General features: G+C 33.8%; 2 protein-coding genes across 2 annotated transcripts in view; both read right to left on the bottom strand.

Annotated features, from left to right (window-relative positions):
- Positions 1-32202, bottom strand: part of LOC134280367 (uncharacterized) — a 46670-nt gene extending 14468 nt beyond the window's left edge. The window contains exons 1-14 of the mRNA XM_062762774.1: positions 32175-32202; positions 31089-31234; positions 29867-30068; positions 29595-29699; positions 27681-27753; positions 21943-22124; positions 16395-16442; positions 12888-12935; positions 12234-12464; positions 12097-12153; positions 11798-11830; positions 11254-11304; positions 9963-10016; positions 274-315 (exon numbers count right to left, since the gene is read on the bottom strand). Coding sequence (XP_062618758.1) covers positions 274-315; positions 9963-10016; positions 11254-11304; positions 11798-11830; positions 12097-12153; positions 12234-12464; positions 12888-12935; positions 16395-16442; positions 21943-22124; positions 27681-27753; positions 29595-29699; positions 29867-30068; positions 31089-31234; positions 32175-32202 — 1300 coding nt within the window. The remainder of the gene's footprint in view (positions 1-273; positions 316-9962; positions 10017-11253; positions 11305-11797; positions 11831-12096; positions 12154-12233; positions 12465-12887; positions 12936-16394; positions 16443-21942; positions 22125-27680; positions 27754-29594; positions 29700-29866; positions 30069-31088; positions 31235-32174) is intronic.
- A 10689-nt stretch (positions 32203-42891) lies between these two features.
- Positions 42892-109677, bottom strand: LOC134280365 (A-kinase anchor protein 9-like). The gene is made up of 50 exons (XM_062762771.1): positions 109008-109677; positions 107632-107676; positions 106596-106798; positions 104844-104912; positions 102453-102680; positions 101963-102196; positions 101422-101552; positions 100362-100615; positions 99870-100007; positions 96435-96665; positions 95774-95986; positions 90342-90380; positions 88117-88349; positions 87064-87084; positions 85129-85248; positions 84146-84331; positions 83617-83802; positions 82396-82620; positions 80807-81118; positions 80287-80424; positions 79785-80003; positions 79269-79403; positions 78783-78902; positions 78173-78286; positions 77118-77423; positions 74656-75969; positions 73307-73498; positions 72741-72959; positions 71773-72288; positions 71147-71419; positions 70697-70867; positions 70319-70601; positions 69718-69905; positions 68963-69181; positions 64996-65160; positions 64362-64557; positions 60776-60998; positions 55829-55976; positions 53064-53275; positions 52329-52623; positions 51794-52003; positions 51180-51439; positions 50460-50742; positions 49865-50007; positions 49789-49834; positions 49118-49356; positions 48547-48629; positions 47483-47933; positions 46420-46571; positions 42892-44430 (listed from the first exon to the last, which is right to left on the bottom strand). Exons 1-50 carry the CDS (start codon positions 109636-109638, stop codon positions 44396-44398), a joined length of 11247 nt encoding a protein of 3748 aa, XP_062618755.1. The 5' UTR covers positions 109639-109677; the 3' UTR covers positions 42892-44395.
- Positions 109678-110000: the final 323 nt, after the last annotated feature.

Genomic DNA, 110000 nt, shown 5'->3' with positions numbered 1-110000 from the left:
TCAAAGTGCGTTGCCACAATACATATTTACATAGAAATAAGCCAAAGAATATATTCAAAATAAAATGTACTCCAAAACTTCAAAATTTGACTTTAAAAAAATATATAATATTATCAGGCTTTAATTTAAAATAAAATGAACTCAGATTATTAAATTCAGAGTATTTAATTAAATGCGTCTGCATTACGAAAAAAAGAAGAAGAAAAGATTAATGGTGTTAAAATATGATAACAGATGGTATGATCTATAAAGGGACTTTTATTTATTAGTAACGTTTCATTTCTTCATCTGGTTCAGTCAATTCAATACTTTCATCTGTGGGAGAAAAGAGATTAGGTAGAAGTACAGTGCAGCACATTAGATCCCGTACTTGGTTTCAGCAAATAAATCACCTATTTTCAATGCTGATTTTGTGATAGATACGTATATCCAACTAAAACACTAAAATCTAATATTAACGGCTTACAATTAACGTTTCTTTACAATACAATTCAATAAAGACCACAGCATATGTTTGTTTTAGATCGTCATCGACTTTAATGAAGAAACTGCACATGAACTAGAATATCCTAGGCAAACATGGACTATGATCAATAGAGGATTTCTGTATTGTGTGATTTGATATTGGCTATGTAGGAAGGATATTGAGATAACGAACAAAATTCAATCTCAAAGTCCACAAAACAATACAAAATAGAAGCATAGCAAACACGGACCCCAAAAACATCAGAGGTGGGATCAGGTGCCATTGAGGAGTGAGCATCCCCTGCCGTCACACCCGCTGTGTGCTCCATCAGGAAAAATAACAGACAAATCCAACGGCAATTTAGTGTATCAATAATGGACTTAGAATTGGTATGAAAAACGTCAGTCAGCATTTGACTCAATGATAAATTGTATCTGCTGACAAGGTCATTGTATCGACTATAGTACCTACGAAATGATGACTCTAAACGAGACCGCATATATTCTTCTTTCATCAACGTTAACTTGTTTGTCAATAATTTACCTCATTTTAGAAATTCTTTATACGTAGAGCATGCTCTTGCGTATCGAATCAACAGAGATATACATACCCCGAATACAGGCAATGAATGTATATTGCTGCATAAGTAAGGGAAGTTGACGATAGAAAAGATAAAGTCATCATGTTTATTATAAAACTTAGTTGTTAGATTACCAAGATTACCATTAGCGTCATTTCAAGTAAAATATCCAAGTTTGATTTATTGATTTTATATTGTTTTACGTCCCTCTCGAGAATTTTTCACTCATATGGAGACGCCACCACTTGCCGGTGGAGGGCTACAAATTTTGTCCTATGCTCGGCACTTAGGGCCTTTGAGCAGTGAGGGATTTTTTTCGTGCCAGCACCTACTGCGACACGGGGCCTCGGTTTATACGGTCTCATCCGAAGGACCGGTCTCCACGTCCCGCAGTGGGATTCGAACCCGCGACGTAAGGATTGACTCCTTACTTCGCGACTCTAGAGCAGACGCTCTAACCACTGCGCCACGCGGGCGACTCCAAGTTTGAAACAGAAGTGTCAGACTGTTTATCTCAAGCTCACCAGGGTGTATCGTATCGACAAAGGAATGGATATTACCATTGTTGATTGACAATAGGTCATCGATATATCTTAATGTCGAGTCAAAGGCCACAGCAAGTGATTTCTTTTTTTTTCGCATAAGATTTTGTATAAGTTCTGCTTTCTATGAGAATAAAAATAATGACGAAACACAATTTTTACCAATGGGAATTCCAATAGATTGTTAGAATACTTGGTCTCCAAGAACAACATAGATATTGTCAATCAGAAACTCGAAGCATCTTCTTGATGTCAACTTCAGAGTACTTATGTGCGCTATCACAATCTGTTTTAACAAAATATTTTTGCAAATGACAAATGACGAGGTAAGTAAAGAGGTAAAGCCACGAACCATCATATTTAGCCCTGTGTTTTTCACAAATTCGAGTTTCTATTTATGGCCAGTATTATACGTTAATCATTAGAGGACAACATACTTTTTTCCTTACGTAACTCATTTTGTTAAATAACGCGCTGTTAGGCACGTGCGATGGTTTGAAGATGCGACAGTTTCATAAAAACTTTCAAAAATGCCGACAGATTTTCGCAAAATTAAGTGTGGCAACAGATACTTACCATATGTATAAATATTGCTGATACGAATCTACATGCTTAATATCATCGTTGTTCACACGTGTGACCAATATGAAATATGACTTTACATTTAAATTTTGATGTCGCAAAGATTCACCAGTTTTGTTAAACATTTAAAAACTCTTTCAAATAAGTATTTTTTTTTCAAGATGAATCACTAAGACTTTACTCGATATCATCAAATTATTAACAGAGGTCTATTTCTATTATCTCCAATTTCACCCCCTTTCAATCGCCTGTTTTCGTTTTAAATCTGTACACTATCTTCGTTTTAAATAATTTAACTATAGCTAGGATACTACAATTATTCTAAAGACAAATCTTAATGCTGCTTTACATGATTACAAGATTACTAGCTTGTAAATACTTAAGTGAAACAGACTCGGATCTAGATTTTTTCTCAGAAGGGGGACTGAAGAGGAATAGAGTTGTTATAACGTACGCTTACAGAAAGATAAAAAGATCCAGGGATGTAGTATCGTTTTAAAAGTGGGACAGTCATCAGACTGGGAAAAAATTATGAACTTAGTACCTGAAAGTTTTTGACAAAGGCAAGAGAATAAATCTAAAATCTCCGAACCCGTAAATCCAATTTTGTTTTCACAATCGAATTCCTACATTTGTTACTACATGAGCAGAACAAAAATTTGGGACTCTTTTTAGCAAATTCAAAGAATGGAACCTCCGCCCCCCCCCCCCATTCTGGATCCACATCACTGTATAAACAGGGAGTATCATAATCACGTCTGATTAAGCAAAATAATATTGTGTTACCTTGCTTCTAAAATATTAATAGAAAAAAAAAGAAATAATGTACGAAATAGAAGGATTGACATATTTAAATTGTCTGCAATTCCACGAAACAAAGTCCTGAACTTGGATGAGTATATGTCAATTTCAAGTTCCTTACAATATTACGAGAGGTAGAGTCAGCACTGTTACATATTAATAATAGCCGCAATTTACATACGTATTATCAGCCATCGATCTATTTTACTTTTTAAAAAAATCTTCTGAAATAATTTTATGCAGGTGTAGAAATGTAAATTTTCATCTTGCTTCAAAAGCAAAAATCTTATTAATGATGCCGTGCTTAGTTTCGCACGGAGGCTATCGAAGTATGTACATATGTATACTGTAAATACTGATATTTTCATCAATATATATATTCAAACAATTATAATTCCATGTGGTAAAAATATAAAATACATAAATATGTCAGCGTATTGTTGTGTCTTAGAATTCAGTACGAGGGTTGTCCGTAAAATTCCTGGACAAGCTAAGAATTAAATAAAAGTTGCGTCATTGATATTTATTATAAGCATATTTTTAATCCTTTCCTAAATATGAATTGAAAAAATGTAAAACCTTATTTAATTTCAAATGTTTAATAACAATTAATGCTTCATAATTAAACTTGGAATGGAGACCCAGAGCACCGCAAAATTTTCATTAAAAAATTATTTATCACTTTATAAATTTCATTTGTATTTTATAAAATTCTGCGAAAATCTGGATGACTTTTACATTATGACGTTGACAGACGTTATCTCTTCAAACCTGCAAAATTTGAATGTTCAAAGTTGTAACATGACTGAGCAATCAAAGTTAGAACATATGAAGATGAATCGGTATTTTTCAAAAAAGGGACGTTTTTGTAATAGGTGGAGCAGTGAGCAGTGATAAAATTCTGCGTAGACATCGGATAAACATTTACAGAGATCAATACTTTTCGTAAACAATCGGGGAAACATAGTGAAAGAAGCAGTACATTAGTATTTAAGGATAAATAACACAAACAAACTTTTTTTCAGAAATCAGCATTATTTCTCATAGATTTGCATTTAAATTGACAACCTGAATAATGTTTACCAAGTAGAGTGGGAGAATTTTCTAAGATTTTGTCATAAAGTTAAAAAATTGTGCAAAATTTTGTATGGAATTATATAGAAGGCAAAATAAAATCTCAAATCTAAGCACCGGGGAAAACCTACGATTTCTTTATATTTCAGGGATTTATTATTTATGTCATTACAAATCAAAATCAGTCAAAAAATATCTACCAACCCGTGCATCCATTTTTTGTTTGTGGTAAGTATCCTTAAGTGGCATACAATATTTTTGTATGGAAGAAACAGTTCACAGGATGACATGCGTGAAGGAAAATCATCATTCCTAGATTGCAGTGCTGGTAAAAAATGAGTTTTGTGACGTGACTTTACCGTGTTTCGGTAAATAAAATTGTCTTTACGCGGACAGAGGTTGGATGATTGCAGGCCTAGGATATTCGACAGGCATTGTTAAATATTATACGTATGAAATCGGAGCATTTGTGCACAAATTTATGACTAGTTAAAGCGACATAAGAAATGTATTGAGTTAAACGGTGACTATGTTGAGAAAAATTACTTGTATTCGTATTATGCTTTTGATGTAGCGTAACGTCTTGAGTATTCTCATTTTAGTGCTCCGGGCATGAGTGTTTTTCTTTTTTAATCTGATAAAAATATAACTATTTGTGCATTGTTTTTGTTGAAAACTTGCATATTAATAAAATTAAACATGAATTAAATGAAAATAATATATTTTACCAATGTTTGTCATTAATTATCAATGTTGTCCACGAACTTTACGGACAACCCTCGTATTTTTAAAATATTTTCGCAACGCCCCCTTTGCTATAAATATTTAGGTTTTTCAAATATTTCATAAGCAATCTGTGCTACAGGTCGTTAGTTAGTTGGAGGTAGATGCAAGGGCAAATCTAGATAATTTATACTTACATGCACAATCGAAAAAAAAAATTTTTTACAAGTGAAAAACTGACGAAGTGAAATAAATCTATTCAATAGTGTTTCGGGGGTTGGGTGTTTTCATTCATAAATACTTGTTTTACTTGATTATTATGATCAAAAGGTAGGGTAATTTATTTTCTCACAACATATCACAACAGCTGGGGTGATCTTTTATCTTCTTATTGCTAAATATAACATAAATCTTTAACTGCATAACATATCGCTGGCCTTGATCTACACTTGAACAGAATTACATATATTCCAGTTTCCGCTCAAAATGGGTATCAAACATTATATATAAAATTACAGCTTTTATTTCATACATGGGGTGTCCAAGAATATCAGAATTATCTCGTGCATGTAAATTCGTTGCCTTGAAAGATCATAATTTTAAAATATGCTAGATTGGTATTTAGGATGTGTGATTTTCACAGTTTTCTCTCTATCCCCGAGATGACAGCGATTTGATAGGAATTCGTCGAATTGGTAAATTATAAAGGTTACCTCCTTTTTCTGTATACCCGGTATTCATCCATGCGCGGATCTAAATGAACCGGGATTTGCAGAATTTTAAATACCAATACTAAACTAAGTAAAAGTGACCTTGGATCCCTCCTAAATGACACTGAAACCCTGGAATCTGAGTTTTTATAAAAAGTCATGGCTTTATATGTATGGGAAAACACAATCATCGTCGCAAACCACGACCAAAATGCCCATACTCTCCCATTCCTAGGAAAGAGCTGTTTGCGGACTCCAGACCGTGTCTTGAGACGATTGGGGAAACAATCCGAAACATGGGAAAGGAGTTTATGTGGGTTTATTTTGTTTATTGGGGGAGGGGGGAGGGGTTGTTGTTGTTGATTTGTTTTGTTTGTTTGCTTTTTTTTCCTGAGAGGAGATTTCTGAGTTGTATATTTTTCTGACTGGAAAACAATTCTGGATCCGCGCCTGTTCATCTTTTGGCGTATAAAGAGGTTTAAATAAAGCGGTTATAGATTTGGTAATTAATTTACAGTTTATCAAAACAAGTGCCGTCAATCGTCTTTGACTATGAATCTCGAATGAATTTCCAGTATGCATAGCAATGTACACTACCCTAGAGCATCTACCCAAGAAAGAACACTTGAGGATAAAAAACGTGTAAAGGTTCGTCGGCAAAATTATATCCTTCCATATGTACAGCAAGTTTGAGGGATAATTTTAAACAACATGTCCATACAATTACGTATGATAGGCAAAAAATACATGTATATACATGTACACATGGAAATGTAAATTACGCATGGCCCTTGTGTTTTGAATGATCACAAAAATAGCAACCGCTTAATAAAACAACCTTCTGTTGCATTTACTATAATTTCACCTTCCTCCCCGAAAAAGAAAAGATTGAACACTTAATTCTAATTTTTTTCGTGGCTTTATGGATTAATCAATATCGGGATACAGCTAATATTTATACCGTGAATAATTTCCCCCTATTTTCTCTTGATGTATCATTTTAAAAAGTTGCCTTTGATTTAACAGGACAATATATAACAGTATTTAGACACTTTTTAATCAAAGCAAAAACTAGCTAGCTACATGTATTATCTCATGATTCAAAACTTCTTAACAGTCCTATGATTAAATTATCCAAATTCTAAGGTAGGGTTTATTATAGCAGATCCTTCCAATAATGTAGATATAATTACTTTCATTTAAATAACGTTAACACCATACCTTACAATATATATGTGTATGAATAACGTCAAAAACATGTCGTTATACATGTACAATGTAGATTTTACTTGAAAACGATACCAATTTCAAACGACTATAAAAAACACTGGAAAAGATATCATTCAAAAATAAATTGTGCCATAACCCACAAAGTCTAAACTATCACAGAATAAAATTTTATTTTATTTTCATTTTGGTAACAGGGCATATTTTTGCACTTCGTGGCTTCAGCTCTTTATGAATTCCATTTTATTGAAAGATCAGCTGTCAATAAAATAAAAAAGCCTGGATTTTAATTTGTTGTTTGGAATTGTTGTGTATAAAGTTGAAAAGTCGTCAATTTTTAAGCTGTTGATTTTTGTAAAATTTTGTGATTTCAAATTATCCAAGAGTTTTTCAGAATCGTTCAGTATTAACATCTGATTCACACCACTTCTTGAATATATAGTTGCAGAGTACTCTTGAAGTTTTTCCTTCACCACTGTCAATGTCTTAGTGAGGAGTAAAGAGGGTTGGTTGAACATTTACTAGCCATGGAACCCGCAATGTATCTTTGTTTGTAAGGATTCTTATGAAGTTTCGAAATCCAATATATATAAGGTATTTCATTTTCATTTTGGCTCTGTGGAATATTAAAAGTATTCAAAACGGACACGTAATTTTGAAGAATTTCTTCCTTAGAAAGAGAAGTATGAATATAAGTAGGATTACCGCTTGTAAAATCAAATCCAAGTTCTTCTAGAATGCAATTTATATAATGAGCCTTACAAATGAAGACAATCTTGTTACCTGCTTTGTCGTCAGGAACCAGTACGTCTAGCAAGCTGGAATGGAGTATATTCTCGATCGAGGCTTGCTGAGCGAATACACACCATTTCAACGAGTTGAATAAAGGCAGTATCAAATCACACAATTATATATGTACTTTTTATTTTTTTTTACTTTGAAGTAATAATTTTCATTTGCATTAAAAGTGATGACGCATAATATATGACGTCGTACTGTTGATGTGGAATGGTGAAAAGAAGACTATCACCAGGTGAAAAATATTAGATCTTTGCTATCTGCGTCTTTTAAAACATATGTGACAATCAGTTAAAGGCTTTTTTTCGAACTAACATTAGACTGAAACTTGTATAGACCTAGGGATATTTTTTTTAATTCTAGGCCCCTATTCAACGTCATTCTTTGAAAGGTGAAAGTGAAAACGGTGAAAGGTTTCAGAATACTGTAACTTCGGATGCATGGTAAGTTACAAATACAGCTCAACAAACTTTTTAAGCTCACATGGTTTTCCGCACAAATTAAGTTCACATTGTTGTTATAAAAATTACCATTTTTGAACTGCAGAACAATGGCATAAACCTTCGTATATAACATATCTAATGTCGAGCATCAATGTCTTTTAAAATTTTAAAGAGAATTCATAAATAAATGGTAGGATGTTTCGACCATAGGATTCTACCATATGTTTTTACAAATTGTATAAAACGAGCTTTACTTGATCCCATGTAGTTGACTTTTTTACATTTTCTTCTTAAAGGTGAGAATTTTTAAAAAATATTTGCTCATTTATCATACTTCTCTTGGGTTCGTCGAAACGTAGCGCCGAAAAGGGATAATATTGCAGAAGGAAACCACACTAGAGGGTACGATAATGAAGTATTGTTTATTTTTTTTTTAAATAGTAAATTCCTCCTATGAAAACGAAAATTCTTCTGCATTTACGGTTTGAAACGTTAAAATTTTGCAGTGGGATGGAACTTTCATGATTCTAGATTTTAGAAGTTGACTCTTAAAAATCCTACCTTATTAACAAAGCAGGTCTTCAAACAGGTGAAATTTTCTATTACCAGCCCGAGTTAAAGAGTTAAAATGAACAGAAAATACAAGTTACAGTAGATGTACTGTACACATGTCTACGTTTCTGCCAAGAGCTATTGCTTTCAAAAGAACGGATTAAAAGACAGTTACAACTGGCAAGAAACTACAAAAATTCAAATGATAATTGTTGTTATTTTTCAGCCATGAATATATCAAAGTTCTACCAATTGATTTGTGTGAATTATGTTTTATTAAATGCAATTAAACTCAAATTATGTAAACAAATACTTTTAAAATGTGTTTTGTTGTCTCGATACACAATGTTATATCATAACAATGTGACCTTAATTTGTGCGAAAACCCATGTGAGCTCAAAAACTTTGTTGAGCTGTACGATACCTTAAGGCATAAATAATATTATGTAAGAAAGCATTGAATTTTGAACACGCTTAACTGCCAGCTCCTACATTTCTCTAAATTTAAAGTTTTGATAAAGAACTACGAACTCTAACTCTTGATTCCCGCACTCATTTTGCACCTATTAAATTCTATATCAATGGCAATTTGGCCATTAAATTTTTGTTTAATACAAAGAACAGTTCTATGGTAATTTTTTAATTATTTTAATTTTAGCACCAGAAAGTAAATTATCCTTAATTTCAGCTCTTGAAAAAAGGGGGAAGACGATATTTTCTAGTGAAATCGAACTTTCAAGAATCACCATATTTTTAAATAGTCTAAAATAGGATAAAATGTATCTCATCTCTTTCTTATGTTTTACGCAAATAAATAAAACATATATATTTTTTTTAAATACAGTTATTTAGTTGTAAATCGCTTTAAAATTGTTGAAAAAATCAGCATTTTTTTTCGTTTTTTCGTCTATAAACATATATTCCCCCATGAAACACAAAAAGCTTTCAATTGGCATATTCCTAATTCCATATCATCTGTAAAAAGGATTTTTGGTTTCACGGGGGGGGATGTTTAAAAATATTTTCCGTTTTCCGTTGATTTCTATAGTGAAAAACACAAGTTTTACTAAAATTATAGAGTTATCTCTCTTTGGTATCCCAAATAAGTAACGTTTTATGAAAATTCATGTAAATATCTATAAAAATGTTGAAAATCATTCGAATATGTAAACTTTGAGAAGGTAGGCGGGAGAACAATACTATCGTTCGTAGTTCTTTGAATCTTGAAGCGACGCGGAGGGATCATGTCAAAACCAGAAAGTACCTACACAAGGATAAAACATACGTTTATCTCATAAATACTTTCATGTACACGTATGAAAACTGCATTCTTAAAATTAAGAATCGAGAGGACAGCTTTTAATGCACGTGACGTTGCAGTCTTCTGTGTGATAAGACTTTTACATAAAAATACACTGTTTTCAAATTATTTTTGTCCTGAAGATGTTAAAATTGGAAATTTACCTTTTTTCTCACCACCTGGTACTGTCTCTTTCACACTTTTATCCGTAGGTGATTCTAAATAATAAGTAAAAGTGATAAGTAATAGATTAAGCTATGTATATGGTCAAAGATATTTCGCGGAAATTTGTCCAAGCATACTTAATATAAATGAAAAGCATGTAGTGACAATCTAGCTACCTGCGGATTAAACAGAAATTGAGATTCCGCGGAATTATGACACTGTGAAAAAAATACGTCTACACTATACATGTATGATTATCATTTCAAAGAAATTGAAATAAATTACAATTTGTTTATACATGTACATGAAATGTAATTTATGTATAAAGATCATTTATATACATAGACTGTTTACAAGACTCAAGAGCTAGAATGATCAAAATACATTTTTTGATGTAGAAGAGAATCACATGGTTATAAAGGGTTTTCTTTCACTTATCAAAAAAACTCTTTTCAAATAAGAATATAGAATTAATACTAAATAGGCTTATAAAAAAACCGCCTGGTGATAGGCTTCCAATTAAGTTTTCATGAAAATTTACATATATTAAGAACTTTATCGACAGGCAACGTGGCATCTAAATTGTAGGACAAACGAAATGGCCAGTTTTTCCAACTTTTTATCCTTATTTTGGTAGTTAAAATTTATTATCACTGCTTATGATGTTTGTCTCCCAATTTTTTTAAAATAATTATCCGTAATTTAAAAGCTTGCTTTGAGTTTGATCAACTTTTAAATGTAAATCGAGGCATACTACCCTCTGATAACTTGATGTAACAGGAATTTTACCAAACGCTTTATAAAGTCGGCATTTCGTAAATTTTATGTTCGTTATAATGCCATTGTTAGGAAATATAACTAATTATTAAGTTGTATTTTGGCTTCTTTTATACCAATTGTTAGCCCTTTGTCTTGATACTGAATTGTCAAAAAAAAATCCATCAACCTGATTAATAAATGTGATTCGATTAACAAGGGACACTTAATCCTTCAAGGCACCTGATCCTACCTTTGAAATTTCCAAGGGATCTAGGTTTCCTTTTTATATATTTGTACTGGTTAGAGATTTGATAAATTCATTCATTGTTCATTATTTCTATCTTTTACATTATTGTATTCGCAATTTTCTTTAAATTCTTTGGGGTTCTACTGCCTATTCTCAGGCCTTAATGATTCATTATGTATATTATTATTTATAACTGTTGACGATGATTATATACGAGTACATGTATGTATCCTAAAGAATATAATTATACTGCTTTGCTAAACATTTATCTTACATATACATACCTTGCTTCTTTTCTTCGGATTGTTCATTTTTAGCCTGTTTTGCATGTGATTCTATAAATAGAAATTAATAAATTGGTCACAACAACAAACAGTCAGTTAGCTTAGCTTTATAGATATGTCATCTCTAAAAATGTGACACATCTCTTAGAAATTTTTAGCATTCTTTAAGTGAATCCGTTTTCCTTTGGGATTTTTTTTCTTTTTACGATTATTTTGATTTGGATGGTTTTTATTGAAACTTGAGTACGCAGCACAGTTAAGATTACCAAAAAAAAGGAACGGAGCCTAATTTGTACGGGTAACTTTGACATCATACAAAACACACAATTCTTACAGATACCACAAAATGACGTATTAGCTTTATATTGGAAATACCCAACTGTTTTTTCCGCATTATTACTATTTTTTCTCACAATACTGTGGTTTTAAATTTAATCATTTTAGTCACTTATAAAATAAATAAATTACCAAACAAGGAGCTAAATTCACGAACCATAAAAAATTGCCTCATCCCTAAAAATATTTAATTAACTTTCATGTTTACCTTGTTTGCTTTCTGGCTTCTCTGACAGAAGTTCTGGAAATGAATTTTTTAACAATTATTCTATGCACACATTATATCCTTTGAAGATGCAGCTAAAAGTATGATCATATGTACAAAACAAGATATCATCCAAAGTGCAGATAGAATAGTTTATAATAAATTTATAGCTTGAATATGCTTACTTGCATATTTCAAAAGGTGTAATGTTTATCTCGAGGCAAATTTGCATTTTTAGTTTCTTGCAATCTTTAAACATTCTTTCATTATTTTTATACTTTGTTTTGTGACCTCATATGTACCGTTAATCAGTGTGTCTGGATCTATTGTCAAGCCGCTTATTCCCTCTTGATTTATCTCTGAAATAAAATAAAACTGAGTGACATATAATAATCATAAGATTACATTTCTTTAAAACGCTACTTTGCCGAAAACGTACCAAGATTTCCAGCGTTTACGATGAAGCTATCCTTTCTGACATGGAATTCTACACCACGAGTTGATGTTATTTTTTCTATTTCTTCCTCTGTTCTTCCTTGTAGTCGATACAGTAGAGTCGTCTTCCCGACCCCATTCTCTCCAACTATGATAATTTGAGATATTGGGCAAACTTCTTCATATCCTTCCTGAATATGTCTCTTAAACCTTTTTTGAAACTCGTCGTCCTTAACTTAAATAAGCCAATTAATTAAAACGCAATATTAAGTGATACTCAGTATAGCAAAAACAATTCTTCAAAAGCTTTTAAAATTTCATTTTTGTGAATTCAAAACATACAACTGCTTGTTTACTAAGCAGTTTATAAAAAAGCGTAAACTGTTCCAACCCAGTTTATACCGTATAAAATGGGTAGCGATCAAATCCATTGCTTATAATTTAATTTTCATTCATTTGATGGAAGAAAAAGATGATTGTTCTAACAAAATGATTTCAATTTGTACAAAATTTAAATGTAACGTCAGGCGGATTGATACGTTTTTGACGCAAGTCATTGTGACGTAGGCAACCCATTTTATACGATATAAAGCAAATTTTTTCATCCAATCAAATACAGCGTTAAAACAAGAATTAAATAATTTTAATTTAAACTTACCTTTCTCCTTGAAGTCATCCCCTAAAGTTTTTGTTGTCCCAGGCTTATCTATAAATAAATGATTTTAAAACGTTTATTAATTTAGTAACTGGAGATTGGACATAAATAATGTTTTTTTAAAGAAGAGTCTTCAATAAAATGTATGTTACAAAAAGTTACTTTTTTCAATAAAGACTTTGGCATTGTGTATGATGATTTTTTTTAAATGTAAAGCTAATCGTTAAAAAGATAAAAGTCGGTTTTATATACAGCTGTATCTACATACATTTTGCATTGCATAGGCAGTATAGAACGTTAAGTAAGCAGGGTGTCTCAAAACATTTTATCTATACATGTATAAGTGAACAATTATCGAATGAGATAAAAAACAACATTCAATCAACCAAGCAATAGGTTTTCTGATCCCAATTTCTTATTTTATCCCTATTTTCCTTTTATTGATGTACCCAAACAATATTCATATTTTTTCCTGACTATTTCAAAACATAGGTAATCAGAGATTACAGATCTCACCTCAACGAATGCTGTCTTTCAGTAAGCCAGAGGCACACAATTAACAAACATTCTACAAGTTTACATCCCACGTTTGTGCAATTCTGATCTCATGGGGCTTGCAGTTACTTGGAAATAGACCTATCCAAAAACTTCTAACTAGTCGCCAATCGTTACTTGGAAATGAGAATTGCACCAAATCATTAATCTGTTCACTTATCCGAATTATTTAGGCCAGATACAGCATCCGAAGCAAGACTGGTAATATGCATCCTTAGATGTATCAAGTTTGGTCATCATACGAGAGACGTTCAATAAATAATGTCATTAACTCGATGACATACAACATAGAAATCATATGACATTAAGCTGGACTTTCTCTTATTATTGAATCTTAAATGAATTGATAACAGTTTATGTGACCACTTTTCATCACATAGTTTCATCGTGAGAAGCTGGGAAACAAGGGCTTTTCGAGACACTGCATTATAAATGAATGGTAAAGAATCAGAAAACTAGAGTGAAAATAAAAGCTTCATTAAAGCTGCTGTAAAACGTGTTAAAAATCCCAATTAAATTTTTACTGAAATATCTGACATTTACAGCAACCAATGCCTGTTTTATAGACAAATAAGCAAGTTGATTTCAATGATAAAAAATTATATAATGGGCATCAAAAATGGGTACCGTCCTTGTCAACAAAAATTATAACAACTTATGTACTATTTGCCCAATTTCAACAAATAATATTTGATGATGTATGACTGACTGAAGACACATAGCAAATTTGATATCAATCATATCGGGAGTAGTTTACAATATTTCTAAGAAGCTTTGACGGTAAAAAAGCTTGGTATTCAAATATCACCCTTTATTTTAAAAAAAATGAGTGAAAACGACAGCGTGTAGGAATGTCTTAACAATTATTTTGAATTATCAGTAATAGTTATCCACGTTTGTTACATATTCAAACAGATAATGGAACATGAATCTATTGCTTAAACACTAAATACAAAATTTCCAGTAAGATGTGCTTGATAAAAACAGCAATGGTCTGACAAGAGCAAAGGTATGCAAGAGCAAAAAGACAGATTAATATGCAATTTTCGTAAATATTAGTGGTACTATTGTTCAATTTTTGATTTCTAGAGGAGTCTAGAAAGCAATTTCATGCCCCAAAAAATCGAAAGACTTATAAGAGGAAGGAGCTATGATTCAGGAATTCACTACATTAAATTTCTTTTTTGACGGCGTCAAAACCCGTACCCCTGAAGAGTAAAGGGGTTTTCGGGATAAAAAGAAAGTTAATATTTTTTTTTTCACATAAAAAATATTCGCCAGATCTGTGACCTTTAGACTTGTTTCTATTTCCAAACTTGAAAAAAACACTTTTCAGAAAGAAGAAACAAGTCCAGGAAATCATTGGATTTGCCATTTTCCTGTATACTAAGGGTCATACCCAAAAAGGAGTTCTAAAAACAATTAGAAATGAGATAAAAAATTTCACGGACATCTTTTTTAATCAAAAGAAATTAATAAGTAAAATCATGAAGACTTATTCATTGAAAAGCGTCTTTTGCTTCTTTCCGAGCTCCAATGACATTATTTATTGAACGTCCCCGTATATATATAGTTACTTGGAAAGAAGACCTACATCATAAACTGCACCAAAAATTTTAACGTGCTCCAAAAAACATTTATCAGGTCATTCCTTCGCAGTATCTGAAACCCTCAACTGGTACAACTGAACAAACTAGAAGCGAAGCAATTAACTGTACATGTATGATCAATATAGTGCATAGAATGGCAGGTATCTGGCTTCAACTTTATCTAGGAAAATGTAATTTAATTTTACCTTTCTTCTTGACGTCATCCTCAAGAGTCCTTGTTGTCCCAAGCTTATCTGTATATAAACATGATTTGAAAATAAGCATATTTTGTAGTGTTCAACTTTAATTAGCTGAAAAATGTTATTGATGCATCGTTATTTCTCAATAAAGGGCCTTAAAAAGGCTCAGACACAGATTTGAAGTTAAACCTTTCTCAAATGTTCTGTATAATGTCTTGACTCATGTATTCCTATAGCATTTATACACGAAAATAAAAAACAAATTTCATTTGGAAACTTTTCACGGATTCCTTGACGCCCTTGGTTGACATATTCTTGCACTTTCACAAGTATGTTTCTATGCCCCTTAATATAAAATAATAAAGAATGAAATAAGCTACTTAGAAAAGACTCCCGCGCTGTGTATTCTGTTTTTCTTTGTTTCATAAGTCTACAGTGTATAGTAAAAAAAATAGATAAATCTTGGTTGTTTATACGTATCTATGTACGCTTTGCATGATACATTAACATCTCGATTATTTATTATTTTACTATATATTTTCCTTTCAATTTAATGCTCAACTAAAGTTTTGCCACTCTCATGCCTCTCTTTGAAAAACTTGTTAAATTCTTTTGAAAAATCTCATTGTATTTGCAAATGTTATCATATGTTTTCCTATTTTTTGCTTAAAGGTCATGATCTAGTGAACGGAAGACACCATCTGATTCACCATAGCTGAGAAATGGATTCCTTGTTTGACCTTTTATAACTATAGCCTGATAATCTAGGTTGTATACATTATTACAAGATTTACAAATTAATCGCCTACAAAGTACCAAGTATTTATAACCTAAAACAATGAAAAAAAATTCTAATCGGCTAATTTCATTTTTTTTAAATCCAGAAATCCAGTTTATCTTTTAGAAAACCATTTCCTTTTCATAGAAAGAAAATATTCAGATTGCCTTTGAACCCTGTCATCTATGTGAAAAAATCGAATTAAATATATTTATCAGGAATATCTTTAACACCACTAGAAATCTAATTCTAGGAAAAACAAACATTCATTTCTACATAATTTAACGGTGTACATTTAATATGACATCATGATGAATTGAACGCCAAAAAGAAAGCATAAAGTCATTTACTAGATCTTTACAGTAAGGTAATTAAGAACTCACGTTACCTAAATTTCCAGAATGTTCGTTCGTTGGGAGCAAATGTATTCCTTCCTCTGTTAACAAAGATCAGTAAAAAGTACAATTCATCAGTTTATACATTCGTTCACTATTTTTTTTTTACTTCCTCCGAACAGGAGATTAAAATTCAACATTACAACAAATATGAACACGCAAACGTATTTACAACATTATGAGGGAAACATCAATTAGATGAAAAACGTGTGAAAATATTTATGAATAACAATATAATAATAATTATAAAAATAATACTAAGGAAGTGAAAAAATGGTAAAGACCAGATAACATGGATTGCATTACCGTGTAGAAGTGGGCTGCTGCGTCCCTAATGAATTTAAAGTAAAGTACGTAAAGATCGGGGTTGTCGAAAGCGACGTTTCCAGTTGCAGAGATTCGGGATCTAAGAAAGAACAAGTAAAAATCTTGCTGGGAAAGTCCAGAAAGACATTAAAAACATAAGAACTGGACCCTTATAATTTGGAATAATTTCTTTTTCTTTTCTTTTCGTTCCAATACATGTCGGTCTTTTAAGACGATCTATAAATATATATCACGTTATTTATCGTTAATGCGAGTTTTTACGGTCCACAACATTTATGATTACTATGTATACTGTAAAACGAGAAAATTTGGCGCGAACGTATTTCTTCTTATTAAAATCATGCATGCATCTAAGGAAAGTTACTTGGATAATTGTTAAGTATAATCAGGTATTGTTTGCATGGTCGATCGCCATGCTTGATTGTATTGTTCACTTCAAGGCATTAAATGATTAATACGCCGAGAAGTCCAACGTTGAAGGTGTTAATGATATATCCCGTGTAACAACAAATAATATTTTATAAATATATAACTTGGCAGTACTAATATATAAATATATTATAGCAGTGCGAGTACAACAACCCTATGACATAACATGACTTGTACAGAATACGTTATAATGGTAATCGCCCGTGCCTGTTTACATGCACTGAAGTGCACGTAATTGCTTTGAAAAAAGATAAAAATTTAGTAATATGTTAGTGCAATATTTATTTTAGCGCTCAAGAGCACTTGCGCCAAAGACGCTAAGATTAGTAGTGCGCTATATTTTCTCGTTTTACCGTTTGTGATGTTAATTATTTAGTGTAATAAGGTCGAAAAAAGTTAACAGATTAGATTAAACCAGAAGATTATAAACAATAATTAAGATAATAAAAGATATACAAGAACAAAACAAACGAGGAGCAAACAAACACAGAACCCGATTTTTTTGTATTATGAATACATTATTAATACAGAAATAAAGCTGTTAATAACGGGGTAAAATCAGCACCAATCGAAATTCCAACAAACTGTTGGAAGTATTCATCTCCATATACTTCAGAGATATCGTGAATCAGAAACAGACCTTTTCTCAATATGAAATTTAAAGTTCTTGTGTGTGTGTGATCAGAATTTTTTCAATAACATAGTTTTGCAAATGACAATGTTTACTAAGTAAATTTACGAGTTCCATATCTTTTGAAGAAGCATAATGATAAACAATTCAGATTTAACCTAGATACTGTATCATGGAATAGAATAAACGTACATTTTTATGTTATTATTTTAATAATTTTTTTTCAAATTGGAATTTTCTAAATGTTCCTTGGAGTTCTTAAGTATGTATGTCTAATTTACATAGCATATCAAATATTCTGTTTTGCACTTCACTGCTGTTTCTATTTCAATGAGGAGTAAAAAAAAGTGGTGTTAAAGATAGTTTATCTGAACCTGCTATATACCTTTGAAGGATTTTTATTTAGTTTAGTAAACTATTAATGTACTGGTATGGTATAGTAGTTCAAAGAAAATCTAATTTTTGAGTATATTAAAACATTTAACAATAAAATGAAAATGAGATGTATTTTCCTGATATGCAATAGCAAATAAGTACTTCCATCAAACTTGCATCAGTATTAGTATTAACAACAAGAGGCCCACGGGCCTTATAGGTCACCTGAGTATCATGTAACAACTTTCCAGCGATTGTATTTGGTTCCTGTTTTAATCCAAAAGCCATGATATTCACAAATTTTGAAAGAGGCACCATTGCTTATCAAAGGGCAGATTTCAAAGCATTAATTTATTTTTAGTCAAAGTACCCCCCTGGTACCCCTGACCCAGCGGCCCTGAAATTATCTATTTTGAAAGAGGCCCCTTTCTTCATTATAAGGCCAGCATTTTTTATGCTTAGGTTTAGTTATGAACAAGAGAATAAACAAGAGGCCCAGGGGCCACAGCGCTCACCTGAGCACATTGGGTTTGAATTGAACCCCCCCCCCCCCCCCGGCGTTCATCATTTGAACAAACTAGAATTTACACTACCTGAGGATGATTCCATATAAATATTATTTATCATAGCTTTGAAGTACATAAAAAGATTTTAAAAGGTTTCCCTATATATCCCTATGTAAAAAGTGGTTTGGCCATATTGGCCCCACCCTAGGCCCTGGGGTCATGATTTGAACAAATTTGAATTTACACTACCTGAGGATGATCCACATTAGTTTCATCTTTCCTGGACAAGTGGTTCTGGAGAAGAAGATTTTTTAAGAATTTTCTTATATATTCCAATGTAAAACTTGGGTCGGCCATGTTGGCCCCACCCTTGCCCTGAGGATCATGATTTGAACAAAATTGAATCTACACTACCTGAGGATGCTTCCACATGAGTTTAGTGTCTTCTGGCCCAGCGGTTCTTGACAAGAATTTTTTTTTTTAAACGCCATTAATTTTTTGACAAATTCATGATAATCTCCCCTTGGAAGAGGGCATGGCCCTTCATTTGAACAAACTTGAATCCCCGTCACCAAAGGATACTTTGTGGCAAGTTTGGTTGAAATTGGCCCAGTGGTTCTTGAGAAGAAGATGAAAATGTGAAAAGTTTACGACGACAACAACGACAACGACAACGACGACAGACAACGGACAAATTTTGATCAGAAAAGCTCACTTGAGCCTTCGGCTCAGGTGAGCTAAAAAGTCCCGAAGGAGAAGGAAATAAAAAAAAATTTGATAAATCAATTATTAACATTTGTATCTTCTTTTTTTATGCTATCCGAATAGGCTCCTTAGTCCTTACCACTGGACACATAATGCTTACAAACAGAAAAGTAGAACATTTAATTGCTTATTTCATCATCTGCCAGTTTGGGCCAGTTATATAAATTTTGTGATGTTGATCAAAATATATTTTAAAACAAGATTTGTTTGTGAAACACTATGCGCCCGGCGTCAACAACGTTCGAAAAAGCTATTTTTAGTATATAGGTCACAGTCAAGTTCAAGATCACAAGGTCATTTACCTTGGTTTTGTTTGAAAGAGCTTAATTAGTGGAGTATGCGTACTAAATATGAAGTCCCCATCTCCTATGGTTCAAACGTTATGACAAAAAGTGGAAAAATCTTTTTTTAGCATATAGGTCACAGTCAAGATTACAAGGTCATTGACCTTGGTGTTGTTTGAAAGAACTTAATTAGTGGAGTATGCAAACTAAATATGAAGTCCCTATCTTTTATGGTTCAAAAGTTATGACAAACAGTTGAAAAAGCTATTTTTAGCATATAGGTCACAGTCAAGGTCACAAGGTCATTGACCTTGATGTCATTTGAAAGAACAACTTAATTAGTGGAATATTCATACCAAATATGAAGTCTCTATCTTTTATGATTCAAAAGTTTTGGCGAAGGTTAAAGTTGACAACAGACAGACAGACAAACAGACAAACAGATAAGCAGACAAACAGACGGGACAAAAACAATATACGCCCGGGATCTATCGATACGAGCGCATAAAAATCAATTCTTTAAAAGTCTTTCAATATATCTTCATTTTTCTAATATGTGTTAGGTGAATGTGTAGACATTGTTCTAAAATTTACTTGATGCCTAAAATTATAATTCCTATCATAAAACAGACAGGGAGTATTGGGGAGTAGGGTGAACATTTTTTCAATTAAGTGTGAAATAATTTTTCTGGATGATAAAAATGATACTACATGCCTGTATGGCAATAAAATGAGTGACTCAGGTGACCTAAAAATTGTTTGGATCAGCATCAACTAGAAGAGGGTATAATAACTTAACTAAAACTAACAAGGTCATTGTGGAGTATGCATACCAAATATGAGGTCTCCATCTTTCATGGTTCAAAAGTTAAAGCGAAGGTTAAAGTTTGCAGAAAAAGCTATTTTTAACATAAAGGTCAAGTTAAGGTCACAAGGTCATTGACATTCATGTCATTTGACAGCCCTTAATTAGTGCGCAGCTAGGTTAAGGCTGCCCATGGGAAATAAGCCTTAAAATATTCCGAAAAAATCAATATAATGTTAATTTTTTTTTTAAACATGAGTTTTCATTTAATGGGAACTTTTCTAATGCATATGTATGTATGGGATCTCAACCGAAATTGGCCAAAGCGACTTAACGTACTTCAGCTGTTTGTCACGTGACAAATTTAAAATTAGAAAAAAATATGTACGGATACAAAGATCGTAAAAGTTTAACGATACATGGATACTTTTTCACTATGAAATTGATTTTGATTGATTTTGTTTTCTTTAAGACAAATTTATTAACTCGAAAAGAGCTGGGAGCAACTTCTCCCTGCTCAGGAATTATATAAAAGCCGACTTTTGATAAACTACATGTATGTGCATTTACACTATACGCATTGAAGGAATGTAAAACTACGGAAAAATATAACAGCACTTTTCAAATAGTAGGGACAGTAGCTACATGTGTATAAAATATTATATTTTATAATGAAGCGGATATCGTTGAACTTTTGAGATTTTGGAGGGGTTGTACATGTGATTGTAGTACGTTTCTGTATAAAAGTGCATGACTGCGGCTTTATAAGAGACCTAATGGTTATCAATTAAGTAACGCTGTAAACTATTGATTAATGCATTCAAAAATATGAATCAATTATAGTCAGATCATGCTTATTTAGATTTAATTGTCATATTTTCAATTCCACTAATAGCTTTATCTGCGTCTCAAGTACAGAGAAACTGCGTGTCAAATTAGCCTTTGACGTCATATCTGTTAGTACAGGAAGATCAAGTTGGCTTTGACTTTACTTTCGAATAGTGTTATAATGACAAGATAAGTTACACATTGATTAATATTTACAATAATCATGAGAAATCAAAGTATATAAGAGTATATGAAAAAGAAAATAATTATTTATTCGCCGAGATTCATTTGTACAAGTTCACCGAGACGTCATAATCGAATTCCCGAGGCTCTGCATACACTGATCTACCTTTGGGTAGCCCTTAACCTAGTTGCGTGAAGTATGCATACCAAATACGAAGTCTTTATCTTTCATGATTCAAAAGTTATGGTGAAGGTTTAAGTTCGAGACAAACAAACAAACAAACACACATACAGACATGAAAAAAACAATATACGCCCTAGATCTATTTATCCTGGCGCATTATAACATTCTGTCTCAATGATTATTTTAAATCGTGTTGAGAAATAAAATAAAACGAAAAATATCACCTTCCGATCCGACCTGTGTTGGGTTGCCTTTTCTGTTGCATATTAAATATATCGAAAACACTATTGCTGCTAACAATGCTAAAACTAGAAGAGGCAAAAACACTTGTAAAAAGATATCCTGCGAAGTTGTTGAATCCATATCAAATGTGGAATTTCCGTCTTGTATATTCGTAACAGGTTGCCTGAAAAAAAGATTTAATATCATCCACCTACAAGTATTATTGTAGGTATTTTAAACCTTTCTCATCATTAAGATTTTCCTATCTAATCTGACTAGAAGAGAAATAGACAATTTAAATTGGTTCTAGAAAAAAAATCATTTAAAATTGTGAGCTTTTTTTTTGATTTTGTGTTTTATTAGGCGTTTTCCCATTATCACTTCAGCTTTTTCTAAAGATTAAGAAACTTTCCTCATATGGTGGGGCTAAGTATTTTGTATCTGTTAAAATTATGTAAGTTTATGTTATGCATATGATTAAAGTTGAGAAATATTTGTATTTGGCACTGAAAATTATCGTCGACAAATTTCAAATTTTATCATCATGCCATTTCAAACTGCAACTCTTTAACATTGGAAGTAAAAACTATAGCTAAAAGATCTAGTTTTAAATTTCCTGTCAAATTCGAATAAAGGAAGGAAGAAAGTATTTATATACATGTAGGACTCCAAAGTGCGATGGGACTCCAAAGTCCGATGGTTTGCGCCAATCCCCGATGGTCTCACCGTCTGACACGCCAAAGTCAGATGGAGTGGAGAAACAATTAACGTTTATGATGTCATAGTGCTAATGCGCCAAACTTCAAAGCCACACCATGCCAAGGTTTTCAATAAGTATTTACATTCATCATTATGCAAAAATTAATCTTTATCTCTCGGTTAGTTGCAAAACTAACCACAATCGGTAGAAAAGAGAGTAGACCTAACAGCTACATGGATATCTAGATCAGTGGTTGGTGCGAAACTAACTCGAATAACTTGACTAGTGTGTGAGCACTAACTCCATATCAAAGCAATTTAAAAGGACTGACCCAAAGCAGTCGAGTTGTGTGCGAGGATTAATATATCTGAAACATGTAAGGAATACGCAAAATAAATTAAAACGTATGCAAGGATAAATTCGTAAATGATGGTATTTGAATGCATGAAAAGGGCGTCACGGATTGACGTCAAATTGTTGTGAGGTCATAAACGTCGATTGTTCCTCTGAACCATTGGAATTTGGCGTGTCAGACCATCGCACTTTAGCTCAACGTGTCTCGTAGGAAACGAGCCATCGGACATTGGCGTGGCGATTGGACTTTGGCGTCCTTGATAACAACAAACCATCGGGGTTCGGCGCAGACCATCGGGGTTTGGCGTCACCATCACACTTTGAAGTCTTACATATATTTTATGAGTAAATTATACAATATAAAAGAAATATTTTGTATAAAAAAGGAAAATTTGAATTTTGTTCATATACATGTAATTCTAATTTATTCAGGCTAGGAAAATGTCGTTATTTTCAATTTTTAGCTCCGGGGGCTCAAGCGAGCTTTTCTAATCACATTTTGTCCGGCGTCCGTCCTTCTAGCTGTCTCTCCGTCCGTCTGTCTGTAAACTTTTCACATTTTCGACTTCTTCTCAAGAACCGCTGGGCCAATGTCAACCTTACTTGCCACAAAGCATCCTTGGGTAAAGGGGGTTCAAGTTTGTTCAAATGAAGGACCATGCCCAAATTCAAGGGGAGATAATTGGGAATTAAAGAAAATTTGGTGGTATGTTAAAAAAAATCTTCTCAAGAACCAATGTGCCAGGAAAGATGAAACTTATGAGGAAACATCCTCAGGTAATGTAAATTCTAGTATGTTCAAAACATAACCCCCGGGGGATTGATTGATTGATTGATTGATTGTTTACTGTTTAACGTCCCTCTCCAGAATATTTCACTGATATGGAGACGTCACCATTGCCGGTGAAGGGTTGCAAATTTGGGCCTATGCTCGGCACTTATTGCCTTTGAGCAGTGAGGGATCTTTGTCGTGCCACACCTGCTGTGACACGGGGCCTCGGTTTATACAGTCTCATCCGAAGGACCGCCCCATTTAGTCGCCTCTTACGACAAGCAAGGGAGTACTGAGGACCTATTCTTACCCGGATCCTCACGGGCCGGGGGAAGAGTGGGGCCACAATGGCCGACCAAAGTTTTACATAGAAATATTTAGGAATATTCTTTGAAAATCTTCTTCTCAAGAAAAACAAAGCCATGCTTGATCATATTTATATGGAAGTATCCTCAGGTAGTGTAGATTCAATTTTGTGCAAATCCTGACCTCCGGGGTTTGGCGGGGCCACAATGGCCGACCAAAATTTTACATAGAAATATATTGGAAAATTCTTTTAAAATCTTTTCTCAAAAATAACAAAGCCATGATTGATTATATTAATATGGAAGCATCCTCAAGTAATGTAGATTCAAGTTTGTTCAAATCATGATCCCAGGGGGTTGGGCGGGGCAACAATGGCCAACCAAAGTTTTACATAGAAATATATAGGAAAATTCTTTTAAAATCTACTTCTCAAGAATAACAAAGCCATGATTGATTATATTTACATGGAAGCATCCAGGGGAAGGACAGGGCCAAAATGGCCGACCAAAGTTTTACACAGAAATATATAGGATAATTCTTTAAAAATCTTCTTCTCAAGAATAACAAAGCCATAATTTATCATACATGTATTTATATGGAATCATCCTCAAGTAGTGTTGATTCAAGTTTATTAAAATCACAACCCCCATTGGGGTAGGGCTGGGCCACAATATTTTAGCTTAGTAATATATTATGACCTTGTAACATCTTAGAACCCTATTGGAAGTAAGCAAGTTTTATATATGCTTTCATGAACATTAATTAAAAATATGTTTATTTGGTGTGAAAAGACCTGGTTCTGAGATCATTATATATCTGTGATAATGATAACTGTGATAATCATATAACTGTAATAGCTATGTGAACTTTTTTAAAACTATCCCAAATTGATATCATGATTTAATTTAATTGAATTATGAATGTAATGTTTTGATTCCTTGCCTGAATTACCATAATAATATTTTAAAAAACAAGAGGCCTAGGGGCCACATCGCTCACCTGAGCAAATCGGATAGAAAGCAAAAATCAGATCAGATCCGAAAAGTTTACTGAAAGGGGGGGTTGAATTTTATTTCTACTTGAGAATGCCTTCGTATTAATAGAGCATAATTAAAAAAAACAACATTTTTCCTATATACAACTTCCTAATTATTTGAATTTGATTCCTCATTGTTTCATTCCCTACCCCTTGAGAGCCAGGATTTGAATAAATTTATATCTTCAATACATGAGGATGCTTACAACATGTCAATATGACTAAACATAGCTTTTCTGTTCTTGGGATTTTTCTATGTAAAATTTTCATCCACCATTGGGGCCCCATCCTACACTTGGGGGTTATGATTTAAACAAAGAAGATGTTGCAGAAACTCGTGATTATTCCCTATATATCGAGATTGACATTTAAATACCCTCGTCGTATCTAAATATAGATACAGCTAGATAGAGGAATATGTAATTTCAGTGCACTACCATTACTTTAGGAAACAAATAAGAAAAAAAAATTACAAAAATGATCCACTCCAGGATTCGAACCCATTTTCTGGTTAAAGTACCATTTGGAAACCAAATAGCATATCCACTAGACCATTTCGGTCGATAATTTTTCTGCGTTATTTAATGTACACATTTTGCAATTCGTTTGGAGAATAATTTTATTCAATTTTTGCGTTTTTCAAAAATGTGCCTCTTTGAAACAAAAATTGGAAATGGCAGTTTTGAAGAAAATTCCGGCCTCTGTGCATATATCAAAATTATTTTGTTTCAAGGAGGTACTTTTCGAAACAATGGGGATTCCCTATTCAAAAAACGGAAAGTCTTAAATATTTTGCCGTGAAACTAATTTTTACATCATTTAATGGCAAAAGTCAATACGCAGCTTTCAAATTTTTTTTTCATTGTGCTGTATTTATTGATGCATTCGAAAAAAATTAATATGAGTTTCTGCAACATAAAGATTTCTCTTTTAATCTGCTACACATTTAGGATAAATAACAAAAGAACTGCAACACCCTCTTTAATTCTAAACTACCCGAAAATGCTTCCATAAAAATACTAGTTGACTAATCACGGCTTTGCTATTCTTGAGAAGAAGATTTTTAAATTTATCTTAATGTAGAACTTGGATTCCCCATTGCGGCCCCACCCTATCCCTATCCCTGTTCAGGGGGTTATGATTTGAACACGCTAGAATCTACACCACATGAGGACGACTTCACATATGAGCTTCATCTTTCCTAGCCAAGTGGTTCTTGTGAAGAAGATTTTAAAGATTTTCCCTATTTACTCCTATGTAAAACTTTGATCGGCCATTGTGGCCCCACCCTATTCCTTGGGGTCATGATTTGAACAAACTTGACTCTACTCTACATGAGGATGATTAGACACAGTTTCTTCTTTCCTGGCCAAGTTGTTCTTTAGAAGAAGGTTTTTGAGAATTTCCCTATTTACTCCAATGTAAGACTTTGATCGGTCATCGTGGCCCCAACCTACCCCTTGGGATCATGATTTGAACAAACTTTAATCTATACTACCTGAGGATGATTTCACATGAGTTTTATCTTTGCTATCCCTGAGGATCTTCAGAAGAAGATTTTTAAAGATTGTTCCTATATATTTCTATGTAAATCTTTGATCGGCCATTGTGGCCCAACCCTACACCCAGGGGTCATGATTTGAACAAATGTGAATCTAAACTACATGAGGATAATACCACATGAGTTTCATTTTTTCTGGCCCAGGGGTTCTTGAGAAAAAGATTTTTACAGATTTTCCCTATATACTTCTATGTAAAACTTTGATCGGCCATTGTGGCCCCACCCTATCCCCGGGGGTCATGTTTGAACAAACTTGAATCAACACTACATGAGGATGATCTCTCATGAGTTTCATCTTTTCTAACCTAGTGGTTCTTGAGAAGATTTTTTAAAAGATTTTCCCTCTATACTCCTATGTAAAATTTTGATCGGCCACTGTTCTCTCACAATACCATCAGGGGTCATGATTTGGGAAAAAAATGAATATACACTGCCTAAGAATGATTCCACATGAGTTTCATCTTTGTTGGCGCAGTGGTTCTTAAGAACACGATTTTTTTAAATGCCATTAATTTTCTACTAATTCATAATTATCTCGCCTTGGAAGAGGATGTGACCCTTCATTTGAGCAAACTTTAATTCCATTCAACAAAGGAAACTTTGTGGCAAGTTTGGTAAAAATTGGCCCAGTGGTTCTTGAGAAGAAGATGACAATGTGTTTAAAAAAAAGAAAAAGTTTACGACGATGACGACGACAGACAACGAACAAATTTTGATCAGAAAGCTCACTTGAGCTTTCGGCTCAGGTGAGCTAAAAAGGTCAGATGCATACTGTAGATTGGCAAATATTCACGATGGTTTTAATTTCGCTATGTTCGCGATTTATTAATTTTCCGCGAAATTAAACCCATCGTGAATGTTATTATTAGTTTTCAATAATGTTAAATTGCTTATAGAAAATTTTGAATAAATTTCTTGTGGCGTGAAATTAAAACCCTCGTATATTGTACTTTTTGAGATATCGTGAAATTTTAACACCGTGGAATTAAAACAATTTACAGCATATATTACCTAGTGGACATTTGACAATTTGCATCCTCAAGATAACATTTGTGATATCTGTTAATCCGTGTACAGGCTGGAACTTTTAAAGATAAGATAAATATTTTAAAAATCGCACCATAACAATCATATAAGAAACATCATAATATTTTTTGCATATAATTTAATAGGATTCACAATTAACTCTTCAAAAAATATTTTCATTGATTGCGAAAACTTTACGTAATGAAAGATTCTGATTAAAATTCCAAAGTATATCAATATAAGTAAAAAAAATTTTAAAAAAACTTATTGGGTCGTCTGCAGAGCAGTGATCATGTAGGGAAAACTTTTTCCCTATGATTTTCTGTCTGCCCACCTTTCCGCATGTCACACTCATTATCTCGGGAACCGTAAGAGGTATGACTTTGATAGATTGCTTGGCAATATGACTTATGTAAATTACTATGATTACCGTCATTGCAACCCCAGACTTTGATCAACTTTTCGAAATGTTTCACAGTACGTTTACATTCGCCAATTTCCATTTCTTTTTAAGAAAAAATATTGTGTTCTTTGAATTTGCTCCGTTTATAATTCACCAACTTGTGAAAAGGGCGAAAGGGGTCAAAATAAAATGAGGGTAATGTATAAAGTAGGGATGCATCTTTCAAAATTGTGAATCTCATTGCCCTAGGGTAAGGGGTTCTAGTGCAAGGGCGAGGATATATAGATTATACCAGGTATCGTGAAAATACATATATTTTTTTAAAATTCTTCTTTTCGGTGCCTTGGTATTAAACCAATGAAATATGTAGTACATAGTTATGAGGAGGAAGAATGCGTCCTTGAGATTTGTGAATTTCAAGGCCCCTGGGTCAGGGACTCTTTTGATAGGGCAGGGCTCTCATGTTTAAACGAGGGGTGATCAAAAAGTTCGCGAACTAATTAAATAACTTCCATAAAAGAAACAATATTTGGTTTCAATGTTAATTATATTTTAAATTAATCCTTTCCAATTTTATAGCATATCAACCACCGTTCTGAGCATGCGCAAATCACGTGATATTGGCGGTCATGTGACCCCTTCCGTAGCGTCTTGTCACAAAAGTTGAAAGATTTTTCTCAGTTTTATATTTCTTTCCATGTAAGTTAATTTTTATGACAAGAACAGTTCCTTTGTCAGAAATGGTCAAATCTCAGCAACAGAATGGGCATATAAGAATTTGATATCTTTTCCAAAACTAAGCATGAAGGCAATTAAAACACAAATCTTCTGTCTCGGGAGAGACTTCTATTCAAGGTGGATAGAGAGTGGTGCCTCCTTTTTATCATATCTAAATGTTTAAAATCTAAAGTAAACAATATCTTAGTCATTTAATAATTATATCAGTGTTCAAATATTAAAATATTTTTGAATCTAATCTGGATGGTGATTTTGTAGATATAGAGATAGTTCGCGAACTTGTTGATCACCCCTCGTATAATGCAAGTGTATGTTATTGAATTTTTTGAAAATCAAAATTCAGCTCAATATCTACAAGCGTTTAAAAAATTTTAAGAAATGAAGAATACCAAGTAGGACAGACTGACAGACGGACGGACGGACGCAGAGGAAACCTAAAAGACCCTCCGGGTTCTTAATTTTATCTACAGAAAAGGGATCAAAACGGGAAACTACCAAACGTTAGTAAATGAATAGTATAAAAAATTAAAAATGTTAATATGATAAAACATTAGGTGTCTGTCATTTGCCGTTTTCGTCCGAGTTGCAGCGACAGTACCAGTTGACGGTAAGAAGGTGAGTAGATCATTACCTAAATTATTCATACACTATTGATGTTTTGTTATGATTTTTTATCATTCAGGGTTGCTATGGAGACTTCATGTAAGGTATAGGGAACAAAGTTTGCTTGAAAAATTTATACAAAAAGTCATACATACACTTATACATTTCTTCTGAAGGATATGAAACATTTGGACATCCTTTTATAAACTCAGAACATGGACGAGATTTGAGACCATTTCCATCCAACACCATGCAAACTCCTAAAAAATTGAATACAAAGGAGTACAATTGTAAAAAATTAAAAATTCTTAGATATAGTTTGTTTCCATTTACATGCAATGAAGAAAACAGGTTAAGGCATTCCGAATTTGGATATGATCAGTTAGCAGTCGTAGGTTGAAAATATAATTTTCTATCGAAGGCTTACCAGATTGTATTAACCCACTTTGATCGAGGCAAAACTCTACAAGATGACTAAAATCCCAGATTGGCACACAGTGGTACTCGTTTTTGCTGACAAAAACACCATAAGAACAGTTGAGTCTCTGTGAGGCATCCTGTACGGCTGTTTTGTTTCCAGGACAGTTTTCCACAGAATTAAAGGCCAGACTAGAATTGGGCAAGACCATCTGTTTAAAAGCAATGCATTAACAATTGTAACTATATGATTTTACTAAGTGATATATAAATGAAATACTGAGTATAACTCCTTTAAAACATATGTCAGAAATCTGGAAAAAAATGCAACAAAATTGTGATTAAATATATGTTTAACTCTATTAAGCTTTTGTTAACGAGGTGTGCTCCTTCAGATATTTAAATAATTTCAGATAAAGTTTTAGTTTTTACAATGAATTTGCATTCTATCATCCTAATCAAACTATATCTCATGATTAAATTCCATACCAAATACATTTAGTGAGGGACTATGTTCTCAATGTGGCAGAAGGTTTATTAAGAAGGAAAAGAATTAGTTTTGCCTCTCTAAAAGTATTTTGTATTGTAAAATTTGAATTACTACTTTTGGTGCTGTGAAATGTTTTATGCTGGTCAGTCATTGAATTCCATCAACATCTTTGGCAATTAATATTAAGTCCTTGAAAAAAAAACTTAATTTTAGCTTTAAATTAGCATATTTTAGTAACATCTAAACATTCATAATACATATCTCCATTTTTTAAAAATTATTTTCTGAATATAAAAGATAATTTTAATCACTCTGCTAATTTTCAGAAAATTGACATCACTTTCCAATGCTTTTATGCCTTTTGAAATTTCAACACTAGGAAAATAACAATTTTTAAGTGCAGAAAGATCATATAATTGACTTTGTGAAGTAATTTGAAATTATTTTTGTTGGTAAAAATTTCAATGTGACCATTTAAGGGGGGACCTATGTCCGAAAAGTCTTTGCGTTAAATTTTCAAAACTTTGCTATTTCTTTCCTGACCACTTGCTCTTAATTTTAAGGTATTTAAAACGATACCTTTATATGCTTATTTTTACACAGAAGCACGTGTAAAAACAGTGTGAAATGCTAAAAATAGATCGCTGTTGCATTAGAAGGGTTAGGGTTAACCCTAACCCTAACCCTGTTGCATTAGAAGTACATGTATTTAATATTTTGATTCTTAATTATAAAAACTTACGGACTGGTGCTCGATTGTCCATATCGAGAGTAAAATCCCAAACATCCAAAATTTATCCAAAGTAATTGAAGTCATACTCTGTTGTGACTCGATCCTCAGTAGATTAAAAAATAGAAACCAGACCTTGCCATCTGTAGCACTTCTTCCTAATAATAAAAATGAAGAATATATGTATGAGCCAAATGTCATTTTCATTATCCTTTCTCAGTTTCCCTAGCAATTATATTTCATTTGAAATCACAAACTTTGAAACTTTGACCTTGAACTTTGAGTTTGACCTACTTTTAAATATTTTAACTTTGGCTATAACTTTGGAAGAGTAAGGGCTAGGATTCATCATACTTCACATATGTAATCCTTGAAACAATACATCTTTCTTATGAAACCAACAATTTTGACCCTTTGACCTTGGAGTTTGAAGTACCTTTAAAGAACTTATTCTTGACCATAACTTTTGAAATGGTGGTGATAGCACTTTCATATTTTCACAATTGTAATTCTTGTAAAAAGACCTTACTTTGGATATCAGTACATATCAATTTGCATTTATGGGGACATCAGTGTTTCACAAACACATCTTGTTCTTAAATTAGAGCATTGCGAAAAGGTTTAATGTTCTATAATTTAAAAGAAGAAAAAACTTTGAAATAAATACAATTACACTGTACATACAATTTTTTCCAATGAAGTCAATAAAGATATTTTTACCTAGTATGCTAAATAATGTTAGAAAAATAATTTTTTTTTTTGCAGGGATTCACCATAATATTTGAGAAAAACAGCATTCAAAAATTCATTGACAATTGCAAAAGTGTCAGAATACATCTAGTCATTTTGTATGTCTTAAGTTATATCTTGGGATAAAACAAAGATGGTTCTAAGACAGTTCGTAAGGTAGACATATTGAGAAACAGGGTATGGTTTTTAAGAGTGGGAAATATTTGACAACTTACCATACTTATCAAAAATCCATAGACAACAAATTTAAAAAGAACATTGTCCAAACTGTTAAGAACTATTTGGTGATTGGGGACCAGGCGGTTAGATTTCATTTTTTTTTTTGGCAACCAAGTTTTGTTGCAATACTCATTGCCACTCTATGGCAGTATGCCATGATTTAACTACACATGTATCACAACAATTGAGGAAGCAGGAATTAAACAATAATTTTTTTCATGGAAATAAGACATACGTGAAAAAATTTATATATTTGCATTTACAAATTTCACGTTTCAAAATACCTACATAGCAAATCAGTTTTATATGGTTACGGCACTGACAAAAAGGGGTATTTTTAAATAAGCTTTAGTGGATTGTTTAAACTAGTAATTTACGGCTTTTTTTATACAGTTTTGGTATATTATACCCGCAAAAAGCGCATGCTGGTTAAGAATTAATATTTATTTCATAGTTTTCATCGTTATCTGCTACTGATCAATTTAGCCTTAGATTTCCTATTATTATGACTATATATGGCTTTGCTATTCTTGAAAAGTTGATTTTTAAAGATTTTTCCTACATATGTCTGTATTTGCATATCCACTGCTCTCTCCCACTATGAACATGTAGCCATCAACTGCGTTCATAGGACTATAGACGCAACTGCTTCTGCTATGAGTGCATTTGCTCTATCTCACTCGTGTAGAACAAGCTCTACTAGACTAATACACCGTATATATATGAAATGATTCGTAAAAGGACTAAAAAGTTTTTAATAATATTTTTTGGAAAAAAAAGGAATTCAGAACAATTTAAAATTGCTTTTTGATATCTTTAAAAATTTAATTTTGGTCAATGTATTTAATTATAATATGAAACTTTAAAAATTGAACAGAACTCCAAATTTTTATTTTTTTCGTATCATGCATATTTTTACACAGAACGATAACTCTTCACACTTGGGTAATAACATTCAGAAAGAGAAAATTTCTTTAACTAGAAGATCTATATCTATTTCAAGAAAAAATAAATAGAAAAAGTACCCAAAAAAAATCACAGAAAAGCATACTGGAGTAATAATCATTAGAAAAGCATTCTCATTTTTATCAGTGTTCAATTATTGATTTTTTTCATAGGATTTCAATAACGTTGATCGATGACGTCACGACTGCATCAAAACAAAAATTAAGAGAATGTGATGAAGGCGCTGCTTTATCCAGATAACTGTGAAAAGGAAAAAAAATTAAAATTTGACATTTTTCTTCAATTTTTTGAAAATTTTATTATACGATTAAAAATAGTGACCAAAATTAAATTTTGAAAGATATAAATCAGCAATTTAAAATTATTATGATTATTTTCCATAATAATATTATTAACTAGAGCCGAGCTCGTTGCAAAGCAACGAGTAGGTCTTCCGTCCAGTTTGACCGAAAGTAACTTTCATTTGAAAAAAATAGAGTAATGAAGTTGAAAAATGGTTTAATCCTCCAAATCTATGTTCATTTTTGCAAAATCAAGCCATTTTGGCAATTTCCGGTTTGACCGGAAGTACCGTCAACGGACAGAAAATTAAGATTTATGCTTCCAGTGACATATGATATCCAAAAACCTGTCAAGAACAACAAAAATATGCAATTTTTGACTACTTCCGGTTTGACCGGAGGTGACGTCCCCGGACGTATTTTGACAATCTCATTAGATAAAGCTTGACATTTTGAACTGCTTTGCTTATTTGACGTATTATAAATTCTCAATACTTTTTGAGATATTAAAGAAAAACTTTCAAGGGCCCTAGATCCCTAATTTTAGGGGCCAGGCCCTTTTTAATGATATCAAATGAAAACGCTTGTAATTATGCACAACTTTTATTCAACATGTCTTAATAAAATATTTTTAGTTTTCAAGATAAAAAGGAAAATATCTGTAAATTTTCGCTCTTTTAGGTGTTCTAATTTTTTATCCCTATATAGCGCTATTTTGAATGCAGAAATCGAAAAACAAAAACCGATGTGCACAACTTCAATCCTTCTGTTATCTAAAACAAGTAAAATTTCTGCTCCAGCTTTTGTGGTCTCTGAGCCTTTATCCGGAAACGAAAGCCTATGATTTTTCGTTTAAAGGGGAATAACTCAAAACCGGAAGTGAATTTTTGAAATTTTAGTCATCATTCTGATAGAGTTTATAAACGTCTATAACCTCTGAAAATTTCAGCGAAATCCGTGGAGAAATGAGTGAGATATGAAGCCTCAAAGTTGGCGTCTAGGAAGTAGAAGAAAAAAAAAAAGAATAACTACAGCAAAGCTCGTTGCAAAGCAACGAGTAGGTCTTCCGTCATGTTTGACCGGAAGTGTCTTTCATTTCTAACAAAAATGAGAAATAACGTCAAAAAATGGTTTGATTCCTCTAAATCCATGTAAATTATTGCAAAAATAAGCCATTTTCTGTTACTTCCGGTTTGACCGGAAGTGACAACGTCGGACGGAAAATTATTTTTCAAAGTCCCAGAGGCATATGTTACCAAAAAACTTGCCAAGAACGGCAAATATAAGCGTTTTCCGATTACTTCCGGTTTGACCGGAAGTGACGATGCCGGATGTATTTTGACGACTTTAATTATCTAAGCTTGACATTCTGAACAACTTTGCTTCTTTGACGTACCACAAATTCTCAATACTTTTCGAGATATAAAGGAAAACCTTTTGGCCCTTTCAGGCCCCTGATTTAAGGGGCCAGCCCTATTTTCGAGATGCCATTTGAAAGATCTTGAAATTATACACCTTTTTTGTTCTACATGCTTAAACAAAATATTTCTAAGTAAAAAGTTATCGTTGAAAAGGTGTTTAAAATTTTGAAATTCTTGATAGGACTATTTTTGGGCCATACGCAGTACAGTTAAGGTGCGCAATGGAAATATCGGCTAAATTTTGTATTTAAAAATGTATTCGTAATCGGGATGGCGATTATTTTTAGTACATTATTTATATCGGATAATTGTAATTATGATTAATAACTACATATCGAGGACGATTATATTTTATATTTAGACTAGTCACGTGATGCGGCAGTCACGCGATATTAGCACATTGACTTGAAGTATTGATGTTACATATAAATATCACTAGTGCAAGGGCATAACCGATTTAAATTTCCAAGTTTAGTATATAATTATTTTCAATACACATTGTAGTTTCTAAAAAGTGCTGCGATCCTGTCTAAATTCTGCAATTTCATTGTTAAAATTATACTTGTATGACCGAATTCTATATTTTTTGCTGGTCAGCGGCATGAAATATTGATATAATTAAATTATTTTTAAGATTTCATCAGGATGGCAGCACTTTTCAGATACCTTAATAGTTCTATAGTTGAAATGTAAAAGCTTACTTTGATCCACAGAGTGTATGCCCTTGCACTAGATCGATTTATTAAGACCCCCCACATTACCTCCGATGTACTTGCATACAAATACACGGCAGTGTCAATTAAATACGTAATGTACAGAAAATATATTAATGAAATAGTAAAGAAGACATTAAATTCAAGTTATTGGCCCATAGAATATCTGTAAAAAATATTTTATTTAATTAGAGAATACATATTTTGTTCAGAAAATATTACTTGATCTGTCTCTCACTGCATACAAACTACGTCACGTTGTAAGAAATGACGTCATATTGACAAGTGTATTGCGATCAGTGACTTGTTTATAACTTGCTATGTGGGATTTAACTAACGACAAAACAACACGCTGTAGTAAGTTTTTATGTAGTTTGATGATTTCTTACTGGTTAAATTAGTAGATAAACTCATTTTGTGGTATTTTAAAGAAATGTTGTATGACGTATATTGAGAATGATGTCATAGTCAAGTTTTCCCGTACAAATTAGGCTCCGCCTCCTTTTTGTAACCTTAACTGTGCTGCGTAGCGAGCGTCGGCGCTTCGTACTTCCGGTAGTTGTGATATACTTAGTGCACTTCTCCAAAGGTTGCTCTAAGCATCACTGAAAATTTCAAGCTTCTGTGTTAAGTACTTTTTGAGAAAACTGCCGGACAAAGTGACCTTCTAAAAATCACTAAATCGCAGAAAACTCCGAACCGGAAGTGACGTCATCAAAATAAAAATTATATATCTAGATTTTTTTATGTTCTATCGGACCTGAAAGTTTCATGAAAATCGATCGAGCTGTTCTCGAGAAATCGCGCGTACAAAATCGGTAAGAAAAAAAAACAAAAATAATAAAAACTAGAGCAAAGCTCGTTGCAAAGCAACGAGTAGGTCTTCCTTCCGGTTTTGACCGGAAGTGACTTCAACACCAGAAAGCAATGAGATAAGTCGTCTACAGTGACTTTATTATTTCAATTTTGCATCAAAACCTTCAAAATAAGCTATTTTTGGCTACTTCCGGTTTGACCGGAAGTGACGTCGACGGGCGGAAAATTAATTTTTATGCTCCTAGATGCATATTTTATCCAAAATCGTGTCAACAACGGCAAAAATAAGCGTTTAAAGACTACTTCCGGTTTGGCCGGAAGTGACGACGGCGGACGTATTTTGACGACGCCAAAAGATTAATCTTGAAATTTTGAACAACTTTGCTTCTTTGACGTATTACAAATTCTCAATACTTTTTGAGATATAAAGGAAACTCGCTCGGCCCCTATAGGCCCCTCATTTTAGGGGCCAGCCCTTTTTTGGATATACCAGTTGAAAGAACTTGTAATTCTACACTCCTTTTGTTCTACATGTCTTAACAAAATATTTCTAGGTAAAAAGTTATCGTAGAAAAGGTGTTAAAAATTTTGAAATTCTTGATAGGTCTATTTTCGGGCCATAGCGAGCGTCGGCGCCTCGTACTTCCGGTAGTTGTGATATACAAAAGGCACTTCTCCAAAGGTTGCTCTAGCATCCCTGAAAATTTCACGCTTCTATCTTCAATGGTTTTTGAGAACATTGCCGGACAAAGTGACCCTCTAAAAATGACAAAATCGCAGAAATCTCCAAACCGGAAGTGACGTCATCAAAACAAAAAAATATATATCTAGATTTTTTTATCTTCTATCAATCCTGAAAGTTTCATGAAAATCGATTAAGCCGTTTTCGAGAACTCGCGTGCACAAAATATGTAAGAAAAAAAATAATAAAAACTGTGGAAAAGAAACCTAAGAATAACAGAAAGGTCTTCCGCTGAAGACGGAAGACCTTAATAGTGGAAAAGAAACCTAAGAAAAACAATAAGGTCTTCCGCTGAAGACGGAAGACCTTAATAATCTTTACCAACAGAATCAGTAGAAGGTCTTCCGTTGGAAACGGAAGACCTTAAAAACGTAAATTTATTCCTTTTGCAAAACATTTCATATACAAGTATAATTATACTTCTGAGCGCGTAGTACAATGTGTAGAAGAGCTTGTATTATACGAGTGTGAAATAGAAATTGCACTCATAGAAGAGGCAGTTGAGTCTATAGTCCTATAATTGCAACTGATGACTGAAGATTCATAGGGGGAGAAAGCAATGGGCATGCAAATATACAAATATGATCAATTATGGCTTTTCTATTCTTGAGAAGAAGATTTTAAAAGAATTTTCCTATATATTTCTATGTAAAACTTTGTTCTGCCATTTTGGTCCCGCCCTACCCCCGGGGATCAAGATTTGAACAAATATGAATCTGCACAACATGATGATGCTTCCATTTAAAATTTGGTTGGCCATTTTGCCCAACCCCCCCCCCCCTACCCCCAGGGGTCATGATTTTAAAAAAAATAATCTAAACTATCTGAGGATTCTTCCATATAAATATGATCAATTATAGCTTTTCTATTCTTGATAAGAAGAGTTTTTAAAGAATTTTCAAATATATTTTTATGTAAAACTTTGATCGGCCATTGTGGCACCGCGGTACTCCCAGGGGTCATGATTTGAACAAATTTGAATTTACACAACCTATTGCTTGGCCATTTTGCCCCTAGCTCCCCTTCCCCCAGGGGTCATAAATTTAAAGTCCTTGAATCTGCACTATATCTATATCTGATTATGCTTCGATATAGATAACATCAATTAAAGCTTTTCTATTCTTGAGAAGATTTTTTTTAAATTAAATTATCCTATATATTTCTATGTAGAAATTTTGGTTTGCCATTTGTCATTTAAGGACAGACGAGACGTTCCTTAATAATAGATAAATTTTTCTAAGAGTTTGTCATTTAAGTATTGCTACTAAAACATGCTTACTCACAAAAAATTGAGGTACCTTACCAGGCATTTCTGCAAGATACAAGGGGTAGTTTTTCTTATATAATCCTTTGAGGAAGAAAAATAATTTTCCAATTTCAAATGTTTAAGTGTATGGATTTTTTAAAAAGGTGTAGAAACTGGTTTAGAAATCAGAATGTTATTAAAATTTTGAATATTTTTCATACATTACAAAGATATACAAAACAGATTTTTGGGGAACGTCTCGTCTGACCTTAACTGAGGATGCTTCCATATCAATATGATCAAACAAGCTTTTCTTTTTTTGAGAAGATTTTTTAAAGAATTGTCCTATATATTATATTTCTATATAATTCCAATCTTCATTTTATCTATTGATTTCCCGTGTTTTGATTGGACGAGAGCACGTTTAACACATCGATGAATTTTTTCAATCAGAACTACTTTCTTGATCAAGCTTCTTTGTTATCGAATAAACAAAGAAAGCAGTTGTTTCTGGTCTGTTTTGGCTAAATCATGAATATAAGAAGCTTCAAATTTAATTAATTTAAGAAACAAAACTGACAACAAACTGGACTGACCGGAGCCATGGAAATGTTTATGTCACTGTCACGATCACGAGTCGAATCGAATGGATTTGCAAATGTACATGTAAAATGGTCCTGTCCATCTTCAGAAGTTCGATCAATATTGCTGCCTGTTCAAAACGAAAATAGGGGAATTCCATTTCCCGTGCATACAATGGCTTTGTGTATTCCAAATTCTTTATATTGAAAATATCCGTATTTTTATCAGAAAGATTGTATATACACAAAATTATCGGTCTTCTTCCTTCATTTCAATGAAGTCTAAATATTCTAATTTCTGCATTTACATGTATTCATGATTCTTTCATTTAAAAATCAATGACAAAAATGAACTTTATATATTTTTTTTTCAAAATTACATATATTAATTGATTTCAATTGCGTATTGGTTTTTGACGATCGGCCAGATTCAGCGGGAGCTTGCGTATTACATTTGCACACATGTTTGAATTAAAATGTAGATCAGGATAATAAAAATAATAAAAAGTGTCCGAGGAGTAATTAAAATTTTCTACAAAAAGAATACAAAACTTTATATATCATATTTTAAACTCAATAAATTTGTTTATTGTGTTAGAAAACAGAATGTGTAATTTATCCTTATACTAGTATTTGTTTTGATAATTGGGACAATTCTATAGAGCTCGCAATGTGGTTTTGAAATCATTGTCAGCAACTATTAATTATATATTTTAATACCTATTGGAATCATTGTTTAAAGTACTATTGAAATCAATATTTCAATCATTTTAAAATCTATTTGTTTATCACTATTAAAATAATTTTTCAAATAGTGACCTTAACGCGACAAACAAAATAAAAGGAGCTAATGAAGGTTTGATTTTAATCAGAATGTGTTTCACTAGTGGTCATACTGTGCACTCTCAACCACTATTGGAATAATTATTTCAATTGTATCGTTATTTCCATAGTGGTTGCAACATTACTTCCTAAATATTCAATTGTTCATTAATTCCTATGCAAAGGGCGCATTTGGCGTGTGATCTGCAGGAATCATTTGTACGAAACATTTATGTTTTAAATGTCCATGATTTGGTTGGCTGAACATAGCTAGTCAGATTTTACAGATATGTCTATAGGTTTTTTTATTCATTTAGTTTTAAAGACTTTGTGAGATTGTAACATTTATGTCTGTTTTTCCTAAGGGGTACTATAACATAGTAATTTAAACAAAAAATAAACACCTAAAATATTTATTGCACAGATGCACGATACTTGTACATGTACATTATAGAATAGAAGATTGGAATTGATTTCGCTCGGGAACCAAACTGAATCAAAATATATCTCATTCAAAATTTTAATACATAAGTACATAAAACGAAACTGACAAAATAAATAATTGTTTGCATGAAAAAAAAATAACGCCCCATGCAAGGCTCGAACTAAAAACTATTAGTGAACTGAACAGGTAGCCCAAATTACTGAGCTATCAGCGCTTCACATATACTGATGATTTTAAAAGGACAAAGAAGCACCAGATTCACACATTTGGATTTTTTGGGGAAAAGTTCATTTTTCGTGGTCTCTGGGTCCTCTCTCCATTTTTTAAAAATGTGTATTCGTTTCTTTGAATTAAAATACACACAAATAACGTTTAAAAATCATGGAGAGAAGACCCAGAGGTAGAAAATCTTTAGAAAAACGTTATTTTTTACGGGAAAATATTTTCATTTCCTGTTGCACAGGATCCCGATAAATAAAAAAATTGTTAAAAGAATCTGGGGTCTAAGGCGAGTCATATGGCATGCCCACACGGATTTTGTCGCTCTGTAAGCATTTCGGAAATTTCATAGTTGCACGATTTACTTAACCATTTAAACTTTGTACAGCACTGTTCAAATGACAATATCTATATGTTTACAATATTTTTAACGTGATGCTTTTCATATTGCGTGTTCACTGTTCTATCAAATAAGTATGTCTTCAGGGTTTAGGAGATGGTACGCTTTACCTTTCCTTTTAACTGTTTTTTACATGCAGAACAGTCATATCGCGCTGGCTACCCATGATTGAATTTGTTTACATTTTAATCGTGTGATGTAGTCTTGAACTAAATGCATTTAAAATGTTATATACACATGTAGCTTGAAAACTTGTTTACTACAAGAAAAACATTAATTGACCGTAAATAAATTCATCATCTTATCTATTCATTTTGTTTTTTGTAAAAAAAAAAAAAAAAATTGTTCATCTAAATTTAAAAAATCATGATTAGAACACTCGCGACAGGTTACTGGGTGCTTCAACTCCGCCGCTATGACTACTGAGCCAGGAACATGAGGAAGTCGCACAGACATTTTCTTTTAAATAGCAAACAGTTCTATATGTAAATTAAGCAAACGCACAACTGGACTTTGAGTTTTTGAGAATATGTTGCGAAATTTAACATGTTTAAGTAGGTAAACTAACTCTTTTATATAGAGTGGGTCTTCGTACCATTTTTTTCAAAATGGTGAGAGATACATCCTTCCATACCCTTTGAATATTTGTTTACAAAACAATGGTACGAACACCCACTCTATATGAAAAACACAGTTTTAACATTCCATTTCTATCATTTTTACGGCTACTAAAGCGTATTACCATTTTGGTGGGTTAATTACAATTAATTTGTATGTAATTTGATTCAAGTTTTATCTTTACTGTATGCATATGGTTATAAATAACTCCCAAATTTAACAAAAAGTTGAATTTGCAAGATTCTATTTAATCGATATTTCACTTGCCCTTGCGTTGGCATATGACTCGCCTAATCCACCCAGATTCTTTCATGTGACATGTCGATAAAATTTTCACTTTTCAAGTACGCCCAGATTCCTGCCGAATGCCAATCAAAAGCGCCCTCGTTCTTTACGAAATAATCATTTTTTGGTCAAAGAAGATGGGCGCATTTGGCGTGTAATCTGCAGGAATCATTTGTACGAAACATTTATGGGTTAAATGTCGATGGTTTGGTTGGCTCATCATAGATGGTCAAATATTACAAACACACAAGTCCATAGTTGTTTTTTTTTATTTAGTTTGAAACATTTGTAACATTTTTGTCCGTTTTTTCCTAGGGGGTACTATAACAAAGTAATGTTTCACAAAAAATAAACATTATATAGTATAGAAGATTAAATAATTTAGAATTGATTTCGATCGAGAACCAAATTGAAACAAAATTTATCTTATTCAAAATTTTAATACATCAGTACATAAAATGGAACTGACAAAATAAATGGTTGTTGGCATGAAAAAAATATAACGCCCCATGCCAGGTTCGAACCAAAAACTTCTCAATTCCAGTGCAATGAACAGTTAGCCCAACTTACTGAGCTATAGCCCCTTTACACATACAAACGATTTTAAAAGGACAAAGAAACACCACATTCACACTTTTGGATATTTTTGGGAAAAATTCGTTTTTCGTGGTATCTGTGTCTTCTCTCCATTTTTTAAAAAGGTATATTCGTTTTTTTGAATTAAAATACACACAAATGACATTTCAAAATCATGGAGAGAAGACCCAGAGAGAGAAAAATTTTAGAAAAACGTGTTTATAAAAATGTACCATTTTGTACCAAATTCTGATCTGGCCTATTTTCAAGATATTTTTTAGCAAATTAAAGCTCAATTTTGGTAAAATATTTTCCTTTCCTGTTGGACAGGAACCCGATTAATAAAAAGAATGTTAAAATTTCATGTGACATGTCGATAGAATTTTCACTTTTCAATTACGCCCAGATTCCTACCGAATGCCAATCAAAAGTGCCCTCGTTCTTTTTGTCATGGCCATCATCAGTGTGACTGTGTCAAGAAATGTTGTGCTCACCATGTTGTGCCGTTCCTGCATTTAGACTTTATGAACTTTCACTCTGAGTTCACTGTAATATATTGAATCAATGTAGGAATGAACTAAGTAAATATTGTTTCATGTAATTGATAGAACGTCGTCAATACACCTTTAATAGTTTATTGTTAAATAATAGTTTGACATTTTCCTTCAACCCTTGATAGCAAAGAAACAATCAATTCGAATCAGAGTATGGTATATATTTTGATATTTTAATTGTCAATTCTGCATTCAAACATACAATTATATACACTAGATTATACACCAAAGACGTCCATACAAAAATTCACAACTGAATTAAAATGACATCAATTGCAGACAGGGTTTACAATAAATAAGGCATGTGTTTATTGCAAAATTATCATGTTTTCTATATAATGTTCAAAAAGAATGGTCAATGAAATATGGACCCAGTTATACTGAAAGTAATTAAGTTCATATTAGTTCTGTTACCAGTATAATTACTATGAGACAGCTTAATAAGCTAAAATAATTTAAAATATCAGATACATGTAATAAGCCCAACATCAAGTTCATATATTCTCTTTAATTCTAAATTAAGACTGATTCCCAAAAGCCTTAGGAAAGTAGTATAATTTAATATTCATTTTTAGCTTTTCCAGTGATGGAATATGGGGAAATTTTATCACTTTATTTTGTTCACCTGTGAAAAAATTTTAACCCATGATATTTTATTAAAATAAACAATTGTAATATAATTTTGAAAAATAAAAGAAGCTGTTAGTCTTATAGATGATTGGTGTTTATTTACTAAAATACATGTACACATAGTGAAATTGTGTAAAAATCCACTATCGTATTTTGCATTATGTACTAATGAAGCAAAAATTTATTAAAAATACCTTAAATCTATATAACATCCAATATAAAATTGTGATTTGCTAAATAAACAACAATAGACAAATAAAATATATTTACTGGATATGAATTAGAATATTCCTCTTTTAAATTTAAAACTAATTGATAGGCAGTACAGACTCTTGTATATAAATTCATGTTGTTAGAATGCTGTAAATTTATTCCAATGATTATCAAGTAAACAGTATTTTAAAAAATCTACCTCACCAGAATATAAAATCACAGCTGATTTGGACTAGTTTATACAGTGTATTCTACCTAACAACAATAATTAATACCACATGAATGAATTACAAATTACAAACATAATTTTCACTTGTATTTCAGCACTTTACCACTTACTTTGAGTAATATCATAAAATATTGCTATATTTTCTTTTCTTTTTTTACATAAACTTAATGATGTTACGAAGAGAGATATACTTAACATTCTAAAAATGGAAAAATAATAAAAAAAGTAAATAAATAAAAATAAGACCAACATGAAATGAACTTTCAAATATACATGTAATTATCTTTTAAGGGATGTCTTTCACAGTTTTAACATACAAGAAAAATATTCATGAATTTATTTTCTAAATGGTCCCATTTGAACAATTATAAAACATTCAACAGTTACAATATATGCTTGGTTTTTATATCATGAGACATCTCAACACACAAATCTTATATCTCACAGCTTCACAACATTGACACTAAAACAGTTTGATTGATACATGTTTTTGCTGTTTGACATCACTTCCAGGATTTTTTTTTGAAATGCTGCTATTTGGCATCAACATCACATCACAGATATGCTGGAGAAATTCTGGTATAAAACCGTTACTATCGCCTTGGATACGACCTTGACTTTGGTGTACCTGTAAAAATTAAAATTGGAGATATTAACTCAAAAATTTAAATGTGTGAATCCATAACTGTTCAACTCATTATTATTCTGTATAATCTTCATCAAAAGATTAATCGATCAATATTTTTTTTTTGGAAGATGCAATTCCTGAAATACATATATGCATAACTTATCACAGCAAACCTCAAAACCAATTCCATATCACCAAAACTAAATCCATATCACCACAACCAAACCCCGGCCTTGATACTAAGCTATAAATGTTGCTAACTTAATAATAATATAGCTAGTGCTACCAACCATAAATGTACTAATATTCCCCCCCAAAATTGTAATTAGTGATATTAAGCTAGTGATGCGGAATTTTTCAAAGATAACTTAAGAATTCCTTTGATTCAGGAAAGTCTGGTTTCCTTTTGTTCCACTATAATCCACTTCTTTATTTTTTCCATTTTTGCAATTTGTTTAAGTTTGATAATCTAACTGAAATTTTGTTTATCTGCCTTTTAAAACTGCTGAAAGTGTAGCACTAAACAGGCTTCTTGCTGCAATAAAAAATCTATGATTTTTTTTTATTTGCAATATATTTATAAAAAAACATTCGTAATCTGATGGTATGCAAGATATGAGTTCAAAACAATTGTTATAGACACAGAACTATGAATCCTGCATAATTAAATAAAGTATAGCATGATGTGTAATAAAAATGTTGAAAATATATTACTTATAAATTTTTTAAAAAACAGTTCTACATAAGGTGCTACCAATTTTGATAATATGAATGATGAAATTTTAATCAAACTTCATAGGTTAGTAACATATAACATCACACCAAAAATCTGTACACACAAAAACTTTACAAGCACCAGATGCACATAGATTGGAGGACATCACAGACAGAGGTATAAATACATAGGAATCAAACTCCCAGCAGACCCCAAAATACCAGAGCTTACATGTGAATCACAAAATGTCTTCTACATGTTCTTCATCTGTCGTGAGAGAAATAAATTAAATGTGATTGGTGCATGAGTGCTCCAATGAAATCAGAAGTGCAACACCATTTTATCTTGATTATCAATTATTTTATATGCATGTGATGGCAATGTAATTAAAATTAGACGTTAGATACTCCCATACTTGCTACACTAACATCTGACAATATCCCCTTGAGGGTCATCTCAGAGGTCAAATTCTGTCAACCAATGAAATCATTACCTGCAAAATCATTGTATATATCTTGAAGCGAAGAAATCTTGAGTTCTTCCGAATTTGACCTCTGATGTGACCCTTTACTTGATGTTATAAGATGTTAAAGCAGTGAGTATAGGAGTGGATCTAACATTTTATTTTAATAAGATTGGTGTGATGACTTCAAATAAAGTTGTGTATATTTCTGGAAATCATGAATATCTGTGGGGTAATAAATCGTGCTTGGTGCACGTGCACTAATTACATGAAAAAGATGATTTGTTACAATGGTATCTTTTCAATGTACATGTAGAATTTTAAAGATGCAAGTGTAAATCCATTCTCCTCAATGGAGAAATGTGTACAATGTATCTCAGATACAAGCAGTTGAAACTTGTCTTTATCTTAAGCCGATACATAAAGCATAAGCATTAATTGCAGATTTTGTCGTGTTTTAGTATAATTTCTATCATATCATAAGACTGTGCTTCAAAGCAAATGATTTCAAGGAGTTAAATAAATCATTGACAAAAATGATATAAATTAAAAATTTTATCAATCTTTTTTGGATGAAATATTGGATGCTCCTAACATTACAACATCTAAATATGAGTCAGATTTGAACCATCGGCTTTAAACAAACAGTAAACACCTTAGAGGATATGAAATGGTACATAAAATAAAAATTATATATCTCTATACACAAAAGCAAATATTGAGACTATAGAAGATTTGAATCAGCCTTTTTATAAATATGTGAGAAAACAGTTAGCCATCAGAGGATTTGAACCTGGGTTCCTAGACACACCTGAATCCATATTACTGAGTCTCTGTTGTAAACTCTCTAGTCGGTTGATGTAGTCGTCGTGAACAGATTCAGGTTCTGATATTCTCACTCGACGTACCGGCGAGGCAGTGGTGTTTTTAGAAGGGGTGGACATGGTGGATGATAAAATTTTTCTGTCAAAAGCAAAAGTACATTTCTGTAGCTTGATTCTACCACTATTTTACTTAATCATAATGCAACTTTTTGAAAAGTAATGTAAGTATTGGTATTGCACTTTCTTAACATTGTAAATATAAAAATGGTTAAACAATACGAATTAATGCTAAATGTATTTAACAGAAAGAAAAAATACTACATGTATGTACTAAACATACCTTCCAGCACCTGAATGTTCTGAGAAAGGTGTGATTTCATCAGACCTACCTCCAAGCACCTGAGCTTTCTGAGAAAGGTGTGATTACATCAGACCTACCTTCTAGCACCTGAGTGTTCAGAGGAGGGTGTGATTACATTAGACCTACCTTCTAGCACCTGAGTGATTACATTAGACCTACCTTCTAGCACCTGAGTGATTACATCAGACCTACCTTCTAGCACCTGAGTGATTACATCAGACCTACCTTCTAGCACCTGAGCTCAGACCTTCTAGCACCTGAGTGATAACATCAGGTGTGATTACATCAGACCTACCTCCAAGCACCTGAGCTTTCTGAGAAAGGTGTGATTACATCAGACCTACCTCCAAGCACCTGAGCTTTCTGAGAAAGGTGTGATTACATCAGACCTACCTCCTAGCACCTGAGCTTTCTGAGAAAGGTGTGATTACATCAGACCTACCTTCTAGCACCTGAGCTTTCTGAGAAAGGTGTGATTACATCAGACCTACCTTCTAGCACCTGAGTGATTACATCAGACCTACCTTCTAGCACCTGAGTGATAACATCAGACCTACCTTCTAGCACCTGAGTGATAACATCAGACCTACCTTCTAGCACCTGAGTGATTACATCAGACCTACCTTCTAGCACCTGAGTGATAACATCAGACCTACCTTCTAGCACCTGGGTGATTACATCAGACCTACCTTCTAGCACCTGAGGTTTCCGAGGAGGAGGGATGAGGTTTGCTGCTGTAGTCTCTGGTGGGAGGGGTCATATGAACAGAAAAGTTCCCATTGGCACGGTAACCTTCAGAGGGCCCACCCACTGACTGATAAGGTGAAATCCCATTGGCTATCCCACTCCCGTTCACATGGTAACCACCAGAAGCGCCCTCTAGTGGTTGATGAGTAGGTCCATGAATGGTGTCTCGCTGAGAATGGCTGGAAGACAGATAAGAGGGGCTGTAGGGAGACAAGGGAATGCTGGGATTGAGGGGGGTTGATGGGTGACTGTTTAGAGGTCCGAAGCCGTTGAGGCGTGACTGAGTGTTGACGAGGGGGGATGATGAGTGACTGCTGAGTTGTCCTGAGGCGTTCAGGCGTGACTGTGTGTTGATGCGGGGCGGTGAAAAACTGTGTGTATCTGGTGTGTAACCTGCAAATAAAACAGTGGATTTCTTACTTAAGGTTCATTGATACTCTGATAAGAGAGATAACTCTTCATGACTGGAATTTCTTTCATTCTTTATAAACTTGCAAAGCTGTTAAGTGTCCTTTTTTTGTCCAGTTATACCTTGAAAGCTATGCTATAATCATGATAATTGTTTTTATTTTATTTGTAAAATTTTAAAAATCATTTAATGAAGGCAGCATCTTTGATTAATGAGCAGAGGGTTTATGAACCTTAATTGAAGATTTATCACAAGTGTCCAGTGTCTGGTGCAAATCAAGTCCTCATTTTCTTTCATTCTTTTCAGTTTGAAATCTTAATATGTGCTTCTGATACATCAAGTTTTTTTTCTTTCCTTAAAGTAGCTTTCTATGAACAGTCAAATTTTACTGGACAATAGAAATAACAAATTTTCTTTTTTAATTTTCAAAAAGCTGATAATTTCCCCCTTTTTTTTAATAATTCCTAAGTTTCTGACACAGAGTTCATTTTTCATCTTTCTACAGATCTCTAACTCTGGCTTTTAACAAGATGTAATCTCTTCCGAATTTCTTTTTAATTTTCTTTTTTAATTGTACATCATATCTGATTCCGTTACCTTGCTGTAGGTCCACTGTTCCCCCCATCACGGGAGACCCAACTCGAGTCGCTCTCTTCCACTTCCTCACCAGGAAACGCATCCTTAAAACAGCAACAGATTTAGTACAAGTATTATAATGGATTAACTAGCATAATTTTAAGGTTGTCTGCCCCTTCAACATCAACACCTTCAAAATATTTTATAAATTCTTCAAAAACAAGAGAAGTTTGTGAACATTGCAAACATCATTAAATCTTAAATTCTTAAAATTATTAATATAAGCTTAAAGATTTCTGTCCCTTAACCTAGGAAAAGTAACTTCAAATATATAATAAAAATCCTTTTATGCTTTGTAAAATTCAAAGTTTTTAACAATTAATGCATAAAAACATATCTGACCTGGACACTGCATAATAAAATAAATATGTGACCTCGACACTGCATAATAAAATAAATATCTGAACCTCGACACTGCATAATAAAATAAATATCTGACCTTAACACTGCATAATAAAATATAAATATCTAACCTTGACAGCACCTCTACACATTGACCTTAACACTCAACAAGAATATATAAATATCTGACCTTGACACAGCCACAACGACCCTGGCAGCACTTCTGAACATGGTGAATGGTCTGCGGTGCCTGGCCCCCCTCTGTAAATCTTCAGGGGAGGGGTAGGCCCCCATCCTGGCGATCAGGGCTAGTGTCGTCTGCTCACAATCCTGGAAACCGCCCAGTAACAACAGGAGATACTTCTTCTGGTAGACCAGGGCTTTACGATAGCTGTCAGCTCTCAAGTACTTCCCATAGAGTCGCTGTATCTAAAACAGTCATTATATAGAGAATTAAGTAAGATAGCTCGACCAGGGCCTCAAATACTTCCAATAGAGTCGCTGTATCTGTAAACAATCATACTTTTTTAAAAATGGATAAACAGAAACAGATTCACTTGATATCTGCTGCTCAAACGTTTCAAGTCAATATTTTGAGGTTGCATAGCTCTAACAATATTAGGGTTGAATATAACATTATCAGTTTCATACTGTTGATGAGTGTCATCAAAATCTGAGAAAAGGGCAAGACTTGCTGCAAAAAGATAAGATTTAAAATGTACACCAAAACAAGATTAAAACAAAGAAGCTTGACATTTCACCACAATACTCCTAATAGTATACAATAATAAACCTTAGTGTTTACATAAAATCAGCTGACCTCATAATTAAAATATATTGTTAATTCGTAATTTTATTTACCCTGTCTCTATCTCCCTCGGTGCTTTGTCCAGTCATGATTAATATCCTAATTATTTACCCTGTCCCTATCCCCCTTAGATCCGCCCGACATTTATCTAGTTCCCGCTCCATCTGATTCAGTGACAGCTGTAGAGACAGACGCTCCTTGGCCCACCCAGCGCGTGCCTCCAAGTGACGATTTTCCTGATCATGGTGGCTCTCACTGACGTCGTGGCCGTTCTGCACAAAATTGAAAATTAATTTAAGACTTGAAATATTGAGAATTTCATGGGGTAAAACTGCAATTGTAATCATCTTTTTAATATGCTTTTTCCAATTAAATATCATGCAAAAAGCTTTCAAGTTCAATTATTTGCAATTCTTATCAATATTTATGAGTAATTCATTCATATCAAAATCTCACTTTGTATCTATTTTAATGTGCTTTTACCAATAAAAATATCATGCAGAAAGCTTTTTACTTAAATTATTTGGAATTCTTATCAATATTTCTGAATAATATATTCATATTAAAATTTTACTTTGTATTTAAGGTATTTAATCCAAAAGTGATAGAAAAATTCTTCAACCTTACAGGATCTAGAATATTTCTTTAATTTTGGAACAAATGGGAAAATATACAGTTATAGGATGTTCGGAACACCTCTGCATGCATCTCCAGATTTACTCACCTGATGTTCGGAACCCCTCTGCCTGTATCTCCAAATTTCCTCCTCAAGTCTTCCCAGAGTGTTGCGTAGCTCCATTTTTTCTTCTGTAAGTCTTGTCACAAAGTTTGTTAATTCAGAATTGTGATGTAGCACTCGCTCATTCACAGCCTGAGCACTTGGGCGACTCATGAGATTGTCTGTGTTGTCAGATTCAAAAGCGAGTGGCATCTGAGTTTGTTTGAGCTCACCCAGTAAGTCCTTCAGTGATCTTTCTAATCCATGAACATTCACTGCACCTTGAATGCTGAAAAATTTAATGATCACTTATTTTTCCCAAAATTTTATTTGACGTGTGTTATTTACAAGAAACTGTAATGGAAAATAAACTTTTATATTCCTTTTAAATCATAACAAATCTTTTCAAAATGGTTTAATCTTGATCAAATGCACATGTAGACATTTTAAAAGTGGTGGAAGTGCTTAACCTTAACAGAGGTGATGCTGATATTGTAGAAAATCTGTGATTGATAATTAACATATAATCCAACGGATTTCATAACAGACATTACATTAAGAGACTTTGTGATTTCCTACATAGAGGAAAGCTGGTGCTGATATTGTAATATCACATACTACAGGCCATGGCAAATATTGTAATAAACACAACATTACGAGGATATTAACTAAAGTGGTTATTATATTAAGTGGATATTACATTAAGAGAAGTTTTGGAATTCTTACCCTGAGGAAAGCTGGTCCTGATATTGTAATATCAGATACTGTAGACTCTGACAAATACTCTCCAGCTGAGTCTTATAAACGCTCCAGTGATCCTGATCTTCCTCGCTGCCCTCGGAGTCTGCGTGATGTTGAGACGTGCGTAGCTTTTCCTGCTGCAGTTCGCGCACGGCCTCCATCTCTCGCTCCCGACTTGCCGTGATTTGGTCCTCCATGTCCAACACTCTCTGAGTCAGTCTCTGGATTTCTAACTCGTTCTCATGCTGTAAGGTTATCAAGTTCTTTTTATTATTAAATATTACTGTAACAGTGTAATAAGTTAGGTCTGTGTTGACCTCATGTAAACCATGACCCACATATACTAGTCTCTATTTTGTAAATAGCTTTTCAAATGTTCAACCTCCTTGCTCATTCTCGCTCAGGATCTCAATCCTTCACATTGTCTAGCATTAAATTAGCTCAATGTTAGGACATGGTATATTTAATACTCCTTCTGCTTTCCTTTCTGAATATAAATTTTCTTTGAATAGTATTTCACACTTTGATTACTTTGATATAACAATGAGGGGCTCACGCTACTGTCTACTAGTAAATCATTATAAATTAAATGTACTCACCATTTTCATTTTCTGGTCGTCTCTCTCCCTCTCCAGCTGTCTTTGTGAGCGGCGCTCGGTCACTTTCTCTGAGTCCCGAGTCCTCTCCTTCTCGTTTATCAAGTCTTTCAGTGATTTGACCTCTGACCTCAGATGTTCACGTTCAGACTTCAGACGCGACACTTGGTCCCGTTCATGTTCATAATGACGTGTAATGTCCAACTTCTGAAGCTGTTAAAGAAATACCATCAATAAATATGAAGATATTTACTCTTAAACAATATCTTAGTAGAAGTCTCTGATAAGACTGTAGCATTATTGTACTGAAAGAAGATGGGGGAACAAGGCGGGCAGAATGCGTATAGCGTTAGATATTAAGAAACCATATTGAATATGTGAATTGAGTATTAGATATAATTGAGATTTAATTTTTCACTTCATGTCTGTCCCACTATAGGCACTTCATCCACCTTATCCCCCAATCTTCTTTTTTAATTTGATTTTTCCATCATTAAGGACATTTTAAACACAAAGTAAATAAGATTTTCACACTCACTTGTATCTGGTCAATCTCATTCTTCATCTGCCGACATGCCAGCCTTTCCTGCTCTAGCTCCTCTTTGAGTGCACTCGACTGAGATTCTAACATCGTAACCTGAGATTGCAGTCTCTGTTTCTCTCTTTCCACCAAGTTTTTGAGATCATTCACTTTGGCACGTTCCGAGTCCAGTTCCAGCTGCATGTCCTCGAAGATTGAGTTTTCCCTGTCGGTACTTTCTAGCAGCGAGCGGCGCTCACTGTCGAGATTTTCTCTAAGTTTGTCATTGACAGCTCGCTCCCTTTCCAAGGCCCTACAAAATACACAAGAGGAAGAATTCAGTCAAGAAAAAAGTAATTTTATTAAGAAGAAAACAATTTCTTCCTTATTCATGTAAATCAGTGAAACACCACCTGTTTATATGATCTGAAAAATCAAACTTTAACATAATTTGAGTGTCCGCCCCTCCTAAATCCTTTCTGCATTATGTTTCTTTGATTAATGTTTAAGATTCTTTTCCTATTAATAAATAAATAAATTTTGCTTCAATTGTCTGCATTGTTAAACATAATATTTAGATAAAATAATATCTCATCCAATATGAACTCCCTCACCCTTGCAGAAGAATTTATTGTGTTCTTTCATTAAATATAGTTTGTTGAACATAAAATACTGCATTCATATGATAAAGAATGACCATTTTAAATAAAATTTATATAATCTCTGAGTCAATATCTCATTTATCTCCCTGACCCTTGCAGATCATTAGACTTGGCCCTCTCTAGCTCCACGGCCGTCGTGAGCTGTTTGACTCGGGCCTTGTACTCGGACTCGGTCGACCTGAGGTTCTTTCTCTCGAGATCGAGTTCCTGCTGTAGATTGGCCAGGGCCACTTTCTCCAGCTCCGCCCCATTCTCCGCCTGAAGTCTACGATCTCGCTCCGAGTTTAACTCACTCTGAAGTCTCTGAAAGGTCAAAGGTTAGAGTTCTTTATTGATAGTAGTGAGATTTGTCTCAAAATCCTCAGTGTTCTATCTCATTCTAATAAAATATAATACTCTAAGAGGTATATGACAATGAAGGGAACCATGTGTACCTCACTAGTACAAAGTCATGTAGATTTAGGAGAAATTATACATGTACATGTTTTTCTTTTTCATCTCCCAATAAAGTGCAGGTATTCTTGTTAACAATTGTCTTAGTTTTTATCACTGAGTTATTCTAATCATTTATTTTGTGTTTAGCAACAATTGATATCATAAAGACAATGACAGTTTACTCAGTTATCGGTATTCAGTTGTATACATACACACTACATATTTCAGATCAGTGGGAGATATAATGGATCCCACCTATGTGTTTCTTTTTGCAGCCAATAAAATAGGTGTTGCTTTACACCAATGGGAATGTTTGATTCAAATAAAGAGCAAACAGACAGAAAGACTTTAGTGCAATGCATCTTAAGCTACCAATGTTCTACCATAAAATGGGAGGAAATCTCACTTCTCAAATGAAGACCCAGACGTAATAATGGTATTGGGTTAATAATTTCTCCTGTCTTGTAAATATTACAATTAATAATTGTATGCATACAACTAAAATACACATGCTATCCCTACAGTTAACACTCAGGGAATAACATGACCTAAAATAATTAACACACTGGAATATTTAAACATTCAAATTTAGAATCTTAGCTTCCATTCTGACTTAATCCGACTAACTGCAATTAATTTTAACATAAAAAAATATCTACACTCAATGAATTTGTAGTAATGATTGAGCAATTCTTAAAGAAAATTACACAGTATTCAAATTAATTGAGATATATTTACCAATACGGAGTTATGAATTTCCCGAGATAACTCGAGCAAATCCTTGTACATATTTCCAATATTTCAAATTCATACACTGGAGTTCCCTGATCATGTCACAAGGTGCATTTAAGCAAAATTAAATGAGGAAAGAAAAGAGATTAAGTTTCTTGAGAACATTGTACTGGAGTTCCTGTTATTGTTTAAAGGCTTTAATCTGGTTGATTCTAAACTTGAAGCTCCATTGTTTTAAGTGGAACCATTGTTGCTTGACAAATTTTAAAACCATTTATATGTAATTGTATATATTCACCAATGTTTCAGACATAAGTATTTTTAATTTAAATTTACTACTGTTAAAAGACAAGTTAAATATACCCAGAAAAACAATGTTATTTTTGCAATGAACATTTTAATGTGTTCATTTAATGCAAGATCAGATTTTTTTTTACCTTCATTAAAAATCACTATTGACTTGGTCTAATTTTAATCAGATTAAAACAGTGTTATAATTCCATGGACAAAACCTCAAATCCTTCCCATACAAATTAAAATTCAAAATTTTATATATTAAACTACTGAAAAGTCTTATTCACAATGGAGAAAATACATATTTCAAAGATTTATGATCTGATATACATATCTCTAGTGACACACTTATAGACGTAAATATTTGATGAATCATCAAATTTTCTTCTTTCTCAAAATCTGCTTGTGGAAATTTTTTTTTTTTTCAAAGTGTAAGGCTGTTTTGGGTGGAAGGGGATGGAGATAAAGGTAGGTTGAAAATTAAGAATTTCAGAAACCTTAAAAAAATGACCCCCCCCCCCCCTTCCTTATTTTAACACTGCTACATTTTTAATGGTTCTGTAAATTTCAACATTTAATTTTTCATGTTTGTGTAAGTTTCTTTCTGTTATACAGGTTTAATTTTTTTCTTTATCACTCATCTAAGACAAACCTTTACACCAGATTGATAACCACGGTACATAAGAGATTATAATCTACTGATCTTGTATAACTATCTTCCAATCTCCCCACAGATAAGAATATCTTCAAAGATCTGTATTAATTAAGGCAGGTTTTTAATGCTTCTGTAAACTTACTTATCTCTTGTCTTTCTCAGAGTCATTCCCCCTTCCTCAGTTTGATTAAAAGAATGTTTAAAAAATGTTTAAAAAGTGTGCTCTTGAATTATGACCATTTTCCAAAACAATATAATAATAGAAATTTCTACAATCAGATGTCATCATAAATATACTTTGGTTACATGCCATAATTTGATTAAAAAGAAATTTCCTTCTTTTAACTGAATGATTTTTGAGAGAGAGTAAATTTCGGCAAGAGTTATCCCCTCCTTTCAAGTGGGTCAGTGCACCTTAAACTTTCCCTCACCTCCAGTAAATGAGATGTTTTTGAGTGAATAAAAGTAACTGCAATTCATTCCAGTAAGAGTTATCCATTCTCAACATCCATTAAACAACATACAAAACAAGTAAATGTTCAAACACGTCTCTGTTTTTTTTTTAGAAAATAAATTCCAGTAAGAGTTATCTCTCTTAATAAGTGTGTCAGTGCACCTTAAACTTTCCCTCACCTCCAGTAAATGGGATTTTTTTGAGTGAATAAAAGTAACTGCAATTAATTCCAGTAAGAGTTATGCCTCTTATCAAGTGGGTTGGTGCACCTTAAACTTTCCCTCACCTCAAGTAAATGCTCCTGTCTCTCCTTGCTGTCCGACTCTAGTTTGACCTCCTCGACCTTTGACCTCATCTGTCTCAGCGAGGCTCGTTCACGCTCCAGTAGTTCACTGAGATGCTGGCTCTTCGATTTCTCTTCTTCCAGAGCACCCCTGCAAAAGAGAGCTGATTATAATTGGGAATTGGAGAGAGAAGAAAATTAAAATCTCTACATTATTTATGTTTTGTATGACATAGGCATTTATTGCAAAACTTGAGCATTGTTAAAGCCCATATTTCCTTTGGAAATGATCACAATGGTGATTTTCCCCCATATTTTTATTATTATTTTCTCATTAAATACATGTGTACTCTCTACTAGTTGATTTTTCTCATAATTTTTATTGATACTTTATGATCTGTCTGAATATCTACTGGTAAATCTGTAATAATAGAAACTGTTTATAACGTCATATTAAGACCTTATATCTCTTCAATTTATAAAAAACTTTAAATTCCCAGACATTAAGTAACTTTTTTGACTATAAATAATTTCTTGAGTGTATCCTGTCTTGATGACAGAGAGTTAACTGTGCAAATGTAAACAAAATTATGATATAGTGTTGTCATTTTCAGAATCGATTAATCGGTTTGGTTAACCCTTACCAACTGATCATCAATTTAACCTTTTGAAAAACCATATAAGATTTAGAATTTTATTTTTAAATAATGTAAGTAAAGGTGCATTGTACAGATCGAAATTCTAAAAACAGTATATATGCAGTTTGATTAACAATTTCAGTAATACAGATTTTTGCATGATTAGGAATTACTTGGCCTGGGAAACATAAGCATTGACAGATCAGGTTTTAATTTAAATGACCATCTAAAATATATATGCAAATAATTTTTTTAACTGTTATACGACATTTAATATTGCAAATCCTTGTGATTACGCATGAAATGAAAAGTGAATTCCCCCAAATACAGAAACTAATATATTTCATTAATATAATTAATTTAGTTTCTTCAGTTTAGATATACAAATATCATTATCTTATGATTAATTTTAAACAGATTTTAAGTCCATGTATTTTAAAATAGGTAGTAAATGACAACACTTGGAAGATATATATTTTGATAACAAGAGCCTGTTCTTGAAATAAAAGTGAGAAAACTATTAAAAAAAGATAATATACCGATTAATCGATTGTTAAAATCTCCAATCGATTGTCACACAGCCTTACCTCATCGATTATAAATCGATCATCGTGACAACACTAATTCGAAGTGTCAAACAACCACTATTACCTCATGAAAAGTGTTTATAAAAACATTTTTGATATAGGTTATTTATTTTGTGAAAATGACAAACACACAAAAAAGTGACTTCATTTTTAAAAATAAATAAACTTTTTTGTTTAGAGAATAAGTAATGATGAAAGATGTGAAATATTTTCAATGGAATAAAATCTGAGGTATTAAACAAGTCTCATTAGTCCGATAATGCTGTTCTTAAAATTCTACAATCAGTTGTTAATTAAATTCAGAATTAAATAATTTAATTCTACTGAATGATCCCATCTATGCAAAATGATTTTTTACAAGTATTTAAAAAAAAAGATTTCCTTTTCAAACTCTTATTTTAGTAATTAAACTACGTAGCAAACTCACTGAGTGATTGAAATTAAAAAAAATAATTTTAATGATCTCATGAATAGATTAGAAAAGTGACAATTCACGTGAATGAAATTTATGCCTGTGTTGCAGTGCAACTGTGAAATTTTCACAAAAATCAACACTGTCACCTTAAAGAAATTCTGAAAATGACATCAAACAATGGCTATAGATTGAAAACACTAAAGCAACCTAATCACACACAAAGTCAGCATTTTTCCCCCCAATATTAAAGCAGATTCAATGCTTTTCCACTCTAAGCCAAGTGACTAACTTTGTGCTACATGTAATTCAAAGCTGAATTATTTCTGTTGCTTTTTCCCCAGCTCCTAAATTTAATTTAGTGTCTATCTGTGATACAAACTAAATTGCCAATGTCTTATTTGATTGGTAAATTACATCATGTACATGGAAATGAAAATAAAAGCAAGCATCCGTATAACAAGGATCACAAGCATCCGTATGACAAGGATCATATAAACTTACAACAAATCATTCCATAAAGTTCTGTTTCAAGACAAAGTTAATAACTTATTACATAACTTATCACATGATATATAGATATTCATGATTTTATGCATAGATTTAAAATTACATGTTTTAGTAAATACATATAGAAAAAAAACCCTTCTGTTTTGCCTCAAATAATTCAGAAACTACATAAGATTATAACATGTTAGCATTGTTAAATGGAATACAGGCTAATTTTGCCAAAGTATTCCAGGTTTCAAGACGATTTGGATAGTGGGATCTTCAATACCTTATTGGGCTGGTGAGGAGGCAGGGAGGAGACCGGGTGGAAAGAATCTTAATCTTGGGATGGACATCACTTGGAAGGGAATTAGAGGGCTGAAATGGGAAGATCTTGACAAAGTGTTAACAGATGAACTCAAACACCAACCACATCCAGATGTACTAGTCATTCACGCAGGGTCAAATGATCTAACTACAGCTGGCAATACTGCACTTAGATTTTCACATGAAATTCAATGTAGTTTGTATCGTTATAATGTATTGCTTCCTAAGACTTTGCTTATTTGGTCAACAATGCTTCCCCGCCTTTATTGGCATGGTGCACCTCTTGGCAAGGGTGGGGCTAAGATTGATTTAAAACGGCGTAAGGTGAATAAAGCCATTAGAAAATTCATTACATCAGAAGTTAATGGGGCTTGCATTTTTCATGACAAAAATATCAACGTTCATCAAAGCAGTTTATTTAGATATGATGGAACTCATTTATCGGAAAGGGGGAATAAGGCTTATTTAAATAATATTCAGGGTGGTTTGGAATTCATTTTAGGGGGAAAGGGCAAAATTTTCCCTCCTCAGTAATGCCCTTTGTTTATTTAGTCAGATTTCAGTTGCGATGACCTGTAATTTCCTAGTTTAGGATTGCTATATATATAAATATTAATTTTGGTGCAAATTGTTGTGGGGAACATCATATCGATGTTAGTGGCGGGGTCAAGGGAGACATCAGCCTTGTACACGCTTAACCTGTTTGTCTCTGCCCATCTGCATCAAAGCATGAGGGGGGTATCATGGCTGTGTTTTAACATGGAAGTTAAATGCCATTGAGGAAATGTGTAGAATAAATGTAAATTGCTTGGGATCTGCAGCATTTCAGTGCTCAGACCCCCTCTACCTATATAAAAGTAGGAGAGGCTACAGGCTGGTTGGTGTTAAAATTCTAAACCAGGTAGCAAGCCAGAGGCAGGGTGTAAAAGCTGTGCAGCTTGTGTGCCTAGCCATCATGCGTGTGTCAGGCATGGGGTTCCATGGCACTCGCATCTAAGCGAGGCCACTAGTTTGCCCGTTTGTTTATGGTATCCTAGTTGTCTCCCTTGACTCCTACAAAGTTTGCGGCCATTTTCATCCAACATTGTGTGTGTTGTATTATTATGATCTTGTTTCTCAATAAATTAGTAAAGTTACAATTGGTGTTTTCAATTCTCAGAGCTGTCTGGAAGACAGTCTCAGTGTAATGGTATTGAAAAGGCAGAGAAAGCAAAAATATCATGGGCTGCAATATTCAATTAATATAGATTATTGAAATGAATATGAGATAATCTCATTTAATTGTTTGGATAGCATTGAACATAAGACACAACTTGGTACAAGTTATCTAGTTCATGGGAAAGTCAGCATCAGGATGAGTTAACTATTATAGCAACTTCCTCTTCCTCTTTAACATCTCAGCCATTTGGTCATTAGTAAAAGTTACCCACCCACCACTCCCAATTTAAAAAAAAAAAAAAAAAAAAAAAATGTATATAAATATAGAGTACACGCTTAACCTGTTTGTCTCTGCCCATCTGCATCAAAGCATGAGGGGGGTATCATGGCTGTGTTTTAACATGGAAGTTAAATGCCATTGAGGAAATGTGTAAATAAATGTAAATTGCTTGGGATCTGCAGCATTTCAGTGCTCAGACCCCCTCTACCTATATAAAAGTAGGAGAGGCTACAGGCTGGTTGGTGTTAAAATTCTAAACCAGGTAGCAAGCCAGAGGCAGGGTGTAAAAGCTGTGCAGCTTGTGTGCCTAGCCATCATGCGTGTGTCAGGCATGGGGTTCCATGGCACTCGCATCTAAGCGAGGCCACTAGTTTGCCCGTTTGTTTATGGTATCCTAGTTGTCTCCCTTGACTCCTACAAAATTTGCGGCCATTTTCATCCAACATTGTGTGTGTTGTATTATTATGATCTTGTTTCTCAATAAATTAGTAAAGTTACAATTGGTGTTTTCAATTCTCAGAGCTGTCTGGAAGACAGTCTCAGTGTAATGGTATTGAAAAGGCAGAGAAAGCAAAAATATCATGGGCTGCAATATTCAATTAATAAAGCAGTTCTTTACGTAACCCTCAGTTTACACATTTCCCCTCTTTTAACCTTCCCATCACTTCAATTCTTCAAAAACATATCTAACTATCCGATCAAAACACTCTGAAAATGGCCTCAACACCCTCTACCCCCTCCCAGCCCTCTTTAAAAATCTACCTTTCAGAATGTACTTAGAGATCTTTAACAAATTCTCTTTACACGTCTTCTTTAACACCCTCCCCTTTAACAAATTCTCTTTACACGTCTTCTTTAACACCCTCCCCCTTTTCCACATTATATACCTCCCTTCTCCTAACTGTAAACTCTCTCCCCCTTTTTACACCATTCTTCCTTTGTACCCCCCTTCCCCCCCCCCTCCCCTGCCCTCCGAAGAGATATAAGCTGGACACCAGCTGTATATAATACACATAAGAAATCATTTGTATAGTTAGACATTAGCCATATTATACTTACGTGACAGATATAAATCGGCTCTGCTCTCGTTCCAGTGCATCCTTTAATTTGGAGATCTGGATCTGTTGATTGGACAGGTCAGTCTGAAGGTCAAGGTTACCGTTCTTCTCGCGACTCAGCTGGGTCGAGAGGTCACTGGAGCGGTCACGCTCAACCTCTAAACTCGTCCTCAGGTCGTCCTGGATTATCTTCTCCTGCTGGAGTTTATACTCCAATAACTGCACTGTAAATCAAAACAGAATAAATTATACATCATGGGAGTTACCACACTGCTCAACGCGTTATCGGCAACTCGGTTGTTATCGGACACTCGGTTGATTACAATTTTTTACAGGTTAGTAAATTATTTCAAGTAAACTCTGTTAAAATAGAAACAGAGAATGTTCATTGTGATTTTTGGAAACAGAAATAAATATGGATACAAAATAAAGCCTCGATACGTATTAGAATAGCATTTGTTAGCCTTGGGAAGGCTGTAAAAGTCAAATTTGTTATATTTTGCAAGTTTTTCTCTAATTGACATTGCTGTAAATAGCTTTTTTCTTCAAAATCCTTATAATTACCTAGCGTTAATGATTTTCCACAAGAAGACTTCGTCAGAATCTTGCAAATATGTTATTAAAGGACAAAAATTGCTCAATTTTAACTTTCAGTATGTTATCGGAAATACGGTTGAATAATTCACTTTGTTATCGGAAATTTCGGTTTTGGTTATCGGAAACTTCGGTTTTGGTTATACGAAACAAAGGTTGAGATAGATTTGGAAAAATGTAAAGAAACGACAGAAATCCGCATAAATTCTAAATATTTAAAGTGGCTAGCACACAATTTTAAGTTTTGGTGTTATTATTTGCCTTTTTTAAGAATATGTAACTTTTAAAAAATGGTTTTTTTCTGGCATTTCTCACTGAAGTCTGTATGATCTTGATCTGTTCGAAAATATGGTATTAGTTTTAAATTTCTTTCAAGGTACCGAGGTCGCCCGTTGTTAGAGTGTCTGCTCTAGGGTCGTCTAGTAAGGAGTCGATCCTTACGTCGCGGATTTGTATCCCAAAATGGGACGCCGCAGTAGTGCTAGCACAAAAAAGATTCCTCACTGCTCAATTGCCCTGAGTGCCGAGTATAGGACAAGTTTTGTAGCTCTCCGCCGGCAAGTGATGGTGTCTCCATATGACTTGAAAATTCTCAAGAGGGCGTTAAAGAACATACAGCCAATCAAGGTGATGAGCGTATTGCAAACGAACAGATGCCAGCCATTTTTTAATCGACTTAGGTCAGGCGACACCGATATTCAAATTCACAACTTTTCCAACATACGAATACGTTTATAAGTTTAGTGTAAAGGAATTAAAGAATTTAAACTCAAGGGTAGTTAAAAGTATTTTCAAATAGGGCGTTAGACCAAATTATATGACAGAATTCAAACTTTTGAGGAGAAAAGAGATTGACATAAAATTACAAAATCCTAAACACGGATCTCCAAAGACAGCGGAGGTTGTTTAGAGTACCAAGAAGGAATAAGAACCCCCTGATAAACGGTTACATTCAGCACTGTGCTCTTCGTTATTATTGGCCATATGCAATGTGTAGAGTTCATGCTCAGATAAATCGGGGGGGGGGGGGTCACTTGGATTTTGCATTGCTATTGGATGTTTATACTGAAGCAAAAAATCTCTGGACCCTCCCCCCATTGTAATTGAAAACGCAAATCACTGTTTGTAATAAAAATTAAACATATGAGGAACTGAAGTGAATCAACCAGCACCCCTCCTCCTTAATAGGTAATTTTCAAGGTTAGGAAATCAGTTAAGTTTTATTTTTATTAAAGTGTTTTCTCTATTGTGTTTTTTGCACAATAAAATCCCAGTCGGCTCTCTTATTTTTATTTATCTATTTATTTTTGGACCATGCTTTTCGTTAAAGGATAGTCTCCTTAATCCTCTACATATCCAATTAACATTGTATAAAAAGAATGAAGAATTATCTTTCTTTATTGTTGACAGCTATCTGATTGATAAAAGCTAGATCACATGATTAACACAAGCTAGATCACATGATCAAGTATTTAAAAAGTCCTATTCACTTACTAGGTGATTCTATTTAAAGTTTCTAAAAATTATGTTAACGTTCTTTTGCGGAGCAACAAAAGTGCTAACGTCGCAATCACAGGCACTTGTTTCGTATACGGGGCACCCCCCACTTAAGCCACAACTGCTATACATGTATTTGTAAATGTGACGTGATTCCGGGAATCATGGGGGAACTTGAATTTAAAAAAAAAAACGTAATATGTCAGAAGACTTAAGTTATTGTTATGATAAATTAAAGATAATATATCTTAATATTAACCTAGGTTTCCGATAACTTGCACCCGTGAAAAACCGAATTATCCGGCAACTTCAACCGTGTTGCCGATAACATGTTTTTGCCCAACGAAGCATTTTAAATGCCCGTAAAATAAACCATAATTTGAATTTTGATATATGTCTGCTTATCTAAAGGTTTATGATTGTCCATATAGTTAATAAATCACTTTGTTTAATAAAATAAATTGATTCTGGCCTCTACAAAGGCTAAAATATGTTGACATATAAATTTTTTTAAATTAAATTTCATTTTAAAGACCTGTAGATCTCTTGAAAGAAAGTAATTTGGATCGTGCTTTTTACCGCTGAAAGTATTATCATTTATCTACCAAAGATCACAAACTTTGTTTGCAGAAGTACACAATTATCATTGAATGAAGAAATTTAAAATCTCCTACGTTTTCTATGCATTGTTTTTCCTGCACCGAGTATCCGATAACAACCGAGTTGCCGATAACGCGTTGAGCAGTGTGGTTACTATTGGACAGGAGTTTATAATCCAATAATTGCACTGTACTCCAAAAACGATAAAAATTATACAGCGTGGCCCAGTAATAAATATTATGAATATACTTGAAAATTAAAAGGTGCAGGTATTATCCGGTATTATTTCATTTTTATAGTGAAGCAATGCATCTTTCAGAATTCCTAAAATTAGAATTATGAAAATTTTTTAATGAAATAAAAACTTCAGGACTATGACATTGAGTAAAGATTTAGGTTTAGTAGTAACTACAGAAATGAGATAATTGGAATCGTTATAAAAAAAGTATACTAAAAATCGAAACTACCAAAATCCTGGAATCATAGAAAAACGGTGATAGAAGACATTTAAGCATAAATACATACAAAAACCTTAATTAATTATCAACTAAACTGAAATTTAATTAAAGACCAGTGCTAAATTCTTACCAAGTATGGCATCACTGTGATCTAGAAATGGCAAAGACATTAAACTTTCCAGTTATGACTAACACCAAAGGTTTTTTTTAATATCTTCAAGAGAATTAATTTGTTCTCCAACCTTAAATTTGATTAATTTGATTATTTGATTACATTAATTGGGTTTCAATCTCTAGATCTTATTTGGAGAAACAATGTTGCTGAAATGGGCTAATTCTGCCCTTAGAACCTAAATCTGCCCTGGTATAATCCTGCCCTGGACTTTGAACCTAATACTGCCCTGGGCTAATCTTGCCCTGGACTTTACCTAACCTTACCTTGTCTTTTGAGTTGCCGCTCCCGTTTTGAGGTTTGATCCTCCACGTTGTTGAGCTGTTCCGTCAGTCGTTCTTTCTCCTCCTGATGTCTCATTACGCTGATGTTAGCGTGGGCTCGGAGATCTCGAATCTCCGCCAGGAGTGACTGGCGATCAGCGCTGAATATCTGCTCCAGAGACGACTTCTGATGGGCCTCCTGTTATAAGAATTAAACGATCAATCCTTAATCTTTATTTGACTGATTCATGTTTTCTATTTGACTGATTCATGTTTTCTATTTGACTGATTCATGTTTTCTATTTGACTGAATCATGTTTTCTATTTGACTGGTTTAAGTTTTCTATTTGACTTATTAATGAGGTTTTATTTTTTTTGAAATCTCATATAAAAGGAAGATTGTTAAAACTGATAAGTTGAAAAAGTGTTTGTTTGCCAATCTAGAGATGCAAATTGATGGTTATTAATTGCAACATATGAAATCAACAAAAATGTTCACCCACAAATTAGATGATTCAAGAATAGTGACTTCTTTGGATACTATAAGTTATAAGGACAAAAGTGTTTGCTATTCAGGTCCATGAGTTTAAGTTTACATTATCTATTTCCTCTATAATTATTTTGAGCCTCTCCATACCTGGTTCCTGATCTTCTGCTCTAGTTTCTGAATCTCGGTCAGGTCGATGTTTGGATGTGAGAGGACATGTGACCTCAGCTCAGCCAGTAATGTCTCCCGCTCTTTAGCAAAAACGTAACCAATGGAGCGTAACAGTTCACCTCTCCAATCTGAGACATCCGCAGCCTAAAGTACAGAACAGTCAAAATACACAGAAACAACGACAAAAACATAACCTATGGAGATCTTAACTCAGAAATTGTTGATATCTTGAGTTTTATTTCAGATCCATGCTTCACGATAATTTTTGCAAATCTAAAATTGACAAGAGAAAAAAAATATTATGTTCAATAAATAGAGGGAGTCCTTTAATTTGTTGATTTAGTTTTAACAAAAACACAACACTGGTATAAATTCTGGAAGATGGAGAAGTTAAAGGCTTCCTGTAATATTGACCACCCTCAGTCTCTTACATCACCACAACAAAGGAGAAAACAACACTCAAACAGAGTTAATCAAATAGTAAAAAAAAAACTGGAATCAATTCCATTTTAAAATCTTTAAAGTCATTAATTCATATACAAAGGCAAAAATTTTTCAATATTAATAACAGAAAATACTACAATGTTGATGAATAACATTAAAACAAGGCTAACTGAAGCAGTTAACAATTCAATGCTGCATGGGTAAAGCTGACAATTAACATTCAGTCAACTTACACAAATATTATCACTGAAATCCACCCAGCATTCCTAAAAGATGTAATTAATTATCATTTATCTGATTTAATTATCTGAATTTTTCCTCCTGGTGATTTGATTCCTTCCCGGTATATTTTAAATTATTTTACATTTACAGTAACCAGTCTGTAAAATATACTATAATACATAAGGTCTAATCAATTCATATTTTTTCCGTTTACTTACATGTTTTTATGTAATTATCTCCTTTTTACATAATTATTTCCCTTTGGTTATACTTTCATCTTCTTTACACTATTTGTCAAATCCCGGCTTTTCTGCGTTTGAGTCTGACTCAGTAAGTTTATATAGAGCAGTAGTCTCTGTTTCTATAGTAACTGTTACCTTGTCAATCCCCCTGACTTTGTGGGTCTGAGCCAGTATGTACAGCTAACAGTAGACTCTGTTTCTATAGTAACTGTTACCTTATCAATGCCCCTGACTTTATGGGTCTAAGCCAGCTAACAGTAGACTATGTTTCTATAGTAACTGTTACCTTATCAATGCCCCTGACTTTATGGGTCTAAGCCAGCTAACAGTAGACTATGTTTCTATAGTAACTGTTACCTTGTCAATGCCCCTGACTTTATGTGTCTGAGCCAGTATGTACAGCTAACAATAGACTCTGTTTCTATAGTAACTGTTACCTTGTCAATGCCCCTGACTTAGTGTGTCTTGGTCAGTATGTATAGCTAACAGCAGACTCTGTTTCTATAGTAACTGTTACCTTATCAATGCCCCTGACTTTGTGGGTCTGAGCCAGTATGTACAGCTAACAGCAGACTCTGTTTCTATAGTAACTGTTACCTTATCAATGCCCCTGACTTTGTGGGTCAGGGTCAGTATGTACAGCTAACAGCAGACTCTGTTTCTATAGTAACTGTTACCTTATCAATGCCCCTGACTTTGTGGGTCAGGGTCAGTATGTACAGCTAACAGTAGACTCTGTTTCTATAGTAACTGTTACCTTGTCAATGCCCCTGACTTTGTGGGTCTGAGCCAGTATGTACAGCTAACAGCAGACTCTGTTTCTATAGTAACTGTTACCTTGTCAATCCCCCTGACTTTGTGGGTCTGAGCCAGTATGTACAGCTAACAGCAGACTCTGTTTCTATAGTAACTGTTACCTTGTCAATGTCCCTGACTTTGTGGGTCAGGGTCAGTATGTACAGCTAACAGTAGACTCTGTTTCTATAGTAACTGTTACCTTGTCAATGTCCCTGACTTTGTGGGTCTGAGCCAGTATGTACAGCTAACAGCAGACTCTGTTTCTATAGTAACTGTTACCTTGTCAATCCCCCTGACTTTGTGGGTCTGAGCCAGTATGTACAGCTAACAGCAGACTCTGTTTCTATAGTAACTGTTACCTTGTCAATGTCCCTGACTTTGTGGGTCAGGGTCAGTATGTACAGCTAACAGCAGACTCTGTTTCTATAGTAACTGTTACCTTGTCAATGTCCCTGACTTTGTGGGTCTGAGCCAGTATGTACAGCTAACAGCAGACTCTGTTTCTATAGTAACTGTTACCTTATCAATGCCCCTGACTTTGTGGGTCAGGGTCAGTATGTCAGCTAACAGTAGACTCTGTTTCTATAGTAACTGTTACCTTATCAATGCCCCTGACTTTGTGGGTCTGGGCCAGTATGTACAGCTAACAGTAGACTCTGTTTCTATAGTAACTGTTACCTTGTCAATGTCCCTGACTTTGTGGGTCTGAGCCAGTATGTACAGCTAACAGCAGACTCTGTTTCTATAGTAACTGTTACCTTGTCAATCCCCCTGACTTTGTGGGTCTGAGCCAGTATGTACAGCTAACAGCAGACTCTGTTTCTATAGTAACTGTTACCTTGTCAATGCCCCTGACTTAGTGTGTCTGAGCCAGTAAATCTTTGAGAGACTGGACAGCTAACAGCAGACTCTGTTTCTATAGTAACTGTTACCTTGTCAATGCCCCTGACTTTGTGGGTCTGGGTCAGTATGTACAGCTAACAGTAGACTCTGTTTCTATAGTAACTGTTACCTTGCCGATGCCCCTGACTTAGTGTGTCTGAGCCAGTAAATCTTTGAGAGACTGGACAGCTAACAGCAGACTCTGTTTCTATAGTAACTGTTACCTTGTCAATGCCCTTGACTTTGTGGGTCTGGGTCAGTATGTACAGCTAACAGTAGACTCTGTTTCTATAGTAACTGTTACCTTGTCTATGCCCCTGACTTTGTGGGTCTAAGCTGGAATGTACAGCTAACAGTAGACTCTGTTTCTATAGTAACCGTTACATTGCCGATGCCCCTGACTTTGTGGGTCTGGGTCAGTATGTTCAGCTAACAGTAGTCTCTGTTTCTATAGTAACTGTTACCTTGTCAATGCCCCTGACTTAGTGTGTCTTGGTCAGTATGTATAGCTAACAGTAGACTCTGTTTCTATAGTAACTGTTACCTTGTCAATCCCCCTGACTTTGTGGGTCTGAGCCAGTATGTACAGCTAACAGCAGACTCTGTTTCTATAGTAACTGTTACCTTATCAATGCCCCTGACTTTGTGGGTCAGGGTCAGTATGTACAGCTAACAGTAGTCTCTGTTTCTATAGTAACTGTTACCTTATCAATGCCCCTGACTTTGTGTGTCTGGGTCAGTATGTACAGCTAACAGTAGTCTCTGTTTCTATAGTAACTGTTACCTTATCAATGCCCCTGACTTTGTGGGTCAGGGTCAGTATGTACAGCTAACAGCAGACTCTGTTTCTATAGTAACTGTTACCTTATCAATGCCCCTGACTTAGTGTGTCTGAGCCAGTAAATCTTTGAGAGACTGGACAGCTAACAGCAGACTCTGTTTCTATAGTAACTGTTACCTTGTCAATGCCCCTGACTTTGTGGGTCTGGGTCAGTATGTACAGCTAACAGTAGACTCTGTTTCTATAGTAACTGTTACCTTGTCTATGCCCCTGACTTTGTGGGTCTAAGCTGGAATGTACAGCTAACAGTAGACTCTGTTTCTATAGTAACCGTTACATTGCCGATGCCCCTGACTTTGTGTGTCTGAGCCAGTATGTACAGCTAACAGTAGACTCTGTTTCTATAGTAACTGTTACCTTATCAATCCCCCTGACTTTGTGGGTCTGAGCCAGTATGTACAGCTAACAGTAGACTCTGTTTCTATAGTAACTGTTACCTTGTCGATGCCCCTGACTTTATGGGTCTGGGTCAGTATGTACAGCTAACAGTAGACTCTGTTTCTATAGTAACTGTTACCTTATCAATCCCCCTGACTTTGTGGGTCTGAGCCAGTAAATCTTTGAGAGACTGGACAGCTGATAGCAGGCTTTGTTTCTCATTCTCCCATGCCGCCTGTAAAGACCTTAGATCCACCTCCCGATCTACCTGACTCGGCGGCATGTGACGATTCAGGAACTGTAACTCAGACATAGATAACATCTGGACCCCTTCCTTGTGGAGTCTGTTCATCAGGACCTGTGGAGGTTAATAGAGGTTAAAGGTCAGGTGGGGATGGTCCAATCAAAAAACGAAATAAGGATTATGGCATGTCAGTGTTGGCCAATTAAAATACTTGGATCATGTCAGTTTGAAATACTCTTAATTTTCAAGATGTACATGGAAATTAAAAGTAAACAACAAGAGGAAAGACACAAATGTTATTAAAATTTTCAATTTTAATTAGCTTAATCTATCAATGACATCCTAGTACCATTTTTTTTTTGTCAATTTAGGCGAGGAGAAGGAATAGACTCATATTAAGGTAAAAATCAAAATCTTCAAGGATTGTTTAAATACAGAGATTCTAGGGCACAATGTTCGTTTCAATGAACTTACATATAAAGAGGAGTCAAACGAAAACGGGATCTTTGGATTTCAAAAACTGTTACATTATAAGATCTTATTTGAATAAATAAATGAGTATTATATTATTTCAATCTGGGAGGCCATGTTTTTTTTCTTTGTAGGTCAGGTCAAACAAACACTGTAATACTGTACAATAATTTAATTACCTGCAGTCTTGACGGCACATTTTCGTCCACGGAGATTTCACTTTCCGTCGCGTCACTCATCTCAGTGGTATCCTTCCCATCAGGCCGCTGTGCCAGTGACCTAATTAACTGACTGTCCAATCGCTCTGTCATGGCAACCTCAGAACCCAGCTGATTGGCCAGATTCAAAACTGAAGCATCATGGGATTCTGAAATATTAGGCGAGATTACTTACGTCCTGATTTATTCATTTTTGTTAAAACGTCACAAGACACTGCCTTATATGTGCTGGAATTAAAGCATCATATAAATTTTAATGGTTTTAATCCAATCATTTGACTACTTTACTCATTAAATTCATCATTATTAAAGAAATGACAGATGAGAAATCTAAAATTACAGAGTTATTGTTTAAATAAAAGTTCAAGGCCTGAAGCTCTGTAAAACTTGCCTATTGATCTAATATTTCTTCACAATGCCTCATTATCAGTGTTCCTTAACCAAAACTTGTATGATCATATTCATATCGAGCTATTATAAATTGACTTCTTTTTTCTTTTGTATACAAACTTTATCATCTCATACTTCATGCTACTTAACACTAACTTTATCTCGATCTCACCTAAGACAGGTTCTCTGATTCTCAGCATCTCAATCTCGTGCTTGTGTCGAGCGAGCATAGAGTTTATCTCGGTCTTGTGCTGTTTCTCAAGATCTCGCATCGTCTCACCAATCTTCTGAGTCAGTTCCTTTTGATGGAGTTTCTTTATGTGCTCGATCTCGTCCTCGAATTTGATTCTGAGTTGAGCGAGATTGGTGTCGGACTCGAGTCTGTTTCTCTCGGTGAGATCCTGTATGTGTCTCTGATGTTGTGAGCCGAGTTCTTCACGAAGCTCCATCACTTTCTGTTTTGACACAATCAAATGTCAAAGGTACAAGCAAATAGTAAAAATATAAGTATATGTCAAGAATTTGAAGAGCAATGTCAACAAGTACCAACCTGTACAAAGTCTTTGGCAGACATGGAAGCAGACTTCCTGAATAACTCAACCTCTGACCTGCTGAGGTCAAGGTCACGTCTCAAGTCCAGCACAAGACAACGGAGTTCATCTACATCCATTAATTCTAAATCAGCCTCAGACTCTGGACTACCCTCTCTGAATACCTGCCTCTGTGATTATATTTTATATACGTCAGGTGATAGTTTTGAATCACCTTTAAAATTACTAACTATAAATTAAGTCTATATTGTATAATATTACAATTTTTCTGATTACATTAGTACATTGTAAATCCTCAGCACTGCTCTGATATCAGTATTACATTGTAAATTGTCATATCCTAGCCCTACTCTCTCTTCTAACAGCCCACTCCCTTCAAGTTGGCATATTACAGTATCATAACATTACATTTTTTTTATTACATTATTACACATTTCACATTGTAATACCTCTGCACTGCTCTCTCTACTGACTCCGCCCGCCTGACGCTGCATTTCTGCGAGGGCTTCTTTTGCCGTCCGTAATTCCTGCTCCAGCTGATGGAACTGTCTTGCTGCCTCCTCAGACAAACTCTCTTGAGAAGTTGGTGTTGCTTTGATCAGCTTGGCATGAAGGTCTCTGAGCTCACGAGATTTTGTCTCGAGCTCCTCTGACTTTGAGTTTAATTCCTGCTGAGATTTTTGTAGATTTCCATGGATTTCTTTAATTGCGTCATCTCTCTCCTAGAAAAATATTAAAATATATTTTTTTAAAAATATTATAATTTATTTTTAAAAATATCTACAGTTGACTGTATTGGTATATTCATGAGATTTTATTGCAGGGCTTTCAATCCAACAAACTATTGTCTAGTAATTAAAGATCAATTTCCCAATTTCAGACAAGTGACCCCCTCATCTAAGAAAATGCCATAGCAGCAAAGTATTGATAGGAATGAGCTGTTTTTACTCAATATCTCACATTTTCAGACAAGTGACCCGCCCTCCATCTCAGAAAGTGCGATTACAGCCAAGAATGGTTAGGAATTATTTGTTTTACTCAATATTTCACATTAAACTGATTTGTAATATCTCACCTTGAGTTGATTTTTCAGTAACGTGACCAGCGATAAGGCGTCACCGCCGGCTTCTAGCGACAGATCCTGGATTCCCTTTAACTGTCGCAGCTCCTTCTCCAGCCCGTCCAGAGTCTCCCTCTTACTCTCCACTTCCTGCTGAAGCTGAGATATCTCAAGCTCGCTACTCGAGCTCTGAGCTGTCAGTTGCTTCTTCAGATCTCGAATTGTCCTGTCTTTCTCCGAGATCATCTGTTGGATCTCGAGTTTCAGTTTCATGAATTCCTCGTCCTTCTGTTCTACAATACGTAGCTGTTGTTCACTCAGTTCCACGGCTTCCCTGAGCCTCTGCTTCACATCCTGAAGTTCGTGATCTTTCTCACTCAGTAACACATCCAGCTCCTGTTTGGCCTCGGACTTTGGCCTCGGGCTTTGCAGTCTTTGGATTTCTTCCTCCTGTTGTTTAAGCCTTGTGTTGGCCTGCTGTAGTTCTTCTGTAATTTTCCCCATTTTTTCCCAGTAATCTGCTTGTAAAGCCTGAATAGAATTTTATTTACATTATTTTAAATTTTTTTTGATTACTTTATTTATAATGATCTAGTTATATCATCTTAGGCATGTGAACTATGTCTTTGATCTAGTATATATATAAAATAATTCACTTTAAGGGAAATGCATGTACAATGTAATGTAAACTATAACGATTGATTTGTCAGTTAAAAATAAACCAGTGACTACAATTTTTGCAAGTGAAGAAACATTTTACATGATTAAACAATCTAAGAAATGCTTTAAGTAAATGATGCTCATGAAATTTTTGGATATTTCTTGCATGCAGAAAAATTTAATTTACGATGTACAGATGTGTTACCTGTAAGGTGTGTGCTACCTGTTATGTTTATGACATATTACCTGTAGGTTGTTCTCTATGTCAAGTAGCTGTGACCTGACTACTGTAAGGTGTGTGTTACCTGTAAGGTGTATATTACCTGTAGTTCATTCTCTTTGTCCAGTAGCTGTGAGCTGACGACCCTGAGGTTCTGCTCGGCCTCGGTCAGTTTGATGTTGGCGGTGGTCAGTTCCTGCATCGTCTGTTCCAGCTGTTCCTGGGTCTGTGTCAGTTGTGACCATGCCCCCTCAGTCTCCGCCCCCTGTTTCTTGACTTCCTCCAACTGGACCTCAAAGGCTCGTAACTTCTGGAACTGTTCCTATTAAAATATGACAGACAGTTGGAAATTTTAAAACAAAAAATCAAATCATTTGTTCAGAACCAACAATACATCTTTTAATGCTTTTTAATGATGCAAGGACTTTTAATTTCTTTTTTTTTTTTTTTTTTTGGGGGGGGGGTGATGGTGAGGCCTCACAATGTCTAGAATGAAGACAAACTTTAGTGGAGAGTATATCTGAGTTCCAAAAATCATAATAAATCATATATTATAATTTTAAAATAAAAAAGAGCTTGAAAATCTCTAACTGAATATGTCTCATAGATTATAGTTTTAAATAAAAAGAGCTTGAAAATCATAAACTGAATGTCTTGTTTCAGACTTACATCTTGTTTGTGTTGGTAAGCCTCTATCTGGTTTTCTAGCTCCGTTATCACACCCGCCTTCACCTCCACGTCAGAACTCAGGCTACGTATCTCCTCCTTTTTGTACGTCAGCTCCTCGTTAAGGTTGTCCAGTTCCTCTTCCTGTGATGTGACCTTGACCTTCAGATTCTCCACTTCCTGGTTCAGAGAATCCTGGGATAAAAGTTCAAAATTTGGTTTTAAAAATAAAGGATATTTAAGTTTAATTTCAAGACAGAGCTGAAATAAATTCCAATTCTTATAAATATCTATAATATTTGATTTTTAAAGTAATTTTCAAATTAATTTCCAAAGTCGTCTCAATCGTCAAATTAAATTTTAAAACATTTCAATTTTTATGTTTTTTTACTTAATATATGAAAATCTAATTTTTCTGTAAATTTTGTAGAAGTAAAACTAAGAAGATAGAAATTCAAATGTGTTTTATCAAATAATTTTTGTCTTTCAGTTATTTTCTCAGAAAACATTTTGAATTTTAACTAATGATTTGTGCTTTTGAATTCCTCACTCAAAAAAAAATATAAAATTTGAAATGAACGTGTGCACTGACATAAAAAATGATAAGGTGGGAACACACCAATAAGAAAACAGAAAAAAATCTGAAAGTGCTACACAGAGGAAAATTCTACCACTAAAGAAAGCTAAACAAATACTGCAGCTACAGGAATGGATCTTCTACTGCTATAAGACAAAGCTACTACTATTGAAGCTGTATAGATGGATATGAACACAGAATTAAACTGAAGCTTTAAGTCTACTGCCTGAATCTATACATCTATGTTAGTACATATATGCTATAAATTTTTTAAATATCTTTTATTTCTTTTCATGTTTATAAACATGATAAAGCAGGTTATCCATTGTATTAGTTCCTATATTCTTCTACATCACAAATTACCTACAGATTTCTATAAAATTCCTCATTTCTATGGTGAACCCTGACTTGTACAAGGCCACTTGAATACTGTATATTTATAAGTCAGTGAGAATTCTCAACAAATTATCTTGGTCTGAAAAATGCAGGAAAAAATTCAGAACAAGCTTTCCAGCAATTTTTTTTCTCTTATAAATATGCATATCTATCTATCAACGAATCAAAGATTTATCTACCAACCAATCATATCAACTTATACATATGCACACCTATATGTGTCCATCAACCAATCAAATTATCTAATATAAATACACACCTGTCCACTAACCAGTCAAATCAACTAAATTATAAATACACACCTCTCCAATAACCAATCAAAAACCTTTTCCACAACACCTCTATCCTATACCGAGTTGACTGCGTATGTAAACCAAACCTGATCGATGCTTCCAGAACTAAACTGTCCCGACCCTTCTGTAGAAGTAAATTGTACTGGTCCCTCAGAACTAAACTGGGTCCCTGCCCCTGAGCTGAACTGAACCATTAGCCGCTGTTTGTTTTTCTCTTGCCTCATTTCGATACTTGCCAGCTGTGGGCTGGTCGTGGATTCCGTTAAATAAACTTCTGAGAGGTCGCCCTCCTTTGACCATCTCGGTATGTTTACCTCTGGCGTCCTTTGCCTTGACCTTGGACTGGCCATGTTGGACATTCTCTCTTCTTCCAAACATTCCTGGTTTTCCACCATTCTCTGTATCTCAGTGCGCAATGTCTCGATCTCCTCTTCTTTTTCCGCTAAGTTTTCAAGATCGTCTCGCAGTTCCTGTATCTGTCTATCCTTCTCATTCACCTCCTCCAAAAGTTTCACAATCTCTGCGTCTTTCTCGAGTTCCTTTTCTGCAAGATATTTTATATTTCTCTGCAGTTTCTGGATTTTATTTTCCCTCTCTTCCAAGATTTTCAAATCTTCTTCCAATTTTAAAATTTCCCTGTCTTTTTCCTTCAAAGTTACGATTTCCTTGTTCAGGTTACATATCTTGAGATTTTTCTCCTCTATCTCAGTCCTTAACTTCTCTATCTCACTCCCTTTCTCATCACAAGTCTGCAGTTCCTCTTTCAGCCACTGAATCTGGTTCTCTTTATCGGCAAGACTTTTTATATCTCGTTTCAGTCCCAGAATTTCGTCGTCCTTTTCTTCGATTTGCTGCTTTAGCTCCTTCGTCTCATTCTCGCGATCATCCACACTGTCTAACTCGTCTCTCAACCACTGTATCTCGTTCTCTTTTTCTGCGAGACTTTTCAAATCTCTCCTCAATCTCTGAATCTCTTCCTCTTTTTCATCCAAATCTTCAAGCTCCTCTTTTAATTTCTGAATCTCAGTATCTCGTTGCTCTATCTCTTCATTTTTCTTTCTCATTTCTTCTTCATAATCTTTCTCAAATATTCTCTGTTTTAATTTCATCAAATCCTCCGCAAACGCACTCAACTCCTCTTGAGAGTCGAAACTTTTCAGTCTATTTCTCAACGTATCGACCTCTTCCTTAGTCAGCTTAACTTCCGAGATATTTCCTTCCCTCACCAGATCTCGTATTCCTGCGAGTTGTTCTTTGAGACGCTCCATCTCTATCATTCTTTGTATGACCTGCTCGTCTTTCGCGTCGTGTTTTACGAGTCCGCGCATGGCCGTCAGTTCTTGTTTGAGACGCTGTATCTCGTTACAATTTTCCTGAAGCTCAATGTCTCGTGCAGCAGACTATGAGATAAAAGGCGTGTTATGTGAGTGAGTCATTTCTACATTGTACCCGGGAACTTATCTTCCTTTACATTATTTTGCATAAGTTACTTTGAGATTTAAAAAGTATCATTTACCCCCCACTAAAATTTATTCTACTAAAATTCCTTTGTTCAAGTCCTCTTACAGAGTATTTATTCAATAGAAATACTTATACAGTCTAAAATTAATTTTACTATATGTAAATTATAGTACATCAAAGGTTCTTAGATAAAATGTTTTGGTCATGCTAACTTTTACCATAGAAAATAAAGCATATTTATTTGACACGCCAATTAAATCTTGTATTTGTGTAATTCAGATTGATTTTTATGTGAACATTTCTAATCTTCATAATAGTCAAATTTTTAATTTCTGATTCCTACTTTTTTCTTTAACTTCAAACCAAACCCTGTAAATCTACTTTTGTTTAATTTTTTTTCACATCTTAGTTAAACTTGATACAGTCACCCCCCCCCCCCCCTACAACCCCTTAAGATATTTCTGGTGAGAGACATGTGCCACTAATGTGGTGTATGATGAGGGTGAAATTGTCTGTGACCAGAGTGAAAGTACAATGTAAAGTGAAAGTACAATGTAGAAACACCAACTCAAGAAGCATGCTGACATAAACATGTATAACTAAACTATGTATAATAAAAGCAGAAAAGCTAGCATACATAAGAAATACAAGGGGGTAAAAGTTATCTAAGGCAACATCTAGATTAAGTGTAAAACTGACTAAAAGGCATCAAATTAAAAATTAACATCTGGAAAAAAATAACTCGGCAATAGAGTTGGATAAACATAAGATTTTACTGACTACTTCATAAAGATTAAAAGATTTTCAGATTACTTTTAAAATTGACTAATAAGACTGAGAAAAGAAGCACTTGGTTGTAAGCTATAGATGAAATTAAATAAGCGACATTTCTAGCACACGAATTTCTTAAAAAAAACTTCTTATACCAAAGCACAAAGCTTTTTTTTTTTTTTCTTAGCTTGGTTGACATATAAAATATTTTGATCTAAAATGCCTGACCATATTTCCTACAGATAATGGGGATAATGCTTCTATCAATGTTATAGCAAATTACGTCTACATATAATACAGCTACTGCTAGCAATACCTGCAAACTTTCTCTGAAGCTAGCAAACTCCGCCTTGACCCTTTCTAACTCCGCCTCTTTTTCCTTCAACAAAAGGTCAGAGTTCACGGCACCGGTTTGCTCCGGTTTGGTCTGGGTATCTCCGCCGGCTGCTAGCCTCTCTTTCACCTGACTCAGCTCAGCCCGGATTTCCTCTGCCTCTCGATTCCTCTCCTCTAAGGCTTCCCTCAGTTTGGCACTCTCCGTGAGTTTATTTTGGAGAGATAAAATTTCGGATTCCTTTTCGGCAAGTTTCTGAGATAAACTTTGCTGGTCTGTTTGTGCTTCCTTTAATGGGGTGAAAAAGAGACAAAAGTTGTGCTAATGGCACCCATGAACATTGTCATCCCCTCTTGTTCACACTGAAGGAGGTCAGAGGTCATAAAGTCAGAGGTCAAGGCCCTCATCATTTTCCAACCATTTTGTGGGCATATCATTGGAGAAAATTCGTACAACTTTATCTAGAATATACAAAATCTACAAATCAGCAGAGTGGGAGATTTGCTTTTTCCAGTAGCTAATACTGCTAAATGAGTAATGCAGCTACGGTGCCCCATTGATTAATATACAGTCTTATAAAGTTGGATTAAAATCCATAGGTTAAAGGTGAAAAATCAATTTTCAGAAAATGAAACAAAAATTTAAAGGATCTTGGTTATCGAAGGTTGAAGAAGTCAAAATTTTAATTATGTGAGAGAATTTATAAATATTTTGGAAATGTCACACAAGATGGTTGGAGTTTGATAAAGGTAAAGGGAATGAAAATGTTCAGAGGATAAAACCACACAATGAACAGTAATGAATCTGGTCATAGCCATAACCTTAACACACAAATGAATATTAATGAAAAATGGTCCTTCTCCAATGAAAATTGAATGGCTGTGCAAAGAAGGAAATCAAACTTTTGCAATAATTTCTTTGTTTCTTGAATATTTCAATTTCAGGAGTAAACAAAAGAATCATCCTTCCTTCCTTTAAGAGAAAGAATGGGGGAAAAGGGGGGTGGGTGGGGGGGGTGGGGGGGATGGGTGGGTTACCTGTTGTTCGAGTTTCTCGTTCAGTAGGTACATTTCCTCAGCTCTCTCTTCTATCACGTTGTCTTTTTCTTTCAAATCTTTCTTCAGCTTTGAAATCTCCATCTCTAGTTTAAGTTTCTGTGACAGTAATACATTTCCTCGGCTCTCTCTTCTTCACATTGTCCTTTTCTTTCAGATCTTTCTTCAGCTTCGAAATCTCCATCTCAAGTTTAAGCTGTACCAGAAATAAATTACATTTATGGATTTTATATTGCAACTCCATTTAGTTGATTCCATTTAAAATAATTTTATAATATCAACCCAAGAAAACATTATGGGAGTTTTTTGTTAATTTACATACATGTACTGTATAGTCTATCCAAAATAAAACATTTTGCATATCCACATTCACTTTGAAGTTTCTGACTCTCTTAATACACCCCACAAATTCCACTGTCATCAACAAACACCCCACAAATTCCCAAATTCCTACATCCACCTACCAGTTCTTTATTATGATCCTCTGATACTCTATCACTAAACTCTTTAGTCAGGGTGTCCTCACTGTGATCCTTAGTCAGAGCCTCTATACTCATTTACAAACACCCCACAAATTCCTACATCCACCTACCAGTTCCTCGCTGTGATCCTCCGGCACTCTCTCACTTAGTTCTTTAGTCAGGGTGTCGATCTCTCTCTCTTTTTCCTCCAGCATCTGTTGTACCGTGTCGAAATCCTCCTGAAGCTTGTTCTAAAAATTAACAGACATTATAAATGTGGAATCCTTGTCTAGCTATTTAATAGTCCGTTTATTTGTCCCCCGTTTATACCTGTAAGTCAATAAGACTTTCAACTTCCCTGTTTAGCCCCTTTATCTACACGTGTTTTTATTCTACATTAAGTGTCTATCTGCCAGTGATCTGTTTAAACTGGAAATAAGTCAGGTTTATACCCCCTATATATATCTATTTATCAATTTGTTCTATAATTGCCTATCTATAGCTTCATTTGCTCTATAAATCTGTCTAATTTTTTATCTGTCTAATTGTCTACATGTATATGTCTAATAATAGACTGTCTTTCTTATTGTCTGTCTATCTATCCATCCACTGTTTACCTGGAAATCAGTCAGACTTTCCACTTCTCCATTAAGACCTTCTATTTGCATGTTCATTTGTTCTATAAGTGTCTCTTTTTCCTGCAGGATTTCATTAAGGTAGGCTTCCTCTCTAGCAGGGGAGGTAACTGGCTGCTGGGAAACAGTACAAGTTTGTTAGTGAGGCCACACAGGTTAGCTTGTCACCAGGAATTGAATACATAGAGTAAATAATTATGAAAATATGGATAATTATGTATTAAAAAATTACAAGGTATACATGTAAATAAATTGATACATAAATCGTTCCCTCACCTTCTTCAGGGTAGGTAATTTTAATAAAAGAAATTTTTAAGAAAAATAAGATTTTTTTTTAATGGATCAAATTATTAAATAAAATTTATATAGGGATAGCTGTTGTTGTTTAGTTGGAGGAATATTTTATGGAAGGGTAAAAAAGCCATAAAAACAATTTTCTATGCTTCAAGTACTTTGACATTGACAACAGACTTGTTGCCATGACATCAATCCCATTACCTTGGATTTTTCCTCAGTGAGCTCCCTTGACTTGTTCTCTAGTTCCGTCATCTTTTCGTCCAGCGTCATATTAAGGCCGGCTATCTCCTCCTCCTTCTCCTTAATGGTCTGCTGATGGGTGACTATTTCTTCCTCCTTCAGCTGAAGAGCTGACTTGAGTTGTTCATATTCTTCCATCCTTTGGGCCACAGAATCTTCCAATTCCTGTTGAAGGTTTGTCTGCAGCGGACAGAAAATTAAAATCAAAATCTCCAATGTCAGTGTTTTACTGTAGTGGTAATGTGTGACATAATGCCTTTTGCTAGCCTTGGGTACAGAATACTTTTCAAGTTAAGTAATTGGAAATTGTGTTCATTCCCTAGCAGGCAAACTTGTCTACATTACAACTATAAAGGACCATCTGCCATCTTTTTGAAATATATTAGTTTAGGGCTATACCACCTTAAGGTTCATTATATATGCCCCTCCAATAAAACAATTTCTGACAGAGATTATATTTTACCTTTTCAGTGAAGGACTCTGACACCCCGGGCACCCCATCGTTGTCGCTGATGTCGGAGAAAGTCGAGGCCTGGGAGGCTCGGACCAGCTCCATCTCCTTCTTCTCCAGGTCAGCTCGGAGTTTGTCCACCTCAGATTGCTGCAGGAATTAATTAATACAGAATTAATCAAAGTACTAAATGTACTGATAGCTGGGCTGTACATAACACAATATACTGTACTCTCCAGGTCAGCCCAGAGTCTGTCTACCTATGATTGCTGTAGGGATAGAATCAGACTTGATAAATTATTCATTAGAAAAAAAATTCACATCCATTTCTGTTAATGCCCTCTGATGATAATTCATGTTTTTCATTTTGACTTTCTTATTTTTGCTGAGGTACATAAAATAAATGCAAGTTAATATTCTATTTCCAAGATCAAATAAAGCTGTAAGACTAGATTTATTGAATCCGCCTTGAACACATAACCCTAACCCTTCCCTAACCCTAACACAAGCTTAACCATTGTAAAACACAAACCATTTCTGCCAGTGCCTCGCCGGACTTGAGAGCCGAGATCTGGAACCGGAGCTGTTCTATCTGGTTGTTAAGGTGATCAATCTCCTGGTTCTTCTCCTCAATCAGGTTCTGAGTCAGAACCGACATCGGGGTCGTATCGACCTCCTTCTCAAGACTTCGTAGTCTTCTCTGTAAATCAAAAACAAATACATAACAATCAGCAAGAACTAACATAGGTGTAGTATTGACCTCCTTCTTTAGACTTCGCTGTAAATCAGAAATAAATACATTACAATCATAAGACATTGATGATGTATCGACCTCCTTCTCAGTCTACTTAGAGGAATGGAAATATAATAATCACAATTCTCTGTGATTATTTTATTTTTATTATTTACACTTCCATACAAACACAAACACATAACTAACAGTAAGATTGGCTGGTCTCTTTATTGAAATTGATGTCATATTGACTCCTTGTTGCCCTCTCCAGATTACCAATCTGTAAATAAATTTTAAATAAATATTTCATAAACAAACTCAGTTTCTGAGGGCCGTTCAAAAATTACGCGGACTTGTTGCACAAACATCGTGTTGAATTTTTCTTATACAGTAAAATTTCATATCAAACTGTTGTAAATTGGTATTAATTTTGAAATTTGTAAACAAAATAATCTTCGACCACAAGCATTATACAAAATATGTGATAATAACATTTTTTGATAACATATATCAAAACACAATTTCTTGTTAATACTATTAAACAAGGTTCACAATTTTAATATAGTGTGACATTGGTGACTTTAAATCACGTTCTTTACAGTCCGGATCAAGTTAACTTTTCGTCTATAATCTTCTTCCCCTCCTGGTCTTCCTTTTTACAGAGGTCTAACTGTCTAAATTTCAATTTGCTATTTGTTGCTTGTCAATCTCTTTACTACATGTTTTATTAGCATATTTTGAATCTGATTGGTCAGTTGACTTATCAGTTTTACACATATTTTAACAAAAGTGTGGTTTAGAGATTCCTTTTCAAATCGTTTTCACGGGAATTGCATCAGAGAAAAATCACTATATTTCTTCAACTCTATTACGTCCGCAATCTGTACATACAAATTTTATTGTTGTTGTATGTAAATCAATATAACTTTTTGAATCCGCATTTCAATTTTTTTGTCGTGCGTCGTACTCCAAACTATCAAATACCATAATTTTAGTTTTTTTAAAATACATTGCTTTATAATCTTTACAATACATATTTCTGTGAAATTTGATTACAATTTTAATTTTTAAAATTTTAATTTTCAAAGAATTAAAACCATAAGACTGTAAGTGTAGATTGTCCATCTTATGCCTGCATTTGCTCCATGGCAAAGAATTTTAATACCAGCTGTATTTTTGAAGGACTAGTTAAATCAATGAAGCTGAATAAATTTCATTTGTTTTCTTTTTCTGGTGTTAATGGAGTGTTTCTTTCATACAAAACCTCACCATTTTCAAGATAAACTTTTGACAAATACTTGAACTAAATTTATAGGATAAAATGTTTAAAGCATTTTCAAAGAAAAAAATTACTGTTCTGGCAATGCCTACTGCTTACACACTCTGACCTTGACCCAATAACCTTTGACCCTGACCTCTTTGTCTTTCTCCTCTGTGACCTCTCTCTGGTTGTCCACCTGTCTCTGTAGTGACGTCGTTTGACTCTCGTCCCCGAAGCTTCCGGAGTAGTCTCCCCTGTGTCTCATCTCGTCCAGCTGATTGCGGAGAGCCGAGATCTGTTTGAGTTGATCCTCCAACTGAGTCTGTAGCTGTTCCTTCTCCTGATACAAAGCCTGGCGAGATAAATCCCAAAATGGTGAGATAAATCCCAGAATGCTGAAATAAATCCCAAAATGGTGAGATAAATACAACAATGTCGAGATAAATCCCAAAATGGTGAGATAAATACAACAATGTTGAGATAAATCCCAAAATAGAGAGATAAATACAACAATGTTGAGATAAATTCCAAAATAGATAGATAAATACAACAATGTTGAGATAAATCTTAATTGTTGAGATACAATGTCGAGATAAATTTTAATTGTTGAGATAGATGACTAATATACGAGAATCTTAAAAGTGAAGATAAATGCCAAATTTTTTTAATATGTCACACAATTTTGAGATATATCCCATTTGAGATCGATTAAAAAATGTTGAAATAAATCCCAAAATATTGAGATAGATCCCTGAATGTTTAGATAAATCTCAAAATGTTGAGATAAATTGAGAAAGAACAGACTTGTTTCAGATTTGTCTTATTGGAATGTGGGATAAAAATTTTCAACTGGCATTGAACTTAATGAAAAAGGATATTTTGGAAACATGAAACTAATTTAAGTTTTAATCCACCAGGGACCTGTTTTACCAAAAAATTTATGACTGAGATCAAAACTTTAATTGACTGTAAAATTTTGCAAATTTGTGACTGAATTTAAAATTACTATCCTGAAAATATCTTTCAACATTCGTTTTAAAAAGTTGAAAATCATTTTTAATTTAATACAAAAAGTTATAAGCAGAATAAATTTTGGTCTTGATCACAAGTCCTTTTATAAAACAGGCCTCAGATTAACAATCTAGCCTGGGGGCAATAAAACTTAAGTGAGCTAACTTTTGATCTCAGTCTCACTTTTAACAAAGGAATATATGATGAAAACGTGAGACTGAGATAAAAAATGAGCTCATCTAATTTATATGGCCTCCAGGTCTACTGTTAAAATGTTTTAATCCTCAAAGATGTACATTACATCTAGACCATTTTACCCATCATGCCTCATACTGACCTCTTCCTGTTGTAGTGAGATGTGGGAGGGCAGTTTTCTCCGTCGTCTCATGGCTCGAGTCTCACTTCCTGTCGACTCGGACTCGCTGTGACCTTGACCTTCCTCTTCCTCCTCTTCTTCCTGTTTGTCTGACATCTCGCCGACCGATCGACGTCGCTCCAATAGACGCTGTAACTGACTGATTTTCTACAACAGAGTCAACCCTGTATTTAAAACTCGGCACAAGGAACAAAATCTAATTCTTAAACAGAGAGTATAGTATAAAAGATACTGTCTTATGATGGTCAATTTAGCATCATATTGCCATAACAATCAGTTTTTGAGTCAAAACTGACATCAGCATCGTATCAACCTTCTTTTTTCATTACAGCTTTTGATCATCAGATCTATTTAATTTCATAATATGAAAATTGAAAAAAATTTTCCTCTGGCACTCAAATTACATTTGATTAGACTTTTTACATCAATCTCATTTCAATACTTTCCTGATGTTTATTTTTTAAGCCTCGTTTGTCATTCTCCATTTTACCTGTTTATACTCCTGCTCTGTTTTTGAGCGCTCCTCGAGTTCCTGTTCTAGCTGCCGTACGACGGCCGTTAATTCCTCCGTCGTCATCTGTTTATCTGACAGGTCCCGCTGTAAACGCTCAGTCTGCATCACGATCTCACTGTGACTGTCAATACGGTCCTGTAACTCTTCTGTCAAATTCTCCACCTGTAAACAGAACAGGGACTGTATCAAAAGTCAATTTAACAACCTGTAAAACATAATGGTGACGGTATCAAAGTCAAACAGAAGATTGAATTATCAAAGGTCAAATTAATAAAGACAATATCTTAAAGTCAATTGATTATTTAACAGCAAAATCCCTGCTAGTGCAGAACATGGATTTTTCCAAAAGTAAAATTATTTTATCTGCAAATAAAACAGAAATCAGCACACATATGATAAATTATGTATACTTCTTAAAAAATTAATAGTTTAAGAATTTCTAAGATATTTCCAAAATGTACAATTAAATTCAGGAATTTTACTGACGTGTATGTGATATCCATTGGTGAAACGCGCACTTGCTTTGAAAAGTTAGCTAGTTACTTCATAGTGAACAAAATCACGACAAAAGTGAAAATGTGAAATAAAAGATGAAGTGGAGAAATTTTATCAACTTTTTTTTGCAATCCCATGTTTCCCCAAGCTAAAGACACTAAAGCTAATACCGCATGGTGTTAAAGTTATTTATTCTTACGCCTATGCAACTGGACCAATTAATTTAGACAAAGTGTTCCAAAGAGTTCATATATGAATGGAAGGCATAATAGTGCAAGGACCTGTTACACAAGACAATTAAACAAACATAGTAGCAGTAAGTGGTATAGTCGCAGCAATTAACACAAAAGGGCAGCATTTCAGATTTTATAGTAAACAGCGCATCATTTTAAACCAATAGCTGAACAAAACTGATACAAGGGCAACATATGCTATATTTCCGCTATCGCCCTGCGACATCCTACCTCTCTTTGGAGTCGGTTTTCTGCCGCCTGTTTTCGTTCCTGGTCAGATATCGCCTTTTTGAGTTTATCGACCTCTCGCTGAAATTCATCTCTCTCTTGTTCTCGTTCGTTGGCTTGTTCCTGAAATTGTTGCCATAATTAACAAGTCTTTTAGGGATTCCATAAACTGCATGGGGGTGAATCTTATCATACAGTCTAACCTCATTATCTCAAACTTAGTACAGCCAAGGATAAAACTGAGATATCCAAGGATTCAAGCTATTGAGGTTAAAATACTACAGTAAAACTTGGTTATAAGGAAGTCACTGTGACCTTTGACCTTTGTAATCACTTCATTATATCTGTCATTTGTTTTATCCATATAAGGAATTAGTTAAATTTATATAGCTGGAGATCCAAGATTACTTTACTATATCCAAGTATTCGCAATATCCGTGTTTGTACTAAACAAGTTTTACTGTACTATGATAAATCAATGGCTTCTCAGATACATTCAAGTTGGAGATAGTGAGGTTTAACTGTATTGACTGAATGTACTAAAAAAAAATTAGTAACCCTTAGAAAATTTATGAATATTGCTATGAATTCTTTAGCATGCATAATTTTATTTTGTTTTAGTAAGTCTCATTATGAGAATATTCAATATACAGAACTTGCATGCATGATACATAGTATATACTGGATACATAACAATTAATTTTGTGCATTTTTTATACATATGAGAATTAATTCTTTGCATTCACCAAAAAGACTTGGTCAACAAATTCTTAAGGAGTATGTTTCATTAAATAATATGTTGTAAAATAAATTATTTAGTTAACATTTGTATTCATTAATATATAATTATTAGACTTAATGATTATATAAATAAGATGTGGCTAGTATATATTTTCTATGTTTGAGGATCTATTAATTTTTGTGGTTATTTTTTTTAGCCTGCATGGAGTCAGAGATATAAAGTTGTAAGCTTAGCAGAAATAGAAAGACGCTTAAATCTATCACTTCCACCCCCCTCCCATTTAAAAGAAACGTTAACTTTACAGTCAAATTCAGTATACAGACAAAATCAACTGTGCTGGATTAGCAAGTTGACATAAGCATTGCACAAATGTGAAAGAAACTTTAAGACAAGCAATTATGTAAATTACCAGCAAGTTTTTAAAACTTTGAAGACATGAATTGCATGTAGAAGTCTCTAGGACTTATAATAAATTTATTTTCTTAAAATATGGAGATAATGAACAGTATTAAAGCTCAAAAGTCTAATAAAACAATACAAATCAGGAGCAGAGAAAACTCAGACCTCTAAAACATCAGAGATGGGATCAGGTGCCATGGAGGAGTAAACATCCCTCAAACAATTTCAGCATTCAATGATTTTGTCAGAAGAAGTCTTCTAAGTTATGATTTTCAAAGAGAACTAATATATAGAGAGAGAGCAATATCTCTTAACAGAGGGCAGCAAATTATAAAAATACTTAACTGGAAATTTCACAGGCTCTTCTCATCAAGTAAAAGGAAATAATCAATTATGGAAGTATAACCCCCCCCCCCCTTTTTTTTCTTAAAACAAGTATCTGAACATGCTGAATATATGTATTGTTGTTTAAAACTGCAGATAGAAAAGGTATAAGTATGTAGACAAGAGTTATTTTAAGCCCTATAACAATAATTAAGATAACTGGAAAAATTGTGTAATATAGAATTAGTTCATTGGATATATATAAATTTGTAATGCAAGAATATAGTCAATGTAATAATAATATATTATAAAATATTGAATAAACATGGTAATATATGAACATATGTAGGTATAAAATATATTAATAAGAAAACAAAATATTGAAAGAACATTTCTAGTTTAATTTATACTAAACTTGTCATGCAGATCTTGTTAAAAGGAAACAGTTTAAACATGTTTTGTTCTCTACTCACTTCACTTGTTAAATTCATGCTCTGTAAAACATTCACCTTTATCAGATTAAAGGTCAACAGAGGTCACAAAGGGTCATTCAAGGTTAACAGAGGTCACAAAGGGTCATTCAAGGTCAATAGAGGTCACAAAGGGTCATTCAAGAGTAGTTCCTGACACACACTCCCTCCCAACCTAATTTTCACCATACATGCACATGAATTTCACATTCAAAAGGCTAATAGCTAAAATTAGTCACCTATTACATCTGACATGCTTTACCAGTTAACTTTTTCCTATCCATGCATTTCTCTTATGCAAGAAATTTTGAATAAAGGTTCCTCTTGCATTAGATGCAGTTATGCAGAATGTTGCATGTCATATTATTAAAATTGTTAATATGCATTCCTAATCAATGTCTGTCTAGAATCATATTAAATTGATAAGGTCTGATTTTATTGGTACCAGCATACATATTAGAGGAAACTTGATTACATTATTACATTACATACTGTAACATTTTATTACCATGTGGGTGACATTACAGTAAATAGGCAATTTGTTAATAAACAGTACAAAGAATTGTAAAAATAACAATTTTCCAAATTATAAATTCGTTTTTAAAAAAAATCATTATTGTTTATACAATTTAAAATAAAATCACAAATTATCATAAAATATTTGTTATTCTTCAAGGATAATAAATATGGGAATATTAGAATGTGTGATACTGCAAAAAGTCATTTTAAATTAAAACTTACATGATAAAAATATTTATTCAAAGTTCTTTTATACAACTGTTGAAGCTGTGAGGCAAATAAGTTATTGGATTTAGCATTTGCAAATCAAAGTGTATATGAGAATTCACATGAGAAGCACATTGCAAAAAGTGACAAAATATAAGGAAGGGGAAAAAACAAGCATAATTTTTCTTCTTAAAAAGAAATTTTCTCCTCTTAACATTTTATCAAACCATTTTTGACCATTCCACAAACTATTCAGATACTCCAAACCTTCATTTAAAAAAAAAAACACCCACTTTTGACACCTTCCCTGTGACCTTTCTGCACTCTTACCTCAATGAAGTGCCGGTTTGACTTGAGCTGCTTCTCCACCGAGTCGAGCTGTAATCGTAGATCCTCCACCTCCGATTTCTTCTCCTCTAGCAGCTGTACGTAATGTCGCTCCGTCTCCTCCCCCGCATTCTCTAGGTCAGCCACGCGTTTGTCGTATTTTTCCGTCGTGGTCCTGAGCTGCAGTTGAAGGCTTCTCTTTTCGTCGTTCAATTTGTTCAGTTCCAACATCAAAGCTGTTTTTACACATAAAATATACAAATAATGGTTAAGATTCAATGCTTGTTAACAAATAGGGTAAGTTGTTGTCTAGAAAAAAGTCATCATTATATTAATTGGTAAAGACATATATTTTAATAGCTCAATTTAATTTATTAGCTTTCTTATTTGAACCAGCTGTGAAAGTTTTTTTTTTCACTTATAAATCTAAGTTTTGTTGTCTAAGACAACGAAATACACACACACATAAAAAAGACCAAATAATAGTGACCCCAATATTTGAGTTTGGTACAAATTTTTGACCTTGAACTTTATTCAGAAGCTGAAAGTTATAATTAATTGGATATTAATTAATTAATTCGTTTTGGACATAACCAGGAATAAATTCATTGAAGCAATATCACTAATTATCCAATGTGTAATTCAACCTATGAACTAACAATTGAAATGTACCAGGAAACTCTTCCAATTCATCTAGTTTTTTTTATTTTTCAAACTATACTACTGTGCAAGAAAGCAATAATTCAGTGTTTTTCCCAACCCATATAGCTATAATGCAAGCTAGGAATTGAATTCTAGATGGAACTCTAGATTGAAGTAAACTTTTGAGCAATTAAATGATTAAAGCATATTCCCCCAATCATAATTGAAATCTACCTAGCAATAATCACCTGTGCGTTTTTTATCCTATGCTTTTAGCGAAGGGTGAAAAAAAAACCTTGAATAAGAGCAGAGGTTTCTATTCTAGCAGTGTAGCTTTATAGTGAGATAGTTGGTGCAATCAGAGAAGCAGAAACGTGGATGGTTCTTCGCTGATAAAAGTTCAAAGGCCACACCAAATTTTGGATCGATACTGCATAACAGTGAATTTTTGGGGGTCAAGCAAAATAAGTTGAGTGACAACAGACAATCAAAAAATGAAAAGTGTGGGAGGAAAATCTAAAAATCAAACTCACAACATCTGTAAAGTAACAACATCAATCAGGTTTATAGGAAATAAACTTGTCAAACTAATCAGAGTTCACAACACACACAGAGAAGGGGGGGGGGGCATGACAATTCATTAACACTTTGCTATGTTTGAAATTCTTCAGTTTAAAACAGGGATGTTAAAATTTTTGATAAAATTAAGGGCAGTCATGAAAATTTAATTAAATTTAATTTTTACACACTGCAATTTACAACCCAATATTTGATAGGTACAAAACTTTTTAATTAACAAGATTAATTATAAAAACAAGCCAAGTATTAAAACATGACCACTGATGATCAAAGATTTATCACTGTTAAATTCAATTTCGATGTTAGCCTTTTAAATATCACACTGTTAAAACTTAGCACAGCTGTCAACCAATGAAAAAAAATATTTGGATGAATTACCTGATTGGATGCCTACCACACAGTTCTAAAAACACTGACCAATCAAATTAGGAGAAAAATTACAACCAACATAATTAAATACAATTGTGTCATTATTGGCAAAGGTGTTTCAGGCAAGGTATTTTAATGTTCAATGAAGGAACTTGACCTTGATGACAAAAACTTTTGCTAACAAGACGTGTACTTAAATTACATATTTTAACTGGTCCGATGGCAATGATTTTAAAAGCTTGACATGCACAATAGCCCAAGCTTCTCGAAGTTCTAAAAATGCCTCAAAGAAAACAAAAACCTACTGCTAAATTTTAGCTTACATTAGCTCTGCAGTAGTCCACCATTTTACAATGGCATTCAATACATGCAAATCAGAGATGTTTAAAATTCTTAAGTTATGCCTGCCCAAACATGATGTTTTGATTTTTTTAGCATGCTAGCATATAAACATGCTTTAGAGCCCACCTCTAACTCCAAATGCACCAGATAAATTTATCATTCAGAAAAAATAGGTTGTAATACATTTCTAAAAGATTTCTGGTTTTAAAACCACATGCTACTGTATAGTCAAGACACAGTTTCATTTTTCTGAGTCAACATAATGCACTAAGAATCTACAACTCATGATAACCAACCTTGGTCACTAGATGGCGCTCCAACGGTTCCCATGGTAACTGTTTGTATACAAAATGGCAGATGTAGCCATGCATAGATTAAACAAGTCAAACAGAAAAATTATATATTTTATCGGCCAGAATGATACTCGTATTTGCCATTAAAGAATTCATAATTACTATGAAGCACAATAAAAGATATTCAATGTCAAGCAAGTATTTTTATAAGTCAAAGGGGAATTTGGGTCAATATTAATAGTACCAAAACCTGCATTAGTAAGTTAAAGTGTTGTGTTGTTTCTTTAGAAGCCCTTATTTCTTAATTGATTAGAGTCTCAAGCAATTTCAAATATTTTTTAAAAGATACTCAAAATTAGTTTCTTCTAAGAACACTGAATTTTTATAAATTAATTAACTTACAATACATTTCAAAGATGTCCATAAAGAGATTCTGTAAAATTTGAAATTGCTTTCAAGTGAGAAATAATACAGTAAAACAGGCTTATAACCAAAAAAATGTTATGAATTGACTTTTATAGTAAAATGATTTTCATTTCCCTTGCCAAAAATTATATACCAAACATGTAATGTAACAAATTTCACTTTTCACAAAGTAGATTTTCACAACCCTGACACTTGCTAAAAGTATAAGCATGTTTCACTGTACATGGTAGGATTTGTTATAGAGACTTAAGAGGGCTTCATGGTTTCTTTGTTTACATGTATATCTCCAAAATAAAACAGAGTAATACATCAAGACTGTTCTATTTACTTTAAAGTTGTGCTCTATTAACAAACAAATTTTATTTTTCATTTTATTATCTTTCCCTTGGCTGGGACCCTGGATTTTTTTTTTGGTTTGGGGGGGGGGGGTGTCAAATCATGAAGCCCTCTTAATTAGGAATTTATTTGTGACAGGAAAACATGCAGGTGTTGAATACAGAAGCAGCACCGTGGAATATGACATTTTATCATGCAATGGAAAACAGACTTCTTCAAATGTTGAAGATTTCTCAACTCATTTGGGATAATAAAATTGTCTTTATAATACAAAATGAATTTTTTTTTTGCAATTTTGTTTGTTAATTTTTATTGAAATCTTTTTTTTTTAAAGAAAATCTTCTATTTTTACTTTTTAATTTAACATTTTTCCCATATCTCATTTTGCATGGAGGTTTTTGACCAATGATATAATTCATTATATTCTGGACAAAGACAGGTAACAAATTTTGAGCAGTACTGTAAAGGCTGTCTTTTACTGTTCAGATTTTTGAAACATCTTTTATATCACAAAGGGAATTTTGACAGAAAACGTTAACCACTCAACACATTCAGCCATGCAGAACATATCCCTTTCCCCTCTACATTGGTAATGTTAAAAGGTCAAAATAAATAAATACAAATATCATAATTATACAGAAAATTGCATAAATGTATCATATAAATACATATAATGATTATTATAGTAGATTAGTAAAAAGAGTTATTGCCCTTGTCATTTGGTTCCATGGTTCCCGTGTCGCTATGGTTACACATTTTTATAATGGATAAACAAAAAAAAAACATAGAAAATTAATCAACCATTCTAAGTAATTCTGGTCAAGCAAATATTCAGTCTGAGCTCATATAGAGGATTCTATATTTAACTGTCTTAATCTGGGGTAAAATGTTAAGATAATACATATAGCAGTGCAATGATCTCTGATTAATAAACATTGATAAAGGGAGACAATTCAGCCAGTGTATAAATACAATAATTCACCCTCCTCCCGCTGCATGCACCAACAGGGACGTCTGCATAACATACCTCAAAAAAATTTAATTAGTTCAAAATCTACAGAAGGCAACTCCTTTGAAAACATATTTTTTAAATAAACTGAAAATACTTTCAAATTTTTAAAGATTTTGAAACATTTCATAGGCTTTAAAGTAGTTTTCATACTTTTTTCCTCTTGTAACATATTTTTTTTTTTTTTTTTAATATGACCAATTTATTTAAATATTTCCAAAGAAACTGCCTTCACATACAGCCTAATATATGCTCCCAGTGAAATACCTTAATGACTACTCCCCAGGTATTGTTCCTACCTATATCAGAAAAAATTGACGTCCACAGTTTGAGAGAAGTTTCTACATTGGAAACAGAAATATCTAGAGATAATTTAACATTAACTATAGACAAAAACAAAACAAGAAAGGAGAACAAAAATTTAAAAATCTGCCAAGAAAATTTTACGTACCACAAAATCATCCTATTTTCAGAAATCCACTTTTCCTCCATTATTAATCCATTTGTTCACAAAAAAATGTTTTGCAATTTTTGAAGTCAAGACCACTTTTTTTTTTTAAATCATATTAAATGAACCTTATTAAAATGCAGAAAAATCTGGTTATTTTATTTCCCAGTTTTTATTTACATTACCATATCAATAATAACAATAACAAAATCAAAACAATATAGAGATTCCAAAATTCCACTCCTTCCAAAAAAATTAAACACAGAGAAAAAAAAAAGACCTCCCTTCTAACACATCAAAAATAATAAACAAAAAAAAAAATCATTGGAGTATAATAATCAATTTTAAAACACAAATCATTTAAGGATTACAAGTTGAAAGAGTTTAATTTGACCCATGGGCAACAGCTATTCCTAAGACTGCACAGGATTAATAAAGACTGGTGCATACTAACGTGCACATTTAATGTCGCCAAAACCTATTAATTAAACAGACTTAATCAATAATTAACAAAGAATAGAAAACAAGTAGAAATAGACCTTTAAACAGAATTATGAATTTAAAAATCATTAAGGAAGATAATACTGGAGCTGATCTCAAATAGAGTGCCAAATTAATCCACCATAACTTTAATTTAAAACAGAAAGGGGTTACTTTAACTGTGCCATTACAGACAGACAGACAGACAATATTAATAGAGAGCGATTCCTCAGAGTGTGTGATACATACTGGGACCTTAAAAATCAAAACTATTTGTTATGTACAATGACAGCTAGACAGACAGACAGACGGACACTTCTACAAGGTAACCCCAGAGAGAATACAGCTCTCTCTTAAGGTCATATGCAATGTAGTTTGAACTTCCCTGAAATTGAAGATTTCCAGTCTAAATGAAGGAACCATGTGCAATACTTTTAATGTCTATATATGGATATGTACACCTCTTCTAAAACAATTTTTGATGAAAAAAATTCTGGAATTTTTGTTTTGTAATTTTTGTGCATTTTTCCTTTAATAATGCAAAAATTTTCACAATTTGATATCTTTTCAAATTCCCTGGTAACGCATGCTGATTTTTTGTCTAAGAACATGTAATGATATTGTAAGATTAAATTTAGAATATCTTGAAAAATTATCAGTAGGTGAGGTACATTGCGTTTGTCCTTAACTTATACTTACTCTCTACACAAGTGCAAAATATTTTGGGGACATTGAGAATAATATATTTGGGGGGAGGGGGGATGTAGAAACCTTCATTCAAACTGTGGACAGATTAACCATAGAAAAATATTTAAATTTATACAATCCAAAGAATTCAATTAAATCACAATCTGCAGTTATGTCCCTTTAACAACACACCATTCTGTACACGTTTCATTGTCCTTTTTTGAGGAAAAAAAAAAACGAAAGTAAAAGGACAATTAGGCAGTACAAGCTCTGTCATCTTATTTTTCTTTAACCACCACACATATGACATTAAACAATGCATAAAAACTCTTATATTGCCTCTGGAATAGACCAGTTTATCACCTCATATTATAAAGTGTGTACATAGTAAACTTGTATCTCTCTCTAACTCTCTCACTGAACCCTCTCTCATGCAGATAAAAATATAATTTATACTAGGGATGTCAACGAATATTCGAGTACTCGACTATCGTTCGATCATACCGACTATCGACTAAAATTTCTTCAGTCGGTTACTCGTTAAAAATGTGTTTCATCAAAGTAATTTTGAATTAAAGGTAATAAACTTAGATTTGCCCATTTCATTTATTATTAATGGTATGGTATAACTGTTAGAAAAAAAAGCAGATTGAGAAATAAAATCAATCATGTTTATTAAATGATTGTCTACCTCTTACTATTTTAAAAGGTAGATTCAAACTGACGTGATACAATGTACAACTATTCAGAAAGAATAATAATTAAACAGCTATTACAAAATTGTAAATACATGTAAATTGGGGTCAGTTATGAGGGTAATTAAAATTTGTTTTCTTTTTCTGATATAAATTTCATACAATCATTGATTGTTTGCACAAAATTTCATAATTAAAATGTATTCCAAGCTCTCGCTCTCTCTTTGTTTTTATAAGAGACATGCTTTAATTGTTTACCTGTCAAAGATCATTGACGGACACGTAGAAATTGGCTTCAATTCTTAGGTACATATACTACCGTTATGTAAAGAAAGGACAATTACAACAGTTTGATATTCGGCATTCAGATAAACTGTGCAGCTAATGCATTAATTTTGAAATTTAATACATTGGATACATATTGATGTACAGTCTTTATTGTATTACGTACATGTTTACAATTCAGATATTCATTTTATAATGGTGATAGCGTAGGTTAAATATGTAAACTAGTATGTAAAGACAAACAGTGAACATTATTTGAAAAAATATTTAAAATTAAACGAATATTCGACTATCGTTTGACTAAAGCATCCGACTATTCAATGTACCATCCCTAATTTATACCAATTTAACTTTTGTGTTTTTTCTTTGACACAACCTTTTTCACATGCAATTCATGGACACCATAGAAATTGAGAAAACATAAACCCTTGGTGAAATGAATAGGCATATGAAGAGAAATGATAAATATATGTTCTGCATGACCTAATGTATATATGTGTAATAGTCATATCAAAAATGCAATCACAACCCCTTAAAAATATCTCAATGTACCATCCATGCATGTAGCACTTCACATGCAACTACTGGAAAATGAGATCAAATTATACATGGATATAAAATATTTCATGCTATAATACTTCATCATAAATGTCATTGGATTTCTGGTAATATATGTTATAAACAGGGAGCAGTCATTTATCTCTTCCTGTGTACATTAAACCTCCTATTCCAAGTGAAGATTTTTTGGAAAATAACTTTCTCACAATGACTTCTCTCTCCTCTCTCTTCTCTTCTTTCTCTTCAACTACTACTCCCTTTCCATCAATACAGTATTGTAATGAAACCTTTTCTTTAAAGCTGAGCATTTTCCATTAAAGGCTTTACAATCTATCAGCTGCATAAAACTTTATCAACTTCTTACCAAAACAATCTCCCTGAAGAAATACTAGCTTACAATAACCCCTCCCTGAGTCTGCCTACAATAACCACTCCCTGAGGAAGTAGCAGCCTACAGCGACACCTAGTGGAACCAAAGGAACCAAGTAATAAGGGCGGTTGTCATGGAAACCTTGAGCCTGATCTCCGACGTTATCGTTGAGTAGTTCTCGCTGTCGCTGCATCTCGCTGCGTAGCGACGTCGCCTCGTGATGCGACGCTTCCAGGTCCAGGAGTCTATTTTTAGTCGTCTCTAATTCCAGCACCAAGGCTTCCGTCTTCTCCTCCAGGTCTCTGACTTGTTGTTCTCGCTGATCTCGTTCTGTGCTGTAGCCCTCTATTAAACCTATAGCAAACACAGGCACTCTCAAATCATACACATATTTTCACTGATATCATATCTGTGGTGTTCCTTTATATGCTACCATTGTCAAGAGAAAGATCATATACTGTCAAGATACCTTTTTAGCAGTGGGGTCATAATTACACAGACTGAATCACAATTCCTGTTCAATCAGTGGGTGGGAAATTATGCAGATTTTTTAACTGTCATTGTTTGCCTTGAATACATTTATAGTAGTCTTTGGCAATTTTTAAGAAAATTTGTACTTTTAAACCTCATTGGTGTGAGGCATAGAAATACCTTTTTTATTCCATCTTGTCTTGTTCAAATTTGCATGTGTGTGTATATATGTGAGAAGAACAATCAGCAGCCATGTTTGACATCTTTCTATACCTTAAGCCCTGTCATGGTCATTTTATCTTTCATTTTTGCTTTATACAGACACCCCTACCTTCTGCCTTGTGAAGCTCCATAGCTAGGTATTCCTTGGCCTCCACTTCTTCCCTCAGCCTCTCTTCCAGTTCGTCGCAGCGCGTGGAGATGGACAGCGACTCCTGTTGCCCTGACGATACCGTGGTGACCAGTTCGTGTTGGGTCCGCTTCGTGTCATACAGCTGGTGCGTGGTGTCCTCAATCATGTCCAGGAGACGCGAGACAGAGCTCTGAAGCCGGTTACTGGCATCTGATGAAAACACAAAGATAAAGGAGTGGATCTAAGTGAAAATAAAGTGGTGGATCAAAAGATTAAAATTAGGGATGTGGATCATAGAATTAGCAAAGGAAAATTATAATACTTATGACAATCATCTTTTAAAACATAGAAGTAAATTCTGCGAAAATAAAAAAAAATTCAATCAAAAGTTCACCTACTTCAGTATTAATGTCAACTCTACTTTCTTTTCAATAAATGCATTTCAAATATTCCCATTAAGCATGCTAAAAAAATGCACTTAAATTTTAATTATACATTACAGCTTTGCAATTATCAACAGCACGTACAGATTTACAATAATTTCAAAGGTTTGTTTTCCCCCATAAAACTAAATTTGATATAACTAGCAGGATTCAGATTATTATTTTTCTACATACCATATGTGTATTCCATTGTAATTATTAAGGCAGGCCTCCTTAACTCTTTCACACAGAACTACATAGTTTTAGTCAAGTACACAGCTCTATACAGTCACTCAGTAAATTATAGGGAAAGTGTGGAGTGTCATGGTACGTCCATTTAAATAATTAGCCTTCTAAAACCCGTCATTACGTATAAATACCCACCACTCTCAGTGATGTTAGTGTGAGATAACATGACTCAATGTAGACACTTTCTAAAATTATTTACAACAATTGTTTATAAGTTTCAATGTATATAAACACCCTCCACTCAGGCACATGAGACTTAGAGTAATTTATTCTCAAGTGATACATTGTGTATCTATCACTGGTCAAGTTAATAATTGAATGGAAATTAAGTTTAAGGTCAAAAGCCTTGAAGTTTGTATCTGTATTTTGATCTTATACTTTTATAAATCTACATTTTTTTCCCTAGGAAAGTATGTTTTGAAAAATAAAAGATTATTTTTGGAGGCATTTATCATAATGATTGTTTTACACTAATAACTGAGCTCTGTGCTTCCATTATAGCACTTTTGTACTATTCTCAATTGGATTATTGTGTAAATTTTAATTAATGGGTTAATTTCCTCCCTGATTGATTACTAATGTAACATAATTACAGCACTTTCTGCTTATTTTTTAACCTCTGATTTTTATAGTTTGCTATATTTTCATAGAATTCTCACAATCTCTATATAAATATTAACTTTTACAACATATGTTTGACATTATCAGACCTGCACTTTCCTGCACGTGTGTATAAAGTGATTGTTCTGTCATCAAATTTCCCCAGATTAGATGGCAGCCAACTTTTTTTAAAACTTTACCAACATAATTGTACACATCTGTGTTATTATTTTCTGAGTGTCTGAATAGAACACACAATTTTTGTCTCTGGATCTTATCTCCATCTTCTCACTCTCCCCCTTTCAATACCCCTCTCTGTCTTTCTCCATCTCTCTCTCTCTCACTTCCACCCCTCTCTCACTCCGACCCCCATTTTCTCTATAGAGCTGCCTCCCTCTAGTGATCCTTATGAATCTACAAGTCCTATTTCCCCAGCACTATGTGACCATATTTTAAACTCTTTGTCATTTTTCTAGATAGATACACAATCGATATGGTGTTTCTGATGTAAAACCAGCCTGAGTGTGTAAATCATTATACTCACTAAAGTAATCACCAATGGTTGACATCACCCAAGATAAATCACAGCTTTGTGTCAAAAAATAATGTTTGCTGATTGTTTACCATGTTTATAAAATCTCGTACTATATAACATGAGAATTTTGTCCCAGCATCTCTACATAATTCGTCACATTAATTGCTTCTCCTCAAATTGTGGATAGATTGTCCCATGCAGTCACATTTACTCCCGTGTGATTTTTACCAATTTATAAACTTAATCCTGACTTAACATATAATACTTAAATTGTTGCAGCTTCTCTACAATTCACATCAAGCAATCACAAATTTGTCACTACAATTCAGCCCTCTATATATACAGTTTTAACCCATAACATTAGTGTGATGCCGTTGTATACTTCTCATTAACACAGTATGTAAAGCCTCCAGACTAAACACAAGAATTCATTGTCGCAGCCTCTAAACATTTAAGTCACAGTCACTTTACACACAGGAAGTGTCTGTCTCACATACAACTCTCCTTCATTCATACTCTCTCTGGTTCTGTATGATTTATTTCCTTGTCTCAAATCTACTCCCTCTTGTCAAACTAGTTTTTTTTTAAGTTCATTTTGTTTACAATATAATTCTAGGATTCAGAGAAAGATGCTTTTTTTTTTCTAGAATAAAATTTTATTTATTAAAAATATCTTTTTAATTAATGTAAAGTGTATTCCCTTCATTTTTTTTTTGTTTAATGTGTGTGTGTGTTTTTTTTTTTTTTTTTTTTTTGTTTAATGTGTGTGTGTGTGTTTTTTTGTTTTTTTGTAAATTTTTTTTTGTTTAATGTGTGTGTGTGTTTTTTTTTTTTTTTTTTTTTTTTGTTTAATGTGTGTGTGTGTGTGGTTTTTTTTTTTGTTTTTTGTTTAATGTGTGTGTGTGTGTTTGTTTTTTTTTTGTTGTTGTTTTTTGCTTAATGTGTGTGTGTGTGTGTGTTTTTTTTTTTTTTTTGTTTAATGTGTGTGTGTGTGTGTGTGTGTTTTTGTCATTGCTTCACTGTAAATGGCAAAGGAAGATGTGATTCAGAAGAGTTCTTCCCCTTTACACAGCAATATTGAACGATAAAAGGCATTTTCTTTGTATATCTCTAACATTTCTAAAGACATGATATTCAGGATAAATATCTCAGAGAGAAATTTCTTTTTAAATACAAGATCATTTTATTCACCTCTTCACAAAATCAGAGATTCCCCATCTAAGTCTTTATTCATCAGAAGTTAATTGAAACTGTCAAGTACATTCCAATGGAGACAACTTGTCAAGACAAAAACTGCCTTATCCATTTATATGTTGGGACATAATAAATTATGTTCAAATCAAAGTACAGTCTGTTTAAAAGTACTATCCATTAGCATGTCTTGCTTCCAACATCATGTATATAATTTGTGTACCCTGAACCACGTTATCTGTCAGAAATCCTTCTCCCCCCCCCCCCCCCCCCCCCATGTAGTATCACCCTGGAACATGCCCTGGTGGTCGTCCTCTGGCACAAACTTATATAGGTCAGGCCCTTGGAAGATACTCTCTGTGATGGTCCTCTGTGACAGGTGTATATTTGTAACATCCCCCCCTCCCCATTATTTACCTGTCAGTAGTTCCTCCCCCTCAGTATCTAGGTCAGGCCCCTGGAAGATACTCTCTGTGATGGTCCGCTGTGACAGGTCCAGTCCCTCGTCTGTCAGGTTGGACAGTAAACTCGTCTCGTGGGGAGGGACCTCTCCTCCTATAAATAACACAAAATATCATAATACTTCATAGGCTAACACGTGTGACATACACTTGACAATATTTCAAGCTTTTCCCATTTTAACATTCATGAGCAGTACATGCATTAGAAAATAATAACTTTATAAGTTAATATTAATTAAGATTTTATATTTTGATACAAGCACATTGCAGAGGTACCTCATGGAGGAATGAATGACAACACTGCATAGGACATTCATTTTAAAATTATAACAAGAAAAGAAATGTAACTTCTGACTTCCAATCATACCCATAATTTTTTTTTTTCATTATGACTTTTTTTTAAATCAAGTGCAATTGATCATTGCCGTATTCTATAAAAAGCACTAACCTTCAGCCCCGCCGGGTGAGCTGGGTTCTGGTGGTGTGTGGTGGTGACTGCCCGGTGGTGACCTTGGGTGGCTCCCGGGGGGTGACCTCGGTTTCCGTGAGGGCGGGGACCTTCTCTGTATGGAGGGTGACCCCTGGTCGCCGGTGACGATGCTGGCCAGTTTTCTATTTATAGCCTCCTCCACATTGAGGTAGGTCTTTACGGCATCTGACAACAGCTGTAGGAGGTGGTCATTGGTTGACTGGACGCTCTCTCTGTAAACCAATCAGAATCAAGTATAGTTGATGGATTGACCAATCATAAGAAAGATAAGAGAATCTATTGGCTCAGTCAATGAGATTGTTTGAGCAGGTTTCTGTGTTAACCAATCAAAATTAAATATAATTCTGACTAATCATATCCACTGACCAATCAAAAGACAGATAAGAAAGAGAATCATAAGGTTCCAATTAATGAGCAATTTGTTACCAAAATTTTATAGGGTGTGACTTAAAATGATCCTTGATTATGAGCAAGATGTGAAAAAAATTCAAGGTGTATAGAGTTACTTGATTTACTGAGTATTGAATGTCATTATTAACCAGTGATCTTTCAAAAGTATTCAAAAACATTAATGTGTACAGTACATCATATGTCGAGATCGAACAAAAAGTGAATTAATTGTTACAAACAAAAAAATGATTTTTTTTAAGTACATGAGAAATTTTTAATAAAAATGATTTCAGGGTAACTGCAGTTAAATGTGTGTCCTTATGATTTGTGAAGTTACACTTCATTATTTTGATTTTTGATCGTGATTGTACTTTTTTGGTTTTACTCCTCCTTCTGCGCGGAGTTGCCTCCCTTCCTGATCTATCCCTCGCCTAAAGCAGCGACACGCAAACAATTTAGTTTGGGGTTTGGGGTTATTTGATAGAATGTGACAGAAAAGTACAATTAATCTTCTCATTAAACGCATATATACAATTTTTACTCATAAATTCATATCACATCAGCATTCCTACAAGTTACAAACAAGTGTTTGGACTTTATTTACCAATCTTCATTAGATTTGACATACCTATCTACATGAAGTCGTTCAAGGTCAGTCCGTAACATGACCTCAAGGTTACGACTTTCCTCATTCTCCCGTTCTCGTCGCTCAACAATCTCTGCAAACTTTGCTTGTAAACTCTCTATTTCATTCTCCAACTGTAAAAAATTCAAAAAAATCATATTTAAGTTATCTTGAAAATTTTGAATCTAAAGAATCACAGTTACAGATGCTAGATATAAATTTCTGCTCTAATTAAGCCATTGATTTAGAATAACTCCCTTCACTGTACCTATTTGATTTAGACCTCCGCCCCCCCCCCCCCTCCCCCATGTGTACCTCTTTAAATTTGACCTCCTCCCCCCCCCCTTCACTGTACCTCTTTCTTCCCCCTTTGTACCTCTTTAATTTTGACCTCCTTGTCTGCCCTTCACTTTACCTTTTAAATTTTGACCTCCCCCCCCCCACCTCTCACTGTACCTCTTTCTCCCCCCTTTGTACCTCTTTAATTTGGACCTCCGTGCCCCCCCCCCCCTTCACACTGTACCTCTTTCTTTCCCCTTTGTACCTCTTTAATTTTGACCTCCTTGTCCCTGAGTTCGGTTGCTAAGGAAGTCGTCTCTGTGTGCTGTTCACCGGTGGAGAACTCTGTGGAGGATCCGAGAGTATTGACGGTCTGTAGTCCCCGGGTCAAGAGGTCACCGGACATGGTCTGGAGTAGGTCCCTCGGAGTACTCTGTTCACTTCCTGTTTCACTGGAGACCTCTCTCTCTAGCGGGGCATTCGTTTTTGTGGCTTGCACCTACATGCATTAAAAAAATTTATGATTCTTTCCTTTTCTAGAGCAACACATAAGCAACAGACGATATTGTTCAGAAATGTTTTTTTTAAGTCCAAGAATTTACTCCACATAATAATTAACTACTATAGATATTGTTCAAATATTTATCCAGCTAGTGCTAACAATTTACAAAGACTTCAATATATCAGTGTCAACTTGAAATGATAACCTCTGATTTCAAGGTCACCATTTGACCTTGACCCCGTGTATTACTGACCGATTCTATGACCTCACTCCCTGCGTCTCGGGGTAAGGCGGGCGGTTTTTCTGTCGGGGGTTCCAGTACACTACTGCTGCTGTCCTCGTAACTCGACTCAAACTGCATCAGGTCGACGGATTTCTCCTGGGGGCGTGACCCGTTACCGTGGGAACTGTCGTCGTCCTCGTCCATTTCACTGACCGGAGTACTGCGTTTGGGTCCCGGGGAAGGCAGGCTCTTCAGCTCCTACACATGATTGATAAAATATAATATAATGCTGTTCTTCATGTTCTTAGCAGAGTGGGTTATTGATCGTAAAACTGTAATGATATAATTATATATACTGCCTACTATCACGACTAAAGCAAACACATTTGACAAGTTTTACTCTCTCCATGCAGTAAAAAAATGAGTTAGGTTTTTGTTTGGCTTTGAGTAAGATGAGGGTATATAAATCTGTATGTCAGGGTATTTTTTACACCTAAGACTTGGTGGAATATTTACTTAAAGCCTTGAGTACAAAGGGTCCATAAAATTCAAGATGAATATGTGCTTCTTCACTTTCAAAATATAAATCTACAAGGGGTGTGGCAGTTTGGAGGGGGGAGGGGGTGGAAGTCAGAGAAAATGGAGGGTATAGAAAGGAAGAGATTGTATAATAAACACTACTTTGGTCTGCAGCACAAGCTCAATTTAAAATTTTGTCAAATGAACTTCAAGGTCATCAAAACTCATTATAATGTGTACATGAATACATGTTTTGGTTATTATAATATTAATTTTTTTTTAAAAGTGCATGCATACAAAATATTGCAAAAATTCTCTGTTTGCAGTGATAAGCCAGGCTTCCTGATGGAATTATATACAGACAGGTCACACATCACAAATCTACACCGACTTTCTTAATCCATCAAAGCTCAGCTAGCGATTAACTGGACACAATATCAGGGATAAAATCTGCAGGTGTCTGTTAAAATCCCTAATGTATGCAGCTCCCTTCACAGTTGAGGAAATTCACATGTTTCAGAAATATTACTGAGTGTTCACAAAAGTTTTATATATTAACAAATTTATGACCTAGCTTTAGCTTAATCATGTACGTTAATGATTACAAATTTATATCTATATACCTTATTAATTACACATCCCAGATATTTTAATTAACTTATAAAAGATATTTTACTACCAATTTGCATGATTTGAAAGCTTATAAGTTTTGGACACATTTAGTACCACTTGCATGCTAATTCACAATAATAAGGTTAATTCATAAACTTTATCCCTGCAATGTTTATATTCAGCATGTTCAGAAAGCTTTAATTAACTCAATGTAAATATCAGTAATGTTGTTGTTTATCTTTAAAACTTCCACCTGCTACAAGAGTAGCATATGACCTTGATGCAGTAAACTTAAATTACACACTAACACTCTATGATTATATCTATTAGCCTAAATGTATTTTAAAAATCTACACTGACAATAACACAAAACTTAAGTGTTTTGCAATCAACATTTGATCATATCAAATTATCAATTTATGTAGTGACAAATATTTAATGCTTAACGTCTACCATGAGAGGCAAGTTAATTAGCACTATATATCTACATTGACCATGTAATTGTTGACATTTTAAATTACATCCTGATCAGTTTAATTATGGCTAGCTGACTCCTATCTAAAACACATGTATCCAGGCATGACACTATAAGGTTTAATCCTCTGAAGTGATGAAAATTACAACCAAGATAGATTAGGGCAAAATCATTTACTACTCAGTAACTGCAGTTTTAATACACCTAGATGTAAATCTGAAACCCTCAAGAGATACTTACCAAATTCTAAATGTTTCCACAACATTAGCTACATTTGTTATACAAGAATTTCCACATTTCAAGCATTGCTAACATGCTTAGTGTTAACACAACCCTTGTTTGAAAAACACAAATACATATGACACCTTTTCTATCTCCCTGCTATAGAGAGCAGATGAATTGTACTATTTATATCTCCATTGGGATTCCCCTTTGGCAATAAATATCCTGTCAATAAGAACTGTTTTTACCATAAAAGCTGTCACTTAATTAAAGAAAATATTTAATTATATGATAATTAATCACACAATCTGCTAATCTTTTACATTATACATACAAAGAGTAGCATATACTTCATTTGAAGAGAATTGCATTTTTTCCCTCATAATTCTATATACTTTTAATATGTAGGTGGGGTCAATTAAAATTTTAATAAATATGTCGTTAATGCTGCCCAGTAGCAAAAAATATTTTCCTGAGAAGCACTCTTGGACAAATCCTCCTCTCACCTTTTTAATATACATACAGAGACAGTACATACATGTATACCCATGTAAAACAGCTGAAGGTTATTTAGAAAGTAAAACTTAATTTACCTGGGATTTCTCTGGACCTGCTGTCTGTTGTAAATACTCCACCATCTTCTTAAGACTATTTACTTCTTCCTAAGAATGTCAAATATATTTAATTGGTTACAATTTTGACAGAAAATAATAATATATTCTATAAGTTAAAGAATTACTCATGAACACTTTTTCATTGACTTTTGCATTACAATTTAATTGTAGTGCTCAACTGTATTATTTTTTTTTTTACTGTAATACACATGCACTTATATAAAGAAGTGTCAGAGACTTTACTTCATTATATTTACATTCAGTGTAATTTTCCTTATCAAATCCATTAGAAATCCACGACGTTCAAATTTCTATAACACACGCGAAACCTTGTCACCGCGCGTTAAAATACACAGTAGGAACTATATGCATTTTCAATACTCTAGAAACACCAAAATGTAAAATGTTTTATTTCAATTTAATGAAAAACTACAACCTTGAAAAATTAACGTAGAAATTAACGTAATGTGCGTTAAGAATTAATTTGTCACTTTTTTAATCGCAATGTTTGTTTGCGTAATTTAACTTTGCAACGTCACTTAACGTCATCTGACGTCACAAATTGCTCTTACGTCTATTAACCACGATAGTTTTGAAGGGCGCTAAAGACTATTTACTTCTTCCTAAGAATGTCAAATATATTTAATTGGTTACAATTTTGACAGAAAATAATAATATATTCTATATTAAGTTAAAGAATTACTCATGAACACTTTTTCATTGACTTCTGCATCACAATTTAATTGTAGCAACTATATTTTTTTTTAATGTAATACACATGCACTTATATAAAGAAGTGTCAGAGACTTTACTTCATTATATTTACATTCAGTGTAATTTTCCTTATCAAATCCATTAGAAATCCACGACGTTCAAATTTCTATAACACACGCGAAACCTTGTCACCGCGCGTTAAAATACACAGTAGGAACTATATGCATTTTCAATACTCTAGAAACACCAAAATGTAAAATGTTTTATTTCAATTTAATGAAAAACTACAACCTTGAAAAATTAACGTAGAAATTAACGTAATGTGCGTTAAGAATTAATTTGTCACTTTTTTAATCGCAATGTTTGTTTGCGTAATTTAACTTTACAACGTCACTTAACGTCATCTGACGTCACAAACGGCTCTTACGTCTATTAACCACGATAGTTTTGAAGGGCGCTAAATTAACATTAAATGTTAACGAAATAAGCAATTATGAAGAAGGGAAATTAGAGAATGTAAATATAAGCATTGAATTCATAATTACTTGTGGTGGTCTTCGGTCCAATAACACACCTATGCCGAAAATTTTTCATAAAAGCGTTGCGCGGTTTTCAATTTGTCGGCACGGCCAGGTGTGTTATAGGACCGAAGACAGCCAAAAATATGAATTCAATGCTTAAATAAATGTTATTCCTTATTGTTAAATTAAAGCTGTAATTAAGTGTTCTCAATGTGGCTCACAAATTTTACTGCATGTACTTTAAATTGATCATCTTTTAACTTGAACTGATATGTTACAGCTTGAACATTTATTAATTTCCACTGTGACTTAAAATTATTTGACAATTTGCCTTAAATTTTCAATGTTACAGTTTACTTTAATTATCAATTTTCACCTTGACTTTGCTTTACAGTTAACCTTTATCAGTGTTTATCTTCAGTCAACAGTTCATTCATTACAATTAACATATGACCTTGTTTACAGATAACCTTGACCTTGTCTGATTGACCCTGACCTGGTGATGTTGTTGGATTTCCTCAATTCTCTCTTTGTACTGGTTCTCAAGGTTAAACAAGTCTTGACTGTGTTTCTCCATCAGACGGATTTCAAGGTCATGTAGCTCCTCCGTGTGTGCTATGTCAAGGTCATCCTTCTCTGGTCCCTGACCTTGACCTTCCACGACCTCTCCAGTCAGTGAACTTTTGGTGCTAGAGAGCTCTGGAAGAATGTATTGTAAGATATTTTAAGATGTACAAGTCAATATGAGAAAAAAAGCAAAATGGAAAACTCATTCTAAAGGAACTTAATTGGAGCATTAAGTATTTTCCCAAAGACTTTTGTATAAAAGAAAGATTAAAGCAGATTTTAAGGACTGTATTATTGTGTTAGTAACTACCGACTGTCCTGTGAAAATCTATTAAACAATACAAATGAATCTACACTAAGACTTATCATACAAAGGGTTGGTAAACAGTAAAAAGTAAGAAAAGAAAATGCATGCAGGGGAATCAGGATTTGTTAAAAGTCACCATTGTAATGATAAGCATGCCAGGGATTGGTTAAAAGTTATCATGGTACTAAAAAATTACAAACAGGGGATTGGTTAAAAGTAACCACTGTAATGAAATAAGAAACAGGGGATTGGTTAAAAGTTATCATGGATTCAAGAAGTAAAACTATGAAAAAGAAAATTCATGCAGGGGATTGGTTAAAAGTTATCATGGTTTCAAAGTTACTATGATGATGAAAATGCATGCAGGGGATTGCGTAAAAGTTACCATGGTTTCAAAGTTACTATGATGATGAAAATGCATGCAGGGAATTGGTTAAAAGTTACCATGTTTTCAAGAAGTTACCATTGTAAAGAAAAAACATGCAGGGGATTAATTATTAATTACTTTGTGGTAAAGGTTTGTTAGTTGTTACCAAAGAGAAAAAAATATGAGAAAATGTTTTCTGGATAAAAGAGATAACAGTTGAGCTAAAAACTGCATGCTGGGAATTAGTTTGTGGTCTCCATGGTTACACAGGAAGTGGGCGGGGCCTCTCACCTTTCTTTATTTGGCTGAGTTTATCCTGATAGTCCTTTTCTAACCCTGGGAGTGGGACAAGATGAAAGGCAAAAAAAACAGAGGATGATAGCGAGACAAGCTTAAAGTATCACACGGCACACTGATGATAAATGAGATATAAACTCCACACTATATAGATGTAAACTGTATATATATTTGTATACACTATGTGTCTCACCCAATCACACAGAAGGCATGACAAGAAATTGTAGAAAAAAATTGTGTCATATAGACATTGCACAATAAATAATAGCCTGTCGGATAACTTGAGCTTAATATGCATCTTATGTGTATTCCTTTAAGTAAACATTTTTTAATTAATATGTCAAACGAAAAACCTAACCTGGTTCAAAACTAAAAGTTTTCATTGATCATGGTTATTTCGTTTGTTCTCAGATTTCATAATTATCATTATAAGCCAGCTGGTAAATAAATTTTCAAATGTCAAATGAATTAAATATGCTTAAATGTAAAAAGAGTAACCCATTTCACATTTCTTAATCAGACCAAGAAGACTTACAGGAACCGAGCCAAAGAAATGTGACTGTGATAGGTTCAGGTGCTGGTCAGAAATCAACAGAAGAAGAGGTGAATTCACTCTAGGCCACACAGACACAGGGACTTAATCCCTTAATCCCCTTAAACTAAGGCCAACATGGCCGAGGGAGAATTTCTTCAAAGCCTGCATGTTGCATCCAAAATTAAATAGACTTCTAATATAATCATGATAATATATTTCTAATAAACTGAATTTCCTTTTCTTTGTTCCTTTACTTTGAATTTTTGCAAAATATTTGAAGCACTGGATAACTTATATATACTAAACATGCTAAAGTACTTATTCTCAGACTTAGGTTTTCCAAGCTATGATAAGCTAAATGTGAATAACTGTCAAATAACTGTCTATATTAACATGATTAAAGCATCCCCTTCAACACCACATATTCAAAGTGAAGTCATGACTGTTTCAATATCAAGAAGTTTTACATTAGAGTTTACTCCACATTGATAGCAAATTCTAGAGATAGGTCTAGAAAGCGCAAATAACAAATTCTAGAAATCTGGAAAGCAAAAAGTTTCTGGCCTAAACAATTACATTAACTGTTTCAATGGTAAAGCCTTATTCTGATTCTTAAAGATGATGTATATCCCTTGTATCAAGATTAAAAATTAAGTATATATCCACTAGACCTTACACCTCCAAAACTATTATAATAAAAGATTATCATAAAAAACAATTATTACATTAAGTGAAAATTCCTTCCTAGCCTTCACCTGCTTTAGTCAATATATATATAAATACATTATTATATGGTAAATTATTAAATATAAAACTATATGAAGACTGCCCTTACCTGCTTTCAGACTGGCCAGCTTTGAGTTATACTCCTCTTCTATTTCAGCTATAGCAGCAGCATGCGAGCCTTTAAGGTTCTGGAGTGAGTTGTCTAAATCAGCACTGGAGTCTCGCCGAGTCAATTCCTCCTTCCCACTTTCACTTTCATAATCCTTCACCGACTGATCTACAACTAACCCCCCTGAATCTCTTAGATCCTCTCCTCCTGAATCTCTTAGATCCTCTCCTCCAGTTTCACTAGTTTCTTCACAAACTTCACTAACTTGAAATCCTCCACTAGAATCTGTTTGATCCACTCCCTTATTTATAGTCCCCTTCCCAGAATCCTTTGTTTCTCCATCCGTGTCGAATTCACTCGAGGCAGACACCATGACACCAGACTCGTCCACTATACGCTTGGACGATTTCTCGTCGCTGGATTCACTCTCTTTCAAAAATTTTTCTAGCTCGGTCTCGAGTTCATGAATTTTATCCTGATATTCCTGGATCTTGTACTCGGTAGCGAGATTCTGGTGCATTCCAGTCTCTATCTGGCTCTGCAGAGTCTCCATCTCCTTGCTGTATTTACTCTCCATCTCCTCCAGCTTAGCCTGAAATTCCTCTGTTAGAGTTTGTCGTGCTTCTACCATTTCTTTGTCGTGTTGTGCGTGTAAATCGTTTATCTCTTTCTCTTTCTCTTCTTGAAATCGTGCCTTAAAATAAAATAAGAAAATCTCTCAGAATGAAAAATATGGAGATAACAAACAGGGTTCAAGATCAAAAGTCCATTTAACAGTACAAAACAGAAGCAGAGCAAACACATATCTCCAAATCATCAGAGATGGTTTCAGAAAATGGTAAATAAACAATCACATCCTATATTTACATACCATACATAGAAAGACTGATGTACATAAGAACTAAGAAGACGACTGACTACTGTAAGTCAATTTAATTCCACAGTGTTAATATTTCACAATATCTCAAAACGTTTTGAAAAACTAATAACATT

The sequence above is a fragment of the Saccostrea cucullata genome, unplaced genomic scaffold, assembly GCF_032062105.1.
Source record: "Saccostrea cucullata isolate Sc308-1 unplaced genomic scaffold, CSIRO_AGI_Scuc_v1 ctg794, whole genome shotgun sequence".
NCBI classification, from domain to species: Eukaryota; Metazoa; Mollusca; class Bivalvia; order Ostreida; family Ostreidae; genus Saccostrea; species Saccostrea cuccullata.
Note: the sequence above shows the minus strand (reverse complement) of the source record. Positions and strands in the feature narration are given on the sequence as shown.

Bases quoted from the DNA above. Each gene is read 5' to 3' on its own strand.
- LOC134280365 (XM_062762771.1), bottom strand. From the start codon at position 109,638: ATGGTAGAAGCACGACAAACTCTAACAGAGGAATTTCAGGCTAAGCTG. The intron at 70,602-70,696 runs GTTGGTACTTGT...GTGTCAAAACAG, and splicing joins CTGCCAAAGACTTTGTACAG to AAAGTGATGGAGCTTCGTGA. The intron at 47,934-48,546 runs GTAACGGAATCA...TTTTATTTGCAG, and splicing joins AACAGTGGACCTACAGCAAG to GTTACACACCAGATACACAC.